Raw genomic sequence first — 144,179 nt, 5'->3', positions numbered from 1 at the left:
GAGATGGTATGGCTTAATGGACCATTTCCCAAAATATGTTTTGTTAATATAAACATACTTACTAAACAAACAAAAAGAACTATAAGAAATGATGCTGAGTTAAAACGAAGTTTTTTGTTAGTATCTTTAATTGCAAGACTTCACAGAACCTTTAATGTATACACTGTTTACCTCTGGAGGCACATTTAGTATGGGAGATCACTCAAATATATTTTAGTAAGAAACTGTTTTTATAAAAGCATCTCTTGGAATCCATAGGTAATTCTTTTTTAAAAAGCTGGTTTAGTGTTATTTTTTCCTGGGCAGAAGCCTAATTCTTATATGTTCAACACCTATCTAAGCTTTTCTCTACCTCTAGACTGTAAATGAACATAATAAAACCTGACCTTCACCATCCTTTGAGGAGATATTATAAGATTCAACAAAATAACCATAGCAAAACATTAAAAAAAAAACAGATGTTATCCTTGCTCCCTGTTGGATATTCAATAGTAACATGTCACAGAGCAACATTTCCTAGTGCTACCTTTGTAAATAACTTAAAAACATAAAAATAAGATTATAAAATCCAGTAAAACTGCTACTGTGTATTTTGAATAAATTTCAGGGGCACCTGGGTGGCTCATTCAGTTAAGCTTGCGACTTCAGCTCAGTTCATGATCTCACGATCTGTGAATTTGGGTCCTGTGTGGGGCTCTGTGCTGACAGCTCAGAGCCTGGAGCCTGCTTCAGATTCTATGTCTCTGGCTCTCTTCCTCTCCCTAACTTGCATTCTGTCTCTCAAAAGTAAATAAGCATTAAGATAAATTTTTAAATAAAATGAATTTTAGAGAAGTAGGAGACATATATACAATTGCATGTATCACTGAGAGGGAAAGACCAAAAGGAGAGAGGACCACCTCTGAGTATCTTTTTTTCTTAACCAGTTATTTCTGCTTCTCTATTTGCTTTCAACTTTAGTTTCTTTCAGAGACTGCCTAAGGACTGAGGAGAAAGGTCACCCAGAGGAACTTTATTCTACTGAAAAAGGAGTGCTCCTCTCCAGTGCCCGTTCAGATCCTGCTGGGGCACTTTCTCTAAAGAGACTTTTTTTTTATATGTCTCTCTATTCACTAATGAACTGACTGAACTATCAGTTGACTTGAATAGGAGTCAACCAATACTAAATCTAGTACCAAATATTGGAAGCTAAACTTAAAGAATAAGCTTAGAGGTGATAGGTAGTACAATTCTTATTGGCACTATAGTTGCAGGTGGTGGAACATGTTTCTATCGTCACCCCCCACAGGAAGATTCTGGAGCAATTCAATGAACTTGCTTCAGTCTCACTTAGATAGCATGTGTCTTCTGTCAGAAATGAGTCCAGTTGTAGCTCTGCTGGTGATTGGGGACTTCATCTCTTTAAAAATGAAGTTTTGCCCACCTGCAGAGTTGTTGTAAGAACTAAATGAAATAGCATAGATTAATCCAAGGGTCCTTAGCCGGCATTCCCTAAATGGTAGCCATGGGTTTTCCTTTCGATTAGACAGGGTTATCAGATAACATACTTCAGGTCTAACCTTTGTGGCAACTGTAAAATCTAACCGCTCTTTGATAATACAAAGGTGGACTTCTTTTCCTTGCAGGTTTGCCCAGTAATTTATGTAGTAATTCTTTTTTGATTAGTGCATTTTTCCTTTCCTATAAAGAGTTAAAACTATGATTTCATATGCTTATTATTCAAGTGTGGGCTTTATTTTAATTTAGTCTATTTGGCATGGCAGAATAAATCTTCCACATGTGTGCTTTTTGAAATATGTATGCATTATATGTTGATTATTTTTTGCGGTTTTTGTCCAATTAAGGTATTACTAAGCTGTGCTCTTGTAATAGACATGCCTTGGGTGAGAAAGAGCCTGTGATATGTGCCTCTATCATTTACTTAGTTGGAGGGTCCAAGGAGGCTGTAGTTTGATTTTTTTGCCCTACCCCAACAGCCATGCATGTCCAGTGATTGAACTTAAGTGGCAGGAAATATATACCGTAAAGAATTAAAGGAGAAGATGGGAGAAATTACATAGATACTGATTTTGAGACATCAAATCATGTGTTCTTCCTCTCAGCCATCCCACTTTTCAGTTGTCCAACTCTTCAAACCACTGAATCAATAGTATGCATTACATCATGGGGAGAGTATGGCCCAGTTGCAAACAGGAATGCATTGACTTTGAATTTAAAAATGGAATTTTTTTCTATAGTCTGAAAGCAAACACTTTGACCACTGGAAATGCCTGGCTTACTTGAGAAAGGGATGATTTTCTCAGAATTCCAAAACAAGCATTCAATTTGAAGAGGATCAAGGAATTTATGTGATGGAACTAAGGAATAGGAGGGAAAGGATGCAATTCAAGGGCATTTATTGGCACATGGAAAGAGGAAAACCTGTCTGATTATTGAGAGATGGAGAGCTTCTGGAGGGTGGGAACCAAAATCAGGTTCTAGTGTTCTGATTTTCCTTAAGGACAAATCCCAAAGAAGGAGTTAACAATATCCAAGTAGATTTGGGGATTCCAAAGACCACTGGGGCTGATGCCATGCTTTCTTGAGCATGGCCTGGGAAAATGAAAGTTTTATTAAGTCCCATACATTTGAAATATCAGGAGGATTTATACATCAACAGCCAAAAGAGGTATTAAAGAAGGTGGGCTGGAGTGAAGTCTCATTTTAGTGTGTTGTGGAGAAAGCAAATAAAAAATCTTAGGCCCACAAAGCCAAAGCGCTACATACACTAGTGATAGTGATCAAAAGCCTCAAAACCAAGGCCTACATACCCTAGTGATCAATAGGAGGACTCCTATAACCATATAGATAGTAGGGTGTGATATCCTCATGACTGGAGGTTAGGGTCACTTCATGGACATCAGCAATGGTAATCAGATGCCCTCTAAAGATCAAGCAGGACAACCTATACTCAAAAGCATTCTCATTGGCCACATGATTACATCACTAGAGAAGCAAGCACAACAGAGGTCAACTCGGAAGCCAAGTAGGGTGTGATATATCACCTAGAGACTTGGGTGTTCCACCTTCAAGTCAGCTTCCTTCTGCACCCAAATACTAATTTTGGAAGGAGAAGAGGAAGAATTTAAACTAGGAGAGAATCTTAAATATAAGATAAGCATATTTATTCTGATTTTCGTGGTAAGGGAGTTTCTAGAGCAGATAGAATAAGATATTAGTTATAAAACTAAATTGTATTTTGATAATGAATTTATACTTGCTAAATTTATATCTTTCCTACAAGCAAGAGTGCAGTGAAGTTGGCCAGCCTTTTTAGAATAGAATTTGTTTGTCTTTGAACACAAATCCCGAACTATGGAAAATTAGCCAAAAGATATTAGGACATTTTATAATTGATGTCTTTCATTTCCTCCTTGGAATTTTAAAATTATCCACTGTGTGCCAGGGTAGCTGAAGCCTGAGTTTTAAAAAGAAGATTAACATCTTCTTACAGGCTACATGTGAGCTTGTAGGAATCAAAGTGAGAAAATGCTGATGCCAACAGTATAGTCTGTGGAAGCACCTTAGGAACTTCTCCTCTTGTGGAATCTCTTAGAGCCCATATCTGCTCAATCTTGAAGAATTTACATGCTGCTTATTTATGGAAGACATTTCTTGATAATGTCCATGGCAATGGTATCCTCTTCTCTAGCCATTGCACAGTAGTCTCTTGAGAGGTTGGAGAGGAGAACCAAGAGTTATTATAGTACATACATGGCCACAGGACTCTATTGAATAGGAAGACCCAGAAACTGAGGTCTAGTTTGACCTAGAGGGCCTGGAAAATAACAGGCCTAGGCAGGCAGGTAAGGTAAAATCTAGAAAGCTGTGTGAAGTCAAGGAGAAATAGCCAAGTATTAGTGAAGTCTAGCGCTTGATAGATCCAACTTTAGCTGAGAGATTTGGATAGTGAGAATTGACTTAAATGTAATACTAAGCAAAAGGCTATGGGAAGCAGTTGAACTCCAATTTGCTTCTTGTTAAGCTGTAGGGATAGATTGAGTGTGGATGAGTCTGAAAGAAAAAAATACCAGAAATGAGGCATAAAAGTGGCATACTGTGTACACATGGTAAATGGCATTTTCTTGTTTTATCCCAAATGATGTGTCTGAAGGCATGGTTTAATTTTCCTTCTGTTTGAAGGCAGACATTTTTCTGGTCCATTATGATCCACTTTCCAGATAAATTTCTGCAACCCCTTTATACTCTGGTTATTGACGAGTCCCTGCCCTATATCTATTCCCAAGGCTGATTAATAGACTTCTGCCTGTCATGCGTGAAGCCCTTTATTAGTAACTGCCTCCTCCAGCTGTATTCTACTGCCATAATTCTATTTTGTGCTTGCTGTAATTCTCACCAGTAACTTCAGCCCAGCCCTCCGAAGTGTTTGTTCTTGGGGTTGATAGTGGTAGTAGTGACATGTCCTGTTATCTAACGCTTTCAAATTCATAACATAAATCAGATTTTACATGAAAGGACTGGAAAACAGCATTACTATATAAAATTCTTAATTGTTCTGTGATGTTAACAGATAAACATAAACATAAACTTGAAAATTATGTAATAATAAGTTTATAAAAATTGAGTATTCAAGTGGTAAACACATCAGGGTCATTAAATAAATCAAAGACTGAATAGTGATTAATTTAAACTTTTTGCTAGAGTTTTAAGGCACCCCTTTGGTTCTTTCTGAAGTATACTTTTCTTAAAAAAAATCATGTCTGTTGGCCACTTCTAACCTCTTTCCCAATTGTGAAAGAAAACCCAACAGGAAGTCACAGAACTCACTGCTTCCCTTTGTGCCAACTCTCTCAGACCACACAGAAGCAAAAGCTAAATGATTTGGCAGAGCTATCAGACCTGAGGAAAGATTTGGCAATGTGACAAGCAGAAGGGAAGCTGACATGATATCACTAGGCCAGGAAAGAAGAGTGGTTACAGGCAGTGCTAGTTAACCGCTTATACCCTTAGTGGAAGCGGCTGGCTGGATAGGGAATTTGTCCCAGTGGGTGGAGAAGGAAAATATGTTGGTTCTCTTGATGTCAGGATAAAATGGTAGTTGGCATTTTAGGGAGTTATTGAGACCACAAAAATTGCTTGTGGATGGAGAAGAAGGTAGTCCTGGTAGGATGCTTATGATATATTATATGTTGCTTTAAATACCTCATACCCTCACTTTCTAGGATTAAGGCCATTTGTAAAACAATGCTGTCTGCATACTTTGTTGGGATCAAATCCCAACTTAAAAACAAAACAAAATCTTAAAAATAGAACTAGATATAATGATACCTTCCAGACTAATATATCTTATCTTATGATTGACTTTGAAGAAAATAGGTTTATTTATTTTTAAAAAATCACTTTAAAGCAAGGTCTGTTGCAGTCGCTCTGGAAAACAGTGTGGAGGTTCCTCAAAAAACTATCAGTAGAACTCCCCTATGACCCAACAATAGCACTGTTAGGGACTTACCCAAGGGATACAGAAGTGCTGATGCATAGGGGCACATGTACCCCAATGTTCTTAGCAGCACTATCAACAATAGCCAAAACATGGAAAGAGCCTAAATGTCCATCACCTGATGAGTGGATCAAGATGTGGTATATATATACTATGGAGTATTACATGGCAATGAGAAAGAATGACGTATGCCATTTGTAGCAAAGTAGATGGATGTAGAGGGTGTCATGCTAAGCGAAATAAGTCAGGCAGAGAAAGACAAATACCATATGTTTGCACTCATAGGTCTAACAGGAGAACAGGAGAAACCTAATGGAGGACCATGGGGAGGGGAAAAGGGAAAGAGAGTTGGGGAGAGAGAGGGATGCAAAACCTGAGAGACTATTGAATACTGAAAATGAACTGAGGGTTGAAGGGGGAGGGGAGGGGGGAAAAGAGGTGGTGGTGATGGAGGAGGGCACTTGTGGGGAAGAGCACTGGATGTTATATGGAAACCAATTTGACAATAAACTATTTTAAAAAATAAAAATGAAGATAAAAAAAAAAGCAAGGTCACATGTTGGATAAGGTAGATCCTAGATAGGCATAGCATTATTATTATGGTCATTAGAAGCAACCTTTATAAGTTTAAAAAATTTATACTAGCTAACTTTTATTAAAATTTACTATGATCCAGGCACCATGTTTAGTGCTCTACATTTATTTTTTCTTCAAAGTTTAAAACAAAATATGAGAAAGGTACTATTTTTATTGTGACTTAGTAGAGGGGGAAATGAGGCCTGGAGAAACTAAGATGACTTGCTCACGTAGAGGAGGCACCAGATCAGGGATTTAGATCCATGTGTTGACCTTATCGACAACCTTGCTTAATTAGGATTCTCAGTTGCTAATCCAGTCCTCCACAAAAATAAACTGTTTCCCAAAAGCAAATTAGAATCACAGTGACAAATCACTACATATTCACTGAAATGACTAAAACTTAAAAAGACTTACAATACCAAATATATCTAGAATGTGGTGCAACTGAGACTCTCAGACATTGCTGGTATAGTGTTAAAGGGTACAACCTGTTTGGAGAAGAGTTTGACAGTTTCATCTATAAGTAGCATACACTAAGACAGCTCTACAATTCTATTCCTAGATATTTATCAAGGGAAATGAAAATGTGCTGGTATACAACTGTTCATATCAGCTTTATTCATAATATTCAAAAATAGAATTAATTCAACTGTCCCTCAAGTGGTGAATGGGTAAGCCATTTGTAGTGAATACTTACAATGGGATATTACTCAGCATTATAAAGCAATGATTTCTGACATAGCAACATGGATAAGACTCAAAAGTGTTATGACTAGCAAAAGAAGACAGGCAAAAAAAGTACACAAACTCTACTATTTCCTTCATGAGAAGTTCTAGAGTAGGCATAACTTTTAGTGATATAAACCAAATCAGTGGTTGACCAGTAGTAAAATGGTAGAATTAGCTTTATGGGGGGTATGATTGAAAGTTTCGGTGATATAAATGCTCTATATCTTCATTACATAGTGGTTACACAGATTTAAGTATTTCTCAAAACTCACTGAACCATATACTTAAAGTGGTCATAAACTGTATGCTTAAACTACCCCTGAATGTAGTGGATTTAAAAGTTTGCTGTTTTCTGTAGTTAAGACCCTACTGCACAGGGATCCCCAGCCTTTCTTCTTTTAACCTTCAGCCTGTGTTTCATCATATATATTTAAGCCTGTGTGTATGTATAGTAGTATGTATTAAGTTATTTATTAGATTGTACACTTAACTGCTTAGAGATTATATTACATTATAAAATTGAATTATATATATTTTTGTTTAGTGTTTTCTTATGTTTGTCTGTTTAAGTCTTTTTTTGCTAAATCAGTTAAAATCTTTTTTATTACTCTGATTGTGTGAAAAACTATGCACTTTGCCAGAATTTTCAAAATAAAGTGCATAATGCCAAAAGTTCAGATAGAAGTACAGTGAAAATTTGACTCAAGCTTTCATATTTTTTAACTCTGTATTAATCAAAAACCACTTAAACCAGTATCTCACAATGGTGAGCTTGAAGTGTTAGCTCCTGAATCACTGTCTAATCATCTCATACAGATTGAAATGTAGTTTTTCAAGTTTTAGTTTCAACTGAAAGTCAGTGTGCTATCATGGGAAGACTAAATGCTGATGATGGGTGGCTTGGTTTGAATTTGAATTCTAGTTTTCCTCCTTACATTCTGGGTGACCACAGGGAACTGCCGAACTGAAAGATAGAGATAATCTCATTGGACTGTGACAAATATGAAGAATCTAAAGCACATGACAGATGCTAATCTATAAGATCTACAGTTCTTGTTATATATTGTATTATATGTAGTATAGTAAGAAGAAACCAAGTTTTCAAAATAGAATCAGTGGTTTGAGCCCCTTTACTCACGAGCTTGGTGCCTGAGGCAAGCTCCTGGCCCTCTTTTATATGGACCGTTTGTAAAATTGTTAAATTAACAACCTTGGTTTATTTTACAGTTTAAATGAGACTTTATAAGTTGAAATACATTGAATACCTGGTACAGAGTAAGACATTGTAAATATTCATTGATTTGAAGTCCAATTGTTATTGAAACTCATATAAAATGTACAATAAACCTATTCAATTCTATTTAATATTAATAATAGTATTCCATTCACCAACCATGCCTAAAGATAAGTATTTGCACAGTTACCTTAAGGAAAAAGAAATGCTTAGATCATAGACCGCGCTTTTCTTATTTTATCCAAATTTTCAATATTTTAAAGGCACAGCTAAAGAACTGGCCAGATAATGCAGAAGGCATTTTATAAGCCTGTACTCCAAGTGTTTGTTTGTGTTTTTTGTTAGATTTCTATGAAAGCCTAGATGGTGGGAAACAGAAGGCAATGCCACTAATAATATTACAGCACTGATCATTTCTTTTGACAGCACAACTGTTTCATCATAACTTGGTTATTAAACAGATGAATTAAGCAGATGTCAAAATAGACTTGAAGCTCCAGGGACTTCAGCTTTGTAAAATTCTGTTATGAATTACTCCTCCACTAAGAATGCTTTTCTCGAGTCGGATATTTATTACCATAGATAATACAAAGCTATAATAAATAACAGATAAAATAAAGAATACATTTAATAAATAAACAGATAATAATTATTGTCTGAATACAAGAAAGTAACCTCTAAGAAAATAAAGCATAATAATAAAGCTATATATTCTTTTATAAGTGAACATGGAGCTATTAACACACTATAAAAGTGTAGGTAGAAGCATATCTTCCATATATTTGAATGAGGAAACAGTATATTACCTGGCGTATTTATTCATATCTGACATGTCGAGGCACATGGCCTAGCAGACTCTACATTTCTGCATGATACTCTATCTACCTACCTGTAGGTTTAATTATTCTGATTTGGGGATCAATACAAGGTTCAATGTCAAGATATGTTGGCACTGCCATGATTTTTAGTCAAATACGCATGTGCATGTGACACCTTTTAATTTCCAATAACTTATTTTTCATACTTAATTAAGGAAATATCTTGTATCTGTTTTCATTTTAATCTTGTCTGGAAAATTGACTTTATTTCAGATAAAATGATAGGAGTATAAATACTGCTATTTAAAATACATAGGTTTGTTCATTTAAATAGTTTAAATTCGTTTAAATAAGAATGTAAGCCTTACATATAATTATTTTCTAGATAACTTACCAAAATAACAGCTTTCATCAATTTTCTTACTGCCTTCTATCATTTTCTCTACATTGTCAAAAAAGTCAAACTACAGCACAATATGTTAGAGAATACAAAGCAGGGAAGTTTGGTCATGAATAGGTTACATAATAAAATAGTCACAAAGAGTTAATGAATCATGAAGAGAAATAAATTCATCAGAACAAAATGACTGAATAATAACAAAGCACTAGCTAGATAAGAATTTCTGTCTGAGGAGCAGAATTACAAATGCATTATATGGAGAAACCCTTTGATTTGTAAATGTGTGTTGTGTTTAATAACTACTTTCCATACAATATCCCTTCAACTATTGTGCAACTTTTTGAAAATAATTACTTGCCCCAGAATTGTGTAGTTATAATATGGTAAATTTTTATTAAAGCCAAAATACACTGCTTTATGTTTATTATCCTTTTAACTCTCTTTGGTAAAATCACAATCAAACAGGACTGGGATTGCTTATTTAGCCAGTGGATCATTCATCTTTCTAAAAATAGAAAATTCATATTCATCAAGTAATTTTGGCAGGTTCAAATTTACTATCTAGCTTATGATTATGCTCATAAACATTCACATTTAACAATTTGCCTTTTCCTATGTTTATAGTCTTATATGAGAATGTTTGATATTTGAGTCACTGGTCATATTTGAATAATAGAGTTTTATTAGTAAATTAAGTTCATGAAATGCTTACCTGCTGTTTCTCAGTACATATTAATGGTAATTTTTATGAATTAAAATCACCCAAATGTTTTCTAGGTCCAAAAAAATGACGTGTAATAGTATTTAAAAAAATCCTAATGAGTTGACTATGAATAATCCAAATATAATTCAATAACCCTGACTTCTGCCTAATTCCACAAGAATTTAGAGTTGGGTATAGCAGACAGCATGTTACCCATCATGTATCCATGCCCCTTTCTTCTGGTACACTAGCATCTTGACTTTTCCTTTGGGGAGCCAGCCTTCCCTACTTGTAGTCTAGGCTCCAGAGGTGGGCACTCCCAATCTGCTCAATAAAAAATTTTTTGGTGCTCTTAGGAAAGAAGAGCTCTTTCTTATACTGGGCTTGCAAAGATAGAGGAAACAGCCTGAAGTTGCTGGGCCATCTTGTTATCAGAGGAGAGAGCTTGCTAGAGAATGAAATCAACACAGAGAGAAGGAAAGCTAAGAAACAGAATAATATAGATTCCTACTATTATTTCTTCACACCAGTTATCGCCAACTTTTACTTTTGGACTTCAGTGAAGTGAGCCAACATTTCATTCATCCATCAATTCATTTAGTTATTTCATAAGACTTTCTGATTTAAGTTTCTGATACTTGTAACTGAAAATGTACTTTGGGGCGCCTGGGTGGCTCAGTCGGTTAGGTGTCCATACTTCGGCTCAGGTCATGATCCCGCAGTTCATGAGTTCCAGCCCTGGGTCGGGCTCTGTGCTGACAGTCAGAGCCTGGAGCCGGCTTCAGATTCTCTCTCTCTCTCTCTCTCTGCCCCTTCTCCACTTAAGTGTGCAGGTTCGCTCGCTCTCTCTCTCTCTCTCTCTCTCAAAAATAAACATTAAAAAAAAAAAAGAAAATGTACTGGATGGATGATTTTAGTCCTTCAAGACATTATTGAGTTCAAAGTTAACACCTTTGAAAATTTCATGAAGGTATGTTGAACCTCAAATATGGATTAGGGCCTTAAATATATTTTTGTGCAACAGCAGTGACTCATTTACTCACCTGTAGCCTCCAGTAATCAGATATGTGAATACCTATGCTAAGGTGCCTGTTTACTGTTACACAGAAAAAAAAATAGGATTTCCTTTGAGAATGGCAGGTGAAGTAGAGAATGATTAAATTATATGAATTAAGGATCAATTAAGTCTAATGAATGTTATTTACAATTAAAATTATATGAGATTTTCTCTAAAAGTAGGTCCAGGCTTAACTGACTGAGCCACACAAGATTCCCAACATGAAATTAAGCTGATAAAGGATTTGTAGTGTGTTATGTTTTTCTTCATCATTGACTATGTAGGCTATTTCTAGGAAGGGTCATACATAGTTCTTGACATACATAGTTGAAAGACAGCAGACAGAAGTCATGGTGGTCAATCTCATTAGTTTCCTTTGATAGAAAAGGTACTCTGTACATGATAGTGTAAGGGAGTTAGGTCCTTTGTAAAAAATATTCTCAAGGATTTCCTTTGAAAATGACAAATTTAAGGGCGCTCAACTCATGCCTAGTGAGTTGACTAGTCTTTTGACTAAATCTATGCTAATTGACCATTATCTAATCATGGGTTAAAGTGTTTTGTCAATGTCTCTGTTTACTTTAGGACTTCTCAGATTATTAAATACGTAGGGTCTCCTCAGTGGCTCAGTGGATTAAGCTTCTGATTTAAGCTGAAGTCATGATCTCACAGTTTGTGAGTTTAAGCTTCATATCGAGTTCTCTGCTGTTAGCACAGAGCTTGCTTTGGATCCTCTGTCCCCCTCTCTTTCTGCCCCTCCCCTGTGTGTGCACATGCATTCTTTCTCTTTCTCTCTCTCAAAAATGAACATTAAAAAAGATTATTAAATATGTTAATAAAATAGTCAGTGACCAGCAGGGATAGTATGTAGCATTTCCCCAAATTATTTGACCAATGACATTATATTTTTCTTCTGGAATTTATTAGTACTAGTATTCTGCACAATGATTTTCATGAAGTTTGTTGCTGATCTAGAAATGAGCATTTTCTCTGCTAAAATCAGTCAACTGGTTTTATTTCAAATAGTATCTGGAGAATTGTCACATTTAATGTGAAAATTAATAGACTGTATGAAAGCAATGGATATCGTTTCTTTTTTATTGTTTTTTTCAGCTTTATTGAGATGTAATAGACATAAAGCACTGTGTAAATTTAAGGTGTATAGTGTGATTTGATATACACATATATTATGATAAGGTCACACCAAAGGTTAATTAAAACCTCCATCACCTCACATAACCTTTTGTGTCTGTGTGTGTGTATGGTAAGACTTACTCTCTTAGCAACTTCCAAGTATATACTACAGTATTGTTAACTATAGTCTTGAAGCTATACATCAGATCCCCCAGAACTTACTCATCTTACAACTGGAAGTTGGAGTTGTATACTTTGATCGACATCTCTCTATTTTCTTCAAACTGCAGCCTCTGCAAACCACCACACTACTCTCTGTTTCTATAGGCTTGACATTTTTTAGACTCTACTCTTAAGTGAGATTCTTCTTTAAGTCTGACTTATTTCACTCAGCGTAATGCCCTCAAGGACATCCATTTTATCCTAAAAGGCAAGATTACCCTTTTTCTTTTCTTTAAAGATGAAAGATATTCTATTGTATACATGCACATTTTCTTTATCTATTCACCTGTACATAAATACTTAGTCTGTTTTCATGTCTTGGCTGCTATGGATAATGTTGCAAAGAACACGGGGGTACAGATATCTCTTTATGAAAGTGATTTCATTTCCTCTGTGTGTGTGTGTGTGTGTGTGTGTGTGTGTGTGTGTGTGTATCCATCCAGAAGTGGGATTACTGGATTGTATGTTAGTCCTTTTTGAGGAACATCCAGATTGGATTTTATAGTGGCTGTACTAACTCACATTCCCACCAAGAGTGCATAAGAGTTCCCCTTTTTTCCACATCCTCTTCAGTACTTGTAATCTCTTGTCTTTTTAATAATAGCTTCTAATAGGTCTGAGGTAATATCTCATTATGGTGCTTATTTGCATTTCCCTGATGATTAGTATTATTGAAGATCTTTTCATAAACCTGTGACCATTTATATGTCTTTGGAAAAATACATTTTCAACCCCTCTGCCTATTTTTAAATGATATTGTTTCCTTTCCCTTCCTTCCTTCTTTCCTTCCTCCCATCCTTCCTTCCTTTCTTCCTTTCATTTTTGCTATTGAGTTGTATAAGTCTATTATTTATTTTAGATATTAACCTCTTATCAGATATATTATTTATAATTATTTTTCCCTTTACATAGTTTGCCTTTTCATTCTATTGACTATTTCCTAGGTTGTGCAGAAGGATTTTAGTTTGAAGTAGTCTCATTTATTTTTGCTTATGTTGCTTGTGCTTTTGGTGTTAACCAAAATATTGTTGCAATGTCCAATGTCAAGAAGGTTTTTTTCTGTTTTCTTCTAGGACTTTTAAGGTTTTAGGTATTAACCCATTTTGAGTTAATTTTTGTGAGTGGTGTAATATGGAGTCCAATTACCTTCTTTTGCATGTGGATATCCAGTTTTCCCACTACCATATCGAGGCTCTTTAATGAAGAGCCCATTGAACATTTTTGGTTACCTTATAAAATATTATTTGACCATATATGCATGGGTTTATTTCCAGACTCTCAATTCCATTGGACTGTGTGTATGTTTTTATATAAGTACCATTTTCTTTTTATTACTATAGCTTTGTAGGACAGCTTGAAATTGGAAAGTGCAAGTTCCTTAATGGCTATCTAGAAGAGACTTTAACTTTGTTAAAGAATCTTTTCTTTGGGCTGTTTCTAAATATCAAATCTACTTTTGAAAGCATAGATCAAATATAATTTTTAAAAAATGTTTATTTATTTATTTGGAGAAAGAGAGTGAGCAATGTAGGGGCAGAGAAAGAGAGGGAGAAAGAGAATCCAAGCAGGCTCAGCGCAGGAGGGCTCCATTTCAGGAACTGTGAGATCATGTCCTGAGCCGAAACCAAGAGTTGGCTGCTTAACTAATTGAGCCATCAAATTGCCCCTCAAATTCACTTTTAAAAGAAATATTTGGTTTTCACTTCTGACCAAGATGGAATAAGAAGGACCGGATTTTTTTTCTCACCTGCCTGGAGCTTCTTCCCTTGCTTCTTCCCTTCCTTCTGCTGCTGCTGCATATGCACTCTCCCCTCTCAGCCCTGTTCCAGAGTACTATCTTTTTTCCAAGTTAAAAGTCTAGTTTTACTTGAAGCAAAAGAAAAGCAGCCTTAGCAACCTCCACACTAAAGCATTTCACCCACCAGCTCTTTCTCATTCTTCTGACTTCCTCACTAGAAGAGAGAGGTAGGTGAGAAGAGATGGAAGATGGGCAACCTATAGTTTCTTAAACATGGTAGATTGAAAACAGCCCTTTGAAAAGAGGAGGAATAAATGAAAGAATAGTAAGAAGGTAATACTTTTTACCCTTATTTTGAGCTTCTTTTTGTATTTGCATTTTTTTCTTGCCCTTCAAACTTTTTTTGGCTATGATAAACATTGAGCCTTGTCCTGCTGATATTCATTTTATGCACTTGCACAGACATCCAAAGCATGAGCAGGTCCTCAGAAGTTCTGCTTGTCTTTCAATTTCTAGTCTTTGTTATTTGCTCCTTGCAAAATACCCTGTGCCTCACTTTTCACTTACCAGCTCCTATCTTCCCTCCAGGTATCAGCTCAGACGTCACTTCCTCCAGGAAACCTTACAGTTTAAGATTGAGATAGATGTTAACTTCTGTGTGCACCCAAAATACTTTCTGCTTAATATTTACTATAGCCCTTCAAATCCTGTGTTGAAATTACCTGTTCTTTTCTGATTCCCCTATTAAATTTTAAACCCCTTTGGGCAAGGACTCTATCTTGTTCACTCATGTGTAGCCAGTGCTCAGCATGGTCCCTGGAACATGAAAGATGCTCAAAAATATTCTCTTTATTAGTCCAGGGTTATATAACTAATGAGTGGCAGATCTAGATTCAAATCCAGCTCTGTGTACCTATGGGATATTTGTTTTTGCTCTGCTGAGAAATACTACCTCTTACTCCCACACACACACTCATCTAAACTCATAGCTATTAAAATCTAGTCTTAAAAGTACTGCATGGTACAGACTGACAGTCTTTGTTAGGGAATGATCCACAGCTAAAGTAAATTATTCAAAGTACCTTCACTGAAGTGTGACAAAAGTTGGCACCACTTGTGGTGTTTCTACTACAGTGTGCTTTGTCCAAGGAATGGGCCCTGATGCATTTCTCATGTGATGGAACAATAATAATCCTACAATCCCGCGATTTGGAATGAATAGATCACGGTGAATTGCACAAAATGTCCTTCTCCAATCAATGTTACTGCATAAAATATATCTAAAAGTTAGCAATGTGTTCATTTAGGTTAGGAGGAATGAACCGTTTTGTGAGTGTTTCTATTAATGGAAGAAATTACAGTCTAAATCTTTTCACTTAAGTATATTTTAACTGAATTGTCATTATGTGTTGTAATTTATAACACATTTGTGCTACAAGACAATGTGTCTTTCAGTCCCAGCTGCAATGATGAATTATGCAAAAGTTTTCAAGTGTTTTTTTCTTCTTAATCATTTTGGTGTTCAACTTTTAGATTATGGTAGCATTACAGCTGCTGCAGCTGAAAAGAGAAAAGGAATTTGATAATAATTCCTGCAGCTGTACACAGTGTATTTTATACCCTTGTTACTGAGAAAGTTTATTTGTAATTCAACTGGCACAGGCTGGATACGTAATCTATTCACCATTTTTATTCACCCTTTTTAATGGATTTGATGTCTGAAGGCCTTAATTGCCAATGTCTACCTAGAGTAGAGGTAGTCAATCACATGGTGGTTTAAAAGCAAAAGAGTTGAAGCTTTTAAATCAAGAGACTTAGCCTCAAAATACATATTCCTGAGATCTGAAAGACTAGGCAATCTGGGACAGATGCCTGCCTGAGCAGCGAGATGTCCTGGAGGGATAGAGCTGCTGCCTGGTTCCTTTCAGTCACCCATGTCTCTAGTCCTGTAAGCCCACTCATTTCCTCCTTTTATGTTATCTCCTTGGCTCTCTTGGCATTTCTTTCTTTCTTTCTTTTTTCTGGCCAGAAACTAATTCTTTTTTTCAAGTTTGTATTTAAATTCCCGATAGTTAAATGTGGTGTAATACTAGTTTCAGGTGTAGAATTTAGTGACTCATCACTAACATACTACACCCAGTGCTCATCACAAGTGCCCTCATTAATCACCATCACCCATTTAACCCATCCCACCAGCCCACCTCCCCTCAGTAATCATCAGTTTGTTCTCTATAGTTAAGAGTCTCTTTTATGGTTTGCCTTTCATGGTTACTCATTATGTTCATCTGTTTTGTTTCTTAAATTCCACATATGAGTGAAATCATATTGTATTTGTCATTTTGACCTTTGACCTTTTTCGCTCAGCATAATACATTCTAGTTCCATCCAGATCATTGCAAATGGCCAAATTTCATTCTTTTGATGGATGAATAATATTATTCCATTATACATATATACATAGTAATATATCTTCTTTATGCATTCATCAGTTAATAGACATTTGGGCTCTATCCATAATTCAGATATTGTTCATAATGCTGCTATAAACATTGGGGTGCAATCCCTTCAAATCAGCATAGTTGAATCCTTTGGGTAAATATCTATTAGTACAATTACTGGATCATAGTATAGTTCAATTTTTAAGTTTTGAGGAGCTTCCATATTGTTTTACAAAGTGGCTACATCAGTTTGCATTCCCAGCAACAGTGAAAGAGGACTTTCTCTCCCTTCTGCACATCCTTGCCAACACTTGTTGTTTCCTGTGTTATTGATTTTAGCCATTATGACAGGTGTGAGATGGTATCTCATTGTGGTTTTGATTAATATTTTCCTGATGATGAGGGGTGTCGAGCATCTTTTCATGTGTCTGTTAGTGATCTGGAGGTCTTTTTTGGAAAATGTCTATTCATGTCTTCATAGTCTTAACTGGACTATTTGTTTTTTAGGTGTTAAGTTTAATAAGTTCCTTATATATTTTAGATACTAACTGTTTATCAGATATATCATTTGTTAATATCTTCTCCCATTCTGTAGATTACCTTTTAGTTTTGTTGATTGTTTCCTTCACTGTGCAGAAGCTTTTTATCTTGACGAAGTTCCAATAATCTATTTTCGCTTTTATTTCTCTTACCTCAGGAGACAGATCTAGGAAGAACTTGCTATGGCCAATGTCAAAGAGGTCGCTGCCCGTGTTCTCTTCTAGGATTTTGATGGTTTCCTGTCTTGCATTTAGTTTTTCACCCATTTGAATTTATTTTTGTGTATGGTGTAAGAAAGTGGTCCGGTTTTATTATTTTCCATATTGCTATCCAGTTTTCACACCATTTGTTGAAGAGACTATCTTTTTTCCATTGGATGTTCTTTCCAGCTTGGTTGAAGATTAATTTGCCATATAGTTGTGAGTTCATTTCTGGGTTTTCTGTTATGTTACAATGATATATATGTCTTTTTTTTGTGCCAGGACCATACTGTCTTGATCACTACAGCTTTGTAATATAAATTGTGATGCCTCTAACTTTACTTTTCTTTTACAAGTTTGCTTTGGCTATCTGGGATCTTTCCTTGTACCATACATATTTAAGGACTGTTTGCTCTAGCTCTGTGAAAAATGCTGATGTGGTATTTTGATAGGGATTGCATTAAATGTATAAATTGCTTTGGGTAGTATATACATTTTAACAATATTTGTTCTTCCAATCCATGACTATGGAATATTTTTCCATTTCTTTGTGTCCTCTTCAATTTCTTCCGTAAGTGTTCTATAGTTTTTAGAATATGGAACCCTTAACTCTTTGATTAGGTTTATTCCTAGGTATCTTATGGGTTTGATGCAATTGTAAATTGGACTGGTTCCTTGATTTCTCTTTCTGCCACTTCATTATTGGTGTATGGAAATGCAACAGATTCCTGTACAGTGATTTTGTATCCTACAACTTGACTGAATTCATGTATTAGTTCTAGCAAGTTTTTGGTGAAGTCTTTCAGGTTTTTACATGGAGTATCATGTCACCTGCAAATAGTGAAAATTTGACCTCTTCCTTGCCAATTTGGATGGCTTTTATTTCTTTTTGTTGTCTAATTGCTGAGGGTAGCACTTCCTGTACGATGTTAAATAACAGTGGTAAGAGTAGCCATTTCTGTCTTGTTCCTGACCATAAAGGAAAACTCTCAGTTTTACCTCTTTGAGGATAATATTAGTTGTGGGTTTTTCATATATGACCTTTATGATGTTGAGGTATGTTCCCTCTATCCCTATTTTTGTTTTTTTTTTTATCATGAATGGATGTTGTACTTTTCAAATGATTTTTCTGCATCTATTGAGAGGATGATATGGTTCTTATCCTTTCTTTTATTAATGTGGTGTACCATGTTTTTGATTTACAAATATTGAACCACCCTTGCAAACCAGGAATAAATCCTACTTGATTGTGGTGAATGATTCTCCTAAAATTTTTTTTATATTTTATTTTTATTTTTGAGAGAGAGAGAAAGAGAGAGAGCATGAGCAGGGGACGAGCAGAGATAGAGGGTGACAGAATCTGAAGCAGAATCCAGGCTCCAAGCTGTCAGCACAGAGCCCTACGGGGAACTTGAACTCATGAACTGCAAGATCATGACCTGAGCCAAAGTTGGACCCTTAACTGACTGAGGCACCCCAGTGCCCCGTGGTGAATGATTCTTCTCATAATATACTGTTGGATTTGATTTGCTACTATTTTGTTGAGCATTTCTGCATCCATATTCATCAGGGATATTGGACTGTAGTTCTTTTTTATAGGGGAATGTATCTGATTTTGGAGTCAGGGTAGATTGAGGTGGGAAGTTTTCCTTCCATTTATGTTTTTTGGAGTCATTTGAGAAGAATAGGTATTAAGTCTTTTTTTTAATGTTTGGTAGAAGTAACTTGTGAAGACTTCTGGATCTCAACTTTTGTTTGTTGTAAGATTTTTGACTACTGACTAACTTTCTTTGCTGATTATCTGTCTGTTCAAGTTTTCTGTTTCTTCCTGTTTCAGTTTTGGTAGTTTATATGTTTCTAGGAATTTATCCATTTTTTCCAGATTGTTTGATTTGTTGGCATATAATTTTTCTAATATTCTTTTAAAATTGTTTGTATTTCTGTGACATTGGTGGTTATTTCTCTTCTCTCATTTGTGATTTTATTTATTTGAGTCCTTTCTGTTTTCTTTTTTGATAAGTCTGGCTGCAGGTGCATCAATTTTAGTAATTTTTTCAAAGAACCAGCTCTTGGTTTCATTGATCTGTTCTACTGTTTTTTTTACTTCTATATTATTATTTCTGCTTTAATTTTTATTATTTTTATTCTGCTGGCTTTTGGCTTTGTTGTTCTTTTTATAACTCCTGTGGGGTAAAATTAGTTGTTTATTTGAGATGTTTCTTGCTTCTTGAGGTAAGCCTGTATTGCTATATACTCCCCTCTTATGACCACTTTGGCTGCATCTCAAAGGTTTTGGACCATTGAATTTTTACTTTCATTTGTTTCTATATTTTTGTAAATTTCTCCTTTTAATTTTCATTCTTTAGTAGGATGTTCTTTAACCTCCATGCATGTATTCTTTTGAAAAAAATTTTTGTGGTTGACTTTCAAGTTTTGTTGGCTAGAAAATATGCATGGTACGATCTTGATCTTTTTGTGCCTGTTGAGGGCTGATTTTTATGACCCAGTATATGATCTATTCTGGAGAATGTCCCATGTACACTTGAAAAGCATGTGTTCTCTGCTGCTGCTGCTGTAGGATGAAATAGTCTAGATATATATGGTCCAGTGTGTCATTCACAGCCACTGTTTCCTTGTTGATTTTTTTCTTAAAGCCCATTGCTGTAAGTGGGATGCAAAAGTCCATACTATCATTATATTATCATCCATGTGTTCCTTTGATATATTTGGGTGCTTCCATGTCGAAACATAAATAATTATGATTGTTAGATCTTCTACTTTTATTATCTTGCTGATCTTAGAATTTTTTCTTTATCACTATATTTTGCAAATTCAACTACAATATATCTTGGAGTTGGCCTGCTTTTATTAATTTTGGTTAGAACTCTCTGTGCCTCCTGGATTTGGATGTTTATTTCTTTTTGCAATTAGGAAAGTTTTTAGCTATAATTTCCTCAACTAAAACTTCTGCCCTCTTCACTCTCTCTTCTTCTGGGACTCCTGTATTATGGATATTATTACGTTTGATGGAGTCACTGACTTCCCTAAGTCTACCTTCATGATCCAAAATTTCTCTTTCTCTCTTTTGTTCAGCTTCCTTATTTCCCACAATTCTGTGTTCTATATCACTTATTCATTCCTCTAATTCTTCCATCCTTGTGGTCATTCCATTCAGTCAGTTTGGAATCTAGGCTATTGCATTTTTCAATTCAGTTTGCTTAATTTTTAGCCCTTTTATCTCTGTGGTAAGGGTCTCCCTAATGTCTTCCATGCTTTTCTCAAACCCATTGAGTAGCCTTATGATTGTTGCTTTAAATTCTGCATCAGGGTTGGGCTTAGGCCTGGCCACAGTGATGTCCCTGACTCTGGCTACCATTGTCCTTGGTCTTGTCAGGAGGCATCACACTGCTTCCCATACTGTGATATGCCCTGTGTTTGTTTCCTAACAAAAGAAGAAAGTTAGAAAAAAATTCCGCATCAGGCATATTATATCTTTTTTAATTAGATCCCTGGTTGTAATCTTATCTTGTTCTTTTTTGGGGGGAATGAATTCTCCATCTTGGCATTTAATCTAGCTCTCTGTCTTCTTTGTGTTAGAAGGGCCTGTTTTGTTCTCTGCACCTGAGAATAATGACTTTATTAAGAAGAGGATATGTAATGTCAAGGGCCTGACACTTTAAGCAGTGTCTGGTGTGTGCTGCATGCACTCTCCTGCTGTGTTTTGGCTGCTCTATCCTTCAGGTCAGTCATCCGCAGAGGTTTCCTTGCCCACAGTGGGGACGATTTGGACCTTGTCCAGAGTGTGCTGAGTTTAAACTAGGTGTACTCTGGTCTGCTTGCTAAAAGAGACCTGATGCTACTTCCACTAGAATTAAAGCTTTGTATAACTTAGTAGATGTGGTATGTGTGGAGGCTTGTGCTGGTTTTCTGGAAAAGGGGCCTGCCACACTGGTGCTTAGGCACACCTGCTCAATAAAAGCAGTACCCTGGCAGAGGACAGGGGAGCAGGACTTGGTACAAGCAGGTTAGGAAGCTAATGTAGGCACTATGCCTACTGAATGTGCCTACACATTTACTGAAGTTGGTTTATGCTGAGGGGTTGGAGAGGGAAATGATGCCAGTCCACTCTTTTGTCCCCGGAGAGAGGTCTCTGTGTTTGCTGCTCTCAGGGAAGCACTTTCAGAGGAGTGAATACTTTCCTCTCATGCATTACAGGCATTTTTCAGATTGCTGTTCTCACACTGTCTGTTTGTGGGTCACTTGCTTACCTGGAGCACTGCAGTACACTTTGGGCTCCACCTTAGCTAGGCTTGCTGACTTTTAAAATTCCAAACTTCAGGGATCTGGTATGGCAGGCACATACACTGATCCTCTAAGAAGGGGTCTTGCCACTTCTGGTCATGCCAGAGCACAGGGCGTGAGATTTGGAGCAAATCAGGCTGACCAGCCAGTGTCTGGGTTAGCAGCCCTCAGCAGGTGTCTCTGTGCCTATGTTGAGGTGTGGGGAAGGGAAATGGTGCCTACTGGCCCTATTGTCTCCATAGAAGCAATGCCATATCTTACAGATGGACTCCAAAAAGTTCAGTCTCTCCCCATGCCACTTATGTGAACCTCAAATCACAGTCTGCCCTGAGGTTTTTTGCTTGCCTCCTCTACAGGAATAAGGCACTGTCCTCAGGTCTCTATCCCAGCCATGCCCAGGGCCTTCTACAACTATAGTCTTTGAGCCCTACGGGTTGTAAAAACTCACAAAAATCAACCTTTCTCATTTTCCCAGTCAATGGCTTCAGAGAAGTGTTCTCCTTATGCTCCTGTGCACTCCATGCACTCTCTCACCTCTCTCTGCAACAAGGGCTCCCTCTCCCTGCCACAGCATCCATGATCCCTTTCCCTCCAAAATCATGTCTCTGAATTTCCTACCTTCCTTGATGTGGCCTCTTTTCTCCCTCTAGTTGTGTAGTTTGTTCTAACAGTCGTTAGGTTGATTTCATGGTTATTCAGAATGATTTGATAGTTACCTAGCTCTATTCGAGGAACAAGGCAATCCCAGAGTCCACCTACTATGCCACCATCTTAGCTACCCTCCTCTTTTTATTAAGTAAGCTCTATATCCAAGGTTGGGCTTGGTCAAATCATGGGCATTGATTTCTTGATATCTGAGCTAAACTATACCTGATTGAATAAATAATATCTTTGTCAACCAATCAAATGGGCCCAAACAAAATCTGTTTTTAAAACAAAGAGCTATTGAGTTCTTTAATTTGTAAATGCTGGGGAACATTTGTTTTTTAAAGAAAGATGACATCATCCCTGGAATAAGTGAAATTTTGGCCACTATTATTTTATATATGGCTTATTTTAGTTCACTGAGCATGTACTGAACATCTACCTAGGAAGCCCTGAGGATATAGCTATCTTCTTTCAAGGAACTTATACATATTCTCTACCTGTATCCATCACATCTCAACAAATCAGTAATAAGACTGGATTTGTGGTGAGATGGACGGCAGCCCATTCAATAAAACAGGGCTTAAAAAATTCAGCTTTTAAGAACTATTTAGAAACATGTTAGTTCATAAAGAAAAGTCATGGAATTTCCATTAAAATTAAAGGAAACATAAATCTTTAAATTATATTCTTTACCCTTACTTCCCACCTCCCCAACCCTACAAAAAAGGCTAAGTGTTTTACAAGTAATTATTTTTCCTCTTGGAGGAAAAATGGAGAGTCCTTGAAAAGTAAAGTTCACTTGTCCTCTCACGGAGCATAGTTGTAGAAAGTAGGTCATGCTTTCCTCACCAGATTAACTAAATATGTTAGCCCTTGAACTTCAAAAAAAATCACATTGTTAATGCTAGAACAACCCTGGTGTTCTTCAAGGATTTGTTCCCTAGTTAGGAAACAGCTGTTTACATGTTATTTGCCCTGCTTTTTGCCTTCTAAATGCTTCAGTGTTTCTTTTACTTTCAAGGCAGAAGGACACAGAGATTTGCCAATTTCTGGCACCAGCTCTCCTGGCTATAGCCATTATGTGGCAGTTTGGTTTTGATTTCTCTCATAGTTTGATCTAACTCTCTATATTCATGGAAATATAATGAAATGAATCCAGAATGAAAAGACAAAGTTATAAATCAGTTATCAAGCTTCAAGTCCATCCGTTTATTTTTTACTACAAAACTGCTTCTTAATCCTTAAAAATCCTGTGATTTTTACTACAAATACCTCTTTTAAGATGGTACTGGTCTCATAGGTAAGTAGAAATTTCATACTTATTGGTTTTGCCCCATAATGTTGACTTTCTCGAAGCCTCTGACAAACTCTATACACACAAATCAGTATTTTTGCTCCCACAGTTCCCTCTAAATGAAACCTCAGTACCTTCTTCCCATCCAGTGATTTCCTAACTTTCTCAGACTACAGCACCATTTCTACTGTCACCGTTCCATTAGCAGATCGCCTTTATCTGAGGTCTCTGAGGAGATGCACATTGCAAAATTCAGTAGATTCTCCTCAGTCTTTCCTTTCACCTTTCTGCAGTGTTTGACTCTTCCCTTGGAACTGCTGTTACCTGTGTGATACTACATTCTCCTAGGAGCATATCTCAACGCTCCCCGCTCTTGCTTATACCCTGTATCCCCAGCAGCATAGATTGCTCCTGTTTCTGAGCACAGCAGTGTGTGTGTGTGTGTGTGTGTGTGTGTGTGTGTATGTGCGTGTAATTTATACCTCTATTTTACATATACATTTATTTTAGGTTGTTGATGAGTTAATTTCTCCCATGATGTTATACATTCCTTGAAAGTGAATACTGTACTCATTTTTATATTCCCAGCCTTTAGCAGAATGCTTGGATCAAATCAACATCTGTTACCTTTTACAGTGATTTTAGGTAATTTTACTTTTTCTGGACATATTACTTACAACATCTAATCTTTGTCCTCAAAAGCACAAATGCACTTACCCCCTTCTGCAAACAATGTCTACTGTGGTTCCTTTAGTTATAACAATAAGTACCAGCCAAGTGATTCACCTTTATACATTTTCATTTAACATTTTAGAAGTTTTTTTTTAAGATCTTCTATTCATTTGTTCATCCATTCATTCATCCATCATCAATGTTTGTTCATCTAACAAACATTCATTAAGAACCTATAGTGTAGTAGGAGAAGGGAACCTATACAGAGAGGAGAACCTATACAGAGAGGAGAAGGGAAATGGGGAAAGAAAGGGAAAGAAGGATATCCATTTTCCTGTATTAAGTCTTGCTGTCCATGGTGATAGCTTTCAAACTTAACACATTCTGGAACCTTTGAAGAGAAACTAACTTTGGCTTTAAATATACTAATCCTTAGAGCACATGGTGAAAGTTAAGAAAGAATAAAGCCTTCACAATTCAACCTTTACTTTCAATGTGTCTACCATATTGAAGTCATTATCACTTCAGAAGGGTATATTTATATGATGTAAAAGTATAGCCAGAATTCATTTCAATCTAAGAATTCTGTGATGTCTTCCTTTCATTAAGGTAACTATATGAGAGTTTCATTGACTTTTAATATTTCATATCTATTATATATATGTGAAAGTAATTTTTCTTATTTGAGTATGTTTGATACACAATGTTACATTAGCTTCAGGCATACTGCTTAGTGATTTGATAAGTTTACACATTATGCTATGTTCACCACAAGTGTAGCTACCTGTTACATTGTAATATAGAGTCCCATTATATTACTATTACAGAATAAAGTAGTTTTCATTGGGGAAGGGTTGGTTTGGTTCATGTGGCTGTATGTCATTAAACTGAGAATTAAGAAGTGAATGGGGCACCTGGGTGGCTCAGTCAGTTAGTGTTTGGCTTCGGCTCAGGTCATGATCTCATGGTTCATGGGTTCAAGCCCCCGCATCGGGCTCTGTGCTGACTCCTAGTTCCAGAGCCTGGAGCCTGCTTGGGATTCTGTATCTCCCTCTCTTTCTGACCCTTCCCTGCTTGCACCAGCTCTCTCTGTCTCTCAAAAATAAATAAAAGACATTAAAAAAATTTTAAAGAAGTGATTATATTATTTTTATAAAAAGTCCTGAGTTTATTATTGGGTAAAAAAAGATGCTCTAATTAAAGATAACTCATGGATGCCAAACTTAAGCTATTTATTGCTTGGTGTGTTCAAATTTTTATGCAATACACGTAGAAAACACTTGGCTTGTCTTGGATTGCTTTGCATTTTTAAGAAAAGAAAAGGGGAAACTAATATTTATTGAGTGTCATGTACGTACGAGGATAATGTCAGATACTCTTCTTTTAATCTTTCCCACAAAATTTGAAGCAAGAGGTATGATCTACATTTTTGCCAAAGTAGGAGATGGATCTCAAGGGAAGTGAGTAATTTCCCTAATTCTTCACTAGAAATCGACAGAGTCTGATTTAGAATTTAAGGCTCCAAAGTCCATCCACTCTGTACCCAATATTGCCTCGGACACAGATATTCAAGGCCAGTGTTGAATAATATTACCCAAGAAAATGGAAAAACATCTCATTTTAAAATGATAACACTTTAGGCCTGGTCTTCTTGCTATTTGTCTTGGTGGCACATTCTATCTATTTGTAACGATGACTCACTTTTCACTATTCATAGCTCATTTCTAGTTCTTTCCTAAGGCTGTGAAGCTTATTAGAGTTGTTCTTATAATGCAATATACAGGACCTATAAGTTTACTAACTAGAAATCACAATTTAAAAAATTATTTTGGCCATCAGCATAACAGGCATTTGTTTTTCTTGTTGAAATAAGGGTGTAATGAGTGAACATTCCCTTTTTGTGCCTTATTTGACCCTGATGCAAAAATTTCTTTCTAATTGTCTGTTCTTTTAAATTGTTATGTGTTTTCTGGTTACTGAGGCTTTCAGAAATCTCACATTCTTTTGTGATTATATGGTACACGGTAGTCCAGTTTTTCTATATTATGTAAAGAGATTTGCTGTGCAAATATAAGATTGCTACAAGGGAAGTCAGTTCTAGAACAGCAGGCTTGGAACTAATGTGATGTTTGATACTTTTTTTATTGGATTAGGAATTTCATATTATCGTTTTATTGCAAAGCTTTAAAACACATTGCAATTGGTACTTGAACAGTGGTGTGCTGTGTAAAATTTTTAAAAGAGGTATGTTACCATGATTTCTGTAATTTCTCTCCAGATCATATTAAAGACTTCTAGACACTCAGACAACTAAATATACTTCATTGACTCTTATTCACAAACTTACTACAAAGCCATACATCTATCATAGGACTAAGATAGCTACAGACTTTTCTTAGGCAAGCAAAAAATTGAAAAATTGCAGCTTTTGCTTTTCAAATGAAGGGAGCCCATTATTAAATTGCAATCCAAAACAATGGAATAACGAATAGAAGGAATTAGGTCTATATTTTAATATACATGTATGTTTCCATAAGCTTTAATGAAAGCTAAATATAGCAATACTTCAAATTATAAATTAATAAGTGAATATTTGAATTATCTATGACAAACAACTTTATTATTTTCTACAATTGCAGTTAGATTCTGCTTTGAATTCTTACCAGTTTTATTTTGCAGAACAGAGAATCAAAAGAGGAAACTCATATTTTTAAAGTAGTAACAGAATAACAGAATTATGTCAGTGCTTATCCTGTCCTCTATGCTAATCACTAATAACTTCCTGGGTGTAAAGCTTTCTCTAGAGATACCTGCTGTCTTCTTCCCATCCCCCCACAACCCTATCCTCCAAAACAATCTGAATTTGTTAATAGATGCTTTGCAAGAAATAATTTTTCGTCAACTGAATCAAGCACAGCAATGAAAAGGTTTTTTTGTTTTTTGTTTTGTCATGAAAGCCATAATCTCTGCCTACATTCTCACATTTGGTGGCAGGACCAAGTCTAAAATCTAAACCTCCAGACTGATAATTTATGACACACCACACTATTGCTTATAACTGACTTCAACCAAGGATTTCCTCAGTTTGTGCTGTGCATATAAATATATTGCCTTAACAATGCACAGATCTTAAGGGATATTCATTCATCCTACAGGTGTTTATTGTGTTTCTACTATATGCTAGAGATACAGTTTTGTCTTAGATGAACAAATTCCTTGCCTTCACGGGGCTTACATTCTAGTAGGGAGATGGACAACAAATAAACCGACAGATCTATAAGATGGTAATAGGTATTCAAAGCAAGGTAAGGAGATAGAGTATTTTGGATGGTAACTTTGTGACTGCAGTTGTTTTGCTACATTACTTTTTTTAATATTCATATTTGAGAGAGAGAAAATGCAAGCACAAGCACACATGAGTAGGCAAAGGTCAGAAAGAGAAGGGGAGAGGGGCAGGGGAGAGAGGGAAAGGAGAAAAGAGAGAGAGGGACAGAGGATCCCAAGCGGGCTCTGTGCTGACAACAGAGAGCTGGAGAGCAGAGAGCCTGATGCCTAGCTTGAACTCGAGAACCCATGAGATCATGACCAGAGCCAAACTTGGATGCTTAACCCAAGTACCCCGTATTACTTTTTCAAGTAAAGATGGAATTGAAACATTTTGAGGAGAGAATTAAGATAAAGTATGCTTTATCAACTTTGGCTTTTGTACTTAGTTCAGTATAGTCACACACTCGTGGACACACACACACAAAGTGGGTTAGATAGACTAGTATGACTGGCTTTTCTGAAGAATTGTTAAAATGCTGTTTTTAATACAGATTCATGTCCTTTCATTGTGAGTGCTGCCATTCTCTTTTTCTCCAATTTATTTTTTAAGAAACAATGTTTTTGAGAGAGAGAGAGAGAGAGAGGGAGAGACAGCACAAGCAGAGGAGGGACAGAGAGAGAGGGAGACACAGAATCTGAAGCAGGCTCCAGGCTCTGAGCTGTCAGCACAGAGCTGGGCTCGGGGCTCTAACCCATGAACCACGAGTTCATAAACTGAGCTGAAGTCAGACCCTCAACCTACTGAACCACCCAGGTGCCCCTACTCCAGTTTATTTCAATGGAATTGCTATCTAACAAGGTTAACACACCTAACCATGGATGTAAAATTTGAAAGGCCAAGAAATACAGAAAAAATACAACAGAATGACTTAACAAAACAGAAAACGCACTGGGGTCTCTTCATACAACTGTGAATAAACTTTTCCCATTCCTGGGGAATTCCAGTATATTGTGGAGAAGAAAGGTCTTATGCTCTCTCTCATCCTGTTTCATCAGGAAAGAGTAATGATGGTATTCATAGCTTCTGAATGTCCATAAAGCCAGTAGCAAATGTTTCCTTTTTATCTCCTCTACTTTTTCCAAATATCGGAGTTTCTTTCTACAACCAAAAAATAATTATAAAGTTGGTAATGATAATAGCTAATATCCAGCTAATATCAAGCTCTTACCATATTCTTAACATAAGCACTAGGAATTACTAATCACTAATAACTTCCTGGTACAGTGCATATGCAAAATATTTACATGAATTATTTTATTGAATGAAAACAAAAACTCCATGAGCTAAACATTATTATGTTTTTGTTGTGGGTAGTAGTCCTAAAAGGATTAAACATCTTGCTCAAGTTCACACATGAAATTGAGGGAGTCGACATGAACCCTACCAATTAGACTTAAATCCTCAACTCTTAAACAAAAGCCATCCATGTGAATCTCTTATTCTGCTGAATAATCTTGTGGTTCCAGTTCTAAGTGAGAAGTTAGGGGAAAAATAAACTGCGTGCCATGAAGCACAAAATGTCTGAAGGTGCTTGCTACTCATGATCAGTAAGAATGTCTGAAGGTGTTCACAGGTCATGATCAGTAAGTAGTCCACTGTGGTAAAAAAGATTGTGGTTTTTCTAAGTATCTTTGCACTTTTCCTGAGGGTGATCCCCATGAGCATTACAGAGTTTTTAAACACATAGGTTGATAGAAACAGAAACCTTGGAGAAAATTAGATAATTTTTTTCCCTGTTGTATTTTAGACAAGTCCTTGGGTAAAGCATTTCTAGGGTATGTTTGGAAAGACCAGGGAAAAGCCTCACAAATATCAACCAAAATCAAAAGAATACTTGTGGTTGGTGGATACACAACTTTCTAGTTTCTGCTTCTTCTTCTGTCTCTTATGGCTACTGAGAGTGAATTTATTCACATTTGCAGACTATTCCTGATCATCTATTTATTCATTCAGCCAACATTTATTGAGCACCTACTCTGTGTGAAGGGCTACAAAGTTGAGGTATATAGAAATTAAAGAGCAAATTCCTACTTTAAAAGAACTTATGGAATGTTCCTTCTCTTCTTCCTATAATTATTAACACATATTATGAGAGTAAATCATATGCAGTATACTTCTTGGTTCTAGCTTACAAGAAAAAACAAGAGAAAATATTTACCCAAGCTTCTACACTAGGCATTCTAAAGAGGAGACAAAATAATCAAGTAAACAAATACAGGCAGATTATGATTATTGCAATGAAGGAATTCAGCAGAGTGCTGTGAGAGAAAATAATAGAATTTTCACTTTATGGAGGGGAGATTTAAAAAACCTCTCTAAAGAGGTGACGTGTAAGCTGAAATGGAAAGATGAGTTAGAGACAATCATGGAGAAAGCCAGTCAAAAAGAAGTCCAGACAAAGGAAATGAAAGACTTGAGATGGGAAGTAAGAAAAATAGGAGGAGGGGAATTTAGTGACAATATAGATTAAGAAAAAATATTATTTGCAGAATAAAAAATAACAGGTTTTCAGAGACTTACTCCTATGATTTCCATTTTACTCTCCTGTTTCCAAGACAGTGAAATGAGCATTAAATTGACTGAGGAGCCATGAGGAGGAAAAAATTTTTTTCAAATTTTAGTGGATCTTCAGGATACTAAATGACAAATTATATATCCAGAGACTTAATAACTCTTCATGGAGTAATAATCAAGATAAAATCCTTAGGTTACACATTCTTCACTTGCAAAAATGTTATTTCCCAACAGTTAATTGAGACAGTGGGATGGTAAATTTGTTGTAAAAAAATTTTGTAACTTCAATTAAAAGGCTTTATTGAAAATATTTGTCTTGGTAATACTCCACTTAGTGCTTTAAAAAAGTCATTGTTGAGGTCAATATCTGTGGGAAAAAAACTGAGGTAATTTTTGTTTTGGCTCAAAAATGGCAGAAATAAGTTTTTGTTAATGATTACTTCCTTAATTTAACGAGGTACTTTTTTAGTATTGTCATTCTAAGGTGCTGACACCTCATTACTTGGCAAATTTATATGGTTTTCAGATCTCTGAATTGTCGAAAGAAGACTTTGTGAAGCCCTAATTCACTCAGTTTCATTATTTATATGACTGGTTAAAAATTAAGTCATGAGGGAAGCACTGACAATGTGACTGAAAGCCTGTGGTCAGCTGCTAGACTGTCAAAAGAATCCAGCATGCACACACACATATGCGGGCACACACGCCCACACACACATCCTTGGACACAGACACGCACTCATTAAAGCCGTGGTTCTTTTTTCTTTTTTTTTTAATGTCTTCTATGTAACCTTTATTTTTTTCTTTTTCTTTTTCTTTTTTGAATAGTTTATTGTCAAATTGGTTTCCATATAACACCCAGTGCTTTTCCCCACAAGTGCTCTCCTCCATTATCACCACCCCCTCTTCCCCTCCCCCTCCCCCTTCAACCCTGGGTTCGTTTTCAGTATTCATTGAGTGTGGGCCCAGGCGTAGGAAGGACAAGACATTCACAAGTGAAACATTGCTTCTTCATGCTTTTGCTAGATGACCCTCTGGTCTGGATACTCTTTAATACTTCAAAGAACATTGGAATGTCCCCCCAGATTACTCCATAATATCTCCATGTGCCTTCCTGTTGAGGAAATGGTTTATTGTAGGGGCCAAAGAGGAGTATTTGAAAGAATCTTGTTTTCATCTCTCCTTTCTCTGCAGCCCCGTCAATTTCATTCTTTCTCCAATACCTAATTGTCTACCTCCTGCTTCTCAAGGTGAGGTCCATGAATGAGCAGCATCACCTGCGAGGTTCTTTGAAATGCAGAATTTCAAACCCCACCCCAGTCCTGCTGAATCAGAATCTACATTTTAATAACAAGCATTATAAATACATTAAAATTTGAAGCTCTCCTCTGCCTTCAAACATGCACAGATTTTTCCTCATAAATCTATCATCAGACTCTAATTATATTTTTCCTTTCTCTTGTGATCAGACTTCTATGTGCTGCTTAATATATTCCAATTCCTTTTTGCTTTCCCCTCCATAGCACCCTGGAGTCTGCCTTCCTGTCTGACAGTAGTGCACACGTAAATATCACTGCCCCTCCTCATCCTTTCACTTTATCTCACCTAGCCTCCACCACTACTCCCTTCTCAGACTATGGGATTCACACCCCTCCCCCCAGGGTACAGCATAGGTCCAGGTTAAGTCAAAGAGTCAACCACGTTCCTCTCCACCAAGATGACTGATGCCTACAGCAGGACGCAGGACAGGCTCGTGACCACTTTGAGTGAATGAGGAATAACTGGACTTTCTTGGGACTCCTGCAGAGCAAGATTTCTTAGTTTATTTCTGTGAGGTTTCAGGGTGACAGGATGTAAGTTCTGGAGCTCCTTCTGCAATCCATCGTGACTTTAGACCCAGGTGGAACTAGCATCTGACCTGGACCTCATGCTCTGGTTCTCCTGCAGCTGTGCTTCTTACCCCTGGTCAAGGAATCCCCATGGTAAGGCCATGGAGATTGGTTAGGTGGAGCCCAAGACACCCCCTTATCTAGGAGTCCAGGACTCTGGAATTCACTTTTCATTTGACCCCTAAGTTGGCTTGCAAGGCTTGAGCATAAAGAAGGGTGCTCGTACACTTCTTGGGCTATTTCCTGACCTGTATCTTGCTTCTGCTAGTTATGTACTTCATAGCTTGAGTCCTGCCCAAGGGAAGTTTTCTGTGAAGGGTGTGGATAGAGCTTGCTCTTAGGGCTGTATGTTCACACAAGTCTGTCTGAATCTGCTCCTCTACATGCCCCCTGCACCATGGTGCAGGGTGAAGACAGAGGTGAAGACAGAAATAGCCACTGATAACCATCATATTAATTTGCTGTTTGTGGCCAGAGCTCCCTACCCCTATCTCTGCTCTGGAATTCCACAAAAGACTTCTGTGTTGTCACAACTTTCCCTGTTTTCATTTTCTTTATATGCTCTCCTTCATTTTACACTATTGACTCTTAAAACTTTGAAAACTTGGTTTTGAAGTATTTGTATTGTGTACATGTTATAAACCTGAGAGTCAGGTCTGGTCCTCACCTTTAGGTCCTTCCAGTTAAAATTTGTTTTTATTTTTATTTCTTTTTTTTATGTTTTATTTATTTTTGAGAGAGTGATTGTGAGTGGGAGAAGGGCAGAGAGAGAGAGACAGACAGACAGACAGACAGATAGAATCAGAAGCAGGCTCCAGGCTCTGAGCTGTCAGCACAGAGCCCCATGAGGGGCTTGAACTCATGAGCTGTGAGATCATGACCTGAGCCAAAGTTGGACACTTAACCAACTGAGACACTCAGGCTCCCCTAAAATTTGTTTTTAATCAGACACATCTTCACATCCCTCACTGTAGATGTCATGTATCAGTTACTTCAGTAGATTTCAAACCAGCCCCATTCTTCTTAAATGCATCTTCTGCATAATCATGAGAGTGATCTAAAAGGAGACTAGTTATATATTTTCTCCTGCGTATTAATCACCAGTAGCTCTTCTCCACCTATTGAATATAAACAATCTTTATGATGGCTTACAAATCCCTTCAACCTCTGTCTCTTGCTTATCTCCAACCTACTTCATTCATTAACTAAATATTTATTGAGTTTCTACTTTGTGGTAGGCAGAATTCTAGACAATAGGGTACTGTGGTGAATGAGATAGGGTGCCTCTTGTCAAGGAACTGTTAGCGTTAAATAGTCTGTAAATGAACAATGAGCTAATAAAGGAAATTTTTTAAAAAGCGTTAGTACACTCTCTTGGCAGAATGAAAATAGTTATTTGCTGGAGAATGACAAGGGGCTAAATTAAGCTATGTGACCTGTCTGAGACAGTTTTATAGAGATGTGACATTTAAGCTGAGACTTGAATGGCTAGGATATATGTGCACTGGAAGTGCAGCTGAGCAAACCTTCTATACAGAGCTCATAAAGAGTGCAAAGGCCCTAAAAGACCCCAAACCTGCAATTTCTCAAGCATGCCAGGCTATTTCAAGCCTCTGGTGGCTTTGCACATTCTGTTCTGTCTGCCCTGAATACCCTATCCCTCATTCTTCCCAGACAGTAGTTCAATCCACCTGTTACCTCCTTTGTTAAGGTTACTTTGACCACCACCCTTTTGCCAAGCAGATGGAGGTGTTCACTCCTCTGCGCTCCTGTCTCCTTGCATAAACTCCTTGCATAACCTTGTTATGGTATTGAAATTCTCTTAGAGACAGAGAACATGTTTTATCACCTTGTTTTCCTAGATCCTTGCATGTATTATTACTCACTCAATGAGTATCCATTTTTTGAAATGGATAAAGGAAATTTTCTTTTCAAACTGTCTCATTTATTCAAATCCCCATGCCACTCTGTTTGATTTTTTTTTAAAGAACTCCTGGACTTTCTTATTTTCCTTTTTAGTGGGCTCTTCTTTCTTTTTCTCCTCCCCATCTAGACTTTATGATTCTCTAGTGCTAAAGACTTACAGCTTTCTGGTTTGGAGATCCATTGAATTTTCAAATCTTCAACAACCATTTCCATATTGACTTAATTTTTTAATTTCTGGTAAGATGCTAGTATTTTCTTTAAAAAATGTTTGTTCATATTTATTCAGTTGATTCTCATCTCCTTGTTTTATTCCTTGACCTTAAGATCATAATCATTATTGAGAGAGGAAAAGAGATATTAGGCATAAAAATCAAACTGTTTGTATTTTCAAGGAATCCCTGATGTCTATATATGCGAAAACTGTCAAACAGCTTTGAGTTAGACATCCTAAGTGCTTTATAAATATACATCTAACCTCCACAAGGGCCTTAGAAAGGCGGTACTTTTATTACTTCCATTTTACAGATAGGTCAAATGAGGCTTAGAGAGATTGGGAATTTGCTCTCAGCTACCAGTAGCCTGGATTCTAACTCAAATCTGTCTGATTCAACATTCAGCCAGTAGGTCAGAAGGACACATAGGATATGTTGTAAATATTAACCATTTTATGACAATTCTTTACCTCCTCAATTTATCATTCTATAGCTATCTTTCAAGTGAAGCTAAGAATGCAGTTGATCTTAAATTCCTGCAGCCATGGGACAGCTGGGCGTCCTGGTTAAGTGCCCAACTCTTGATTTCAGCTTTTTCTGTTCAGATGATCTCATGGTTTGTGAGTACAAGCCCCTCATATGGTTCTGTGCTGATGGTGCAGAGCCTGCTTGGGATTTTTCTCTCTATCCTTCTCCCTCTGTCTCTCCCTGTTCTCTCTCTCTCTCTCTCTCTCTCTCTCTCTCTCTCAAAGTGACTAAATAACTTTAAAAAATAAAAAAACAAATTCCTGCCACTACCATATATATATATATATATATATATATATATATATATATATACACGTGTGTGTGTATATATAATGTCTTTCTGAATTCAGCCATAATACTTATGTTTCTTGCACACACTGAAACGTTTTTACTAATGTAAAGGGCATGGATACAACTCAGATTGTGTTGTGGCTTGGTAAAATACTTTGTTATATAATTTAGGGATTAGAAATTTGGAATTCACCAAGACTGTTAAGATAGATATATTTTGTAAATCAAATGATGCTATGATCAGGCTTCAGATACACCCAATGCCTTCTTCCAGACAATTTTTTTGAGATAAAATATGTCTCCCCTAGAGAACTGTACCAAAATCTGACAGCAGTCAGATTCCATGGCTGGTTAAATTCTTAGTGAGCTTCACAACTTCACACTTACCTCCCCAGCAGGCAGGATAGAGGCTTATGTGGGGGAATCCTAGCAGCTGTCCTATGAGGAGAAAGGCAGTTAGGCCACACTTGGCCACTATAGCAATTCAATTACACACTAGTAATCCAATAACAACTAACAGTTATGGTGACATTGCCATCACATGCCAGACACTGTTGTAGGAACTTGACGTGTGTTAACTCTGATAACCCTGGAAAAATCCAGGAGATAAGGTATTATTGTCCTCAATTTGCACAGTGGGATTGAATTGAATGAGAAAATGCTGCTAAGAGGCAGTGTGCATACAACGCCTTTGCCTCTCACAGCCCTATGTGATCTGGCGTCAGGCAGAGGCCTTCCCTCCAAGGAAGTGTTCTGGGTCACTTTGTCTGAAGACAGAAGGAAATGGGTTTACCTAACATTATGCCCCTAATGTTATATGGTGTAGTGATTGACAAACAGATGTACAAGAAGATGGGGGTTTGCTCATTTATTCAACAAATATTAGTCTCTGGTAAAGTGTGACATTTAAGAGATTGGGCTCTGGAGCCAGACCATGTTCAGGTCCTGTCTCTGGCTTTTACAGGCTGTGAGATTGATCAGTGTAAACTGGGGCTAATAATAGTATTTGGATCACAGGGTTGTTATGAAGGTAAGATGCCTGGCACGTGAGTGCTCTGTCCGTGTGAGTGTATTACTGAGCACCTACACTGTGATGACACCATTGTAGGGACTAGGAGTAAAGTCATAATCAAGGGAGATAAAACCTCTCACTTCTTTTGGCCTACATTCAATTATTCAAGTCATAAAGACAAATATTAAGCATCGAGTTCAGTATACATCTTGATCTCAAGTTGTAATCTAAATTGCATAATGGTGGTACATATTCATATGCTTAACAATATAGATAAAATTAGACGGGGCAACTGGGAGGCTCAGTTGGTTAAGGAGCCAACTTCTGCTTGAGTCATGATGTCACAGCTAGAAGGCTTGTGAGTTCGAGCCCCATGTGAGGCTCTGTGCTGACAGCTCAGAGCCTGGAACCTGCTTTTGAGTCTGGGTCTCCATCTCTCTCTGCCCCTCCCCCATTCACACTCTCTCTTTCCTTTCAAAAATAAACATTAATTTTTTAATATAGATACAATTAGATAATACTCTACCGTTTTCAGGCACCTCTCACATCTCTTAAGATCATTGCAATTATTCATTGGCCAAGAACTTATTAGGTACATATTATTCTGGATCCTACTAAATTCTAAAAGTAAGAAACTGAGACTCAGAGAAATTTACTGTTATGGTAAGTAGTAGAGATAAAATCCAAACCTGCATTTATATCACTTTCAAGGCAAGCTCCCACAACTGCTCTATGCTGCCTCACAACCCTGAGATTTAATGGGATGGAAATTACACCCATTTCCAACTGAAAAAACTGTGGCTCAGGTTAAGTGTCTTGGATCAAGTCCAAATAGCCTAGTAAGTAGAAGAGGTAGGACATGAATCCAGGTTTTTGGAATTCTTTTTCAGTTGTTTTATCTATTATAGCAAAATTGCAAAATTCCACAAGCATTTGAAGAATGGCTGGAAATGTTATCTAGTTCCTCAAGCCACTCTCAAACTTTATTGTTATTATTTATAGCTTTCTAGAGCTTAAACCATGTATACTGTAAAAAACTCCCTATCAAAAATGTGTGAGTCAGTTTTTTGGAATGGGAATGTTAACTCTTCAAAGCAACAATGTTTAAATAGTGGTTAGGTTCACAGATCAGCCCCCAAAAGTATTCTTAACATTTAGGGGCATGTAAATACAATGTTGATGAAGCTACCAGATACTAATGATTGGATTTACATAAGGAAAGTTCTCTTTCTGGGACAATCTTAAAGGCCTGGGATCAGTGCTCAACTGGGAAAGAAAAGATGGAAGATGATTTTAGAGAGGGATCACTCTGTCATCTGATGAGTCACTTTGTGAGGCAGGGAAGGCCTGAATTTTCATTTTCCTGGAAAAAAAAATCCCATGATAGAATGAGCATAGATGTTTCTGACTTTTGTATGAGACAAGTCACATTCTCTACAGTCCTTAGTTGTTAAAAACTAGCATGATTCTGTATTCAGACACTGATTAGTCGATTCCTTCATGTCCTTCCCCTGAAAGAGATTATATGTAGAAAGATTCTTTGGAAATAACCTTCAAGTCTAATATTCCTCTAATACTCCCACAGTCTCAATGATGTTGGAAAAGTTGGCCAAAAGAAAGAACAATAGGCAAATCAATGTCAGCAGCATGGATATAAAAGGAAATTGTGTGGTGACACCACAAACTGTCCTCCTAAGACTGTTAAATTGGCCAGAAACATTCTTTTTTATTGTGTGGTTTACCTTTTGGAAATACAAGCAGATGTGTCCAAATGCGTCCCAGAGCTCTTTCATATTTCAGAACTTTTACTTTCACCTGCCCACCAGTGACTATCAAAGGGACTTTTCTCTGTTTAATTTCTTCTTTGGAATCCTAAAGCATTTCCCTATAGTGTTTTTGAGCCTCAAATACTTTTTTGAAAATCATTTTTCCCTTTTACTAAATGGTTCTTTTTAACCACTTAGATAAAAACATTTATTTAAAAATAGGCAATATTATGGTTTCCAGAGTGTTGGAACATTGATGATTCCAGGAAGATTATATTAACTGTCATTATGATAAAGTAGAAACAACACTGAATTAAGAGCCCAGAAATCCAGGGTCCAGCCTGGTTCATCCACTACAATTCACTTAAATACTTTGAGTTTATTTGTTGCAACATGTGTCTGATACATTGTTGTGAGTTATATGGGTAAACAATGTGTGGGTTTACAAAATAAAGGTAGTCTTTGGTGTTGGATGGAATTGTTTCACTCTCTTGTACACCTGAAACTAATATAACACTGTATGCTAATTAGCATTAAAATAAAAACTTAAAAAAATAAAGGTAGTCTTAATTCTAAAAATTCTAAGTAACTTTTCAATGGTGTTGATCTCTTTTTAGACTCTGCTCTAACATCTTTCTAATAACTTTCACAATACCCATGAGTGACTTGGGCATCATTTAAATCATGTTTGGCAGGACATTCCCTACATAATTAGCAAACTATTATTCTTCTGCAAGGATGAATGGAATAGGAGCAATCTATTTTGTAAATTCAGGTAATATCTATTTAATAGGTATAGACAACATAAGCAAATAACCTTTTTATAATAGCACTAAAATTCTCTGATTAGGTGTCTCCAAGAAGTCAATGCTATAAAATGCTAAGGGAAGTTCAGAATAATTTGATTACACAGAGTAATTAATTGAATAATCTCCCTCTGATTTTAGTCTCAAACAAATTTGATATTTTGTCTTTCTTACATATAATGATATCATTTTAGTTATGTTCATTTTAAAATGCCTTATTGATGACACCTGGGTCTTAAACATAGATTTGAATCTTAAAAGTGTAAAATTTCTGTTGCTTAGTTCATTATTGAGGAATTGATTAATCACCTTCAAATGCAAATTATGCCCTTTCAGTGAAAAGAAACATTAGTTAAACAGCATTTAAAATTCCACTCAAAGAACTTTAGTAACTTAAAAGAGTTAATATATGTCTAAATTGAGATAAGTTATCTTCTTCTTACTGGCAGCTTCAGTCCCTAGGATGACACCAAAAATCATCATCATGGAATTTAGGTTGACACATCGCTTTAATAACTTGTGCATGGGGCTGTTTAATTTCATTTCCCTGAAATACAATGAAATACGCAGGGCTGTATTTACTTAATATGGCATCCATGACTTTAAACTCTGCCTCTGGAAATTCATAAATTTCTTTTCAAATGGAAATGGGGGAAACCACTGTAGCAGTGTTCCAGTCAATTATCCTCTTTCAGCAACGTGCATCTGGAAATGTGTCTACTCTCTACCCTAAGTATCATGTTAGGGGAATGTCCATGACGTGTGATTTGGAAAAGATGAGCAACTGTGCCTCTTTTATCTCTAATAATCTCATAAACAAGTACATTTTAGCAAAAACCTCATCTAATTAAAAAAAGTATTTCTTTTTGAATTTCCCTAGTAAAGGACCTTACTTCCTCTCTATTTTGGGGGGCAGTTTTCAAGAAAGATATGAATCTTGTTTCCACAAAAGGAATATAAAATTCACCATTCAGTCATACATTCAAACTACGGTTAGCAAACACCTACTGTATCCCAGACACCACTACTACCTGGAAACTAGTGGCAAAGAAACACAAGCACAGACTCTGCCCTCACGAAATTTCCCTGAACAATAAATTTGAAGCTTACCTGAGCAGGAGAGAAACATTAGTTATGAGGTTTTGAGGGTTGTTTTTTATACTTGCTAAAATCTGCCGAGAGATCAAGAAAGATAAAGACTGAAAAAAATTGATTTTAGGGAAATTAGCCATAAGGAGAGCTTCATGGAAGTAAAATTCAGATTAGAATGAGTTGAGGACTGAGAAGGTAAGAACACTGACAGCAAGTATATAGAGTTTCCATCTATAGCTTATCAATGATGAGAAGCAAAGATTACCACACTTGCTTGGCAGCAGTGTAAAAGTGCAGTTTTTGTATAATAGGGGAGACTTAAGAGGTGTGTGAGTAAGAAAGGATTCAAATGAGAGAAAGAGGTAAAATATGAAAGAAAATGCAAAAGAAAATAATAGATAACTGACACAGAATTTTTGTAATAATAAACAAATAGGCAAATAGTCAATACAAAATGAGTGGACAAGAAACAACGATGGAACCTTTGTTTTATTTAGTTTATTTCATTCTTCTGTTTCATTTGCAATGCCATCTGCAAGAAAAGGCAAACTCTTAACTCATCATCTCCATCATGAGACTTCAGTACATTTAGAATTAGTCCTAGGCAAAACTCTAAGTAATCAGTTTCTGACTTGGCTCTTTCATTAATTAAGCTCTTTCACATTGCAAGAAATACAACTGTGAGAGTGTGGAAAGTATAGAGAACAGTGAAGGAACACAGGAAGTCATTGTGGCATTTGTGCGATCAAATGTAATTTGGGGCACAACTCAGTACACAACCATTAGAATACAGACACTATGAAGACATAAATTCCTGTCTGTTTTCTTCTCTGCAGTATCCTCAGCTCTTAGGACAGTCCCTGGCACATAGTAGACACTCAGTAAGTATTTGTTGAATGCGGAAATGACAAACGACTCACCTTGCCTTGCCCTGATAAGTGGGTATCTCATAACTTCCAGTCTGTGATTCTGCCATTCCAGTGACTAACCTCTACTTTACTCTGCTTCTTTCTGTTTCTTCTCCCACTGTCAATCACCACCCCTCCCCCCTGCTCTCTACTCCCACAGTCTCTGCATATTACTCAGGCTTTTGACTAGTTTGTGGTTTCTATTTTCCGTCTTGTCAAGGTGTTTATCTTGATTTTGCAACACTCCAGAGCCCAAAGCTCTAGTTGAAGTTTTTCACTTGCATTCCATGAGAGGGATGATTTAATTGGTTAGTTAGTTGCTCTAATATATATATGATCTAATATGATTGGACATACCTCTTGTGCCAGAGTACCTCATAAGACCACCATTTAGCTCGGTAGTTTTCAAATTTGGCCACAGGAAGTAAAACAATTTATATTTGATCCAATATTCAAACATGCATGCAAACACATGCACACAGACACACTGAAATGAGCACTTAATGAAATAGCACTGGCCCTTTTTAGTTCAAGACATTCACATCCATTCTTTTCTAGTGTCTTCTATTCATTCCATGCCATTTTCCTGTTCAATTTTGTTCTGTTTCACTTACAAGTGTTAATGAATTGATTCATAAACCATAAGCAGGTCAAACATAGAGTTTAAAAACTGTGATCTAGCCTGCTTCTGGACAACTTTTTTGGACATCAGTTTTCAATCCAGTCATCTATAATCAGTCATTGGTGGTCAGTCAGGGCTGTAGAGATGTCTGTTAAAAGGCATAAAAGAGCATATCTGTGGCTAGATTCTTTCATAAGACAGCTGAGACACTCCCTTTCCATGTGGGTGGGAGAGGCACTTTGTATGGTATCTCTGATAACAGGCTAACTCTTGCTTTTCAGTTTAATTCTGCCCTATTTCTCCTGCAGTCTGCCCATTTCACAAACCATTCCCTACTAAAATGTTGGTTAAGGAATCCTTGTGGTGGCAATCCCTCTAAGGTATATTTCCATTTTAATATGGTCTTATTTAATTAATTGAATTTAATTGGTCTTGAGAGCAAATTACTTTTAGAACTGAATCATGGGTCTCTCAAAATTAGATAATGAGTGACTCCCCAGAAGTCAGTGATGTTTTGGGGGACTCAGGGCCTTTCTTTATGCCTCTTCAATTATATATCTTCTCCTAATATTGGTTCTGTATGCAAATAAAAATCTTTTCTTTCAACTTCAGTGGGAAGTCTGTACAGGGTCCAGCTCTAACCCTAAAATACTAAATAGAGCTTTTCCTTACGTGGCATACTGGTATGATTGTCGGAGTAATGGCACCTCCAAGATGTGCACACCCTAATTCCTGGGACCTCTGAATACGTTACCTGACATGGCGGGAGTGATTTAGCAGATGTGATTACTTTGAGATGGGGGGAATATCCTGGGCTTCTCGGGTGATCTCAGGATAATCACAGTCCTTTGCAGAGCTGCTTTCCCAGCTTCTGAGAGAGAGTGAAACAGAGAAACAGAGATAGAATTAGGTAGTGATAGAGAAAAAAAACCCAGATAGAGACACAGAGAAAGGGAGGCAGAGGGACAGAAACAGAGATAAAGGGGATGCCAAGATTAGAAAGTTGTCACTTGTGAGGACCCAACCTGCTATTACTGGCTTTGGAGTTGGAGGAAGGGAATCAAAGCTAAGGAGTGTGGATGGCTTCTGGAAGTGGAAACAGGCAAGGAAATGAATTCCCCTCCAGGTTTCTAGAAAAGAACGTACTCTTATTCACACCTTGGTTTTAGCCTAGTGAGATTTATGTCAACCTCTTGACTTCCAGAACTATAAGACAATCTGTTTGTGTTTAAACCACTATTTGTGATTTGTTATGGTGGCAATAAGAAACAAATACAGTCTGAATGACCTCATTAGCACCAGCAGAATGTATGGAAATATAAGCAGCCAACCTCATATAGGCTCTGACATCTCAGATGGGAATCCTGACAAAATAGTGGATAAGTGACTAAAGCATCCTTTGTTTTCTCTGTTGAGAGAACACTGGATTTTTGTAACTTGTAGGTAAACCTGTACCTCTGAGGACTTCAATTTCTTCACCCCAAGTTAGAGACTAGAGACTGTGGTTAACTACTTATCAGGAACATGCAAAACAAGAGGGAATATCCCCCGTATATGAAATATACTGCTACTTTATTACAGAGCCTCAAACTGAGAGAAAGATTATCTTATTCCTGAAAAATGCCAATGATGGTGTCCACAGCACATAGTGGCATGTGGATGGATCTTAACAGTAAAAAATGTTTTGTGTCTTCTTTATGCAAAATTAAAAAATATCAAGAAACATAAATACAGTGAAGCATATTATCTTGCCCATATTAGCAGATGAGTTAAGAATATCTGCCATCCCCTTGTCTTGGTTTCTAGATTACAGGTGTATAGAATACAATTAAAAGTTGATATTCCAGTCTCAAATAACTTACCACCTCGTATCCCAGGAAGTCAGACTAAATGCTGTTTCCCCCCAAAGTACACACACACAAACACACACACACACAAACACACACACACACACACAAAGATACCTATTAAGCAAATGCAGAAAATCACTATTTTAATCAAAATTCTACATTATTCATAGGATTTAGTGATAAATATACACATATATACTTTGGAAAATTTCTGTAAAATCATGTAAATTTGAGGGAAGTCAATGTAAAAACAGTTGAAGATTTTAACAAAAAGTCATCTTGGTATAAAAGTGGCAATTGTGCCAAAAAAAATAAATACAGAGGAGTCAGCAAAAACAACTCTTTAGATTATGGTTAGGAGGCAAGCAATCCAAAGACATTCCAGCAAAAACTGTACAGAGGGTTCTCTGTTGTTGATTAGTAGCAAAAGGGCAGCATGGAAACATTTTAGGCTCATGCAAACAGTTGGCACATGTTTTTCTTGTGTGTTACTCTGAAAGCAGTGAACAAAAGAAAACAGTGATGAACTTCTCAACTTCTCAACTTCTACAGCTTGGTGGGGGTCAGTTTATGGATGATTCATCTTATGGTTCAATAAGGAGCCAGAAAGATGTAATGAAGGAAAATATGGACAATTTGGCTCACTTTCTTAATCTAGGGAAATAAGATCAATCTGACCTAAATTAACTTTGGCCATAACATTTTACTATGATTGAGCTGTTCACTGAAATTAACTGGTAAAGGCACAGTTATTAACTATTTTTGGAAAGTTACAGTGTGATCATGACTCAGGAACAGAGTGACCCAGAAAATGGATGTCATTGGCTGCCCAGGGGTCTGAGAGTCAATACATACTGAAAGACGACAGAAAAAAAAAACTCCAGGGGGAACTTTCTTCTAAGCTTTAAATGTGGCCTTTCTCTCCAAGATACCTCATACTGGGAAAAATCTGAGCATGTGGGGAATATGGCCGTTTCCTATCACTTTTTCTGGTATATTTGTCCTACTGAGACCAAACATGAGTGACATTTAACATAGGTCATTGAAGGATACCAAGAAAATCCCCTTTTGATTATTAAGTAACACCCTGGGCATATTCAAACCACTTTTTATGTGTTTGATTTCCCCCTCTGGATGCAGGAAATCACTAGCTATGCTACTTTACTAGACATAGAAAGGGAATAAAGTCTAAATCCCAAATCAGGGGGAGAAAAAATTACGTCTGCATTAATAAGCAGCTGATGGCTTCCATGTAGTCAGAGAACTTTAAAGTTAGAAGGAACTTTTAGCAAGGCTTCCTTATTTTACTGGTCAGTTTAATATAGATTCACAGATATGGACCATGGACAGGCACTGTGGAATTTTTGGTATTTAGAGATTAAGTAAGATCCAGTCCTTGATCTACTGGAGTTTAATAATAGCAGAGCAGGCAGAGGTCCTCTCTGTGTCATTAAAGTAAGACCTGTGTTCGGTGTACGTATTGGTTAGAGTTTTTGCATCCAAGCAATAACAAATGAGTTTGGCTGATATAAACCGGAAAGTGATACACCCATCCCATAGTTTCTAGGAAGACTGGAGAATGAGACACACAGCTTGTGAAGCCAGAACAGCAGCCAAAACAATGCTACTGGATACATTCATTGTTTCTGCTAACCCTAGAAATCACAGTATGTATGGTCAACACGAAGCGTTCTGGACCCTGCTTTCCATGGTCATTACAGCCACATTCAGAATGGACACTGTTTACACTGCTGCATCTGTTCACTGCGAGAATGGTTCTTCCCTGTCCCCAATTCTTGTTGTCGCCAGTTCCTAGTCCCAGCTCCCAGATGACTGTGTCTGATTAGGCATTCCAAGTGCTCTGCTCTTATCTGTCGGGATGGCTGGGTCAGTGAGTAACTGGCATTTCAGCTTCCATCTCCATTGTCACCATTAGATTGTGGGTGGGCTGGAGCAGTTTAGGACATCACAGTCTTCGGCCTAAATATTCTTTTGGGTGACTCCTTTTAATTTTCAGTTTCTCATCTTCCTTAGTGTCTCTTTTCTTTCCAAAATGGTACCTGAGCATATGGTAGGACGATAGACATAACATTCTGGTATGGTGAAAAGGAAAGGGCCTGAACCCAGGTGGTGCTGTTGGGGCTTGTCTGGCCACCTGCTATGGAGTTCTCTGCTTTGATTCTGGTGCTTGACTAATGGGCCTTTGGGAACTTTGTACAAGCATGACATCCATCAGTGGATGATTCTTACAATTTTTCTAGAGTCGTAAAGGCATAGTGTAGCCTCTTTGCCTAACCGCTAGCTTCTGGATGTCCACTGGGCCTCTTGGTACCTTCACATTTCCACATTTAAGGACATAGGTAGGAGCCCCTGGGGGGCTCAGTTGTTAAGCGTGCGACCTTGGCTCAGGTCATGATCTTGCAGATCATGAGTTCCAGCTCCACATCAGGCTCTGGGCTGACAGCTCAGAGCCTGGAGCTTGCTTCCGATTCTATGTCTCCTTTTCTCTCTTCCCCTCCCTCGCTTTTCTCACTCTCTCAGAAATAAATAAACATTAAAATATATATATAACAAAAAGTACATACATATAGTCATTACCTGCTTAGCATTCCCAACTTGGGCAAAGCATACGGTGGTGTAAGCTCTGTGACTGAACGTGGAGGCTCTGCTTCCAGTACATTCAACTTTTCAATACCTACCAATATGTCTCTACCTGAGCTTCCCTTAGAATTCCATTGAAACCTTTGATTTGATTTGCATTTTCCTACACACTGGGATCCATGGGGTTTACCTTTTTTTTTATCAGTCAGGAAATAACATTTGTCCACATTCCACTTATTTTTTTTAGGTACAATAAACATTATGGTTGCAAGGGATAATGATTTCATGAATAAATGAAAACATATTGGATTAGCATGGGCAAAATATTAACCCAGTCAGACATCTACATAAATCAGTACAAGAAACATGTAAGGAGAAAAAGAAAAGATGAAGCAGTCAGAAAAGACTTTCTTAAGGAAACAACACTGAGGTATATGATGAGTGCCGACTTTAGATACCTTAGATTGTGTTCCCATATGCAGGGTAAGGGAATGACAGTCCTTAGGAAATGATAGAGGAGAGTTAGGAAGACTTTTCCAGACAACAGTCATCTTCACCAGCCTGGCTTCGTGTCTGATGGTCCACAGAAATATCATTGTGTCTCAGCAGGATCTAGAAGACTTACTTCCTCTATAGTGGCTGATTGCTAGAAGACACAGTAGTGTGTGGGACCAGGAGACTCCCGTAGAAGCAGAGGTGTCAGGAACTAACTCCTCTGAGACACTTCCCTTCCTTGGGTGAGAGATTAGTGATTAAGAACTGTTTAAAATAGTCCAAAGTTCAGAGCTATTTCTTCAGAGCGAGGAGATTAGATTATAGGAGAAGTGAGCCTGAGATGCTGGTGGTGATCAGAAATCATAGATGAAGGCACGGCCCAGTCTCCAAGACACAGTCATGAGACTGAGGGCCAGTCTTTGGGAAGCTGTTAGGGGAGTCAAGGATATGACATGAAGCAGAGCTGGTAAAACAATTAGTGTTAATCCATGAAAGCCTTCATTTCAGGTACTGTCAGTAATAAAAGTGATAGATTTAATACCTTACTTTTTTGCAAATAATGATGTGAAAGCCACACCAGACTAGGCCAAAGGTGGTAGGTGAACTCTGTTAACAGTACTCTTTACAGACATTTAGAGAGTTCTTTAAATGCAAATGTTTGTCTTCTGGGACAGATAGAAGTGGTATTGCCATTAACATCTAGCTTAGTGAAGTGGGAATGAAACAAGGTCTTGCCTTCATATTTGAAGGTAAGACTGTGTACATACAAACACACACGCACAAAAACAATGAAACAAGTTATAAAATGTGTTATGACAAGACTGGATAGGATATTATTGTAAGTTATTAGGTGGGAGAGAAAGAAAGAACTGAACAATTAAAGGTAGGCAAAGCATATTTTAGGGAGAAAAACACATCACAGAGAACAAAATCTGTAGGGTTTGGGGAAATGGGAGAGCCATGTTTTCTGGAAGGAACATAAATAACATAAAGGAAGGTTAGGTTCTGGTCAGGAGATTGAAGGACCTGTGACAAATAAAGGTAGAACATCTCAGTTTGGACTGTGGGACCACCCAAGGGGAAACTTCAGCAGAACCCTGGGTGAGTGGAAGTAGCTTGGGCACAGGGAGCCCCAGTGTTCCTTAGGGAGGTAGCACATAGAAAGGGTAGAGAGGAAGTGCAGAAAAGGGAAAAGAAATTTCTCTTTTGTGACCATTCTGTCACCTGCTTCCCATTATGATTTGGGGCCCAGACCACTCAAGGGCTTGTCTATATCCATTTTCTGGATTGTGCCTGACAGGAAATGAAAGGCTAGAAAAAGATGCTCTATGAGCAAATCGAGGAAACACATTTCTTGGCTTTAGTGGGTTTCTCTTTAACATTCTTTCTTCCCAGTGTTGCAAAGAAATGAAACCATTATTGTACCTTTCATTTTACCCAAGTTTAAACATTTTTCTTTTTTTCCCCTTCAGTTTTCCTATTCTTTTTTTTTTTAATGTTTTATTTATTTTTGATACAGAGAGAGACAGAGCACGAGAAGGGGAGGGTCAGAGAGAGAAGGAGACATAGAACCAGAAGCAGGCTCCAGGCTCTGAGCTAGCTGTCAGCACAGAGCCTGACATGGGGCTCGAACCCACAAACGTGAGATCTGACCTGAGCCGAAGTCGGAGGCTTAACCGACTGAGCCACCCAGGCGCCCCCAGTTTTCGTATTCTTGAGCAATCAGAAATAATGCTGGAATACACAGAAGGAAAACACAACATTAGAAAATGGAAGGACATAACAAAAAAGGTTTAATTTTGCTCACCTTTTTAAAAATCCAGGGCAGTTTTTGTAAGATGCAAAAGTGAAAGATCTCCACAGTGGCTGTAACATCTCTGAGTGACAATGCCAGGGCTGATGTAGGAGAGGCTGTCAGGCCTGCCCAGGGAAGTTCTGTACACCTGCTCTGCCAGCCAGTGAGGCATCCTTACCTGTGACTCACTCAAATAGAATCTGGCGGGGCAGGTTCCACCTCTGCAAGAGGGTTTGTTTGCATGAGGAGCTCTTAGTTCTTGGCGACACCTAGGAGCCTTCTCATTTACATGGCAAGCATCAACTACTTTTGTTTCCTTTTATAGAAATAGGTCTGTATTTATAAATTATTCTTACATATACCCACCTGATCTGATTTTTTAATGCTCTACTTTACTGCTTTGCTTTTCCATTTGTATGCCCTTTTTTCTTAGGGTGAAACTGTACTCATCCACCCTCTTCTTTTGGTTTCAGGTGAGAAGTCTGAATTGTGGGTATTGTAGTTCTTTTGCCTTTTAGGGTTTCTGGTTGGGCAACCTCGGAGCCACAGTGGGAGGACTTCTAGTCCCAGGTGGCTCCATAAGCAAACAGCAGGTCGGGCACCACACACAGAGGGAGACACGTTTGAAGAGAGTCTTTGGTTTTGGAAGAGTGACTTCCATTCACTGAAATAATGTTCCTGAACTGAAGAAGCTGGGGTTCTTTCCACAACTGTAAGTGTTGTTTTTAAAAAATAATATTTTTTCCACTATTGATATATGAGACACACTAGGAAACTGTAATTTCCAAAAGAATTAAACAAATTAAATGTTTCTTCCATCCTAAGCCCTGTTTGGAAAAGAAAAAAAGAAGGTAAATGATATTCTGTGACTGTGTGGGACAGGGTTTAGAATAAACTTTGAGACAGAGAATAGAGTAATGCCTTGAGAAACGATTTTGAGTAAAATAACTTATAAAAAAGAGAAAGAAGATACGCAACACTCAAAGTCAAATTAGAAACACACACACACACACACACACACACACACACACACACACACACACACCATTCTGTCTTGCTTCAGATACTTCAGGTGATTGAAATCCTCTAAAAATTTTAAGTATTCCAAAGGACAGCGAAGTGCGTTGAAGATTGCGGGCACTGAAGTCAGATACAGTTGGATTTGGTGGCTCCACTGCTTTTTTAGATGTGTAATCTTTGGTAAGATTCTTCACCTTGTCAAGCCTCAGTTTCCTCATTTGTAGAGTCAATATGAAAGCCACCTTATTGGGTTAATAAGATGAAATTAACAAAATGTGTTGTAGTAAATGGTGTGACAATAACTGGTGGAGGATAAACTTGTCTTTTTAAAGTTAAGTTTCAACTTAGCTCCAAAATCAGATTAAAGAAAACAAATACTTTATGACTCCACTTGTATTGAGGTATTGAGAGTAGTCAAATTCATAGAAACAGAAAGTAGAATGGTGGTTGCCAGGGAGTCGGGGAGGGGAAAATACGAAATGTTTAATGTGTATCGAGTTTCAGTTTTGGAATTTGAAAATATTCTGATTATTGGTTGCACACAGTGTAAATATACTTAATACCACTTGACTGTACCCTCACAAATGGTCAAGTTGGTAAGTTTTATATTGTGTGTTTTTCACCATAATTTAAAAAAAGATCAAGAGCATATAGTAAAAACTCTGATGTCTTCAACTTATTAATGTGTCCTTCATTCTTAAAAAATGTCTAAGTTCAGGTTTGATATTGGATCACCTATGTTAGTATCTGGTTTTTACATACCAGTAATTAATAGTGATGAGGATGCACTTCTGGTATATTCTTTTTTTTATTTATTAATTTTGAGAGAGAGAGATAGAGAGAGAATCCCAAGCACACTCCACACTGTCAGTGCAGAGCCCAACATGGGGCTTGAACTCATGAACTATGAGATGATGACCTGAGTCAAAATCATGAATCACACACTCAACCAACTGAGCCATGCAGCCACCCCAACTTCTGTTTTGTTCCTAAAGTTGTCTTCACTTCAGTGGTGGTCTTTTAATACTCTCCTTAATTACTATGTGATTATCTAATTTGTAATAGTGATGTTTAATATTATTTTATTGGTATTGTGCAGAATTTAGGAATTATGAAATCAACAATTATTAGTTACAACTCAAATGCATTATTTATTCAGGTTTTCTCATCTTCCCTGTAGTTAATTTATAAACATATTATTTTTATGTGTCTCAAGACAGGGTCTGTTCAACGCCACCTTATCTTAAAATGTATTGGCTAATTTGTAGGACAAAAGATAATTTGGAATCATATGGATTTAAAACTTGAAAATTTGTCAGTCTTGAACTTTTGGAAATCTTTTCTTGAAAGACCATATGGATACATAACTGTCTATTAAGACTATCCCCTACAGTATTTGGTGATAACTGAAGGTGATAGCGACAAGCGTTTGTGACGTGTGTAAAGTTTTCCATGTGATAGACTACATGAATTTAAATCCACTCGGGAGCTATATAAGCAAGTCCAGCATAGTATCAGAATGAATGTATAAGAGAAGTAAAGCTGCAGAAGCACTTGATAAATACTACATAAAAGAGCCACATTGTTTTTGCCCTTGAGTGCCATCTATGGCCTACTTTCTCTAGGAAGTGTCATTTATTTATTTAACAACTACTTCGAGCAATCCTGCAATGTTCTCCCCCTGGGCAGGGCCCTGGAGTTAAAGAGTGACTGAGGCATAGTCCCTGAGGGAATCCTGACCTACTAGAAGAGAAATGTGTTAATCTATTGATCATGCATGTCATTCATAGCATCATTGTTAGCTCCCACTACTTAGGTGTGATGCTTAGTATCAGAGGATTAAAGAGAACTCCCTAAGTCTTTGCTTGAGATGCAATCATTAGAGGTTAGAAAACAATAAACTTCAAAACTTTTATATAAGCAAGAGGAAAACAAAATGGAGTGAAGAGATGTGTACTCAGAATAGCCAAGGAAGAAAAAGCCATGCTTTACTAACTATTAAGAAAACTCTGTGGGAAGTGGTGGAGCTCTGGACAGGTCTGGAAGGATGTGCAGAGTTGAAACTGGCAGAAAAAGATGAAAAGACTATCTCATCTAAAGCAGTATTTCATAACGTTTGTATGGATGAAGTGATTTGAACCATAGATAGACTGGACAATCAATAAAATTGGGTAATGCTGTGAGAAAATTAGTGTATTTTTAAAATTTCTTTCAATTTTTTAAGGACAAAGTTTTATTGTTGTTAATATGACTTTAAAATTCTGGTAACACTTGTTTTTCATTCTCCTTTATAAAAACTATAAAGTAAGTAGCAATCTCAATGATTTTAGTAGGCAAAAGGTGTTTAGTTGTAACAGCTTTTAGAATAACATTTATTTTTATACTACTGCTCAATAATTCCAATGGATACTGTCTTTTCCTATTTAATATCTTGCTAGAAATTTTCTTTAAAAATTCTTACCTGAGCTAAAATGAGAGTGAATTTAAAGAGAATATTAAGTAAAAAATAGTTTGGATGATACTTGGTAATGGAAAAATCATGAAGAGGCGCAAGAATGCCTAAAGTTTAGGAAATATTGAAGTAGTGCCTCCCCTTCAAAATTAGGAAGTGAAATTGAAATAGTTATTTTTATATATAACCGAGAAGAAAGAATATTTGGTATCCTATGGATATATTTAGATAACGATGCTGGAATAAAGTTGATTGTAGAAGCTTTAAAGAGATTTGGACCTCAGCTTCTAGATGGCAGAGGAAACAAAAGGGCCCTGACACAGGCACATGTTGAAAGTTGTGCTTTAGGAAGATTATCTAACGGGGTGTCTGAATGGCTCAGTCATTTAAGCATCCAGTCGGCTCACATGGATGTTGAGTTCAGCTCCACGTCAGGCTCTGTGCTAACAGTGCAGAGCCTGCTTAGGATTCTCTCTCTCCCTCTCTGCTCCTCTCCAGCTCACACTCTTTCTCTTTCTCAAAATAAATAAATAAACTTAAAAAAATAAATATATAAATAAACCTAATAAAAAGGAAGATCATCTAAGGAAGGGCATATAAGTGGGTTAGAGCACAGGGAACATGAATGTAGACAGAGTACTTTGGAAATAAGTCTTAATTTTCTACATATGGGTAAATAACAGGTGGTGGGAATAAAAATGTAACAGAAGACAGGGATGAATAAGTCATTCAACAAAAAAGAAAATTAAGTAACAATTATAAAAAGACCACCACCAAGTTGCTCTTGAGTTGTTAAGTCTGATGGCCTAAGAAAATTACAGTGACACTGAGACAAAGGAGAAAGAGCTAGTTTTTGTTGGAGAAAGGATCCTGTGTGCTATAGCAGTTTGAAAATAAGATAAGTCAACCTTCCAGTGGAAAGGGAAACTGCATTGTTAATCACATGGTTCTGGAACTCTAGAAAGCCATCAGTGTTGGCCAGAGAAGTGGAGACAGCAAGTACATACCTCCTTAAAATGAAATTTAACTCTTCTCTTTTTCCTGCCCCACTCAAGGACACAAGAAGAGAGACAATATTCAGGTATCCAGGGAAGGGAAGGGGAATGGAGAGGAGGTTGACCGTTTACTCCCAAAATTTTAGTTTTTTTGAGAATCCTTTCATTATTACTGTAGCCACCACCTTGCTCAGTGATGGGGCTCCTTTATCGGGTCTTTCCTGATAATAAACAAAAATATCTTCATCTTTAACCAGAAGAACAGTTAATCAGTGGGTTGAATTTCTAGGAAAGGTAGAGTGGAGGTTTCTGTAGGAAAGGCACTTAATTTAGATGTTTCCCTAATATGTACAATACATAGTAGATAGATATTGAAAGATAGATATCACATTCCCCCAGCTTAAGTAAGAAAATATTAGAAAGTAAAAAACATAAAACACTCTCCCCAATCCTGTTCCCCACTTTCCAAACTCAGAGGCTACTACTAGCCTGTCTTTGTAGATTATTACTCCATTGTATGCTTTTATTCTCTCTGCCATTGTGTGGCTATATCCAAAACAATATATAGCATTGTTTTGAATGTTTAAAATATATACTAATATTAAATATACATTATTCATCTGCAACTTGCTTTTTTCTCTCAACATTGTACTTTGGAGATTAATCCATGTTGATTTTGTAGCACAACTTATTCATTTTCACAGCTGTATGGTTTTTGCTGTCATAAGTAGCACTCTAATAAATATTCTTATATATGCACATGCATACAAGTGTAAGAATTACTGTAGTGACTATTTTAGGGAATAGATTTATTGAGCTATAGGTATATGCATCATCAGTTTTATGACATGCTGATAATAAACTGATTTCTAAAATATTTATACCATGTTAGAGTCCATGCCAGAGTGAATGATACTTCCTGTTTTTCCTCCATTCTCAACACACATATTTATCTCAAAAGTTCTAAATAAATAATCTTTTAAGATGTAACTGAAAACCAGACACTTGTGGCATCTGAGAGAGTAAGATATGCTTGGAACATTTCTGATCTCTAAAATATAATGAAAAATTGTATTTCAAATCAACGTTCTTATTTTTCAACCTATGTGAGAGATTAGCTGACTTGTCCATTTAACATTTACTTTAGTATTAATTATATTAATAATAGTGATAATAATATTAACAACTGTTAATATCCTTAAATGCTCACCATGTGCTAGGTGCTATCCTAATGCTGTCCTAAGTATTTTTAATTAATTTTGGGGGGCAGATAATGATATTATACCAATCTGAGAGATGAAGAAACTGATTCACAGAAATATTATATCAGTAGTTAGTGTGTGAGCTTGGTGTATTTAACTTATACTCTGTCTATTCCAGCTAGAACAGGTGAGAAAGGATAGGCGGGAACAGACTGGGAAGAGAGACATTAAAGTATCATAATCCTTAACTTCCAAAAGTTAGAAACTAGTTAATATTTAAATTACATCAAAATAACATAACTAAGTAATAGCAAGTTTCAAATAGTGCTATATTTGTAGTGGGAGAATTTAATTTTGCCTAGGAAAATTGGAAAATGATTCTTATAGATGATCAAACTTTACTGATACTTGGAGATGAGAGAAAAAAATGTTAAAGAGGCAAAAAGAAAGGAAGGGAGTAGCTTTAAATCTTTTTAAATGTTTGTTTTTTTAGTGAGTGTTCAGGGGAGGGGCAGGGCGAGAGGGGGAGAGAGAATCCCAAGCAGGCTCCTCACTATCAGCCCAGAGCTAGACATGGGGCTTGGTCTCACAAATGACCTGATCATGAACTGAGCCTCAATCAAGAGTTGGATGCTTAGCTGATTGAGCCATGCAGGTGACCCAGGAATAGCTTTTTATAAAGTATGAAATAAAGTAGCAGGCGTGTAACCAAAATGTGTTCAGTGAGAGACTGGTTAAGAAAAGAACCAAATAAGAAACATACAAAATACCCCTGGTGATTAAGTAATGGAAAACTGCAAGAAAAACCATGTCGTTATAAAATATCAGTTTTGTTACCATATAGTTTTGAGATTTACTTCTCAGAAATATAAACACCAGTAGGTAGAGATTCAAGATCAATTGCAAAAGTATAGAACATATTTCAGGAGATGATGCGATTTAGCATGTAAATTGAGTTTAGTAAATTCACTTACAAAGTGCTTCAAGGCACCCTTTAATAGCTTGTGCTGTGGTGTAGATCACCTCTCTCTCTCTGGAAATGGCAGTTTCTTTTCCTGTGAGAGCCTGAGCCTCAGCACCTGTGGTTTTACGGAATTCTAGATTCATTGCGAAGTTTACCTTTTGGACAAGCTAGTATCTTAGTCATTTCCCTGGGCCCCAGAAAAAAAGGGGCTTATTTCATTTGAATCAATATAAACAATTTAAATAAAATGAAATTTAAATAATTTGAAATGTGCTCTCTGTGAGGCACTGAGCTAAGTTCTGGGATACTGCACTGAGCAAGAAAGACACCATCTCTCCCTATAGACAGGTGTGCTTGTATTTAGAGAAATGGGAGCAAATATATGAAGAGAATAAGACTGAAAAGATAGGTTGCATCTAATTACAAAAGATTTTCAAATATCAATCCTAGAAGTGTGCACGTTTTTCTGAAGGCAGTGAGGAATCAGTGTGAATCAGTGTGAGTCATTGTGAGGTGAGCGCATTAATCACTAATTTATTCATTAAACATTTATTCTGCCAATGCTTTGCTGAGTGCTGGGCCTGTAGAGACGGAGGAGCTCCTGTTACAAAAGAAGTGACAAATAAGTATATAAAACTAGTAGTACATTGTGAAAACTAAAATGAATTTGCACAGGATAGAGATGTCTAACCCAGGCTGGGAAAATGTAGTGAAGAGGGGAGGTCCAAGGTGGGAGATACTCCAAGATGGATTTGGGGATAAAGAAAATTTCTTAAAGAAATTTAACAACTATGTTTAGTCTTTTTTTTTTTTAATCTGAGTACAGTTGACATACAATGTTAGATTACTTTAGGCTATTCAGTGTAGTCATGGGACATCCTGTAGGTTACGCTGTGCCCACAAGAGCAGCTACTGCTGTCACCATGCAACCCTATTATAATGTCATTGACCATGCTGCACCTTCTGACCGTGTGACTTACTCATTCCATACCTGGAAGGAAGCCCGTGTCTCCGACTCCTCTTCACTCATTTTGCCCATCCTCCACTGTCCTCCCCTCTGGTGTTCTCTGTATTTATAAGTTAATTATGCCTTTTGTTTATTGCTTTATTTCTCTATTTTGTTTTTTAGATTCCACATATAAGTGAAATTATATGGTATTTGTCTTTCACTGTCTGACTAATTTCACTTAGCATAATATCCTCTAGGCCCATCGTGTTGTCACAAATGGCAAGACTGCATTATTTTTATGGGCAAGTAGTATTCCAATTTGTGTGTGTGTGTGTGTGTGTGTGTGTGTGTGTGTGTGTGTGTGAGTGTGTGTGTGTGTACTACACCTTTATTCTTTCATTTATGAGTATTGTCTTTTACAGAATAGCATTTATTTGTTTTTTCCTGATCTCAAAAGTGTTGCATCTTCACTGTAGAAAACTTGAGAACCACAGTCATACTTAACAAAGATGTGCATCTTTAAGATTTGTGTGTATATCCTGTCTTGTTATGACCATAATAGGCATTAAGAACGAATAATTTATAAAAATGTTATGTGATCATTTTAGGTCATCTAATAATATAGTACACATTTCTGTATCATTGTATATTATTCTATAACATAATTTTAAGTTGCTCATTTAAATGTGATATTATAATTTAACCAGTCCTTTAGTATAGAAAATTTCTGTTCCCCCCCCCCCATATTTGCTATTTTGAATAGTGCCACACTCACAATTGTTGTACAAAAATCTTAGGACATATCTGAGTACTTTTAAAGGTAAATTTGTAGAATCTGGATTATAGGTCATAATATCCACTAAAACTCCTGACCATATCATGCAAAAGAAGGAAAGTCCTCACTGATATTTAACTAGAAACTGAGTTGATAAAACTGCATTTTAGAAAGATCATTTTAAAAATATTGGGAATGGAGAACAGGAAAGATTGGAAGCAGTGGGCCAGGTAGGATTTATTGTAGAAATCTAGGTGAGGAAAAAAAATAGAGCTTACACAAATGAGATGTAGTGTTGAAATTAGTGTTGGAATATGGTGGAAATTTTTAGAGATATTAATTTTGCAGAAATTACCAGATTAGGGGGAGTGGCTAGGGAGCAGGAGTGGGGTAAAATTTGTGGATTACCTCCTTGTTTCTGACATAGGTAACTAACTGAGTGGATGGTGGTGTCCTTGTTCCCTTAGATAGGGAAGATAAGAGAACTAGGTTTGGGAGGAAAGATAGGTGAATTCAGCTGAGGCTAGTGGACTTTGGCCTACCTGCCTGTGATTATTCCAATAGATAAATAGATAAATTTTAAGCAATAGGACAGGTCTAGGAAACAGGGGTGTAGATAAACCAGAGAAAGATGTGGAAGTCAGCAATCCTTAACATAGCTATAGTCATGGGTCAGGATGGGATCTCCCACAGGAACTGAGGACTGCAGCATGAGAAGAGTAGGAGGCTCAGGGTGGTGCCCTCTGACATAATAACATAAAGGTTTGATCAAAGGACAAAACAACCATGGTGAAGACTGAGGAGAGGCCAGAGAAATAGGAGGAAATTCAATGGAGAGTAGAGTGAGTGAAGACAAAGGAGGAGAACTTCCAATAAGGGAGAAGTTAACAGTGAGTGTCACATGTCAGAGCAAGGCCTTGACAAGAATGAAAGGTGGCCTTTAAATTTCAGTGGAAGCCTTGTCCAGAGAAGTTTCAGTAGAGCAATAGGGACAGACACCAGAATGCTAATTCTAGACCTGCATTTCAACGACATGACTTTTATGGTGGTAGGCAGAATGGTGTAGCAAGGGAAGAGACAAGAAAGTGGAAGACTGGTGCAATAGAGAAGGGATTGAGGTCCCCAAAAGGATATAATAAGGCCTAACCAAGGACAGTTGCCATGGCATTAACTAGAAAGAGATTGTGGCGATAAGATTTGCCAAGTAGATGAGTGTGATAAGTGTGAGAGATGCTGGAGTTCAAGAGGGCTCCAGGGTTTTAATCTGATATAAATGAGACAGTTGCAAAACCATCAACAAATGCAGAATTCTGGACGGGGGGATTTGTGGTGGCGATAAGGAAGGAGAGACAAGTTCTACCATGGATATGTTGATTTGACGTGTGTATGGAGACGGATAAGGCTATGGCAGTATTCATACTGAGGTATTCTGAAGGCGGCTGGTAAGGTTCTGCAGCTCAGAGCACAGATCTAGGTTAGAGACAAAGATCACTGAGTTTTTCCCATAAAATGGGTCATGGAATCATAGGGAATGCTGGAATAGCTCAAAGAGATCACTGAAAGTGAAAAGAACAACAACAACAAAACCATGGACAATATTTAAATAAACAGGTAATTCAGGTGAAGCCACTGAAGAAAACATGGAAGGAATGGTCAAAGCAGTAACAGGAAAATCATGAGGAGATTAATTCAAGATACCAGATAGAGAGTTTTAGGAAGCCAGGGTCATGACCAAATCAGCGGCAGGAAGAGGACCAGGAAAGGACATTGGGATCTGGGCTACTTCTAAATTTTGCTTTATCTTGAAAAATACACTTTTAGAATGTTTATATTTTTCTCATACTGGGACTTATGTCATCTTCTACGTTTTTTCCCTTCTTTAAAAAATTTTTTTAAATGTTTATCTCTTTTTGAGAGAGTGAGAGAGACAGAGCATGAGTGGGGGTGGGAAAGCAAAAAGAGATGAAGACACAGATCCAAGCAGGCATCTGGGCTGTCAGCACAGAGCCCAATGTGGGGCTCGAACTCACGAACCATAAGATCATGACCTGGCCTGAAGTTGGACACTTAACTGACTGAGGCAGGCATCCCTTTTATTTTTCCCTTCTTAATTTCTTTTTTCCTTTTGCATGGAGTTAAATATTCAACTTTGTTTAATTCTGTAATACAGCTTTTGATTGCTCTTCCTGACTGAAGTTACGGGAAGTATTTTCTGAATTCACCTACATTACTAGAAACTAAACAGTTTTGATCTCATGAAAATTTATCAAAGGCAAAGTTTTATGCAGGCTTCTCTTCTTACTTTTGCCATTCTAAAGAAAATAAGTTGTGTTAATTCACAAATCAATTCATATACCAATTTTTTTTTTATTTACTGAAATTTTCTCCTTGATATCTATAGCTAAATTTAATTCTAGACCCTCAGACTAAGCTAGTAGGTGGGGGCCTCTGTTTTTGCTTAATTAAAAATAGCAAGTCTCCAGCAAAGTGAGCAATCTTTGCCTACTGGGTGATTCTCTTTTTGGATTATTGCAATAAACCAAAAATTCAGTAGAAAATTATTTGCCTTTGAATATCAAGAATGAAGCATTATTTCCCAGTTGTAAAGTTAATTCCTCTGTATTTACACATAGCTTATGAACTTAAATGTGACTTGGATGTGGTTTTATGTTATGCCTGTAATCCAGTCTATTTTTCTGTATTCTCCTGGGAAAAGAAAGCATGTTTGTTACAGCTTACCCATTTCCTCAAAAATACAAATTCGTTTATTCTGCCTTTGGTGTTTCAGTCAGGTTTCCAAAGGTTGACATTATAAAGGTTGGGCTTTTTTAGAAAACACATTTCACTCTGATCAGCATTTAAGCAAATCTGTGTCAGGATGCCAGGGCTTGAAAAAAAAAATGCTAGAGATTGTGCCAAATGGAAAAACTTGAAAAGTCTCATGGACTGTGAGATCATGACCTGAGCAGAAGTCGGATGCTTAACCGACTGAGCCACCCAGGCATCCCTATTTACATTATTTAAATGTTTATTCATTTTTTGAGGGAGAGAGGGAGACAGAATCAGAAGCAGGCTCCAGGCTCCTGAGCTGAAGTCGGACACTTAACCAACTGAGCCACCCAAGCACCCCTTGAAAATAATGTTTTTTTTAAAAATTGGACAAGCAAGAGAGGCTTTAATATCTATTCAAAATACATTTACAAGGATATTTTTTAAAAACATAAAGTCATTTTTCCCCACAATAAAAAAAATTCAGATATACAAGCTAGGGAATGAAAAGTAAACTGAAACCCCAGATTTTGGGTTCCTAGTCTGCAAACCCTGGAAGCATAGTATGGCAGTTTTCAGTTTCTTTTGAATTCTTCTAGGAATAGATTTTCTAAGCCTGTGGAGTGTTTGGTGCCCTTCCTTTTTTTTTTTTTTAATTAATATTCTGATGATTGACGCATACTGCATATGAAGATACCACCTTTTTATTTTTTACCACATGATCATAGATATGGTAAAATTTATTTATTGGTCTCCTATTGGCAATTTGCATGTAATTCCTAATCTTTAACTGTTGACACAGTTGCAGTGATCATTTTTGCACAGTAATAGAATATTAAGCTGGAAATTTTGGCTAAGATTCTATGACAACTGATTTGAGATACCTAAAAGAAGTATCTGACTAAAATTCCAACTGGGAATATTTACAGTTCTTGAGCTCCTCACTCACTCCAGGTTATAAAAAAAAAAGCTACAGGGAGAAAAAATACTTGGAGGATTTTCTGAGAATGATTTTTAGAGAGCTAACCCAAATGCAGAGGGGTAGAAAATGAGGAAAGTACTTTTTATCTCAAGCTTTGAGGAAGTGGCTCTATTGCAAACTCCTGGAAAGCTTGATGTGTTTTTCTGCTAGAAAAACAGAGCTGAGGGAGGCGTAGCTGACAGAAGAGTTACATGCATTGCTCATTTCACAAGTGGAGCGTCATGAGCTTCCCAGGATCCCCTAGAGTTAACTTGCACGTGGTCAGGCGCGCAGGTGCCTGCGCAGGCACACAGCCCCTCAACACATGCCACACGGTATCAGCAGTAAGCATCTGCAGAGACAAACCTAGCTTCCAGTCATACCAGTAGAGTAAAAGTGTTCTGTTTTATCTCTCCCTTTCCTTCCCCATTCTCTAACTTTGGAGACTTCAGTAACAGGAACTTGCAAGTTGGTGATGGAGGAGGTGAGGCTGGAAAAGAGATGTGTGCTGAACTCCCTCCCGCTGTCAACCTGCGGGACAAGCGAATCTCTTTTAAGCTGGGAGATTGGTGTACTGACGGAAACATTGGAAGGGACATTCTAATTTATGAAACAAAACTGCATTTTGCAACTTTAAGTAACCACAGGATTCTCTTTAGGTCAAGAGTGACCAGAAGATACCCGAGGCCAACTGGGGAATTTTTATCAGTGGTATTGGAAAAACTCCCCCCAGTGAATACATTTTTTAAAAAGAAAGTGGCAGGCAGAAATGCAGTTGCATTCTGATTCATCTCATGATTGTATTCAAAATGGTTACATATCTACCGTTGCCTGTGTATTAGGAACCATTCTTAAATAAGTGCAATGTACTAGTTCATTGATTTCCAGAGCAAAGTTAACTAACTTTAAATAGGAATAATTTAAAGTAAAAGCATATTCTAGGGTGCACTTTCCAATATGGTAATCACTGTTATATGCGTTTTTAAATTAAAATGAATTAAATTAGTTAAGATGAATTAAAATCAAAAATTCAGTTCCTCAGTTGCACCACCATATTTCAAGTGTTTAATAGTTACATGGTCTCTTTTTTTTTTTTTTTTTTTTTTTTTTGAGAGACAGAGAGAGACAGCGTGAGCAGGGAAGGGTCAGAGAGAGAAGGAGACACAGAACAGGAAGCAGGCTCCAGGCTCTGAGCTGGCTGTCAGCACAGAGTCTGACGTGGGGCTTGAACCCAGGAACCATGAGATCATGGCCTGAGCAGAAGCCGGACACTCAACTGGATGAGCCACCCAGGCGCCCTACATGCGTTCTTGACTACCTGCTCTGGCAGCGCAGATTTGGAATATTCCTAAAACGACCAAATTTTGAACCTTATACCAGACATTAAGCCACTTCATTCTTAAAAAAAAAAAAAAAAAAAAAAAAACAGCAGCAAATGCATACTTATTATTCCCACTTAATAGATCTAAAAATCAAAGATCAGAGAGATAGAGAGATTTAGGAACTTGATCAAGTTCTTTGATTCTAGGTCCCAGGTTCTTTCCTCTAAAACACTTTACCTTCAAGACAAATATAATATATAAAATCATTTTCATTCTACTTTCAAACTACAATGGGAATATTCTGAAATCTAGAAATCCCTAAGGGAAGGGATTTCTTCCCTTCTCTCTGTCACTGCTATTGGTGGGAAACACAGTCTTATTTCTTGTTGTTAATACCTGCCATTTTATAATCCATAAAATTTATTCACAGAGATTGATTAAAATAAGATAGTTTTAATGAATGTGAAAGGTTTTCGTAGCAACAGCAAATATTAAAAATCTGCACTTAGTTATATTATTCCTTCACTTAAGTAAGATTCTCTAAAATGTTTCTCACTGACTTGGATATGTATAGATTGTTTTGAGACTTGCTTTTTGTTATTTTGTACGAATGAAGAGAAATGAAATTTATAATGAAGTTGCTTCACACTAAACATCTAGTGGTGTGTTGGAGATGACTGTTTGATTGAGGGGGAAATACAGGAGCAATGGGGAAAAAATAATTAGTAGTGGGTGAGTTATGAACACATATATCCTTCCTTTCTAGGAGGACAGAAAATTCTAGCTGGTGTTTGGACTAGGGGGTTACCTCCAAGATATGCATCCTTGGAGGCTGAAGCTCAAAAATGGAATCTAAAGAGGTCAGTTGGACTCTGTCTATGCTCCACTCTCATGCCACTTCTTAATTCAGGCTGCTGCCAATTCTTGTCTCTGATTCTGCTCCGCCTTTTGCTTTTCATAGTTATGCAATATAAATCATAAATAGGATCATATCATCGCCTTGATTTAAATTCCTCTGTGTCTTCTTTCTTTTAGGCTAAAGTTCAAGTTCCCCAGAGTGTCTAATAAGGTCATTCGCGACCAGCCCTGCTGGCATCCGTATCCTTTCCTCCTGACACTTCTGCAGCCCTCTCACCTCCGTCCCTACTGCACTGCTAGGGCCCAGACTTCTGGAACTCTGCTTCCTGAATGAGCCACATTCACACTTCTTTCTCTGTCCTCTGTATCCTATTCCTTCTACCTGAAGCATTCTTCACGCTACTTTGTACAAACTCCAGTGTGGCTGGCATTTGTATCCAGATAGCTCAATCTTCAGAATCCATATCATAAATACTACAGGATACTATAGGGAAGACAAGCCTAGGGGCCTCTCCTGTCCTTATGATCCCAGCTGCTATTTTCCTCCCTCTCTTTTATTATAACTACAGACTGTGTCAGCCTTCTTCTGGGTTTGACCAGCATCCATCAGGATCGTTTCTACATTGAATTCATCAATTCAGATAACACACTTCTCTCTATTTAGAATATCTGTTTAAATAAAGAAACACAAAAATAGAAATCCATTCTACTAAATAATACCCCATCATCTTTGAGGATTTTAAAAAAGGAAATGAACTGCGATGCCTGAGTGGCTCAGTCAGTTAAGTGTCCAACTTTGGCTCAGGTCATGATCTCAGGGTTCATGGGTTCGAGCCCCACATTGGGCTCTGTGCTGACAGCTAGCTCAGAGCCTGGAGCCTGTTTTCAGATCCTGTGTCTCCCTCTCTCTCTAACCCTCCCTTGCTCATGCTGTCTCTCTCTCTCTCAAAAATAAAAAATAAAACATTAAAAAAATTTTAAAAAGGAAATGAACAACTAGATTTGGTAGGCTCTGATTGACACTTACCTGGGTGCAGAATGATATAAAAATATTCAACAGTGGATATGGCGTGGCACTGACCTATCACATATGGTATTTGGGTATTCTCACTGAATATCCAAATATTCAGGGAAGCTGAATATTCATGGAAGCTAGGGCTAGCATGAAAATATTTTATAAACTTCCAGTATTTGAAACATCCATGTTTCTAGGTTACAGTGGCAAAGGATACCTTTGTATGCATAAAGGGGAATATTTCTCCTGGCTCAAACAAACAGGAAATTAGATACTAATAGTTGCATGCATTGCTTTGGCTCCCCTCTTACATAATTACACTGCTTGATCGCTCATGTCTCAAGTTGGGTTTGGCAGTTTCCTAAAGTTGAAATTCCCTGTGATTAACCTATGCACTCTTGCCTGTTGCAGTTTGACAATTTATTTTCTACTCCAGGATATGTTGTTATGATCATTAAGTTTGTGGAGAATGTTGGTAACAGAGGTCTCTCAGTAGTAACTTTTCCTCTTGGATGCCATCATATTTTTTCTTGAGTTTTTATTATTATTATTATTTTGAAATATAACTTAGTATAACTGAAAGAAGGTAGCAGGATTGAAAGTAGATTCTCAAGTATTACTTTAGATGACACTTTCTGTATTCTTAACTCACCTCGGTGATTTCCTCTTCATGCATTTTGGTGTTTAATTCTCATTTTAATAAGTGTTCTCTTATCACTGTGTGCTTCCTACTTAATTTGAGCAAAAGTACTTATACCCTTATTCCAACCTTGTTTCAGAGCATGGTTCTGAAATGATTGCTTCCTGATGGTTATGATGATCTCCCTGAAGTTGATGGAGTGTGTGGAGGGGGAGGGAAGTACTAGAGGAGGGGATTGGCTTCAGGATGCCAGAGTGTCCATCCTGCTGGGCAAGCAAGCCAAGCCCTTTGCCTGTGCACCTCACTGGTATCTCTTGGGTTGAACTGCTGCTTCAGACACTCAGACCTCCACCACATGCTCTCAGGCCCCTTCTCTGTGTAATCCCCTTTTGCTTCAGATAGCTTTGGGTGGGATGGTGCCTACTTTTTGACATGTCTGGACAGGAGAAGGTCAAATCTGCCAACTCTTTTACTGTGGATCACATTTTCACCTCTGTAGCTACAGATTTTTCCTTCTACTCCCAGCTTCCTTGTACAAGCCTTGTATAAGCCACACTATCTGTCTGTGTCTCAATTTCTTATCTGCAAAAAGAGCTCATAACATTGGCTACTTTTCTCCTAAGACAGCCCTGAGGATTAATAAGCTGGCGTTCAAAAGCACAAGTGTCTGAGATGATAGGCCTTCCATAAATTCAAATTACCATTATTACTATCCTCCCCTTTTACTGCCAGCAGAATAATAATTCATATAAGATCTAGTATTTATAGAGGGCTTTGCATTTTTAAAAGTATTTTATAATGTTTAATAATTTAGAAAAGCCTCCTTCTGCATAGTCTCAAAATCATACTTAAACGAACAAAGGATTTACTGAGTCTTCTGTAGAACTCTCTTTTTCATGAACTCTTCATTGTCGTGCCAATTGATATTGCTATGTTTTAGTCCTATTTCGTCTCTCATTTGGAAGATTTGTTCTATATTAAGGCTGTTTGGGGTGCATGGGATTGATTCTTCTGAGATTAATTGGATAATATCTATGTAATTTACATATAAATCGGTAACCCTCATAAAAATCTTGCTTCATTAGCGGAAAACTGAAGAGATTTAAAATGAGGCTGAGATTTGAATGGAGAACTCCAGAATGGAGGCTAGGACCAGGGGCAGACTTCAGGAGATTATCAAGACATGAGTGAATAATCAAAGGGTGAATCCTGGACAAAATGTTTACATGTCTGGGTAAGCCTTAAATGTTTACATTGGCCAATTGATCCCCTTTCATCCTCTCATGCCCACTAGGAGACCAACATCCATTAAACTCAAGTCTTTGGCAGCCCTGCTTTGTTCATTGTTTACATCCTGAAATAGCATGGTTCTCTTGGCTCTTTATCCCTCTTGATCTCCCATGCTGCATTTGGATTCAATGGCTAATTCTGGTTCAGAAAAGTCCCTGGGACTTTACTTAGGCACTAGTTTAATTACTGCCAGGTTTTCCCCAGTCCTCATGAAAGGAGATCAGACATTGCTTTGATCAATATCTTTTTGTCAGAGGTTTGCTTCTCCTCCCATCATTCTCCTCCATGCCTCAGGTATCCGATGCCCTCAGGAACCTCCAGATGTTTTAGTCTTCTTGAGGTTCCTTTGCTAATACCAAAACTTCAGAGCTTCCTGTTATTCCCTCGACCTGAATGAGTCACTGCCTGTCAGACAGGCAGAAGACAGTCTGCCCTCATGACTTCGCTGTTTCAAGGTTTCACCTCTAGAGAGTGTTGTTTTCTTCTTATGATCCTTGAAATTGCTTATATTGAAACGGTTTTTATAAAATAAATATTTTTATAAATGAAATTGCCTAGCTTTCTAGCTAAAAAAATAAACCTGTATATTATAAGGAATAAAAATGAAAACAAAGAGTAATAATATTCCTCTTAAAAGCCACAATATTAAGTCTAATATTAGATGACCAAAATTTATTGTTTCATCTGAAATTGAGTGTGAAGAATTGTCATTTTGAATTTTTCAGCTCAAATACGGCTTCTTAAACTTTCCATGGTATAGCCAGAGTTTGTCTGAAATCCTTGTGCATAATGCAATTACATTTTACTTTCTTTGTTTTTGTCTGGAGACATTTGTAAAATAAACCACGCTTCCAAGTTAATTCATTCCTCAGTTAATTCATTCCTCAGTTTATTGATGGTGCCTACATAAGAACATATGCAGGTTTTTCTAAATGGAAAAAAGAATTTGATATGCACATTGTTAAAAATCAAAGTCTGGACAACTTTATAAATGCCTAAGGAAGAAAAACAAGCTGTCACTAACATTTCACAGAATCTTTATTTTAGCTATGCTTATTTAATATACCAAAAAAATGCAGGACCACTTGATTCTTTGCTCAAAGGGTCAAAAAATTACGTCTGTTGGGTTTGCATAGGGAACAGGCAAGTGGTAGAACCAGTTGAAAGCAAAACTGAAAAGAAGAGGTTGCAGCTCCTTGCTGAATAGGGCTGGGAGGAGGAAGAGAGAGAAAATAGTGTTTGCTGCCTCACTGAGTTCAAGAAAATCTCAGAGTTTCTTAAATTTTTAATAAAATCCCAAATCACTCAACTCTTTTCAAACACCACAATTTTCATGTTAATTCAAGATTGGGATTTATCTTTCTGTTGTAAAGAAAAATAAACGTCTGGAAATCCGAGAACTTGAGATCTGGTTTTGACCTAATTACCAACGAGGTAAGTGTTTTTAGATAACTCACAATTCCAATGTCTCAGTTTCCATATTTATAAAAGAAGACAACTGAGGTCGAACCATAGAGTTTAAATATGTGCCAGAGAGAACTAGGGATTCTGTGGAGTGACTCCAGAGTCACTAGTAGAGTCAGCAGGGTGGCTAGCAAGGTGAGAGTAGTGAGCTTCTATTCCCTACCTTTCAACCAGATGAGCTTTGCTTTTATTTATTTATCTTACAGCTGTATCTCTCTAAGTTCTGGACAACATTTTCTTTAAAGAAATAGGTTCTCTATGAATGAGAGAACTATGTTAGAAACCATTTGATTAAATCATCACTAAAGTCTTTTCAGTTCTAAAGATATGTCTTCTGTGACAATTTATGATAATATATATTGCACACAACACACATGCATATATATACCAATACACACTGTCACTTATTTACATATTAACTTTACCCATTATGACTTGAAGTATCTAATCATAAATATAGACATGGAGTACAATTGAAAACCATTTACAATAGAAGTTAAGCCTCACATAATAATGACTAAGTATGGTGGGTTGGGGTTGGGGGAGGAGATAACTTATATTAAACAAACAAGCCCAAATCAAGCAAGGATATGGAAAATTACTGCAAATGCACTAAAACCTAGCCTAAGCTTCCTTAGTAGCTAAAGTAAAACCCAAAGCAGGAGGGGACACTACTATTTTAATAAAAGAAAACATTAAGATTAGGAGGAAAAAGCTTTTCCTCGGCTCATGAAGATCGTATGTTGGAATCTGAACAGAATTATAAAGGCTTAAGTAAAACATTAACATGGCTTCATGATAGTATAAAAAGATAGATATCATTTTGTAATTTGCAAAAATTGACTAAACATGCCTTTTTTAAAGTTGAAAAATCAGAATTATTTCAACAGCAGGCTTAAGTAAGGTCAGTGGTTTATAACCATGTATTACATGTTACATATTATATCCTTGTCTTCTATTTAGATCTTTCTTATTATTTATTTACTTATTATTTTATTCCTTTGGTAAGATGATATAAATGAGATCCCAAATTCTCACTGATAAATTTAGATATAACCATTTAAAATAATTTTCCATACAGGGCTTTATATGATAACACAATGGGCAAGCTTCCTGATTATAGTTTTATAAAACTGTGCACAAATTTCATAGATGTCACATCTCATCTGTACTGTGAGTAAAAACCAAGGAGGTAGTGCTGAGACATCACTCTGTAAAGGCCATTTTGACAGGAGCCTGGAGCAATATACTTTACTTTTTAAAAAAATGTTTATTATATTTGAAAGAGAGACAGAATATAAGTGGGGGAGAGCTAGAGAGAGAGGAAGACACAATCCGAAGCAGTCTCCAGGTGCTGAGCTGTCAGCACAGAGCCTGACAGAGGGCTCGAACCCATAAACCACAAGATCATGACCTGAGCTGAAGTTGGATGCTTAACCGACTGAACCATCCAGCTGCCCCATGCTTTCCTTTTCTAAAAAATAACATTTATTTATTTTGAGAGGGAAAGAGATAGTGAGAAGGGGAGGGGCATAGAGAGAGGGAGAGAGAATCCCAAGCAGGCTCCTTACCATCAACACAAAGCCCCATGCAGGGCTCCATTTCATGAACCATGAGACATGACCTGAGCTGAAATCAAGAGTCAAATGCTTAACAGACTGAACCACCCAAGCTCCACTATGCTTTGCTTTTAATGCTGTTTTTTGATTGGAATTAATCTATGGATAAGACTAGAAGAAGATCAGTGTGCTGTAAATGATTTCCATGCCCCCTTTTAGTATAAGTGTGGCTGTTTAATGGAAGCTATGTGGTAGGCAAGCTTAAATTCATAATGTGAGGACATATCTGAAAGGGAGGCTTTCCCTATTCTTTTGAATACAGCAAAATGATGTGTTGTGTAGAAGTAAATGCATAAAGTGGTCTTGCCTTCATTGTTGCCTCCTAAACCTCAGCCAGAAGAGGCCATAGGTTGAGTTGGCTTAGAGCCAGCACCTGCATGAGGTACAGTGAGAAGAGTAAGGCCCACTTCTGAGACTTTTTGTACCTCTGCCACTTGGTCAGTTTCACCTGCCTTGCCCTGTGTTACTCTAAAGAAAACTAAAAGGAAAGGACATGAGAGGGGGTTGCTACTAGGCTGTACTGTTTTCTAAGTTTGAGGAAGAGAAGAAAAGCTGGGTTCCCGGCCTCTGTCACCACTGAACTATGTCAGAGCCTGGCTTCCTGTTCAGTTTTTTTCTAGTCCTTAAAATGTTATCATCTGAAATTTGATGATTTAAAAGTGTGATATAAAAAAGAGATAAAACCCACTCAACGTTGTGGCTTTACAAGTTCCCTACCTTTTAAATGTACCTCATTTCATTTATGAACTGAGTCTGATGGTGGTGACAGCCGACTGGATGTTGGTGATCACATCTTGATGATCCCTCTGTTTTACAAATGGAGACGTGAGGCTCTCAACAAGCAAGGAGTCACTGCAGTCATGTAACTGGCAGCCACAAACCTGGAACTTGCCTCCAGATCCTGATAGTTCCCGTACACCACGCCACAATCTCCAAAAGATTATTACAAAAGCTAATGCTTTCTTTAAACATGTCTATTTGAAGGTGTATCTGTGTGTGAATGTCTGTATGTGTATGAGTATGCGCAGAACCATTCTTTTTTGTATAAAGATGGCAGATATGGAGATGGCAAACAGTGTTGGCTTTTCATTTCTGGCTCCTAACAGTTATACTTTGCCATTCATGAGACAAAAGGGGAAGAGAAAGGAGACAAACTTCCCCAAGAGTCTGCGTTTACCTTCCTAATGACAAATTTATTTTCCCACATCACATTGTGCAAAGATAGGAGAAGTGGCCTTCCACAACCCAACTTGCTTTCCCAAGACTTGGGCATTACAGCAATTCCATAAGCTTAGCCAGAGGTTCTACAGGATAGCTCTTATTAAACCTCAGAAGCCGATTTCTGAGGGAGCTTGGATCAGTTACCAGTGACCATAATAGGATGTGACTTAGAAGAAAAAAGTGAATTAACAAAAAATGTAAAGAGTAAGCTGCATCTCATGACCATCACCTCAACATAACCATTTTCACTTCTTCAAATTTCTTTCTAGTTTTTATCTGTAACATATACATTTCTATACTTGCAATCATAGTTCACATAAACTTTCCAAATTAGACTTTTCACTTCATCATACTTTAAACAATTTCTCATGTTGTTAGAGATTTGTAACTACTTTTTAAAAAGATAGTATTGTGCCCTAAATTGGTAGTTTATAATTCATTCAATTATTTATCTATTGTAGAACATTTGGGTTATTTTGTTAACTTTTCTATTATATATGATGCTGTGAGAAAGAGTTTTAGAAACTTGCTGTCCCTATTCTTTTGAATTATTTTCTTGGGAAAAATACAAATTACTGAAAAGGCTAAAAGAGTTTTAGTACTTTTAATGTGTATTCCCCAGGATGGACTTTATTTTTTGGGGCCTGAAATTTATCCAACTTGGGAAGGGTGCCTTTGATAAAAAGAATACAAATTAAAAACATAAATTTTTAGGGCCCCTCCCAATGCCTTGAAGGGATCATCACAGTGAGGGACCATAAGGTCCACTGGTATCAACTTCATATAGTCAAAGGGTTTCCCTCAAATATTGTATTAATTGTCAAATTCATCATTAAAATATGACAACATTTCATGCTTGAATACTATGTTTCTATGACTTAATTACATGAGCTAGAATAACCTGGTTATCTTTAATATGAATCATTTGCTTTGGTGTACATTTTATTTTTGTTTATTTGAAAGACCGTGTTCCATTATCTCTTGTTATGTAACTATCCCAAAATTGAGTGGCTCAAAATAAGCATTTTATTATATCTCACAGTTTGATAGCTGAAAGATTTAGGTACGGGTTGGCTGGGTGGTTTTCTGCCTATCATGGCATGGGCTCTGGTTGTTGGCTTGCAGATGGGCTGGTCTGGAGGGTTCAGGGTGGATTCCCATTCATGCTTGGAACCTTGCAGGGACTGACTTGGAGTCAGGGCTCAGCTGGGACTGTTGATAAGAGCACCCAAACGTAGTCACTCCAGCAAGGTGGCTTCAGGGCAGTTGTACCTTTTACAGAGCAGCTGGTTTCACCCAGAGTAAGTTTTCAAAGAGACCTGGGCACAGGCCGCAAGGTTTGATGTGAGCCAGACTTGGCAATCCCAGCCCCCCAGCCGAGCACTGACGCTACTGTAGGTTCACGGGGTTTCACAGTGAGAAGAATAGCAAAGAAGTGAATTAGAGGTCAGCTTTATTTACCAAAGGCCAATACTTTTTTTTGTTGGTTTACTTCTTGCATAAGTTATCTGTTCATTAACACCATATGTTGGATTTGAACAGAAGTTTTAAGTGAAACGTTAACATGGTTTCATGAAAGTAAGAAAAGATAGCTATCATTTTGTAACTTCCAAAAATTGACGAAATGTGCCTTTGTTAAAGTTGAAAAATCAGAATTTTTTTAATAGTAGGATTAAATGAAGTCACCAGTTTATTACCATCTGTTACATATTATATCCTTGTCTACTGTTTAGATCTCTTATTTATTTATTTACGTATCATTTTATTCTTTTGGTAAGATGATAAAAATGGGATGCCAAATTCTCCCTGACAAATTTACAACCGTTTAAAATAAATATTAAGGAAAAATTGTCATAGAAGACAGAAGTGATAGCCATTTGCCTGTTTTCCCTCAGGCTCCCTTTTTGCTCTTCTGTGCTTTTCCATGTATTGTAGGTTTCTGATACTCCACAGATTACCTTCCAGGTTTTTATTGACACCAAAATTCCATTCAGGCCTTCCCAATGTGCGGTCCTGGCAAGAGACTGAGAAATAAAGCCAGGGTGGGGGTGGGGGAGTGACTAACCTCCTTTATTCAGCTTTTGGGCCTCCATCTGCAGCAGTAAAGAGCTCTGGATTCCAGCATCTTCTGGCCATTTCAGTTACCCATAATACAGAGTCCTTCCTTGCTTTCATGACCAGTGCCACCTCAGATATCCCAGCACCTGCCAGGCGGTGCTCCCCTTGGCTGTCCCAGCACAAGCAGATCGCATTTGTAACAAATAAACGTTATTTGTTTCAGGTGAGTCTACCTCCAGGTTCGTGGGAGTGTGCCAAGAGAGGACATCATTGCCTTAATTCTAGAGGCCGCAGACACCACATTGTTGCAGACATGGTCTTAGAACTGGCAAATTGTCACATGACTAACTGGTAGCTATAAATCTCTGGTTGTTCAAAGGATTTTTGTCCTTTGTCTCAATGGTTCAGGAAAGCCTATCTGAGGAACATGTGAACAGGTACCATGTGGTCTGTGTTCAACAATGAGTGGCTGTGAACACATGTGTGAAAAAATTGGATTCTTTTCTAAAAGGTAGATTGAAAATGATGCTTTGCCTTATGGAATAGTCACAAAAAGAGAATGAGAGTGAGTCAGTGCTACCTCCACAGCAGTGTGGACAGACTGGTGTGTAACGCACCTTGTGCCAGCCTCTCTACCTCGTACGGTTTCTCTTTTCCTCACAGGACCCTGGAGGTGTTGTGTTACTGCTAGTCATTTGTAGACGTGAATAAAATGTCTAAGGAAGACTGTTTCGATTAGGCAACTGGTATGACAGAAAGGCGAGCAAGTCACTCATGAAACCCTGGAGCTTTGTTTTCCGAGTTTTTAATATCTTCCCTTGTTTATAGGCAATGTGTCACAGTACCTGTTGTGTTTTGAAGGAAAGACTGTATTTTCACAAAACATTATTGGGAGTAATACTCGTTTTTCTTGTCAGTGTCAAATTGAATTTTTTAACAACCGAAGTCACAGGAATATGTCCATTGATCATTCTGTCATTAACAGTTCATAGGCGGGCTCTCAAAAATAAAAAGTGAGTTATTCTTAGGAAAAAAGCTTATGATAAAAACCTTTCCCTTTTTTCTGGTTAACAAAAACTAACAGATTTTGGCTTTGTTACCATTTGAAGAAATGAACTGCTTTAGAATTTTCATGCTTTGGAATTTAATCTGTGTTAGGGTGCCTGGGTGGCTCAGTCATTTAAATGTCTGACTTCAGCTCAGGTCACGGTCTGATGTTTTGTGGGTTTGAACCCCGTATCATGCTCTGTGCTGACAGCTCAGAGCCTGGAGCCTGCTTCAGACTCTGTGTCTCACTCTTTCTCTGCCCCTCCCCTGTTTGCACTCTGTCAGTCTCTCTCTCTCTCAAATATAAATAAAAACATTAAAAACATTTTTAAGAATTTTATCTGTGCAGTCTGTGGGACTAGGAAAAGGTACTTCTAATTCGGTTTGGAACAAGAGGATCAACAGAATAGTTTACTTGTTAATAATGTTTATTTGTTATTGACTCATATCCTTTGTTAGTTCTGCAAAATTTGAATTGACCAAAAATTTATTTATTGTCAAGATCAAGTAACAATATATTAGTGGTTTATTAGTTTATTAATTAATTTGTGGCTTCAAATATTATATGTATGCTAAATAATAATTAAAATGGTAGGATCAAAATGTATTAAATAAAGGAAGGTAAGAGGAAAACTGTTTAAAATTAAACTATTAATTTGGCATAATTATAATTATCTTTGGTATTCAGCAGACAAAAATAGTATGGTATACACACATTTCAATAAACATATAAAGTTGTCCTGGTTTGCTTTTTACCATCTTATGCCTGGTCCTGTGACTATTAATTGGATATTTATCTTTCTATCTTTACCGTATAACTGATTTATAATTATTCCATGTCCCAGATACTCTTCTTTGGTTATTAAGTCACTTTGGAATACAAAAGACTAGCTTCAGTCAAGCTCTGAGTTAACTTACTAAAACCAGTTGTGGCTTATTTAGAACATCACTTCATGGGACTGTTTTGTGAGTTTGGAGAATAATGCTTAAAACTGGTAATGAAGGTGGGTCAAGAACGAGCTCCTCCAATCTTTACAGAATGAGGTCTTAGGATAGATGTAAAGACTAGAAAGAATTTGGACATTTACCAGCTCCTAAATATATGAATTTGCAGATCATATGAGAAAGTGAAAATATTTCTGATTGTCTAGTGTATTCATAATATGTCACTTTTATCCTCTCACACAACATAGGTTATAATATAGATTAGAAGGGAGAAGGATAGCAATCAGAGGTTCATGTACTTCCTGGATCTCTCTCTCTTTTACTCTCCATCCCCATCTCTCTCTCTCTCTTTCTCTCTCTCTGCTTGTTTCTCCATTGGACTGTCTATCTGACTCTCTCTTTCCCTCATCCCATATTTGCAGACAGCCTTTCTAGAACTAGAAATTAAATATGTCATGTCTTGGTTAGTCTTCTCAGAGGCACCATGATTTGCATTTCTTTCAAGGCGGCTGTTTACATTACTACCAAGAGATTTGCAAATCACCTAGAAAGCCTTCACAGACTTCTGGTTGATCTGTTGCACATTGCTTCTGGTCTGTTAACCCAGCTTGTTTCTTTCTGTGTTTTGAACGGGGAAATGAGATCCATTGAGCTTTCACTCCACAATTTTTTATTGAGCACCTACTAGATATACCAGAAACTATTTTAGGTTCTGGGGATAGGCAGGTAGACAAAAGAGACAAAGAAATAAATCTTTATCCTTATGTTGTTTGCATTCTAATGTGGAGAAATAGGATAAAACAAAATAAATTAGTCATATAAATTGCATGTTAGATGTTATAAATAGTATAGAGAAAATAAAGCAGAAAAATACAAAAAAGAATATATGTTTAGTTATTAATTTTAAATAGAGAGGTCAAGGAAGACCTCATTAGTCAGGTAATATTTTAGTAAATACCTAAAGATGCTGAGAAGTCATCATAGCTATGTGGGGAAAGAGTTTTAGCAGAGAAAACAGCAAGTATGAAGGCCCTGAAGCAGGAACATGCCTGGTGTGTCTGAGGAGCAGCAAGTAAGACCTTTGTGAATGGAGTCATGTGAGGGGGGAGAGAGTGTAAGAAGATGACCGCAGATCACATCCGGACCAGATATAGAGTAGAGCCATATAGGCTGTGTGGCTTTTCACTTTCATTTGGTTGTGAAAACCTTTGTGAAGTTTTGATCTGGTAAATGATATGAACTGAGCGATATGGTCTGAATGTTCCAATAAGGAGAGAGTGATGAGCTACATTGCATGACACTGGTAGGTCATGAGGAATCAGAATTTGCTATTGAATTTGGCAATGCGAGGTCATTGATGACCTTGAAAATAGCCTTTCTCATATAGTCAGGAGAGTGGGTGAAAAAGATTAGAGAACATACTAAAAGGAAAAAAAAATGTTTGTGAATACGGAGAGAAGGTATTTTGTGTATGTCTGTTTTTACGGTAAAGGGAAGGGGAAGCTTCTTTGGGATGGCAGCTAGAAGGTGAAGTAAGGCCACACAGGTTGGTTGGTTGGTTTTTGAAATGTGTCAAAAGTAGGAGCATGTTTTTATGCTTATGGGAAAGATGCAACACAGAAAATACACTTCTAATGCGGGAAAGACAGAGGAGAGTTTTTGACGTGTTTCCTCTGCCTTGGTGAGCAGGTTCGGGACCTGTGCACACATGGACAGAAGAGCCTTGTCTGCAGCACCAGCAGCTCATCCACAGTAACGGGAGAGAAATCCCAGTCCATGGGCCCAAATATGGTCGTTCCAAAGATGTATATGTAGGAACAGGTCGAGTTTCGCTAGGATCACTTTTTTTTTAATCCTCAATAAAATATGAAGGAAGATCATCAGCTAAAAATGAGATCTGAGAAGGGTGTTAGAGATTTGACAAGAAAGGAGAGGGAAGTGTATGTGCCGGGGACAGTAAGTAAGATTGCCTGGCAACATTAAGAGCTCATCTGATTAGTTCTTCAGCTACACCCAGATTTCTGGATGATGACACATAGATGGAATATTGGATTTACCCAAGGTATGGTCCCACTACTTGGTAAAAGAAGGATGTAGAATACTTACAAGAGATAAGGAGCACGAGGAAGGTAATTATAATGACTGCCCTTGCCATTTAAACTGTGAACAGAGTAGGAGAAGGTTTGTGAGGGCAGCAGGTGAAGGGCAATGAAAAGGTGGTAAGATTGATAGGTTGCTGGTCCTATAAGGTGAAAGGATTATTGGAATCCAGGGATTGCCAAGAAATACTAAACTCGTAAGTTTTTAGTTGGGAAACATTTCAGTTTTTTAAAAATGTTTATTCATATTTGAGAAAAAGAGAGCCGAGAAGGGGCAGAGGGAGAGAGAGAGAAAGAGAGAGAGAGAAAGAGAGAGAGAAAGGATCCAAAGCAGCTCTGTGCTGTCAGCATAGAGCCTAATGTGGACTCAAACCCACAAACCATGAGATCATGACCTGAGCTGAAGTCAGCTCAACTGACTGAGCCACCCAGGCACCCCAAGGAATTGCCGTGAAATACTAATTTATGTTAGAACTGGTCATAATGTGTGTGTGTTGAAGAGGGGAGGAAAACAAGGTCTTTTAATTTTGGTGTTCAAAACCTTAATACTATAGCTGAAACTAAAATTGTATTACATCTTAGCAATATAAATATGTTAATGGAATAAAATAGTACATGTGTGGGGATATGGAAGGACTAAAGTATTTATGAACTCGTAACAAGATTTTGTTTAGCCATATGGAATTCTGATAACTTTTTAGCACTTCTCTTTAGCTATTTCTTTCTTTCTTTATTTTTAAAGAGAAAACCATACTTTATTCCTGTTTGTCTTTAGCTTGAGGCTTATGTAGTCTCTAGCTCCCAAACTTCCAGAAACCCTTCAAAGTTCTCAACAAATATGGTTTGTAGTTCAGATCATTTTAGAAGTCAACTGCCATATATGAAGGGTTTTTTTCCTTCCTTGTAGATTTTTTTTTATTGTTTAATTTACATCAAGTTAGCTAGCATATGGAGTATTGCTTCAGGAGTAGATTCCTTAATGCCCCTTACCCATTTAGACCATCCACCCTCGCACGACCCCTCCAGCAACCCTCTGTTTGTTCTTTATTTTTAAGAGGCTTTTATGTTTTGTTCCCCTCCCTGTCTTTATATATTTTGCTTCCCTTCCCTTACGTTTATCTGTTTTGTATCTTAAACTCCTCATATGTGTGAAGTCATGTGACGTTTGTCATTCTCTGACTGACTAGTCTCCCTTAGCATAGTACCCTCCAGTTCCACATAGCTGCAAATGGCAAGATTCCATTCTTTTTGATTGCCGAGTAATATTCCATTGTATATATATACTACTTCTTGTTTACCCATTCATCTGTTGATGGACATTTGGGCTCTTTCCAGACTTTGGCTATTGTTGATAGCACTGCTATAAATATCACGGTGCATATGCCCCTTTGAAACAGCATAACTGTGAGGAGGGGCCTACATGGTGGAGAAGTAGGGGGAATCCAAACTTCCCACATCTCTCAAACAAAGAAGGGTTGAAGCCGAAGGATTTTGAATCCCAAGAGTCTGAGAGGAAAAGAGACTAAGACACTACCAGGGACAAGCTGACGTGTGGTAGATACATGACTGCGAACTGGGAGAGAGAAAGCAGGCCACATAGGCGTGGAGGGGAGGGATCCCCTTCTAAAGAGAGACAAAGGGAAGAGAAAGACCAGTGGGGAAGCACAGGACTGTCTCTGGACAAGAGGAAAACCTCAGATGGGGATGGAGAAAGATCCAATCTCTGACTGTGGGGCTTCCTCTGGACTGGGGCCCACCAGAGGAGGAGGGGAGCCAGCGCCAGTCTCGCTGGCTAGGTCAGGGGTATGTTCCGCAGTAGAAGAAAGCGATCCCCTTCCCTGGAGTGGCGCGGGACAGGGCAAAGCAAGTCCAGGGAGCACATATCCAGTGTCAGGGAGCTGCACTTCCCCAGTATCAGGGTGCACAGAGCAGGAGTGTGAATCCCAGCCAAGCATGGGGACGTGGGAGTCAGTGGAACGAGAAAGACCACCGCATCTGTACCCGTGGCACAGTGATGACGGCTTGAACAGAGTGATTTGGGACCCTGGGTCCGTGGAGGAAGACTGGGGGATCGCCATTTCTCTCCCCACCACCACAAAGGCAGGGCCTCAGGGAGCAGACCCTGTGGCCCACAGTGAAGGCGGGCGCCTATACCAAACCATGCCCCTCCTCCCCTGGTAACTGCGGAACTACTGGAGCGGGATAGACCCTGAGGAATCAGACGACCCCCAAATCCAGACCCGAGCTGCTGCATTGCCTGGATTAATCTCGGACAATTCTTGTTATATAGATATATTCTTCCTTTCCTCCTTATCTCTTACCCCCCTCTAGTCTGGTTACTCTGGCTGTTAGTTTGTTTAAGCAGACATAGTTCATCCATTCTCCTGATACATGTTCTACACCTCCTTCTTTACTTTCCTTTCTCTCTGGAATAATTAAGCCATATAGTTTCTTTGTCTGGGCAACTTTATCTTCTTTTCTTTTTCCCCACCTCCTTCTTTATTTTTGTTTCTCCCTTCTTGGATTAAGCCATTTAGTCTCTCTGTCTAGTCAATGTTTATTTTTTCCTTTTCCCCACCCCTCTCATTTCTCTTTGTATGTGCTCTTCCATCAGCACCGCCACCACCCTGCTCTTTACTCATAGCTGGTATTTCTCTTTCTTTCTTTCTTTCTTTCTTTCTTCCTTTCTTTCTTTCTTTCTCTCTTTCTTTCTTTCTTTCTTTCTTTCTTTCTTTCATGTGTTTGAATGTTTGTGTTTTCTGTTTGTATGTCTGTCTGTTTGTTTGTTTTCTTTTCCAGGGCTACTCCAAGCAACAAATCAAAGCACACCTGGTGGACGGTCCAAAACATCACTAAGAGTAGGGAAATAAAATAACCAAAGTCACAACCTCCAGAAAACAACTAAAGGGTCAGGTCCTGGACAATGTGTTACACATATACTGATGGTACTTTTGAATATGTTGTCCCCGTCTTGTTTCCTTTCCTCTGATTTGGTATAACATAATAATTATTTTATGCATTTATATTTGTTCCACATTTTTAAGTTTTTCCATCTTAGCATAGTCTTATAAGCATACCTTATGCTATTACATAATTTCACCAGATTATCTTTAATGACTACATAATATTCCAGTGAGGTGGTGTTTCATAATTCATTTAATTTTATCTACATTCAGAGTATTTATATTAATTTACTTTGGCATTGAAGTTGTGTAGTGATGAATATCTTTATGCATAATTAAAATATTATTATTTAGATCCCCTTAGGTATCTTTATAAATTCATTCCTTTTTTTTAAATGTTTAGTTGATTTTTGAGACAGAGAGAGAGCATGAATTGGGGAGGAGCAGAGAGAGGGGGAGACACAAAATTGAAAGCAGGTTCTAGGCTCTGAGCTGTCTGCACAGAGTCTGATATGGGGCTTGAGCCCAGAGATTATGACTTGAGCCAAAGTCAGATGTCTAATGAACCATACCACTCTTGCACGCAGCCCCCACCCTTTTTTCAAACAAGATCATCCAAATTTCTCAAATAAATCCTTAGAAATTTTGGTTTCTTTATATGAATCTTCCACATCGTGTTTTAATAACTTTCCTACTGGATTTAAGTATAGCAGACTGGTATTACATTTTCAGTATTATTGGCTCCTGTTTATTTATTTTATTATTTTACCCACTTTTCTATATGATTTTACATTTTTATGGTTTTCATTTAGACCAGAGCCATAAATTCACATACTGTTGATTAAAACAATAATTTATTTCCATTTTTAGTTACTTAGCACAGGGAATAAATATTTTATGTTTTTGGATCAATTTTTTCTGGTGAGTGTTTCCAGAACTATTTAGAATGTTATTGATAAATGCTTCGTTTCACTTATATTGCAAAACTCAAAATTAACACCAGTTAGCAGATTCCTTTAAGTGTATAAGAATCAAGTATGCTTTGAGATTAAAGAAGAAAAACAACCCAAGGAGCAAATGAGAAAGGCTTTACTGAACTAGAACCCAATCATGGGTATAACAAGAGCTCTGGCAACATGGCAGTCAGTCTTGTAATTGTTTCCTCTGAAAAGCTACTCAAGGCCTTCTGCATTAGGGTCTTCAGGGACATTTGCCTACAGATTACTTTGCTTGTGGTCCTTGGGAGTGTGGACTCTGGGTCAAGATTCTTGGATTTTGGCTTCTGTCTCTTTTACTTCCTACACTATGATGTTGGATAAGTTAATTAATCTCTATGTATCTTAGTTTCCCCAACTGCAAAAAAGAGACAATAGTATTACATATCACACAGCCTGCTGTTCAAGTTAGAAGAGATAACAAAGTACTTAGAACACTGTCTAGCACAGAGGATGCCCAGTGATCATTAGCTTTTAGTAGTTACTACAATTTTTTTAAAAATTTCTTAGTGTTTATTTATTTTTGAGACAGAGATAGACAGTGGGGGGGGGGGCAGAAAGAGAGAGAGAGAGAGGGAGACACAGGCTCCAGGCTCTCAGCTGTCAGCACAGAACCTGACATAGGGCTCAAACTAAGAAACTGCATGATCATGACCTGAGCCAAATAGGACACCCAACGCGACTGAGGCACCCAGTTGCCCCAGTAGTTACTACACATTTAAGTAAACCTACATGAGACAATCTTTTCCTTATTTCTTTCATATTTCTCATGTCTTCTGTGTCTTTATTTTCTATTGCTGTATTTTACTCACAATGATTTAAAGGAATTAAAAGTGAATTTTTCATAATGTCCTCTATTTTTATCCTCTTCCCTTTGTAATTAAGGAGAATTAATTTTCATTTGCATTTGCATTCATAGTTAAAATCTCTCTATTCCCTTCCATATATTTTATAAGTGCTGTCTCGTTTTTAGGTTGGATGTCCAAACCAGTTTTAAGAATCTTCCTTACTTCTTGCCTCTCTTCTATTTAACATATCATTTTCATTTAGTTTATGACTTTCTTTTATTAATTTGTTTTTTTCTGTTCAAGTTTAATTGGAAAGCTCATTTTGTTTATTGAATGCCAGAAGATATACTTTGAAGAAATAAATGTCTTAATAGAGTCTTATAAAAGCTTACAAGAAATAAGTGGCCAGGATGTTGATAGAATTTTAAAGAGCATTGTGTCTCTTATTAGTTCTTACAGGAGCAAACTGTAGGCCTCTATACAAATAACAATTTCTTGGTGACTCAGATTCAGTTTTTCTGCTTCTTGGAGAGGACTGATACTATTTGTTCTCTGTGGTCTTACTGGGAGGTTGAAGAGAAAGGTACATTTAGAAATGTGGAATTGGGAACATAAGGGAATATTGAAAATTTTATCAATCCAGAAGGAGGAGAAAAATAAAAACAAAAGTGTAAAACACAACATAAGATGGTAGAAATAAGTAAAAATCATTAGGTTTTAATTGATTGTAAAAGGATAGCATTCAACTACCAAGTCAGATTAATAGTAAATATAATTTTTTAAATCCATCTATTTGTTGTTTATAGTGACATACCTAATAATCAGCCAGGGGTGTTGAAATAAAGAGGTACAAAAAGATATGCCAGACAAATACTATATTTCTTTGAATTTAAGATACCATCCATTTTAAGACACACCCTTATTTTGTGTAATAACAAATAGAAGAAAAAAAAACCAAAGCCAATTAAAATCTGACATCAACTTCATATGCATCTTGATTTCAAGAGATACTAAACTGTAAAATAAAGTGTCTTAAAATTGTAAAGTATAATAATGAAAAAAGCTAGCATGGCAATATTAATATCACATAAAATAAATTTAGGTCAAAAAGCATTTACAAGGATAAATAGAAACACTAGGAGAAAATAGACAATCCATTAAGAAAACGTAATCCTTACGTACTTACATGGTCTTAACAACAAAGGCCTGAGCCTTATATAGCAAAAACTGAGTGAATGACAAGAAAATGTAACACTTTCAAAATTATAGTTGGAAATTTTATCACATCTCCAGCACAAACTTATAAATCACACAATTGTAGGGGCGCCTGGATGGCTCAGTCAGTTGAGTGTCCGCCTTCGGCTCAGATCATGATCTCACGGTTTGTGGGTTCAAGCTCCACATCGGGCTCTGTGCTGACAGCTAGCTCAGAGCCTGCAGCCTGCTTCGGATTCTGTGTCTCCCTCTCTCTCTGACCCTCCCTTGCTCGCCCTGTCTCTCGAAAATAAAGAACATAAAAAAAAATTTTTTTTAAATCACACAATTGTAAAATAATTATAACAATGTAGTTCAAAAACTTCACCTAACAGACCCCAAAAACTCAGGGATTTCCTACCTAATGTTAATAATTATTTAATTATTTAATTATTTTAATTTCTGACATTTCAGACATTTTGTGTTTCTGTTATTTCCAACTATTTAAAACAGAGAAGTGATAGTGCATTATTGTATTGCCCCAAACCCTCAACTCCTTTCTTAAAACGGTAACAAAAAATAGTTAAACAAACATATACATTAAATACCACACAGTTAATGTAGTTGTATAAAAACCAAAAACTCAATATTCCTTATTGCCAGTAGCTTCAAAATTCACATGTTCTTTGTTTATACTATCTTGATTTTGAAATGGCTACTTATGTTTTTAATGTTCTACTGGTTGGATTTGAAATGAAACTTTACGTCTCCTTGATATTGTTTAGCTAAAAATGTTCCTTGAGTTTAGGAGAATTTTTTTTATTTTAAGTATTTTTTCCCTAGAAAGACAGTTGGCCAAAATATTGTAATGGAGATTTGTATGTTCTAAAAAGTTTATGTATTAAAAGCCAAGAGCCTTTTTACTGGGAAAATGTTAATCAGAGAGATTTGGGGGGGGGGGGATGTGCATGTGTGTAGGTGGGGGTGTGAGTGTCTAGGAGGAGAGAGAGAGAAAGAGAGTAAGTGGGCTAGAAATGCTACTTGGAGCACAAGAAAACTTTCTTCCTAAGGTAGAACAAAGACTTATGCTAAAACAGACTTACATTATCTCGGTATGAAGAAATGCCTCCATCTAGGTCTTATAATTCTAAGGAAACACAAGGAGACATGAACCCTGGCAAAGCAGTGCGAAGGGGAGAGTATTTGTCCCTAATCTAGAACAGCACTGGTCTTAGATATCATTCCTAGGCTATACTAGGAAAGACCATACCACCCACAGGGAAGAGAATGCTACAGTTTTCCTTTATCATCCTGAAATCCCATGTCTAGTACAATGTTCTAATACATTTTTTTGCCTGTGGAAGGGTTGCCATGTAAGGGTGGGCATCTTGAGCTGCCATATATTTTATTATGTCCAGTAATAAGTTTGTCTAACAAACAAAAAGAAAACAAATATATTTTTATCTCCCTCTAATTACAAGTTAGTGGCTCTCAATATTTGTTGTACCTCAGAATCTCTTGAGAACTTTTCATTAAAATAATGATACTTGGGCTCCACTGCAGGATCTTGGGTTAGGTTTTAGGCATCTACACATTTTTTTGAAGTTCTGAAGTTGATTTTCACGCAGAGGAACCGTTGGGAACCACTATTTTATACTAACCTGGTTAGGCCAGGGCAGAGCTCTAGGCAGCAGTCCAGGAGGACCCTGACCTGGCATTGGATGGGGCTAGGGACAAGACTCTGAGCTTCCTTCCATTTTCCCCATCTGCACACAGAAGGCCATTGCACCCACAAGGCAACATGAGTCTCAGCCAAGGGAAATACAACTCCTAAACCTGAGTATTACCCCTGAAGGGGGGGTGAGGAGGGCAGCGAGAGGGTGACACAGATTCCAAGCAGGCTTCAGGCTCTGAGTTTTCAGTACAGAGGCTGACACAGGGCTTGAACTCAGAAGCCGTGAGATCATGACCTGAGCCAAAGCCAGACGCTTAACCGACTGAGCCACCCAGGTGCCCCAAATATTACCCCTGTTTTAAAAGAAAAGGGTCATGGAGAGGAAGAGAGAGAAAGGGTTTCTTCTTGAAAAGGTTTGCAGTCCCTTTGGGCTGCTAAGTGAGGGGGGTCAATTTCATTAGTCTGATTTAATGAAATAAATAAGACAGTGATGGATAACTGTATTCATTCCATTCTAGATTATTTTCTTTGTGTTTAAATTGGTGTTTCCATTAGAATTTAATACCTGAAAAAAGAATAACAAAATAGAATTTGAACACTAAGATTATGTCATTCCTGTACAATTCAGTTGTATAGATTCTGGCTTCTCTTTCTCATGATAGTTTCAAATGTTTTAAAAGTTTGTACAATTAGAAAGAATTTGCATTGAATATTTCACCTCCTCCATGTGAGACCATGTATTAATACCCTAGTATTTGTACTTACAATAGCCCACCATCCTGGATTTCCCTGAGCTGAGAGATTCAAAACTGGACTGTCCTAGACAAACCCAGATGGATGGTTGTTCTACCTACTTGTACCCCGTATGTTCACTTCAGAAGCTGTGTTTTCCTGTTACTCATCCTTCTAAGAAAGACTCAACAGTTATTATTCAATATTTTTTGCATCAGTAGGTCATAGGGATATTTCTGAAGATTATATGGGAGAACTAGATGGTAAGGTTGGCAATGGATATGCCTCAGTGATTCACTGAGAATATTGTCATTAGATACATCTTCTTATTCCCCATCTCCCTTCTAGGCTGCAATCATCTACAGTCCAACGCCCCACCCCACCTTACCCAGGGATATTTTGGTTTCTTTTAGCTTCCTTCTTCAGACTTCTTGTACAATCTATCACTACTTGATACTATCTTAAAATAAGTGAAATTTTGAAGATTTGATTGTCTCTCAGAAAGGAAATAACCTAGTTTCCAGTATTAAGTGAATAGTGAAGCATTATTAGTAATAAAAAGATCTTTTGTTTGGCTAAATTTTATGGAGATATATATATATATGTATAAAGTTCATCTATTTCTGTCCATCCATTCATCCATCTGTCTCTCTGAATAGTCACACATTTTAGTATTTTTCAAGTTTGTGCTTTGATGAACACTTCATACTTTCCATGGCATTCTCAGTTTACAAAATTGATCAATAAAAACATGGTAATTCCCTAAAATGTTAAGAATTAGACATGGAGAACTTAAGGGAAACTCCTGCTTTACGCATTAGATGATGTTGCATAATGAGTGTTCCTTTTTTAAATCTTACCAGTTCTACCAAACTTCATCCATGTGCTCATTAGTTCTTGAACACTCTGTTCTCATTTAAAAGCCACTGATCACTGAAATTTACTTTCTCTCAAGAAGGTAGACTTGTCAGATGATTTGTAGATGATTCACAGCAATGTTCTAAGTTCAAACCAAGGAACACTGTGGGTGTACACAAAATGTTTGTCAGAGGATGTTTTTCTCTTGGCAAGAATATTGGGAATCTTATAATTAATTCTGTCCAGTAACACTGGGGCAAGTGTTAGTTGAAAAACATTAGATTTTTGTTGAAAAGGGATTGATAAACTCTAGTTAGAAAATAATAGAGTATTTTTTCAATTATCCTCTTTAGAGAGGTGAAAAGAGTATTGTCAGGTTGAATAATCAATTAAGCTAACATGGAAACTAAACTTTCATGGTTCCTTTACTTGTTCTCTCTTTTCCAATATTCCTTAAGTATCTTTGTCAGTAATCACTCTTACTTGATAAAACCAACAGAACTGACACAGATGTGAGAAAATAAAACAAACAAGAACTATCATTTAAACAGTGATTGGCATTAATTGGAGATTTGTGGTGTTTGATGTGTACAACAGCTTTAAAAAAAGCTTTGTTGAGATATAATTCACATTTCATTATGGCAACTACTTAAAATCGATATTTTTGCACTCTATCAATGAAACAAAGTGATGCTTAGACTCCTGTATTCATTTGTAAGCTTTTTTTCTTAACCCATCTGTCTAATTTAGAAATCTGTATTCTTTCCACCATACCCTAGTGCGTCTGTTGTCAAAAGCCTAGCACTGCTTTTGGCAGGAGTCACGAAAATAAGGGCACCTGGGTGACTCAGTTGGTGAGTGTCCCACTTTGGCTCAGGTCATGATCTCATGGCATGTGGTGCCAACAGCTCAGAGCCTGGAGTCTGCTTCAGATTCTGTCTCCCTCCCTCTCTGTCCTTCCCCCACTTGTGCACTGTCTCTCTGTCTCCCTCTCCCCAAATATAAATTAACATTTAAAAAAATTATTTTAAAAAAGAAAGAAAATAGTTGTTAAAATGCTCTATGGAAAGTGAAGAAGAGGCAATTGAGCCCCAAGCATTTTTTTTTCCTCATAGAGAGTGAGGTCAGTGTCTCAAGCCATCTGAAGGAGAGGAACTCAAGCTTCTCAAGTGAGTCCAGTTGGAGAACTTGTTTCTATATGCTGAAGAATAATTTAGGAGGGAGAAATCAGAGGATAAGAAACAAAAAGGAATCAGCTGGTTGTGCCACTTCTTATACAGTATTCCATTTGACCATTAAGGCTGTGCTATTACAATTGTGGGCTCATTATAGAATAATAGAAGTAATACATAGTAATAGTAATACTTGCTATTCTTCTTTTTCTTCTTTTTTACAGATGATAAATAAAATCACAGAAATGTTTAGTAATCTCAAGTTTATACCCAGGCTCTAAAACAAGAGAACTCTAATTCCAAAGCCTGTATTCTTTGTACTTTGCCAAAATGCATTTATATATAAGAAACAAACAAACAAATATTGCTGATAGGTGAAAAACAGATCTCACAATGTCAAATATTCTATTAAGTGACAGAGCTTTGCAGGATATGAAGCTTATTAAACACACACACACACACACACACACACACACACACACACACACACATTAGTTCCAGGGCCTTGGACAGGGCTTTGCAAACAAGGGTACTACAAGTTCAGCTTCATTACCCACCCTGTAAATCCGACTCTGGTTCCACTCCTTTTGAACCAGTAGTTGATCTCTATATTTTTTGAAAAATGCAAGCCAGGAAGCTTCTCTTGCACTGAACAGTACAAGAAAAAGAGGCTTAAGGTCACTGTTACACAGTTCTTGTATCCAAGAACTTGCACAACAATTAAACTTGTTCTGTTACCAGGGACAGTTTTACAGCTAGTTTATCTTTGAAGGTTTGCTAGGAGCATACATCATTTAAAGTTAAACTTGAGAGACACATCACTGAGAATATTATATGGCAAGAGTGGCATTTGATAACAAATTTATTAAATATTTTCCACAATGAAAATACCAAAGCCTTGCTCTGTGACTTAGAAGGTCATTACCCATACCCCTTTATGGCGGAGCAATAACACAATTGTGTTCTGAGCAACATTTCAGTCCATGTCACAGCCACCATATACAGAGGTAGAATGATCTTCTGTTCAGGCCTACATTTGAGCTATTTGTCTCAATTTTCATAAGAATGTAACTTTCATTTTTAACTGAGCTGATTGGGTCTTCAAGTGCTGCTCTTGATCCTCATTAAGAACTAGAACATCTAACTTCATGTGGGCTGAGAAGTAGATATAGAAACTCGGTTGAAAGAACTTATGTATGGTGGGTCTTACATCAGATTATCTATCCCATCCTTTTGTAACCTAACATGTATTCTTGTATCGGGTTAAGGAGACAGATAGTTCTTAGCTGGATCTGCTACTTTCCATCTGAGTTGACACAATTGCCCTTGAATGAGATGCCATCAGAACACATTAAGAGTTCCGTGAAAGAGACCCCAGTGCTGAAAGCAGGGTAAAAGGCAGGGTGAGGTTATTGTTCCCAGCAGTCCTGGTGAGGCTGGTGCTTCTGCTAAGTGGTTTATTTGTATTGTATGGTCGCTGTGAGACTTGTAACTAACAATGTATTCCTTGCTGTGATCTCTCCAAGAAAGTGACAGCCAAATTTGTGGCCTATGCTAGCAATATATGGAACTTAAAGCATGATGTTCATAGAATTACTTATTTGGGGGTTTCTACCAACTCTCTGCAACTGTCACCCTAATCATTTACTTGTTTATTTTTTTAACTTTCTCACTGAAGAATAATATACACTTGCTTATTGTTTAAACAAACCATGTTGTTTGAGTACTTGTTAGCATTTGCAAATTGTTTTTAAACCAGTGAAAGGTGTGTGTGTGTGTGTGTGTGTGTGCACGTGTGCGCACATGCGTTCATCCTTAAAATGAATATAATGAAAAAGAAAATTTAAATTAAAAATATGTCTATTGATCATCAGTTATATGCTTAGGTCATTAATGAAAGATTCCTGATTTGCAATGAATACTTATTGGAAGCCTGTAATACTTCCTTAAACACTTCTATATCCTGGGAATATTCCCTGAACTTTCAAAAGATCCCTTACTTGTGTTTTTGAATGTTGATTCTGTTCTGTGGGGTGAAAGAAGAGATGCTGCAAGAGTGAAGTAAAGTCAGGACATAGAGGGCTGACCTTACCATTTGGTTCTCTCTCGCCTTTGCCAAAAGTCAGGCCCAAAGACTCTTGGTTTGGTGGGAGGCACGATGCAGGAGGAGCGCGGGGTTATAGCCACTTTATTTCACTCTCATTGGGTTACAATTTTATCATTTTTGCTTTGAGATATTTATGCTACTGTTACTTTTGACATTGTTGACATTGTATAGCATCAGAATTTAAAAGGATATAATTTTTAAGTCATAGCATCCATCAAAATAGGTAGAACTGTTTTTATACCCTCCTTTTTTTCTACATTGTTCAACTTAGGAAATGACAGTTTGAATCCTGAAATGACCAGTGATAAACCTGCTGCTTTGAGCAACTCAGTTTCATCTCCTGCTGCTCGTTTTTATCACCTGTAAAATGAGCATCCTTGATCTAAAATAGTACTTTTCCTTTCTTCATGGTAACTTATAACTACAGTCCTTTCTTTGGGTCTGAAGGCTAAGGGTTGCCAACTCCATGAGCCAGGACTGGCTACACAGTTGCAGTGCCCAGTGAAGAATGAAAATAGGAATACAATTGCTCCAAACATACTAAGTGTTTTTAAGATTTAAATGCAAAGCTTCCATTAAACAGGAAGCTCTCCTGAGAGTGGGGCTCTGTGTGGCCACACAGGTCACATATGCATGACGTGGATCCTGCTGCGAGCTCGGGGAAGGTCACAGGGATTAAAATCAAGGCTTGATGCTGCCCTTCAGCAACAAACCCTCAGGCCTTCCCTGTCCTGGAAAGGAAGGTCTGACCAATGGACAGGAAGCACAGCATAGAGTTCCACAGCTTGTCCTCGAGTCCGCTATCGCTAGGTTCAACCATTAGCCCTGGTGCTTAGTACCTGCCTAATATTGGGCAAATAAACTCTGTGAGCCTTTGTTTCCATACATTTATTTTTGTGATATTTTTTAATGTTCAGTTATTTTTGAGAGAGGGAGAGAGGGAGCAAGGGGAGACAGAGAGAGAGGGAGACACGGAATTGAAGCAGTGCGGGGCTTGAACTCACGAGCAGTGAGATCTGACCTGAGCTGAAGTCTGAGGCTTAACTGACTGAACCACCCAGGTGCCCCTCTATATCCCTACCTTTAAAGTGGCAGTAATGAAAGTACCAAATTTCTAGAATTATTACACATCATAAATGAGAAAAATCCATGCATGGTGCCAGGAATATAGCAAGCTCTTAATAAATAATTGCTCTGATGATGGCAAAATTTTATTATTTGTTTACAGGCCTGAAATATTCCTTTTGTGTATCTGTTTAGAGTCCTTTACATTTCCCCTTCCAGACTGAGGTTTCTGCAACGGTTCCTCAGCTACATAAACTGAACATACAACAATTGCCAATCAACTGCTTCTCTTGCTGATTTGTGCTCACTAATACAATATTATCCTGAACAAGTATCCTAACTTTCCTGAACTTCAATTCTACTGCTGATTGAAGGGTAATAAGATATAAAGGAAGTGACACACACTTTGATGTGGTAATATTAACAAGATGGAATATTTTTAGTCACCAAGATTGGAGGCATCATAGAAATTATTCTGCATTACTAGTACTGCCTAATGTATCAGAATCCCTGCTGCCTACCCTGAAAGGTCTTGCAAAGCCATTTTCCTTCAGGAAAAATGTTGCTGTCAGGATTTTTAAATCTTTGATCATAATGACCAGAGGTAGCAAACTAATTAATTATTGGTTTATAGGGTGTATACACTGCCAATCAGAAAATCCCACTAGCCCATGAGAAGGTGCTTTGAGGATAACATCCAGTTAGGCCACATACACCGTGGTAACATTAAGTAAAATCACACTAGGGAAGCTTCATAATCTGACTGTGGTTCTTTTATGAGCCACTCAGACCTTTTATACCAACTATATTTATAAGGAAATGCAAAGTTATTGAGGTAGATTTGGTCTTTGTGGGGGGTTAGGTGAAGAAGTCCACTGGTCTGATAGTTGCTCTCCTGATATCTTAGCATTTGCTGTCACCTGTAAGAGTTATAGCCTATGTGAAAATATTTCTTAAATTTTTTAAATGTTTATTTTATTTTTGAGAGAGACAGAGCATGAGCCAGTGAAGGGCAGAGAGAGAGAGGGAGACACAGTATCCAAAGCAGGTTCCAGGGTCTAAGCTGTCAGCACAGAGCCTGACGCGGAGCTCAAACTCATAAACTGTGAGATCATGACCTGAGCCGAAGCCAGACACTCAACCAACTGAGCCACTCAGGTGCTCCATGAAAATATTTTAAATACCACGTAGGCCAAGAGTTGAAAACAGTACGAAACATGGAAACGTTTAAAGGCTATCAGAGGTGTTCAAGGACTAGTTGGAAAATACTTTGAAACTACTAAGTGGCTACAAGTAGCAATTTTTGCTGTATAATAGCTACCATAAACACTTCACAGAAAGATATTGTATTTTATTTTATTTTTGGTTTAAGCTTAACTTCATATTTTTAGAGTGTTATATTAGTTTCAGGTGTACAATGTAGTGATTAGACATTTCTAGCCTGAGCGCATCATCAGAAGGGCACTCCTGAACCCCCATCACCTGTTTAATCCAAGAAAGGGACACATTTTAAAGAAATAGCTCTTTTAGGGGCAGTTGGGCAGCTCAGTCTGTTAAGCATCCAACTCTTGATTTCAGCTCAGGCCCATGATTTCAGTCATGGGATTGAGCCCTACATCAGGCTCTGCACTAACAGTGCAGAGACAGCCTGAGATTCTCTCTTCCCCTCTCACTCTCTGCTTCACCCCTGCACATGCACACACATTCTCCCTCTCAAAAATAAGTAAACATTAAAAAAAAAAAAAACTAAAGGAATAATTCCTTTAAATGATATTGCTTTTCTGGCTACTCTTTTCCAAATATTCCTCTCTGGCCCCCAAAATTTTCTGGGGTCTTTTGCTAAATTGTACAGTTGGTAAATATTCCCAGGTGCTTTAGGCCTAATTTAAATAGTAAAATACATGAAAAACAAAACTTTGTTCATTGGTTTCTTAAGAAAAAAAAAATGGATAATGTGAATCAGCATGAGTGTGTTGTAAAAGGCATGGTTGACCAGAATGTGTCCCCAGTTAAGTGCGTGGTAGACCGCTCTTTTCCCACGTACTCATTAGCCAAAATTGACTCATGCTTCTTTAGACAAAATTTTTAAAAATCCCCTTTTAAGAAAGCATTTGCTGTTGAGTATGACATTTAATTGCAAGAAAACACACAAGGGAATGATAAATTTGGCTATTTGCACCTGTGTAAACAAGCACTGCCCTCAGTAGGTCACCGTCATGGTCCTTTGAGTCAAAGGCTTTTCCCGTATATCACCTCTCTTCCCTGTATTCGTAGAACAAATTCGTGGTCAGGATGAAGTCCTGTGAGACTCTGTGTGTGTGAGTAAACATAAAGACTAAGAAAGAGAAGGAGGATTTGTTGGAGGACAGTGGGAACAGCCAGAGAGAAGGGAGAAATCTATTAATTTGGTCATGGAGAGAACTTAGCGTGGTGGCTTTTAGAATGTGGTTCTCAAAATGTGCCCCTGTCCTCACAGCTCAGAGCCACAGCATTACATCTCTTGGGCACTTTGTTAGAAATGCAAGTTCTCAGCTGCAACCCCAGCCCTTCTGCATCGGAAATACTGGGCGGGTGCAGCACACTGTGATCAGACCTTCCAGGTGATTTTGGTCCCACTGAGGTTTAGAACCACTGGCTTAAAGGACAGGGAAGATCTGCTTGAGCGTTTGGAGAAGAGGGCTGCCCCCCAAACAATTCCAGCCAATGACTGGCTTGTGCCTTTATTTCTGAAATATTATGATCCTTCAGGACCTGGGCACGTAAGGCACCATTCTGATTCTTATGTTGTTGAGGACTTGCAACTGCATTTCCCTAGGTTATTAACTATTTTTCACACTAAGGGTTGTTAGCCTCAGAGGAATCCTGGATATTAATTGTTCCTTTCTGCTCTTTCCTCCAAAAGAAGTTAAGGGGTTTAGGGGCTTTCTGTCTACATTGATTTTCCATTTAAAATGTACTTTATATTTTTATAAATTACTTTTTCATGTAAAAATTTTTTCTCATTTTAGTTTAGTTTGCTTAATTTTTCTCAAGAATATGTTTTTATTTTCTATTCTAAAGTTCTGGCTACCTAGGGTGTGCCAAGCACTGTAGTTTTTGATGCTATATTTCGTAAAATCAACCAGAGAATTTTTAAGATCTGCCAGGAAACTTAAGGCTTCAGTATAAATTGAATATTGCACCATTTGGCTTTTCACCCTAACTTTCCATGTGGTTTTGCCTATCAGAGGAAAAAGTTGTTATTTTACCATCTGAATTTTTCAAGTATGCCATATTATAATTTTTGCATTTGTTTACCATTGTGTTTGGAAAACATGTTTTTCCCCTTCTTTCCTTTCCTTTTTCCCCCCTTTCCTCTTCTGTGCACCTTTAATTTTGCTCATTGTTTTCTTGATCCCAGAAACAGCTTTTGAGTCCTTTAAAAGATAGAACAAATTTCTTTGAAATAAAATGTCAGGAAGTTGAAACGAGGGTGTGACAAACAGAGTTAAAGGTGAAGGAGATATGGCTAACTCCTAAAGGAGAGGAAGAAGTAAACGCTTAGCATGACTAGCAGTTTGAGTTAGAAGGTGGAATAGTCTGAGAATGTAGTATTGGGAGCCTCGAGTCTGAGAAGGGGCGTGTACATTCTGGGTCACAGGGTTTATGGAGTAGCAGTAATGTGAATGAGGAATTATATCTGGGTCAGTCACTCACCAGCTGTTTGACCTTGTAGGTTGGTTATGTTCTGCTGCTGAGCTTCATTTTTGTACTCTAAAATCTAACTGAAGATATCTATTTTTCAGTGTTGTCAGGGGACAAAGAGATAACACATTTGTGAGGAAGAGTGAGTCACAGCAATGGGATGCTTCCAGTTAGAACGTACTGATGCTTTTTCATTGTAATTCGCCTGTTTTCATAGTTGCATGCTACTTCATTGAAGTAAAACACCATATTGATTTATCTATTAATACAGCGAAAGATAATTGGGTAATTCCAGTTTTTTGTTAATATAATGAACATTCATGTATATATATTCTGATGTACATATTCAAGGTTTTACTACAACAAATGTACTAGAACATAACACGCCACTTCTGTCATGTATCAAGTTTTCATGCGGGCATGGGTTGTATCTAGGGTTATTGTGTGTCCTCAGTTTATTTCTGTTTCAATTTCACATGTCTCACTTAGTGCATATTGATAATAAATGGTAGTATCTGGTGGAACACTTCATTTCCATTCTGTTCTTTTTCTGGATTGTCTTGAATATTAGCCTTTTGCTTTTTCATAGAAATTTTTTTAAAAGTTTAAGAAATTACAAACACATACACATACATAACGTGTTGTGATTTCTCTTGGAACTGCACTGATTGTACAGAGCTTAGTGGAGTTCACAAAACTGTAAGTTTGTCTTCCAATCACCAAAGAGAGATTTCCTATTTATTGAAGTTTCAACGTACTATTTTTTTTCTTGTCCTTGGGATTTTCATTACTTTTTTTATGGGATCGGTAATACATTTTAGTTTAGAATCTGAGCATTTTTCAGTGAAGTGCTAATATATATTTCAGAATATTTAATCTAGTATCCTACCAGAAATAGAGGACCTATGTATTGTTATATGCAGTTTTCTATTAAAGGATGTGTGAATACTTTGTTTAGTTTCTCTGCCAACTTGTGTATGTATGCTTATAAAATATTAATTCATTTATTTTGTAGGTGGGAAAATGTTAACTAATGAAAGAGCCCATTTTTGGTTCAGAGGAATTTCACGCAGTAAGTCTGAGGGAAATTTGTTTAACATGGAAGACCAAAAATCCTCAAGAAGTTTCCATATTACAGGTACAAGAATTTACAACTTAATTATTTTACCCATTGCTAATAACTATTGGAGGGCTATCTCTTAGAAGAGCTACAAAAGATTAAATTATAAAATTTATTATAGAAAAACACTATCATTAAAAAGATGAGCAACACAAAATAGCACAGGCAACAGATATTGTAAATCTTATGAGAAGGCAAAAGTTCATTATTAAGTGAATGATATTTGCAGTGCATATAACGAATTTGGGGGACAAAGAGATCTCTAGAGATTAATGTGGGCTGAGAAATCTTCATGGAGAATAAAATAATTGAATTGATCCTCAGAGGAAGAGTAAGTTGTAAGAGAGATGAAACCAGGTTGAAGCAACATGAAAATAAGAGAAATGCAATTTTTATTTTTCAAGTGCATCTTCTAATTTTTAATATGTGATGCTGAAAACTCACTTCAATCAAGATGTCGTTGTATACTTATGAAACGAAAAAGTCTGACTGTTTACTTGGATTCACTTTTCAATTTTGGCTGGCCATTTGGCTTTCATTTCCTTAAAAGCAGTACCAGTTTCACCAAGTCCCCAGAATCATTACCAATATTTATTGATAAATGACAAAGTATGTTACTCTACTCAGGAAAAAAAGACTTTAATATTTGTGAGGTATATAGAAATTTCTTACGGTGTATATATTTTAATGTGTTGGTGATTCTTAAACTACTTTCCAAATAAATAACATGTTTTCATTTCATAGCAGTAAGCTTGTTCTTAGTCATTTTAAACTTAGAAAAGTCCAATGAATTCCTTTCAATAGTAAAGCAATTTTTCAATTTTTATTGTCATGAAATGTTTTATTTTTTCTTGAAAAAATCGCAATATTATTTAAATTTACCAGTGCAAAGTTATCAGGAAATAACCTAAGAAATGCATTACTACCTAATTTGGCATATTGTTTTTAAAAATTGCTTTACCCATTAACAGATGGATTTTATTTTTTTAACATATGGAATATTATCATAAAAGGAAAATATTAATGAATAAGATATATTGAGATTGACTATTCAGTGTTTAGAAAAAATTTGGATAGTTGACTGAATTATTCTGTTCTTCGTGGGTTTTGTTTTATGAAAATAAAACAATAAGACATATGTGTGTGTAGTCTAGGTAATTTTCAAGGAAATGTGTTCAATTGATTACTGTCTAAAATTTTGAACACTTATTTTTAAATCATAGTGACTTAAAGTAAAATAACATTAAACCTGGTTAAAATAAATTGGCAGAACATGAAAATTTGAGCAAATTTAACATTAATTTCATAGTAGCTATTACACTAGAGATCGAAAAGCAAATTAAAGAGACTTGAATTGTTAAGCAATAATAAAAACTAGTCTTGGTTGTATCTCAGAATGCCACTTCATCTTTGTTTTGCTTTGTTTTTGTCTAAATAACTAGAATGTCCAGACCCAGGATTTCTTCTCAATTGGCCAGATGCTTTCACATGTCTTGACAGTAGTGCTTCCAAAACTACCAATCCATTCTGGAATGAACTGTCTGCTTCTAACCCATTTTTGGATGATATAACTCAGCTAAAAAGTAACCAGAAGAGAGACAATATTTCCATCTTGAAGGAAGATCCTTTTCTATTTTTTAGAGAAATTGAAACTGGAAATTCATTTGATTCCTCTGGTGATGACCTGGATGTGCATCAGTTGCTTAGGCAGTCTTCCCCACAGAAAGCTGGAAGATCTAAAAGTGTTTCAGAACTTTTAGACATTTTAGATGACACAGCACATGCCTATCAGAATATACATAACTCTGGCCAGATACTAGAACAAGACTTAGAATGGCTTCAGGATGATAGAGAGGCTTATAAAATGGCCTGGCTAAGTCAACGCCAGCTGGCCCGTTCCTGCCTGGATTTGAATATAGTTAATCAGAGTCCTGGATGGGCCCAAACACAAGCTGCAGAGACCGTGATAGTTTGTAAATTAAGCCACCAAGGAGGGTCAGTACAATTACCTGAATCAGATATCACTGTTCATGTGCCCCAAGGCCATGTAGCTGTGGGAGAATTCCAAGAGGTATCTCTAAGGGCTTTTCTTGAACCTCCACAAATACTTAACCATGATCTTTCATGCACTGTAAGTCCACTGTTGGAAATCATGTTAGGCAACCTTAACACAATGGAAGCCATTTTGCTGGAGATGAAAATAGGGGCTGAAGTGAAAAAGGATCCTTTCAGCCAAGTCATGACAGAAATGGTATGTTTACACAGCTTGGATAAAGAAGGCCCTTTCAAAGTGTTAAACAACTGCTATATTTATGAAGACATTCTCCAAGTCAAGCTAATAGACTTGAACCGGGTGATGTATTTAGTGGTTGCTGCACAGATTAAAGCTACTCAGTCACCAGCTGCCACCATTTGGGATTGTATCCACAAAACCACCTCAGTTGGAATTTATGGGCCCAGATATATTCATCCCAGTTTCACTGCTATTTTCACAATTTGCGGACACAGTTACATTCCAGGAAAGCTTACAATCTCTGATATTAAGAAAGGTGGTAAAAACACATCTCCGGTTGTGTTTCAGCTTTGGGGGAAGCATTCATTCTTCCTTGACAAGCCACAAGATTTAAATATTTCTGTTTTTTCATGTGATCCTGATTTTGAAGTGAAGGCAGAAAAAGAAAGGAAAGAAATTAAACAAAAGCAGTTTCAAGCAGGTGAAGTAGTTAATCAACAATTTTTATTTTCCTTAGTTGAGTCCAGAGAAATGCACTTATTTGTTTTTTGTGTTCAGGTGGAGCGTCCCAATGGTAAAGCACTTACACAATTCTTTATCACTACACCTGATCCAGCTCCAAACCTAAAAAGGCTCTCAAATCTGCCAGGTAATTTGCAGGAAGAGAAGCAAATCAAGTCTGCTCCATTGTTACCAACAGTGTGTGTCAAATATCCCGCATTTCAAGACAAAAAAATGAACTTTACCAACTATGGGGTAACTCTGAAGACAGTGCTAAGACAAAAAAAGATTGACTACTTACTGGAATATTTTAAAGGGGACACAGTAGCTCTTCTTGGAGAGGGTAAGGTAAAAGCTATTGGGCATTCCAAAGTGAAAGAATGGTATGTGGGAGTCTTGAGAGGTAAGGTTGGACTTATACATTGCAAAAATATTAAGGTGATTGCAAAGGAACAAGTAATATCTATGTCAGATCATGTCTTCACAACCAGAAATCTTCTTGAACAAGTTACCCTACCCTTAAAAAAACTGACTTACATCTACTCAATTGTATTGACCTTGGTGTCAGAAAAAGTTTATGATTGGAAAGCTTTAGCCATTGTCTTGGGCTCCTCACATCTGGCACTAGAAGGTTTTGATCAAATACAAGCAGACAAAGAATCAGAAAAAGTTTCCTATGTTGTAAAGAAGTTAAAGGAAGATTGCCATGCAGATAGAAATACAAGGAAGTTCCTTTATGAACTTATTGTGGTGAGTGTTCCTTGATCACAGTAATCTGTTTACCACAGAGAACTTTATTAACTTAGCAATATTTACAACCGAACATTTGAGAGAACTTAACAAAATTATCAGCGGTCTCAAATAAACTGAAGTCACTTTATAGCAAATATAGACATTTTCTTACAAGATAATATAATTGATTTCTAAGTTTTAAAATTCAAGAGTCATTTTCCCAGAAACTAGGCTCCAGAGGATCATCTCTCAAAGGAAGAATGAAGATTCTGTTTGTGTTAGAGAATAACAGTTAAGAGATCTCGTCTCCTTTCTCAAGTAGTTGAATAGCTCTTAAAATATCAGGGAAGCTTCAATAACAGGAAAGTAAATAAAAACAAACTGAAACAAGATTAATTGACTTACCCATTGCTATATGTCCACTATTTAGTGTTTTTTTTTAATTTTCAGCACTTTGCTTTTAAAACATATCATCAGAATTTTGAAAGACCCATATCATCAATGTCCTTCCCATTATCAATTTGACATTTTTCTTATATCACAACCCCCAAAAATGATATTGCTAGTTCTCTTCTTAATCCTTATATTTTAACAGAACTCTCAGGATCATTTTTTTTCACCATAGTATTTACTTCAATGTAAGGCTCAATGGAGATATATATAGTAGATAAAGAACTATTTTGCTTTTAAAATAGAAAACCAGTATTTTATAAAAGCAAAAAGAAAAATCAAGAATATATTTCTAAAAGTAGGTAAAATATGAATGTATAAATTATCATAATGATAGCTAACACTCTTGTAGGGTTCTCTGTGTGTTTGGCCCTAAGCAGAACTCCCTAAACACACTATCTCACTTAGCCATAACAATTCTATGGAGTAAGTATAGCTAGCTGGTATCTTTGTCTTACCAACAGAGGGAGGCTGGGAAACTTGTCCAAGACCCCACAGTTGGTTAGTATCAGGGATGGGACTTGAGACCTTTCTGGCTCCAAAGCCACACTTAAAACCACCATACTTTCCTAAAACAGTTTTAAATGTGTGTGTGTGTGTGCGTGTGCGTGTGTGTGTGTGTGTGTGTGTGTAAAAGTTTGTGTGAATATGTATATTGGTCTGTGTATTAAATACCATTATAACTGTGCAAAGCTGGTGCCCTAGAAGAGATGAGTAAGATTATACAGGCAGGTTCCTGGAGAGGAAGAAAGCTTTAATCAAGGTGCACATGGGGGAGAGAGATTTTTAGAGAAGAATTTATTTTGTGACACTAACAATGATTTATATAATAAAGAAATCATATATATAAAACTTTTTCTTTCTCTTGTAGTTTTTTGATTCTACAGCAACACTGAGACAGTTAAATTTTAAAAGCCCTAATATCCAGTTGTTAAGTAGACAGTTTTATGATGGTGTGCCACATTCTCAATCTACCCGTTTAGAGACACTGGCTGATCTACCTGGTCAAGCTGCCTGTGCATTTTGCAGTGGCTCATTACCTCTCATTATCTCTGCATTAGTTCATGTTCAGTGTGGACCCATGAAAGGTCCAATTGATAATTGCTTTTTTTGTTTCTCTTAGTGGCAAAAAAAAAGTTATTTTGGTCAAGGGGTCTGGAAGTTTAAGCCTGATCATATCTGCACTATATTAGTGTATGCTAATTAATTGAGTGGCTTTGGTGACTAACTACACAGTGCTGCGAAGAACTTATCCAGGAGCATAGTTCCTAAAAACTCATGCTGTGCCTGAGTGGAAGGGGCTATGAGATAGAGAGACCATCTCTTGAATCCTTATTTGCATAACAAGTACATGTTTTTCTTGGATTGTATATTAATTTGGAGTACCTAGAAGGGAATCAATAAAGATTGTGACTTCTAAAACCTTTAGTCATATCTTAGACATGAGACTGCTTGTCTTTACATACTTGACACTTGAAAATTCCTAAAGTACCTGAGTATCTGATTCAATTTTCATCAAGATTATGGGCAGCTACAGAAGGTAATGTCACCACTATCCATTTTAAAAATCACTAAACAGAGATATTTTGTTATTTATCTAAAGTCCTATACTTTGTGGAATTGGATTTTAAACTCAGATTTTATAATTCCAAATGTAAATTTCTTTTCCTTAAAGCAAGAACCTGGAATAAGCGTTGCTAAAACCATTCCACAATTTACTAAAAGCACCTTCAAGGGCCTGCTCGCTCAGTGCTGCTTTTCCCTATGGTCATAACTCCTCACCATAAATGTAGAGATGAATACAGTCCATGTATAAAACCATGGGTGGACTTTCTGAAGCTTCCATAGAAATGAACACTCCATGGACTTCACTAGTTGCTTTACTTGGCCATTAATTTTCACTTACTGTTTCATAGTGATAGATAAAGCATTGAAGTGCTGTTAAATTATGAGCTACTACCATGTTTATTTGCTTATTTAAACAGAGAAGAGACATAGATAGACCTAATCCCATTTTAAGAAACATATTCAAACCAAAGGGAAACTCATAGATTTGTTTGAAATATACCTGGCCATTGACAAAGCTCAGATGCCTAATTAACAGGAAAGAAGGAAGGATGGAAGGAAGGAAGGGAAGAAAGAAAGAAAAAGAGAGAGGGATGGAGGGAAGGAGGGAGGAAGGAAGGAAAGGAAAAACTGATGGTTTTCCATTTTGTGCTGTTGAAGACTATTTTATTTTTAATACTAAGTGGCACAATTATAAAGGGGGTGAAGGCAGAGAGTTAATTTTTTTAAGTCATAAATATAAACAGCTTTGTTCAAAGTTGTAGGACTATCTCATTTTATACAAGAGGCATTATTCTGGGAACTTTTAAACCACATTTTGATGTAAAATAGAATATTATTTACCAGCACCATTGTGCTTATTCTTCAGAAAAATCCTGTAGCCAATTCTCTGGTAAGGAAAGGAATTATTTTCTGTAGTGTGAATAATCATTCCTGGGTTGGTGAATTATAGACTGGTAGAATCTCAGGGTATCTTTGAAAGTGTCTAGTTCAACTTCCTCCTTTTCCAATTAGGACATTAAAGAAACATATTAGTTGAGTGGTTTATCCAAGGTTTAGTAATTAGTCATTGAGTTGGGCTTACATCTCCCCTAATTTTAGTCTAGTCTTATGTTCTGCACTTTGCTGGTTGGATTTGCTTGAAAGTAAATCAGCTTTTTGACTATTAAAAACCTCAAGTATACATGTGGTCAGAAAGAGAAAACCAGTTTCTAGAATATATAATGAAGAAATTAACTCATAGGAGGGAGCCAAAATTACTTAATTTTAACAATGATATGTAATTGTTGCTGCAGGCTCTGCTGAAGATGGATTGCCAAGGGTTAGTAGCACATCTCATCCGAGAGGCTGCTCTTCTGACTTCAGCTGTCAAGCTTGGAAAAGGCTGGAGGGAACTAGCTGAAAAGTTAGTACGACTCACAAAGCAACAGATGGAGGCATATGAAATTCCTCACCGAGAAAAAGCTGGTGATGTCACTGTTGAGGTAAGATTTCTATTTGTCTAATTAAATAGTGAAAAATTGCAGACCAAATAAATCAAATGTAATTCCATATACATGGATTAATTGAGGGAGGTCTCCTAGAGGATCCACTAATTGAAGTCATTGCAGCTATAACCATCAACATTATCTGAACTAAACCCACATCACTCTTTAAAGGTATCGAGAACCTTTAAGATATATTGATGTTTCTCCTATTGAATTGCATTTTAACATGGTCTTTGATCAAATAAATTGACCAAATTAGATAGCTAGCCATTTAGCAGGCAGGGCTATAAGAACTTGAGGCAGAAAAAAGACAAACTTTGAAGGGAGGAAATGGGGCCAAATCAGAACAAAGAAAGAGGGTATAATAATAAGTATTTATCAGCCTTAGTTATAGACTTGGTCACCTATGATAAATAATGTTTGGTGACAGACATTAAGGAGGTGAATGTTGTGGGGTTGCTGGTAAGGAGAGCCTAGTAATGCAAGCTAGAAATGCCTAAGAGCTTCATTATCTCCTTCATAATTTTGTATAGAGTAAGAACTATAGACATCAAAGACAGAATAACAACACTTAGTACAAAGTAAATACCATGCAAATATTGTTTTTATTAACATTCAAACAAATGTATACTTTTAGGCCTAAATTAAGTAAATATTTTTCTATTTACCATAAAGAAAGTGAATGCATTTTTATTGACTTAAATGAAAGTATTCCAGTGATGAGCACATATAAAATGTCCTGTGTCTTTCTCTTACATGAGTGAAAGCATTTTCAAGATAGTTTAGTTAAGGAAAGGTTCTCTCTCTGATTAGATGATGACTTGATAGGAGGCAGAAGCTATATTCCCCACTTCCTATTTGAGCATAGAGCTGGGTTTTAATTTTTTGAGAAATTTTTCTTATTTCGAAGCAACTATGCCGGGTGGGTGAGCCCAGCAAGATAACTTTTCCAGGAAGCTTGAATCAGGTAAATCAGGTAAATCCCAGCAGCTGCACTGGAAGCTTCAGGGTTCCTGGAGCCTGGCTGTCCAGCAAGGACTCCAAACAGACTTTCAGGCAAGAGCATCCCGGACACACGTCCCCTTTGTAGACAAATTCCCCTTATCGACTACATTTACCACCATATGCCAAGAAGGACATTACGGTCTACAAATAAGTTTTTGCTGAATGAGCTAAGACATGACAAACCTATAATAAGGAAAAAAGGACAGCATTCTTATGGATATACTATTCTGATATTTAAGTGAAATTGATTGAAACATTGTCTAATTGAGATACTACAACCTAATCAGAATGGCCAAAATCCAGAACACTGATGACACCAAATGGTGTGGAGGATGTGGAACAACGGGAACCTTCATTCACTGTTGGTGGGAATGCAAAATGATACAGTCACTTTGGAAGGCACTATGGTTGTTTCTTACAACAAAACATATTCTTAACATACAATCACTCAATCACACTCTCTGGTATTTACCCAAAAGAGTTGAAAACTTTTGTCTACACAAAACCTGTGCATGAATGTTTATAGCAACTTTATTCATAAAACTGCTAAAAATTTGAAAGCAACCAAGATGTCCTCCAGGAGGTGTCTGGGTAAATACACTGGTACATCCAGACAACGGAACATTATTCAGTGCTAAAAATAAATGACTTACCAAACCATGAAAAGACATAGGAGAACTTTAAATGCACATTACTGAATGAAAGAAGCCAATCTGAAAAAAAGCTATTTGTATGATGTCAAATAGATGACATTCAGGAAAAGGTAAAATTACAGAGATAGTAGAGAGATCAGTGGTTGCCAGACTTTCAGGAAGGAGAAATGAATAGGCAGAGCACAGAGGATGTTTAGGGCAGTGAAAATACTCAGTATGATATCTAATGATATATTTATTTGTCTACACTCATAGCATATACAATACATGAATATGCAATAAATATACAATGAACTCAAGGTTAACTGTGGACTTTGAGTATTTATAATCTACCATTGTAGATTCATCAATTCTAACAAATATATCCATCATGTGGAGGCTTCTGATAACAGGGTAGGCTCTACATAGGTGGGAGACATATGCAAAATCTCTATATGCAAAATATAGGTATATGTGAACCTAAAAGTGCTCTAAAATAATTTTTTAAATGGGTTTTTTAATTCATTTTGAGAGAAAGAATCTAAGTAGGGGAGGGACGGGGAGGGGGGGCAGAAAGAGAGAGAGAAGAGAGTCCCAAGCAGGTTCCATGTTGCCAGCGCAGAGCCCGACACAGGGCTCATTCTCACAAACCTTGAGATCATGTCCTGACCTCAAATCAAGAGTCAGATGCTCCTTCAACAGAGGCAAACCAGGCACCCCTAAAAATAATTCTTTTTAAAAAGTTGCCTAACTGAAAGCCAAACTTTTTTTTCTTAGTAAGGGTTTTGTTGAAAATTGTTTACCAGAACAAAGTTGTTTATTCTCTCAGGGTTGTTAAGCATCTAACTTCTCTCTGATTGTGATTGTTTATATTTTGTCTTTCCCTAAATCTTGATGGAAGCCAAGAGACAGCCTACCTTTCCATTATTTACTTTTGCACAGTCCAAATCACAGATGACTAAATCTATGTCTAAGGTTGATAAATATTCAGAAACAGAAAGGAAAGTCCCTAGGTGTCTTTCTAGAGTTTATCATTCAGTTTACTGTGGCTAATGCTGAAAGTCATCACTGTGATTCATGTTATTAAATGCTTAGAAAATAATGCAGGATGTATAGGCCTAAACCCATTCCAAATAATATATGGGAGTCTAGGCCATTTAAGCTAAAAGGTAAATGTATGATAAGTTTTATCCCCCTCAGGAGGGAGGAAACAGCTCTACATTTTAATTTTTTCCTCAAGAAAGAGATGACTTTTAAACAATATCACTTTACAAGTCAAGAAATGATTTTAAAACACACTAATATTAGTTCTGGATAGGGCATCCAGAAGGAGGGAACCAGAATTGGGGCACAGAGATAACAAGGCCTGGTGGTTCCCATGCTGCTTTGGTTTCCTTTATCTCACTTCCTCAGAGGGCATACTTTCCAACATTTTCTCTATGTGTGCCAATGTCTACAATTGGGCTCTTTCATTCCCTTTCTTTCTTTTTCAATTTCTCCTCTTTGCTTTTGTTCTATTTTTATTCTATCTTAAAGACAGTTATCTGGCACTTATTCTGTTCCAGGCACTGTTCCAAGAGCATTACAAAAATTAACTTTATTTAATCCTTTCAACAAAAACTTCTAGGCAGAGATTAATACTATCTCAGATGTAGAGAGGTTGAGTTGAGTGACTTGCTTAAACATACATAGCTAGGAACCAAATTCGGAGCCCAGGCTTTGACCTTGGGACCTTTGTACTTTAACCTTTGTACTCTGCTCACCAAAACCAAATCCAACCTGGTTGCTGAGTAGCAGAGCCAGGAGGCGTGGTCAGGACTGGGCATTTAAGCAATTCATTTCACTTTTTCTTTTTCTTTTTTCAAGCCATTGTGTGGTTCTACCAAAATTTGCCTTGGCATCTTTTTCAAGCTTCAATCCAATTAAAGAAAAAAGATTATTAATAGCAAGTTGGATTTTTCTTGAGTACTTTCGGCCATTTCTTATTATTTTATAAGGTGAAAAAAGAAAAGCTTCTCCCTGGAGACTGCTGAGAAAGCCACTTTTTAAACCAACCACTTACCAGGATGCCTGGGTGGCTCAGTTGGTTAAGCGTGGGACTTTAGCTCAGGTCATGATCTTGGGGTCTGTGAGTTCAAGCCCTATATCAGGCACTGTGCTGACAGCTTGGAACCTGGAGCTGCTTTGGATTCTGTGTTTCCCTCTCTCTCTGCCTCTCCCTGCTCATGCTCTGTATCTCTTGTTCTCAAAAATAAATGAGATATAAAAAAATTAAACTAACCACTTACCTAAGTTAAGTTATAAGAAATGTTACTCAACTTTTTTAATGAAATTGCATTTCCAACATAAAAACAAAAAACTATAAAATTTGGAATCTGATTTTAAGCAAAATATGTGTTTCAGAATATTTCTTTTGAAAAGGAAATACATTTGCACTATATAAAGATGTTTAATCATTGCCAAGGTTTTCCAGTGAAAGTTAATGAAAATTCATTGAAACTTTTTCCCCGAACATATTTAGAGCTTTAATTTAAAAAGCAGAATCAATAAAATATTAGAAAAATAGCCCATTTAAAAAATTGGTTTAAAAAATGTTTTTAGTGTTTATTTATTTTTGAGAGACAGAGAGACAGAGCATGAGCAGGGGAAGGGCAGAGAGAGAAGGAAACACAGAATCTGAAGCAGGCTCCGGGCTCAAAGCTGACAGCACAGAGCCTGACATGGGGCTCAAACTCACGAACCATGAGATCATGACCTGAGTCGAAGTTGGCCACTTAACCAACTGAGCCACCCAGACGCCCCTAAAAAGAAATTGGTTCTTACAAGGGGAAAATGCTAGGGATTTCAGGGCTAAGATGTTCTTAGGCCTAACTTGGACACTCTTGACTTAAGCTTCTGGGGATTAATTGGTATATGTGACAATTTTCCTAATAAATGTCTTCCATTGGCCTCTGCCTAATGATAAAGAAGATACTCTCTCCATCTTATTCAGTAATGACACTTATTTACCAAGGACTCTAAAGGTCACTTCTTATTAAATGACCTTCTTCCTCACTGGGCTCTACCTCAACCACAGGCACCAATAGGCCTGTCAAGGCTGATTTCTTAACTGACCTGCCAGAATGGGCCACCCTAATTATGGAAGCCTAAGGAAGTCAACCGTTGCTCATTGTAATATAGTTTCATCTCAGAAGACACTCACCTATGGAGAGTATGATTGGCATGGTGTGTATATAAGTCTTTATGCTCAATCAGTGAGGATCTGATTCTCTGTTTTACCTTCTAGCCATACCTTTGTTCCTCCTCATCTTTGACTAGCAGCTATAGTGTTCAGAGCACCTTATTCTAGGTCTAGATTTAAAGTGAGAAAGTAGGTATTCCTCAAAGAGCTAACTTTACTTACTTTTTATACATGAATAAAAGTTCTATATGTAATTCTTCTTACTTACTTAGTATCTTTCCTCTGAATCCTTCCTCTCAGTATTTAACTCATCTGTCTTTTAACATATTTACTGGGACTATCAGTTCTCAGCATTGGAGCTTTAGGAGCTACAAAAATCACAAATAGAATGAAAAGTATGATTTTTTCCCCTAAAGTCATGTTGTATTTAGCCTGGGAATTGAGATAAACTGTTAATATTTGAATTCTTATATTTCAAAGAAGTATATGATTAGATGCTGAAATAAGTGAAAATCATGAGAATGGTAATAGTTGTGTGTTTACTGTGTCAGCTAATCATTATGAGCATTTTACTTACCATACCTCATTTATCTTAACAAACTTGGTAAGGAAGACATTAGATGTTGAAATAAGTGAAAATCATGAGAATGGTAATAGTTGTGTGTTTACTGTGTCAGCTAATCATTATGAGCATTTTACTTACCATACCTCATTTATCTTAACAAACTTGGTAAGGAAGACATTATAACCCTTCACACTTTACAAATATAGAAACTGAGACTGAATGCATTAGTGTAAATCATCCAGATCTGTACATGGTTATTAAGTACAGAACTGGGTTCCAGACCCAGGTATGTTTTACACACAGTACTATGCAATGTGCACAACTGTTGATAAGTCCTTTGAGAATGAGCTAAATTAAAGAAGATCATATTGGGAAGGAGATGTCAGAAGACACATCCTAGTCCTGAAGGATGGGGAGCATTTGGATAATTGAAGAGGATTGGAAGGGTATTTCAGTGCTTCTGGACACCAATGACTTCTAGAGACCACTGAGGAGAACATGTGGGCTAGAGGGGAGAGATCATTTTAGTAATTATTGGGAGATATGGTCATATATATATATATATGACCGATAGAGTCTTTAATAACTGCCATAGCATACAGGTTAGGATTGCTAGTCTGGATTCCTGTTCTAGCTCTATTATCTATTAGCCTTCAGCAAGTTACTTGACTTTTCTAGGAATACTTTTTTCTTTGGAAAGTGATATGAATTATACTATCTTGCTTATCAGATATTTGGAAGATTAAATGAAATAATATATGTGAAATATTTGGAACAATGCTTTGTACATTGTAATACCTAAATGTATATTATCTATTATTTTGACTAAGAGGAAGAGGTGAATTTGACAACTGTGTGACATTGAATGATTTTGGAAAAGGAAATAAAGTAATTTTTTAGTAATATGACTGAGAGTAACTATAGAAAGAATGTAGGCATGGGAAAAATCAGCAATGATTTCAAGGTTTCTCTTCTAAAAAACTGGCAGTATGGTAATGCATGGAAAAAATGAGAAAAAAAAAAGCCTTGGCTGTTCAGCTCTTTTTTCCAGGTTTAACAACGTTTAATTCTCCTTGGAAAATGTCTCTTGCAAATGATAACAGAAAGTCCTTGAACTCTTCGGCTTTCTGGCTCACACAGCAAGACCTGGATTCTGCAGGGACATGACAATTGCCCAGTTCTAGCCTTAGTACTTAAATGTATGGTTTGCTGGGCTTTTACAGTATAAGATACATTTACAATTTCTTAAAAATGGGAAAATATTATATGGAAATCCATCTACCAGTGTTAACATGTATAGATTAATTTCTCAGTTTCTTCAATATTTGGACTACAAATTTGACACAGTGACATAATATTTAGATTATAGTCTATTTTGTATAATACTGTAATCCTTGTTGCTATAATATTTAATTCCAAAACATACTCCATTTTTGAAATGATGGAATAAGGAAACAGTGACATCACAGTGAAATTCATGAGGTAGCACATTGTAATTCATATGATCTTTGATTTAATTCTACATTATATGCCTTATTACCTACCAGAAATCAAATGGAAATAATAGTCAGTTACTAAATATTATAAAGTTTAAATGTTATGAAGATATCTTAAAATGGATTTAGAGACACTAATATTTGATTTAGAGGCTAGGCTATCTGAATTCTCTTCCTAACTAGGAGTTAGTCAGGATGGCTTGTCCACCTGCTTTTCCTAAGATATTAGATTGTTTTGAGCACTAGATGCACTAGCAGAGTATGAGTCCTCTATCTTCCTCTAGGTCATGCTTAACCCTGATGTTCCAAGTGTCTATTCCTAGAGGAAGCAGAGCTGGCTGTACCCAAAGGGACTTTCCCAGAAAATATATGTCAAGTTTTAAACAAATCCATGTCCCCTCTGAGGAAATAGGGACTCCCTGATATGTTAGCCTCCCTTCTTTTCTGAAGCTAATGGTGACCTCATCTTCAGTACTATTTATGTACTTACAAGGTGATAGAAGGCCCAACTGGACATTGTAAAGGATGTACTAAAGAGAGAACACAGGTAATAATCATTAATACAAACTTGCCTTAATACTTTTTCAGCTAATTGTACTTAAAATGAAACATTGCTTCTATAGTTTTATGAGGAAAGTAAGTGGGTTATGAATCTCTTAATGTGGCAAAATGTAATTATCCAATTGTAATTAACCAATTGCGTCCTTTATGCTATTCATGTTTTATGAGCTAAAAAAAAGACATAGGATGCTAAGCTCAAATCTTAATTGCTTTTATTCATGTTGCATTCATTATCTAGAGCATTATCTAATGACTCTTACTGGCTTCTGGGAACAGGCACTCTAAATTTAGAAAACTATTTTTTTAATCTCTATTCCTGTTTCATTTCTTTTGAGATCGCACCACTTTTTTTTTATTGCTCTTTTACCTTTTTCTTTGTCCTCTAATGCCTGGAAGATAAACCAAAGACATTTCACACAAATACTAGGACTTTGGAAACTGCTACCCTTTAATATAGATAGAATAGATTAAATGGTTACTGATGATTACTGATGCTTCCTTATAGAAGGAGATCAAAACACACAGCTGAGAAACTAACAACTCTATGCGTTTGTCAGCCTCATGTTTCCTATTCAAAGATGAACCCATAACATCATGAGGTTAGCATTTTAAAAAGTCTCAGAGTAGAGGAGTAAGAGTAATGCCTGTGTGTCAAATAATTGTGTTAGAGAGAGAATTTGTTTTGTGGTTAAGAATAATTCAACAAAAACCCTCAGGAACACGCTTCCCTTTAGATTTATCTAAGCATTAGTACAGAGTTTCCACATATCATCCCTTAAATCATAACACTGAACAAGAGCTGAAGAACTGTTTTAAACCACTAAATAGATATATAAGATAACATAAACCTGGAAGAGATCATAGCAGTCCACAATCATTTCCAGCTTTCAGAGGACTTAGGTCATCATGGAAAGAAAATTGTTTATTCTACTGAGTTTATTCATTCAAATATTTCCAGAAAACATATGACTTCATTTTATCTTTAATTATTACAAAGCTCAGAATCCTTTGTTGCTTAAAAAAATTTTTTTTAATGTTTATTTATTTTTGAGAGAAAGAGAGACAGACTGTGAGCAAGGGAGGTGCAGAGAGAGAGGGTGACACAAAATCCAAAGCAGGCTCCAGGCTCTGAGCTGTCAGCACAGAGCCCAACGTGGAGCTCAAACCCACAAACAGTGAGTCATGACCTGAGCCGAAGTTGGATGCTTAAACGATTGAGCCACCCAAGCACTGCTCCTCTGTGGCTTTTAATATGTATTTTTAGACATAATTTCATAAAGTCTATAGTTAATTAATGTATGCAAGTTTCCTCTTTTGTCTTTGCCTTCGAGCAAATATATGTTCAAATTGTTCAATTGCTGAATAAGAAAACATAGAATGACAGAGAGAAAGAAGTGCTGAAGAGATAAAAGTGTAAATATTTAAGGACTTCAGTCAAATATATACCTATGCCACAAAGGACAACAAAAAACTGATTAGACTACTTACTGCATTGACGAAATATGCATGGCTTTGTCATGCTTTGTTAAAGCAAATCTCAATATAGAGAAAGTTCTGTTCACCTGACAGAGCTTTGTGTATTTACATAGTTTTAAAACCTAGTTCCCCAGAGGTTAAGCAACTGACTTTGGCTCAGGTCATGATCTTGCAGTTCGTGGGTTTGGGCCCGCATTAGGCTCTATGCTGACAGCTCAGAGCCTGGAGCCTGCTTCAGATTCTGTGTCTCCCTCTCTGCACCCCCCTTCCCATCGTTCTGTCTCTCAAAAAATGAATAAATGCTAAAATATATTTTTAAAAAACCTAGTTCCCCAAATTTAACTTTTTTCATTTGTATCAAGTACGTAACTATACCATATGCTTTTAATCCCATTTATTCTCAATTATTCATGGTATTTGCCCTGTTCATTACCCTAACTGCATAATAATTTTAATATTTGCATGTGTTTATGTGTTCTGCTTGAAGGCAGCTAACTTATCTTCCTGAGCATTTTATTTTTTTTCATGTTTTATTTATTTTTGAGAAAGAGAGAGAGACAGCATGAGCAGGGGAGGGGCAGAGAGAGAGGGAGACACAGAATCCAAAGACAGGCTCCAGGCTCTGAGCTAGCTGTCAGCACAGAGCCCGATGCGGGGCTGGAACCCATGAACTGTGAGATCATGACCTGAGCCAAAGCCAGACGCTCAACCGACTGAGCCACCCAGGCGCCCCTCTTCCTGAGTGTTTTAATGTGCTGCCTCCTTAATATTTATCAACCCTAAATTCTCCATCTGGCTAGGGTAGGATTCAAACCAACTTCTCCTTTCAATTGTAAAATATTAGTTTTTACAGATCTTTTCCTTTTAAAAATAATTTCTTTTCCACTGCTTCTTCTAGCTTTGTCTCTCTTCCTTTAACTTTCAAATTCCAAATGTGACCCACTTTTTCTGTGGCTTCTCGTTCCTTGTCATCTGCTCATATCAGCAGTCCGCCCTCTACCACTCTCGTGAAACTGCCTTCTCCATGTTGCTGAAGTCCTAATAATGCCAAAATCCTGGATTTTTCTCAGTTTTGATTCATGTTTTCACGTTATTTGAAGTTAGAGGTAGCAGAGGGCAGAGAGGAGATATCCTCAATGAGTGTCATGCTGGCCAATATTTAACAGTTCTTCAAGGGGAAAAAAAGCCCTAAGTTATACCTTTACCATCTTCCATGGTGTAAAAACTCCTAACATTGATGATTTTAACCTCCCAACATGATGTCACTGAACATGGAGCTGGAAGGCTATGTGAACAGCAGGCTCAGAGAAGCTGGGAAGAGCTGAATGTCCTTTTTGGGATGTTATCGGTCCTTGACTTTTGTACCATGAAGTAGTACCCTGCTTCATTTCTATGACTCTGACACCAGTTTCTCTCCATCCTCTTATTGCTTCTATTTTTGTCCTTTTGTTTTAGGATTTATTTTATTTTTAAAGAGAGAGCACATGTGCACGCAAGCAGGGGAGAGGGGCAGAGGAAGAGAGAGATTTTTAAAGGTTTATTTATTTTTGAGAGAGAGAGCACAAGTGAGGGATGTGCAGACAGAGAGAGAGAATCCCAAGCAGCCTCCATACTCAGAGTGGAACCTGATGAGGAGCTTAATCCCATGACCCTGAGATCATTGCCTGAGTCAAAATCAAGAGTTGGATGCTCAACCGATGAGCCACCCAGACACCCTTATTGCTTCTGTTTCTTGTTTGTGGTCCTTAATTGTACTTAATTGAGGGTTAAATTTTTCATCCTTTCATTTTCTTCCTTGACCTTTCCCTCCACTCTCATTTTCCTCATCACTTTGGCTTGAGTGCTGCTAAACTCTTAGCTGCTTCCTGGAGGTCATCTCTCTATTTCAAAGTCTTATTGGAGACAGAGATACTCATGCCTTCACCTCATGTGCATTAGAGTTAAAACTAGGTTGCTTATCTTTCTCTCACCCCTAAAGTACCCACTTTCCTTCATATCCTATTAAAAAGTATTAAATGCAAACTATATGCCAGACACTTAAGGAGGTACTTTGGACGCAGACCTGGGAAATTATTATCTATATTTTAAAGGTTAAAAAATTGAAAACTCAGATACTTTGATCAATTTACCCATACTGACCCATCCAATAGGCAGTGTAACTCAGATGGCCACCCAGGTCTCCGACACCAAAACTCAGCTTTCTTTCTATTATACCACACTGCTTCTCAGTGTGAACTATCCATTTTTATTACACTAAATGAAAACATGAAAGTAATTCTTGGGTTTTCTTTAGTTGTTAGTAATTACCAAACGCTGTCTAGTTATACACTGGAACAGCGTTTGTACAATTATCTATCTCCCTTCTATGCTATAACCTTCTAAAAACAAACCATGCTTTATTCATCATTTTATTCCTTTGTGTAACAAAAATTCTTTGTAGTGGTAGCTCCTCAAAAATTCTTAATTTAAAAAGTGAAATAATTAATGAACCACAATGTGTTTTGAATATATTCACTGTATTTGTGCCATAGTAGTGTTTCTCTGTCATCTATATGGAGAGCCACATATGATGTTATATTCAGAAGATCAGATTTTGCTCTGAAGGAATATTCAGGTTTATTTTGCGGCACAGAGAAACAAAAATGGAATGTAATATATACACATTTTAGTATAAATCATGAAGTTTACCATTGCCCTAGTGTTTTCAGCCCCAAGCTACTGTATCCATTTCTGTGTAGCTTATGGATTAGATTCCAGGGAATCCCCAATGAGTTTAGAGCAATATCCCTCCTTGCATTTCTGACTAATTCAGAGTACTCCTTGGGAGTCCTTTTACACTATCAGATGTCTTAATTTGGGTCTAGGACTCAGAAATCTATCCAAGTTTCTCTAAATTGCAAGAGATCACTGAAATGTTCTGCTATCAGTGAAAACTGCCAAATTGAGAGCAATATATAGCTCTCTGCATAAGTGAGTAGATAAATGTATCATTGGACTTCTGAATCTGTAGTTCCCAATTCCTGCCTTACCTTGGTGTGTTTCCCGTTTCAAACAGCAACCATGGGACTGCTGCATGATTGAGTATGTCTCAGGGCTTTTCTATACCTAGCAACCCACTGTGCTGCAGCAAGATATGTGATGCACAATTTTTCTACAAGGAAAGGCAGGGGAGCCATTTTGGCTGTCTCTATGAAGTTACTTTGAATCTGCACACGTAGTAGTGCATAAACTGAAAATTACCCAGATGTGATTCTTCAAGAAACATCTGGTTTTTGTGATACTATGCCATCATCTGGGTCCTGAAATGCTCTCAGTTGCTATTTATCATAAAATATCTTCAAATACATTTTTTTTAAATTTATCTACTTATTTTGAGAAGGAGAATGCATGTGAGCAGGGGAGGAGCAGAGAGAGGGGGAGATAGAGAATCCCAAGAAGACTCCACGCTGTCAGCAGAGCCCAGTGAGGGGCTCAAACTCATGAACCATGAGATCATGACCTCAGCCAAAATCAATAGTTGGAGGCTTAACCTACTGAGCCACCCAGGCACCCTTCAAATACATCTTTTTATCATCCAATTACTAAGGGACTTAGCATAAAGTAGGAGAAGGCTTTAGCTAGCAACATCATTATTTTAAACACTATATGGCAAGTTGAAAAAAATGTACAAATTGGTAGAGCATCAGGGAATTTTAAGTGAATGAAACATAAAATACAAGTCTCAAAGCTTTTACAGAGGGTTAATATATACGCACTACAGAATATTCTACTTGTTTAGTGCATCTGTGCATTCAAGCAGTGGCAGGCAAGATTGAATTTGGCAAAAAGCTTCTGTTAATATGCCTTACTTAGTTCATCTTCCATTGTCGAGCTATTAGTGGTGACCAGAAATTGAGAGGTTTGCTTTCAAAGTGAGTATTCAGAAAAATAGACAGGAGAACACCTCATTCGTAGTCTATCAGTGATGGAAGATATAGCTCTTTGTAAATCAGGTTGGAGAGGGTAAAGCAACACAAGTCTGAGATCATTTGGGATGATGCATCATGACCTCCTGGATATGGTATAACTCTGATTATTATTTTCCACTCAATACCTTGCAGAATCAAGCTTCATCAAAAGACACAAAGATATGAGTGTTCATGGCTTCCCAGGAATGCCAAATTGGGCAAATAACATCAAACTATCTTTTGAGTTCAATGCCTGTCTTTTATGTAGATTGAATTGAAACTCCTTTTTAGGTCTTTCATTCTTTTAATTTCAATTGTAGAGTATATGAGGCTATCAGAGTTGAAAAATTATATCCCAAAGCCCTGCTTCATGTGACATTACTGTTAATAGAGGTTCTATCATAAGAGGGCAATTCTGCATAATACTGAGCTCATAATCTGTGTTTCTGCATTTCGCAAGTGATAAAATCACAAATGAATTAGTTTAATGAACCCAAATAAGTAGCAGGTAATAAAGTTTATATTTCAAATATTCCAATTATAAGTACATGGTTCATTTTTTCATTTTCTTAGAGAAAATTTATTTTAATCTCATATTTTCTGTGTGTGTCTGTGTGTGTGTGTGTGTGTGTGTGTGTGTGTGTGTGTGTGTGTTTATTCTACAATTTATCTTCTTTGGTGGGCCTTTGTCTTTTTTCTCTCTGAGCCTGGTTGCCTTGGTTACCATTACATACATGCTCGAACATGAAGTTCCTCTTTGACGTACATTTATTTCTATGGAAACAATGATGTCATTGGTCTTGGTAGGTGCTTGTGGAAAGCATAATAAAACATTGAATATTGATCTTTCTTTTGGTTATAAAATGATTCATTAAATTATTTTTTAATTATAGAACTGTATTTTTACTTTCCTCTTAAGACTTGATCATGAAGGTACCTCTTTCATTGTTTTCCTTGCTCAAATAAAATGACTTAAAGCATTAAATACACTGTATAGCTTCTTCTTGTGATATGTGCTGTAATAAAGCTCACCACAGATACTATTAACATAAAAGAGTCATTATTTTTACCTTAAAAGTGTCTCAGAGAGTGGTAAGTTCATCTCGATAATATCTCAGTATAATCAAAAAATTGCACAAAGAATTTTATATTCATACCAAGGCCATGAGCAATGTTTAGATGTTGGATCCAAAAAAAGGGAGGGCCCTACTTGTCATTATCTTAAAACTTTCTAGGCATAGAAACACAGGATACAAGATGGAAGTGATAGCTATCAAAATGTGTTTTCAATGACATTAAGTAAGTCCACGTATAATTGGTATTCAGCTTTTTTATGTCCTAAGAGGCTTTTAAAACTCTTTTTTGAAGCATCTATTTTCCTCTCTGTTTTTCTTCCAATAACTGCAGTCTATTTTTTTTTCTTCATAGATGATGTGGAAACCTGCCTATGATTTTCTCTATACGTGGGGTGCTCACTATGGAAATAGCTACAGAGACATGTTACAAGACCTTCAATCAGCTTTGGACAGGATGAAAAACCCTGTGACCAAACAGTGGCGAGACTTAACTGGAGCTTTAATACTAATACATTCCTTAGAGTTTTTGAGAGCAACTGCATTTTCTACTTCTGAGGAAGCATGAAAATGAAGGGTATGCTGTGGGGAAGAGGGAGAATGGTAGGGGGGAAATGAGGTGTGTGTGTGTGTGTGTGTGTGTGTGTGTGTGTGTGTGTGTGTGCGTGCGCGCGCGCGCATGTGTGTACATAGAGAATCTCAGAAAAATATTATTTTTTTCATTTTTCAAAAAATATTTTTTCCTCATGAAAGCACAGCTTAACACAAAAGCCAAGGATACATTTTATAGTCAAATATATATTTTTATATGTTTCAAATGCAAACATTAAGCTGCTTTCTAGTTGAGAAAGGAAAATAAAACCCTTGTCCCTCTCAAAGTTGCTTTAATTTCTCTAAGTTAAAACAAATGGCTGTTAGCATAATTACCTCACACAGTTACCCAGATAAACTAGAGACTCCCACTGTGAACCTGGAGTTTTACCCATAGCAGGTCTACAGAGAGGAAAAGCAAACACATACTCTGGGGACAGGCACAGAGCTACAAACTTACTATATTCCATCTCTTTTAGTTTTTAGTGGAGTTTGCTAACATTTCCATTTTGCATCTGAAAAGACTAAGGACTAGAAAGGACACTCAGGACAAATAGCCAATGGGAAATAAATTTTCTGTCTGCAAAATCTGGTTTTATTATTATTATTTTAAACATAGCACGTAGCAAAATAGTAAGAAACTAAAAATGCATTTTAAAACCAATAAGGACATAGTAGCTACTTCATTTTAAGTGAAACTTGCTTCACTTTCCCACCATCTTTTAAAAGACTGACAGAAGAAAAAAATATGACTGATCATCAGAAATCTGTTGTTTGCATCCATGGACTAGAGTTTTCACCTTCTTCCCCTAGCATCTTGAGGCATAGCTAAGTCTGCCTAATTTGGACTTTTCCTTCAGGATCTTAGTGCAGAGTAGTTCTTTAACTCTCAGGAATTTTTAATAAGAAGAATTATTTTTTTAAAAAACTGATGTATCACTGTTAAATGGAGCAGTCTTAACCACCCAAAACACTGATATCTGTGCGTGTGAATAATAATGTCATCCAAATACACGTGTGTGTGTGTGTGTGTGTGTGTGTGCGTGCGTGCATGTGTGTGTGTGTGTTTACCAGAGCATTTCAGAATGCTTTTGCAAGACAGAGGTCACATGGGGATTTAGGCCAGTACAAATGCTAACTGCTGGTAGAGTTCACGAAGAGATGGTTTGTGCTTACTCATATGTTCAGCCCTTTGGCCACATGCCAGTGTTTATGTGCTTTGGACAGTCATTCATGTGTTGTCATTTAATCAACAGATGGGGGGGGTGTACCTACACTGTGGCAGGCACGTAGATGCTTGAGGTTGATAATGGTGGAAGAAAGAGCTGGAGCCCTAACTTCAGTATTGCTAAGTTATAGAGACAGGCAACAATTTAAAACACTCTACAGTTAAATGTAAAATTAGATCTGTAACAACAGCTGCAATGGAGAGGCTGGGACCTCAAGGGCCATTATATGAATCTGAAGGGTCAGGGATGTGTTCTCTGGGAGAAAACTGATGAGCCTGAAGGAAGTTCGAGCATTGCTTTTCGTCTGGGGAAGGTGGAAGAGGTAGTTCCTCAATGTACTGAGGTCCTGAAGCAGGCTGGGGGCTCGGAGATGCAGGGAGCGGATGAAGGGCCTGAAAGGGTAAAGGAGTGAAGGAAGACACCCGCTCAAAGGTAATACAATGAGCTGAATAAGGGTTTTGTTTGGGGATCCTGAATAAAACATGTCCATTTGGCTAAAAAGTAAAAGCAGAATCTTTTTAGAGCTTTTAATACACCTACCCTGGGGTATTTGTTATGCTGGCAAAGGTAATTTGAATTAGGTTTAAGAACAGTCTTTAAGGCTTTCAATATTTATATTTGATAATAAGAGAACATAGCCTGCCCAGGGAGTTATGTACACACATCCAAGGACAAAATTTATTTTAGTTGAAAATAAATTCAGGGAGAGGGAGGAAAAAAATAGTTTGTAAGTTCAGGACACAGTTAGAACATTCTTGGAATCTTATTAACATGTCAGCAAACCAGAGAATTTCGGGAAGAGATAGTAAGGAATTAATAACTGGGTTTTTCCAGGCTCCAAGATTTGAGAAGAGAGATCTTGTTAGCTGATTAGGGTAGTAAGATTAAACAAATCACTTCAGATTTACATCGCATCATGTGTTGTGACTGTGGCTGGGAAGTTTAAAAAGAGTTTAAAAAATGAAAAACATGAGGTCTAACTTAAGGATGAAGCAATGCTTAAATACTAATATACACAAAGATATCTTATAGTCTTGTAAGAAATCCTTCCAGAGGAATTTTAAACCCATGTCCAAACATTCTGTTCTTCTTATAAATATATTCTAATATTTTTATGAATCGTTTTTATTTTTCTGAATTTTGTATTTTTCTTCCTATAATGGATTTCATAATCAGAAAAGATTAACTCGGTAATCATGAACTGCCTTTAATATTTGGCAGCAAATCAAGGGAATTAACAAGGCACTTAAATTCCATTCTTGACATCATTAAAAGCATCAAAAGCCATTAATCTAAAACTTCTTTAAGCACTTAGGAAGTGGAAAAATCATAGTTCTTCCAGTACCTCAGGCTTTTCTCTAACGATGCATTAGGATGAGATTTTAGTTCAGTGCTCAGCTTGCAATGTAACAGTTTTTCAGTGTAAGCCACGATCCTCCACTTCCTCTGTTAAAGCCTTAATAGGAAGGCCAATCAAGGAGGTGCGCATGGCAGCAGATAATTAACTGTCCATAGTCGGCATGGATACAGCATTGATATAGCACGTCCTGTAATGCAGAAAATACCATATGAGGTTTTGACCTTGACAATGCCCAGATTTCTGGAGGGGGCAGAATGCACTACATCAATGGATGACATTAGTCTAAGAAATGTCACTGCTAATAAGAAGGTTTGGATATGTGATATGAAAATACAATAGGAGAAAAGAATATACAACAGAGAGAATATATTCAAATCATACTAGGCTATAACTAGAAGGTTCAAAACTTGAATTTTCATACTGTGCTACCGTAAGTTATATTTTTCTATAATTTTTAATGTCTAAGGAATATTTGAGGTGATATAAAGAAAAAGGAGAATAACGAAAACATATGTTGCTAGAGGCTTTTCTAGTTAAAATAGATTTTTTCTTTTTATTTTCACATAATTTCCCCCTATTCTATATGATGTTGTTTCCCATATGAGTGAAGCTCCGAAGATCATATATAATGGTCAAATTATACTAGGTAAGGTTAACTCAAATACATTCTTCAGAATAAAGTAATTGTTGAGAATTGGTTTCTTGCATGTATATATAGTAGTGTACAACACAAAATAAAAAGTGATTACATGTACACAAGAAACTTGAATTTGTACATATCTAGCATCTGTTTATCTCATGTTCAGCATCAAGATTTCACTAAATGTACAAGTCTGTGGCTTTCGCATGTATTTTTTGAATTGATTTTCTATTTATGTGTGTCTAGGCTTATGTAATCCAGAAGGTTTTTAACCTAATAGCTTTGCAATTCTTAATAATAGTGTCAGTTCATATATGAGGGAGTGAGGATGGAAAGATTAGTACTGGAAAATAATCTGAAGAAAATTCCAGAGCATGCGCTGGCTTGCTCTGCAAAAGGGTTGTCTAGGTGGGGCACTTGGGTGGCTCAGTTGGTTAAGCGTCTGTCTGTCCGTCTTCAGCTCAGGTCATGATCTTGCTGTTCGTGGGTTCCAGCCCCATGTCAGGCTCTGTGCTGGCAGCTAGGAGCCTGGAGACTGCTTCGGATTCTGTGTTTCCCTCTCTCTGCCCCTCCCCCACTCCTCCTCTGTCAGTTTCTCAGAAATGAAAAAATGTTAGAAATTAAAAAAAAAAAAAAAGCCTGTCTAGGAGTTGACAGCCCTGGCTTCTGGTCTTTGCCTATTACTTCCTAAGAGACTTTCCACCTGTAACCCAGCTTCCCTTCAGTTTTCTCTCATCCATAAGACAAGGGACTTGAACTAGGTAACTTCTAAAGTTCCTCTTGGGTTTAAATGTCTTTGAGTATATAATGAGTACGATATTTTATGGATTTTTTTTGTTTATTTGTTTTGCTATGCAGAAAGGGAACGTGAACTAAGACTAATAATTTGAGTACTAATTATCTACATTAAAATAATGTCTCCTACGTGTGAGGCATAGCACACATATAGCACATATACACGTAAACATACTAAACACTTTATGGCACTTTACAATATTACTCACACAACCTAGTCAAGTTGCTTTTGCAATGTGTACTGTTTTGAATAGTTGAAAATCACCCAACTATTCAAACAGACTAGAAAACGGTGTGTGAGTGTTGCTTAGAAGGATAGCGCAATTCACAGCAGCCACTTAAAGCACACTGCCAAGCATGCTCCAGTCTTTTTTTCCTCAATAAACGTGACTTTGTAAATTATATCTCAATATACATGACTTTTGTTTTTTTATTTATAGTTTATTGTCAAGTTGGTTTCCATTTAACACCCAGTGCTCTTCCCCACAGGTGCCCTCCTCCATCCCCATCACCCCCTTTCCCTTCCCCCTCCCCCTTCAGCCCTCAGTTTGTCTTCTGGATTCAAGTGTCTCCCATGATTTGCCTCCCTCCCCCTCCCTAACTCTTCCCCCTCTTCCCCTCCCCATGGTCCTCTGTTAAGTTTCTCCTGTTACACTTAGGAGTGAAAACACATGGTATCTGTCCTTCTATGTCTGTCTTATTTCGCTTAGCATGACACCCTCAAGGTCCATCCACTTTCCTACAAATAAATGGCCAGATTTCATTCTTTCTCATGCCATGTAGTACTCCATTGTGTATATAAACCACGTCTTCTTGATCCATTCATCAGTGAAACATGCCCCAGTCTTACTGCGAGGTCTGAGAGGAGGCAGCCTCTTGGCTTCTCCAATTTCAGAGCAGCAGAACCGCCTGGAGGGCTTGCTGGAACACAGACTGCTGGGTCCCACCTCCCATTTTCTAATTTAGCAGGTGTGTAGTTGTTCCCAATAACTTGCATTTCTGAGAAGTTCTCACATGTCGCAGATGCTCCTGGTTCAGAGACCCCACTTTGAGAACCACTGAACTCGTTTCCTTCCTCTCTATGGAAATAAAAGAATCTTTGTTAAGCCAGAAAAACTTGCTTTTAGACAAACAGATTTTTATGTGATTCCATCAGAGAAGTAGTTTTTAAATTATTTTATAATATCCTGTTATGTAATAGCTCCATTTATTTATATAGAATGAACTTTTCACAGTAAATTAATAAAAGCCTATCATTTCAAAATAAAATTTTGGTTGAAAAGCTAACTCAAACAATTGAGAACTCTGCATTTTATTCAAAATGTAAACACATTTGAATAAAAATAGGTTAATAGCTTGAGATGAATACTTAATAATTTCAGCATGTTAAGATGATACTAGAGAATATATGTAATGATGCACTTGTTTCTGTAAGTACCTTTTGAGAAAACTGTTGTATTGGCCTATCACTTGGTACATTTCTTGTTGAGTTAATTTTCCCTACTGGGAAAAAGTGGTATTTTTTTTCATTCCAAGGATACTGTTAATTTTTTTTCTATTTAAATTCAAGTTAGTTAACCTACAGTGTAGTCCTGGCTTCAGGAGTGGTACCCAGTGATTCATCTCTTACATATGACACCCAGTGTTCATCCCAGCAAGTGCCTCTTAATGCCCATCACCTATGTCAACGTTTTTAACCAGCACGATCAATACAACTATCTATATGCCTTACATTCATTGTAGAATTACAAAATGATTATAGGCACTTGTTAATAAGGTAGCCAGACATTCTCTTTCCAATGAGTATTTCCACATTTAAAGGGAGAGTGACTCTGAGAAGGGTGATGAGCTGGACAAGCTCATGTAGATATTATGTATCATAATTCATCCTCTGCCATCATTTCCTTTTTAAATTGTTCTTCTTTGGGTAACTTGGAGAGGACCTATGACTTTTTATTTCTATTTATAGAGATGTTTGAAACTGTCCTTTTGTAACTGGTGGCAGATTATTAAATGACAATATTAATATTTAAGTCTTACACTTGAATGCTTGCAATTTTGCCAGAGTCCAGCTCCTGCAGGTCCAGGGTTCCCCCGAAGCATGACGGTGCAGGCCAGAGAGAAAGTGGGAGAGCCTTGCGTTTCGTTCTGAACCCCAGACAAGCACCGCTGCCCATCTGGCAGGCGTCTCCGTCTTGTCTGGTTCTCAAGGTTTATTTATGGCAAAAGGTACAAGGACAAGAAAGGGCAGTAAATGATTCCAATAGATAAGTTTTACAATTTTAGCCACAGGTACTCAAGGTGTCATAGGTATTTTTACAAAACCTCAGGTCTAGCCTCAAGGAAACGACCTTTAACCAAGAGGCAAACAACATTCTTTAGTAAAGGTAAGTTTTTTATGAGTAAGGGTCATTAGGCTGTTTATAACTCTAAGAGAAAGTTCCCAAAAAAAAACAAGTTCTCAGGAGATATGCTTGCTCTCATAGTCCCAAAGATGATTGATACATTTTATCACAGTAGTGACTATCACAAAGGCATTCAGGCCCAGAAGGTATTCAGTTATCCATATTGCTTAGGGGAAAGTTATGTGTTGCATTAGGGTGTATCTAGCTTACTTATCTTTTCCCTGACCAGGTGCAGTCACGTCTCAGGGACAGGGCAGGGACAGGGCGTCTCAGAGACAGGGCAGGGGGACAGCCAGCTCCTGACTCTAATTAGCAAAGCATGTTGAGGTTTGGTGCTCAAGCAGAAATGAAAGTTTCAAGAGGGTAGATTTTGGGAGCTATCTAGGGGCAAGAGACCGTGCAAACTTGCCGTACCCTCACCAGGAATTTTCACTCTACCAGTGAGTCCAAATAGCTCCCAACAGAATTTACTGGACATTTAGCATATCCATATAAGTATAATTAGCACTTAAAAATCAGACTTCGTCACGATGAAGTTACTGGTTTTATTTAAACTGGTTCTACCAAACTCAGTCTTTTAAAAAGAAATTGGGATTGGCAAATTTGATGTAATGTTGACCTTACGTATTTTAGGTAAAATTGTTTAATAGAATTGACTACCAAAATCCTTCTTAGAAAAACTTATTTTGTTGGAGGAAAATATACTCCGTTACTCCCAGGAAATATGTACTCAATGTTCACCCAGTCCCTTTACATCATGGTGGAAAAGAAAGAAAGTGTGAAGGGGAGATAGAAAAGAGTTAGATTATGGTCTAATGAAAGGAGACTATTCAGAGACAATGGAAACTTTGTCTTCCTCTGTTTGCGTTGGTCTTTTTTTTTATTTTTTTTAAATGTTATTTATTTATTTTTAAGAGACAGAGAGAGGCAGCTTGAGCAGGGGAGGGTCAGAGAGAGAGGGAGATACAGAATCCAAAGCAGGCTCCAGACTCTGAGCTAGCTGTCAGCACAGAACCTGATGTGGGGCTTGAACCCACGAATCCTGAGATCATGACCTGAGCCGAAGCCAGACGCTTAACTGACTGAGCCACCCAGGCACCCCTTTTATTTTTATTTTTATTTTTATTTTTCATTTATTTTACAGAGAGAGCATGAGCAGGGTCGAGGGGCAGTGAGGGAGAGAGAGACAATCTTAAATAGGCACCACCGTCAGTGCACAGAAGGCTGAAGGACCTGATCCCACTAGGCTGAAATCATGATCTGAACTGAAATCGAGAGTCAGATGCTCAGCTGAGCCACCCAGCTGCCCCCTGTTCATCTTTTTAAAAATGGAGAGGGGCGCCTGCATGGCTCAGGCTGTTAAGCGTCCGACTTAGGCTCAGGTCATGATCTCACAATCTGTGGGTTCAAGTCCCACATTGGGCTCTGTGCTAACAGCTCAGTCTGGAGCCTGCTAAGCATTCTGTGTGTGTCTCTCTCTCTGTGCCTCCCCAACCCCTCCTCTCTCCCTCTTTCTCTCTCTCTCAAAATAAAGACATAAGGGAAAAAATGTAATAAATAAATAAAAATTTAATAAATGAAATGAAATTTCATTCTTTTCCTAATCTGACCAATAATAAGTTATACATTAACTGCTGCTTGGTTTTCTCCAGTATAAATTTAATGCCGCTGACGATTGCTCTTTAAAACTACTAAGAAAGTTAAGCTAAAGCAAACATAGCAGACCTACGTTAAGATTGTCATTTAGCCGTCTATCAGGAGCAGGTGTCAGAAAACCTAGCTCAAACTGGTTAAAGCACAAAGAATTTATTGTCTCTCACATCTGAAAAATCTAGGGTAGTTTCAGGCATTACTGGCTTTAGGACTTGAAGGAGGTGATCAAATTGCTTCTTTCCCCCTCTTCTCTGCCTCTGATTATATTGATTCCATCAAGGGCTCCAAAGAAACAGCTCAGGAGTTCTGGGCTATACTTTCACGGGCAAGTAGACTGCATAAACATACTAAGCACTTTATAGCACTTAGCACTGTTACACAACCTGTGAAATTGCTTTTGCAATATGTACTATTTTGAATAGTTGAACACCCAACAATTTAAACAAATGAGACAATGGTGTATGAGTGTTGCTTAGAAGGGTAGCAGCATATTTGGAAGGTCACAGTAAAGCAGCGGCCACTGTGACTCTTGAAGGTGGGTGTAGTGCAGGCCCCATTTCAGACCCCGACCCGGTTCCTTGGCAGGGTGGAGGTGGAGGGGCAGCTGCCTGGCCTGCAGCCGCAGTTTCCCTAGGTCCTCTTTCGTCCCCTTCTCCAAATTCTGCCCAGATGTTAATGCCAACCTCCAGAGAAGAGCGCCACCTACGTAGATTATAGGCAGCAGCGAAGCTGCAGATTTGAAGTCGGGGAGAAATCGGAGTGGGTGTCAGTGAGGGACAGATTCTAATTGCACCTGTTCTTCCTCAGTCCGTGTCCATCTTTGCTTTCCTTCAGCCTGACCTACATGACTTCAGGTTCAGCACAAGACAGAGGAAAGAGCCAGCCAAGGCTTTGGCCAGCTCTCACAAATGTGTAATCAACTCACCATCATAAATCCTTAGTGTATATCATTGTTGGTGCTTCTATGTAATGAGCAAATGCTGATTAATAGGTAGGACAAAAGAGTATTGCCTGATAACCTCACAAGAACGGTTCCTCTGATTGGACCAATTTAGGTGCTCATCTCTCAGCCAATCACTGACAGGCTCCGCCTTAGAAAATCATCCAGGGCACCAGGTTTGGGCATAATTGACCACTGGGTGAAATCGAAATGTTTTTAGAAATGGAAGGAGGCAGATATTGGGGAAGCCAACAGCAGTTTTCCACTAAAATTGTGAGGTGAGTTAACCTCAGCACTATTTCCTGTCCCGGGAAAACTTTCTCCCTCAGGTGAAAATTACGAAGCTAATCATTGGAGTCCTTCTTATGAGACTGGGTAGTGGGTCTGCATCTATAAACTTAGCGCTAAATCAAATGCTAAGTAAATGTTATTTCGCCAGCAATATCTGCATACCACGTTATCAATTGCTGATGAAATGACAAGAGCCTTCTAAAACCCCATCAAGACTATGGGTTCACCTGGCCCAGAAAAACCAGGGGCAGATCTTCTGTTTCTTCTAATTCCACACTCTCAAAGCAGGACTCATACCTAGTAAAAGCACCTCACCAGCTGCCAGAAAGAAGCTGACTGAGAGAGAGGTATCCAGGAGTTCACAGAATGACTGATTGACAAAATTGTAATGTTTACATCGAGTGACATCACCTACCAGTGAACAGCATGATAAAATCTTTTATATATTCTCAGAATGCAATTATGAAAGCAAGCCTGAGGTCAGTGGTGTTTCTTTCTCAGCCATTTGACTTTTCACTGGAGACTTTTATCTCCTCTTTTGAATCAATAATAACTTCTAAATGCTGCCCAAGGGGAATGTAGAACAGCAGTATGAACAAGGTGAATTAGATGATTCCAAGACATCAGTGAAAAACAGGGCCAACAAAAGAAATACAGTGACAAAGGTGGTATGTTTGTTTGTTCCACATACACAATTGCTTTTTAAGATATAATTCATACATCATATAATTCACCCTGTCCATTTTTAAGAACCTATCAACATTTGCTTTCTTGATGTATAGTTCCTGTTTAATATATGTTTAGTTATATTCACAATTTGCTGTGTCTGGAGGAATTCTCTTCTGGAGGGAATATCATATTTTTCTGTTTTTCAGGGGAGCGTGGATTATTGTGAGTTGTGGTAAAATAAGAGATTAGCAGTCAAGGTTATTTGTGAGAAGACAAGACAGAGGTCTTGATGTAATATCCCTACAGCCATTTTTAAGAGGTTTCACTGATAATTTGGAAGAAACAAAATCTAAAATCCTCCTTTCACACTTTTAGAGAATCTTTATATTTCTTTCCATTTTGATTGCTGAAAAGATTACTGTGTGCTTAGGGATGAATCCAAGTTCCCTTGTGAGAGCTGCAAATGCACTGCAGGTAATTAATCTACCCGCCCTGGGTTCCTGCCTTAAGCAAGTTTCTAAATCTATCTTTAATGAGAGCTCTATTTTGACCACTTGGTATGTTGTGTTTTTCTACTAGAAAACTGTATTAATTTACTAGGGCTGCCATAACAAAGTACCAGAGACTGGGTGACTTTAATAACAGAAATTTATTTTCTCACAATTCTGAAGAAGTCCGAAATCAATGTATTGGCAGGGTTGCTTTCTTCTCAGACCATGAGGGAAGAATCTGTTCCAGACCTCTCTGCTGGCTTAGAGATGGGTATCTTCTCCTGTCTTCTCAGGGTTTTACCTTGGTCCACATGTCTGTGTCCTAACGTCCTTCTTTAAGGACAAAATCATATTAGAGTAAGGCCCACACTAGAGACCTCATTTTAGTTCAATTACCTATGAAAGACCTTATCACCAAATACAATCACACTGTTAGGTACTGAGGGTTAGGACTTCAACATATGAATTTGGGGGACACAATAACAGTAAGCTCATAATAACAAAAATGATTTGGTCACATTTTGGTGTTTTATTTACTGAAATCAACTACTTTGTTCAAATGCAGTCTTTCTTTAAAATTGTTTTCTTTAAGTTATTTATATTAATTCCAATATAGGTAATATACAGTGTGATATTAGTTTCAGGCATACAATATAGTGATTCACCTATTCTATATATTACTCAGTACTCATCCTGAGAAGTGTACTCTTAATCCTCTTCATCTATCTCATCCATCCCCCTACCCACCTCCCTCTGGTAACCATCAGTTTGTTCTCTAGAATAAAGAGTCTGTTTCTCTTTTTTTCTACTGTTCATTTGTTTGGTTTCTTAAATTCTGCATGTGGTGAAATCATACAGTATTTGTTTTTCTTCCACTGACTTATTCTGCTTAGCTTTGTACTCTCTAGTTCCATCCATAGTGTTGCAAATACCAAGTTTTCATCTTTTTTGGTGAGTAATATTCCATTGTATATATCTTCTTTATCCATTGATCTGTCGATGGACGCTTGGGTTGGTTCCATAATTTGGCTATTGTAAATAACGCTGCAGTAAACATAGGTATGCATAGATCTTTTTGAATTAGTGTTTATGTATTCTTTGAGTAAATATCCAGTAGTGCAATTACTAAATAATAGGGTAGTTCTATTTTTACTTTTTGAGGAACTTCCACAGTTTCCTACAGTGGCTATACCAGTTTGCATTCCCACCAGCAGTGCAAGAGAATTCCTTTTGTCTTCACATCCTCACCAACACTTGTCTTGTGTTTTTGATTTTAGCCATTCTGACAGGTATGAAGTAATATGTCATTATACTTTGATTTTGTGTTTCCCTAATGGTGAGTAATGTGGAGAGTTTTTTCATGTGTCTGTTGGCCATCTGGATGTCTTCCAGGGAGAAATGTTTATGTTTCCTGCCTATTCTTAAATTGGTTTATTTGTTTTTTGGGTGTAGAGTTGTATAAATTATTTTTATATCTTGGATACAAACTTTTTATTGGATATGTCATTTGCCAATATTTCTCCCAATCAGTAGGTTGCCTTTTACTTTTGTTGATTGTTTCTTTCACTGTGCCAAAGTTTTTATTTGATGTATTCCGAAAAGTTAATTTTTGCCTTTATTTCTCTTACCTCAGCAGAATATCTAGAAAAGTTTTTGCTTTGGCCAATGTCAAAGAAATTGTGATCTGTGTTCTTGCATAGGATTTTTATGGTTTTAGGACTCACATTCAGGTCTTTAATCCACATTGGGTTTATTTTTGTGTACAGGGTAAGAACGTGCTCCAGTTTCATGCTTTGCATGTAGCTGTCCAGTTTTCCCAACACCTTGTGTTGAAGAGATTGTCTTCTTTCCATTGCATGTTCCTGCCTCTTTTGTTAAAGACTAATTGACCGTATAATTATTGATGCGGGGAACAAAGAGAAAAAATGTAGATAAAATTAAATTTTCTTATACCTATAGCCCACTGGCAAATACTTGAGGTAGGGAGAGTATGATATTCTTCCAGGAACTCCCAACTGTCTTAGTGTTAATGCTTTCCTAGAGGAAAAAACAACCTTAGCTTGACAATGGCTCACATCCTGTGAGTCTTCTTTAGCATATGAATATGAAATTACTTTTAGAAACTTCCCTTTATCTTCACCTCTCCCCATCTCTCAAGTATTTAATCAGTCACTGCCCCTAGGGCAGCTTTTTCTGCTCATAGGTCCTGTCCCCATGTTTTAATAAAACTACTTTTTTTTTTTTTCACCAAAGACATATCAAGAATACTTTCCTGGCCAGTGGCTCTGAACTCCAACATTTCCACTTCAATTATGGGTTTGTTTCTGGCCTTTCTATCCTGTCTCATTGATCGAATGTCTATTTTTGTGTCAGTACCATACTGTTCTGATTACTACAGCTTTGTAATATAATTTGAAGTTTAGAGTTGTAATAGTTCCAGTTTTTTTTTTCTTTTTTAAGATCGTTTTGGCTATTCAGGGTTTTTTGTGGTTCCCTATAAGTCTTAGGATTATTCATTCTAGTTCTGTAAAAAAATGCTATTAATATTTTGATAGAGATTGCCTTAAAATGTAGATTACTTTGGATAGTATAGACATTTTAACCATATTTGTTCTTCTCATCCATGAGGATGGGATATGTTTCCATTTGTTGGTGTCATCTTCAATGACTTTCATCAGTGTTACATAGTTTTCAGAGCACAGGTCTTCCACCTCTCTGGTGAAGCTTATTCCTAGGCATTTAATTATCTTCATTATAATTGTAAATGGGATTGTTTTCTTAATTTCTTTCTGTTGCCTCAGTATTAGTGTATGGAAATGCAACAGATTTTTGTACATTGATTTTATATCCTGCAACTTTACTGAATTCACTTATCAGTTCTATTAAGTAGTGTTTTTGGTGGAGTCTTTACTGTTTTCAGTATCATGTCATCTATAAATAGTGAGTTTTACTTCTTCCTTACAATTTGGATATCTTTTATTCCTATTTTCCTCTTATTTCTTTGGCTAGGATTTCCAGTACTATGTTGAATAAACATGGTGAGAATGGACATCTTTGTGTCATTCCTGAACTTATGGGAAAAGTTTTGTTTTTTCGCATTGAGTATAATGTTCATTGTGAGTTTTTCATATAAGGCTTTTATTGGATTGAAGTATGTTCCCTCTATACCTGCTTTGTTGGGGTTTTTATCATGAATGGATGGTATCCTTTGTCAAATGCTTTTTTTGAATCTATTGAAATGATCATGTTTTTTATTCATTCCTTTACTGATGTGATATATAACATTGACTGATTTGCAAATATTGAACCACGCTTGCATCCCAGGAATAAATCCCACTTGATCATGGTGAAGGATTTTTAAATTTATTTTTGGAGTCAGTGTGCTAATATTTTGTTGAGGATTTTTGCATCTATATTCATCAGAGATATTGACCTGTGGCTCTCTTTTTTTGTAGTGTCTTTATTTGGTTTTGGTATAAGGGAATTCTGGCCTCAAAGAATGAATTTGGAAGTTTTCCTTCCTCTTCTATTTTTTAAAATGGTTTAAAAAAGAATACATATTAATTTTTCAATTGATTTGTTGATTTATTATAATAAATTTTTCATCAAATGTTTGGCAGAGGGATGCCTGGATGGCTCAATTAGTTAAGAGCTCAACTCTTTGTTTCAGCTCAGGTCATGATTTCAAGTGTGGGGGTTCGAGCCCCATGTCAGACTCCATGCTGACAATGTGGGGTCTGCTTGGGATTCTCTCTCACACTCTTGCTGTCCCTCCCCTCCTCCCTCTCTCCTACTCTCTCAAAATAAATAAATTACATTTTAAAAGAAAGAAATAAATGTTTGGTAGAATTGGCCTCTGAAGCCATCTGGTCCTGTACTTTGTTTATTCAGAGTTTTCTGATTACTGATCACTTTCATTGCTGGTAATCAGTCTGTTCAAATTTTCTATTTCTTTCTGATTCAATTTTATGAGGTTTTTGTTTCTAGTAATTTATCCATTTCTTCAAGGTTGTCCAGTTTGTTGGCATATAATTTTTCATAATATTCTCTTGTGGTTATATTTCTGTGGTATCAGTTGTTATTGCTCCCCTTTTATTATTGATTTTATTTGAGTTTGTCCTTGCTCTCTTTCTCTCTCTCTCTCACTTTTTGATGAATGTGGTTAAAAGTTTATCAATCTTGTTGATTTTTTTCAAAGAACCAGCTCCTGCTTTCATTGATCTGTTCTTTTATTTATTTATTTATTTATTTATTTATTTATTTATTTTTTGGTTTATGTTTCATTTATTTCTGCTCTACTCTTTATTTCCTTTGGGTTTTTTGTGTTGTCAATAAAGGATTTGAGTGCTGCAGATAATGTTCTTTTGACAGGTGGGGAATCTGAAGACAGTCTAAGAATAGACTATCATGGATGGGAACTATGACATAAATCTGGACTCCTTTATTGACTTGTTTATTTTTTGTGTGAACATGGAGATGCCTGGGAAGGCGAATGTCTCTTATTGCGCAAACAAAAATATTAGAAGGCTTAGATCACCCAGAAAGCACACTGAGCAAATCTGGGAAATTTGTCTTGAAGAGTGTGGTGGGTGGGGAAGAAAGACAGGATATGCTGGACTCCTGAGGGGGCTAAACAGATCATTATTCCAAACAGGGATTTGAGAGGAAGGAGAAAAGTCTCCAACTGGGAACTGCAATTTGAGAGAGAAGGCTAAAACTGTTCCCCAATTATTCATTATTCATTATTGTTCTACCATATCTAACGTACTATGCACAGCATAAGACATAAATAAAGACAATCTTTCTGTTATTGCATCACCTTCTATCTAGTGGTGGAGCTTGTAAACAAAAATTATAAACATGACAGAATAAAAATCATTGGTCAGCAGCTGAGTTTACATGCAGAAAGTCATTGAATGAATGCATATTATCTTAAAGGACATACAAAACATGTTAAACCTGAAAAGGTAGTGAGGTCTGTTGTCATCAGTCCTGCAGTTCAGTCTTTTCACTTCCCCTGTGGTTTTGTAGAAAACAGCAGACATGCTTATGTTAACCATACGTTGTTATTTATTATATTTATGTTTAGTTAGTTTCAAAGCTCATTTGCAGGTTAATTTCAGCTGTTGCACATAGTAAAAACAGCGGACTTGAAGACATTTTTTGGTCTGGATGATCTGCTTCTTAAACTCCATGTTTCTATGTCCTGGGAGTGCAGAGTAGGTACAACTGACCAATGCTCCTGCCTTCCCAGCCCTATTTGTATATTGATAGTGTTTGTATTCTTTAGAAGCAAAAACCAGCTTCAAGTGGAAAGTTTCTAAAACCTTACACAAGGTTCCTTATTAAATATCACAGTGACAACTACATTAATGCATCCTTGATTCCTTAGAGGCAAAGGGCACTTGGAACACTACATTTAAAGCCCTTGGTAAATTCAGGAATCTGTCTGTAAGTCCTGACTCAACAGAATTAACTCAAGTTTACGGGCAGGGCTCTTACATTAATAAAGGAGATTGTATTTCCAAAACATTCCACTGTTTAAAAGAGTCTTAGAAAAGCTATAATCCTGACTATTTAAATAGTACTCAAGTGGAAATAATTCTGGGATGAAGTATTTTGTACAGGAAATAGACCCTGAGAGAGGCCTAGTTATAATTAACTGTGAAGATGGGACTTTGACAGTTGTTCCTATGTTTAGGAAAAAAGGTTAACATTATTTTAATGATTGGGATATAAAATATAAATACTTTCTGAATATTAGATAAGGTAGTTGGAAAGAATCCCTGGAATAAAGGGTTTGATATATCTTTCTAAAACAGTCTACCAAATAAAATTATAGGCTATCAAAGCAGATCTGTGAAAGGATTATCTAAAGTTATATATTATATAGGAATAGTTATAATCATATAATATCACAATTTCCAAAATAGTTGGAGAAACTTACCAGTGAAGCGCTTTGAGTGAATATCAGTCACATTCATATTGAGTATAATTATCAGAATCAACTGACCCAGAAAATATATAGCAACTCAATGGAAATTGCAGTGCATAGACCAGAAAATCTTAAAATTAAAAGAAACCCACCGTATGGGCATCCAGAATCTATTTCAACAACCTCAATACTGAAAACTCACCACTAAAAAGGCATGTCATTCTCCTTTTGATCCTTTTTCCTTTTATGAATAAAGTCTGTCTATGCTTAAGCACAAAGCTACCTTTTGAACCTCATTAATGAATTCATTCATTCATTCATTCATTCATTCATCATTTAAGAAATACTGATTGAGGGCCTGATCTGTGGCATAAGTACAGAGGGTAAAATGATAAATAAGACATATTTCCTGCTTCTTTCTTACAGTCAATGGGAGAAGCCTATTTCACCAGGACCATTCTATATTTACTTCTTTCAGATGTTTGAGACAATTAACATTTCCTCAACTTTAAAACATTTCTTCATTAGGCTATATTCCCATAGGCTACCTCATTTCAAATAAATTCCAGATTTTCCCCTGCATTTGTCACTCTTACTATGGTTTGCCCATGCTCTTCTTCAAATATTTGCCCAGTACTAACCCCAGTTTGAGGGAGGTCTGTCCAGAGTATACTAATGTATTCAGTCATTTATTTAGGACACTTATTTAGCACCTGTCATATTTCAGGCAAATGTGAATATGACCATAATTTCTATCTTCAAGAAGTTCATGTTCTAATAGAAATTCCAGAATATGCAAACAATGACTTCTCTAACACGGTCCCATTAATTCTATCTGTTCTCTGCAGATAAGGAAGTGGATGTTCAAAGGCTTCTGATTTAACTCTTCTTGTATTAGATGTAGGAACTGTGGTTCCAGATCCAGGCCTAAATATGGCAAAAATCACTGAGAATTAAGCCATTAATCTGCAACTGAAGGCCTGAGAAATAATGCAAGCTACAAAGTAATAATTTTATATGTAAAATGGAACATAAACTCATTCAGGTTTGTAGTAAGTTACAGAAAACCCATAGATTTCTAATTAGTATTAATTTGAAAATAGAAGAGCATATAGAAAAATTTATGATCAGAGTCGAATAGCCTTATATTTGCCACCATTATGAAATATTATTTTGCTTTCCTTTTCTTTTCTTCCTCTCAAGTAATGACAGTTTCTGAGTCTGTAACATAGCCTATCAGTGATATCTTGGATATAAGTGTCCCTTCCCTGTTCTAGTCTCTGTAAATGTGAGGAGATTTCCTGCCCACTATGTCTTCTGTGTTAAGGCTTTCTTTTTTGAGAATATTTCATATTGTGCTACAAAGAGAATTGGTGAGCAAAGTGGCTTTACTCTTTTCTTCACCAATATACCTATTCATATTATTTCACTTATTCATTAAATTTTAAAAATAAATTTAGTACCTGGTTCATATGTGGAACTCACTTAACTTTAGTGGAATGAGTGACTGTATGGGTGAGGACCTGGTTGACCAACCCACAGTTGATTAAGATTCATCTGCGTAATAGGCAGGAACAGGAATTGGGTTTCTTGCAGCCTCATGAAGCTTTAAGTCCGTGATGGGGAAATGATGCCAATATTGCAGAGTACCAGTCCAGTAGGGGACAGGGTGGCAATAATTATGTCTTGATCCTGTGCTTCTCAAGTGACTAGCAGTGTCATAGTGTTGTCCTAACAACACCAGGGCCTTGAAGAATATATTTGATGAACTTTAATGTACCTTTAGACCAATAAGATGCCTTATTATTTCTGCATAAAGGGTATTGGTATTGATTGGCCTGTGCCTATGCCTTTCTTGTTATTAAATATTATAAATATCATCCCTGCTACCATGAGATTAGCTTTCAGCTCAGACATCATTTGGAAATGACTCTTCCCAGGATGGGGTTTATTGTCATCCTCCAATCCTCCCAACATGACAGAGAAAAAAGCACAGGTGCTTGGGTTGGTGAACAGTGTTGCTGAGTTGAGAAAACCTGGGTGTCATTTTGAAGGCAATAAATATGTAGGCCGCCAAGGTTTTAAAAGATGAAAATGCTTATAGACATTTATTGTGAAATGTTGTTCCTGTGTAAATTTTGGAGAACTATATAAGCAGAGATTCAGAAGCAGAGAGCCAGACACTAAGAAGGAATCAATCCCGAAACAGAAAAGAATAGCACAGAAAACAGAAACTAGGTGAAGAGGAATTCAGGCAGAATGAAAACAGACACTTACCTTGGCTACTGGTTAGCACTGGTACCTTAATAAGAAGGAACTGGAAACTGCAACTAATTTCAGAAACCAGACATAAGCAGTTACAAAGATTTTTTTATGCCAAATTTATCTGTATAGTAGTGTGAGTATGGTAGGATAAATTTTCTAAAACTGCTCAAGACCAATTCGAGAAACTTCTTAGACTGTGTCGTATATTAACGTTTAGCTAACAAGTGGGGTTGTTTTATCAGTGGAAATCACAGTGAAGTTGATAGACACATTCTGTACATAACACTAGAAGATCTGATCCCAAGAGGTTACTTTCCATGGAAAAATTTTGATTATCTCTTCGACAGTGTGCCTGAGACCAGACCATGTAGAACTTGTTTCTTCATGCTCAAGATTTAAGGGGTGCCTGGGTGGCTCAGTCGGTTAAGCGTCTGGCTTCGGCTCAGGTCATGATCTCACGGTTCGTGGGTTCAAGCCCCGTGTCGGGTTCTGTGCTGACAGCTAGCTCAGAGCCTGGAGCCTGCTTCGGATTCTGTGTCTCCCTCTCTCTCTGCCCCTCCCCTGCTCGTGCTGTTTCGGTCTCTCAAAAATAAATAAAAAACATTAAAAAAAAGATTTAAAGCTGCTAGTAGGGCTCCTATCAATCACGATAATACATGGTAGAAAGGACGACTTTGTATGGAGTGAGAGAATTTTCTCTAGGTGCCACTGTATGTGGCTAAGAGAAAGAACATTTATTGTGGACAGGTCTATATTCCATACCTTCTATCAGAATCATGTACCTGGGGTTACAGTAGCAAAACAGAATTGCCAGTTTCAAGTGAAGACTATTACAGTCTCACCTAATCTTTTGTTATCTTAATGCAGTTTGGAATTATAAAATTTTCCAGATATTACAAATATCTAGGTTGACCTGCTCTAATTTCAATATTTCATCAAAATGTCCACAGCCAAGTGGACCTTACCAGAGGGTGAGCAGGTCCCTCTAGGGAACACGCTTCTTAGTGTGTTTACGTCCTTGATTTGACATTCCAAAAAACAGACCTATATCCAGTGTTTTGTCTCAGTTCTCTGTAATTATATATGCAAAGACAATCATAAATATCACTATTTTAAGTATCACCATTTTTTTAAATCTCTTACTGTTGAAAACATCAAATAAGGCAATGTAAACAAAAGTGATTCGTAAAGGTACTAAGTGATATCTGAAATCATTCTCTTGTAGGTGGTTTGCCCCATCCTCACCCCATGGTGGTGCTTCTGGCATTTATCCAGTATTTGGATGAGAGCCCTGCACTCTTAATTGGTGTCTCTAATGTTCAGAGTTTCTTATTAATCTTTTTATCTATTATAAAAACAATATCCTATCCATCATATGGTATGACAGTAGAGTCCTGGAGAAATATCACTCAAGAAGCTACTGAGTTATTAAAATTACTTATAATTGCTTATGTTTTAGTCATACAGCAGGTATGGGAAATGAGAAATTTGTGTCAAAAGGAAGAAGATGCCTTGAGGAGTTTTCTCAGACCAAATGCATGAATAATACAGCAAATAAGAAGTGCAAAATAATTTGTCAAAGGGAAGATATTTACAAGAGAGTTCGTGGGGCAGGTGGGGGATTTTTAGGAGATTTTGTTGTGTGGCAGGGTTTCACAGGGAAGGAAGAGCAAGAGGTTCTGCTGGTCTTTCTTGCCAGGGCTGTAGCTCTAAACTGTTCAGAGGACTGAGGGGATAAAGAGCCTTTGTGATCACAGGAAATGAAGGCAGGTGAACAGGGGTATTAGAGAGGCAACCAAAGGGCAAAAAGCCTAAGTAGGGGCTGAGTAGGACTGGGATCCCATAGTTTTTAGAATTCTCCACCCTTTTTTGGTGGGTGCCCCTTATGCTAGATTCTCTTATGAGTTTTACAGCTCTGTTCTTTGTGTGTAATACTTGACGTTGTTGTGTCTCCACTCCAGGCTTATTATGTCAATTTCTCATTTTCTTTCAGAAGTATACCTCCTAAATCAAAATTATGAAAACATAATTTAAGTTACACAATAGCCTTGGCCTTATGGGAATCTGCTATTTAAATATGTGTATTCCTACATAGTCATATCTTATGCTTACACTTGTCCGAAGCTTTCACCTAAGGATATAATTTATGTACCTAAAGACAACACCTTCTAACTAAAAGCTGAAACAAAAGCATGATGTTGAGTGAAGAAAATACAGTTAAAAAGGATTTAAACAATATGTAGCCCTTTATATACATTTTTAAGTATATAAAATTATATGTTATCTATGATTACATGCACACCTATGTAATAAATGGACAAAAGACCTGCCTAGGGGAAAGGCATGGCAGTTCAGAAAAACAATCACACTTGGAAAGAGAAAGAAACAGAAGGGTAGTAGGGCATTGGCTGTTTTTATTACATTTTTTTAAATGGAGCTTTGAACCATGTATAGCAAAAATTAACATGCACTTAATCTAGTTATTTTTGCATATGCATATTTGTATGAACAATACATCCTGTGCTTTTTCTTATGTTTGAAATACCTGGTAAGTGAAAATAAATTAAAAAATTAAAACAAACCAACAGATTTTAGCAGAATTCCTCCCCAAGCAGAATCTTACTTGAAATTCCTCACCCAAGCAGAATCTCAAATCATCACTCTTCTCTTAACTAACCTCTCTACTTAGTAGTTGAGAGCTATGCTTTCATCCGACATTAAGTGGCAAGGATGCTACCTTTAAAACAATTAGATATGTATTACTGTTTTATAAAAGATAAACCCTATGCAAAGATAACTGAGTATGCAAGGAGCCAAGAAATTTTGAGATCATCACGGTTCTCCTCTAACACATTAAAATTGCACACAAGTTACATATATGGATTGTCTCCCATACAGGGAGATGGGTCGTGGTGAAGAACTCTGAGATTAGGACTAGGAAACTGGGTTCTAGTTCAGTTCTGCCATTTAATAGTAGTTTAACCACATACAAATTAGTTACCTTCTCTGGGTCTTTGCCTCTTCCTTTATAATTGAAGACTTGAAATTCTTCCTAGCCCTGGGTCCTCTCCATAGGTGGCAAAGTAGCAGAGTTAAGTTAAAGAAGTAAGTTTTGGGATGAAACTGGAGCACACTGTCATCCCTTCCTTACAAGGTACTTGTAAGAACTGAATAGCAGAATACAAGCATAGATCTTGGAACAGGATTATATTTGCTATTTTATATAACTATTTCATATTTGAAGTGCCTGGCAAATATAGAAGGGCTCAGCTTTTTTTTTTTTTTTTTTTTTTTTTTTTTTTTTTTTGAGAGACAGAGAGAGACAGCACGAGCAGGGGAGGATCAGAGAGAGAGGGAGACACAGAATCTGAAGCAGGCTCCAGGCTCTGAGCTAGCTGTCAGCGCAGAGCCTGACGTGGGGCTTGAACTCACAGACTGTGAGATCATGACCTGAGCCAAAGTCAGACGCTTTAACCGACTGAGCCACCCAGGTGCCCCTCAGCTCTTTTTATTACTATGATAAAATGGCTGTGATTCTTTATGCTCAGAACCATGCTAGGCTTGTGGAAATTTATGATATCAAATGTTTTGGTTTATCGTATGTAAAGTACTTTCACACTATTGCATTGCATCCCAGGTTTGAAAAGACATATATGCTCTGGTCCTGGGCCTTCAGAACTTAACAATGTAGTTGAGATATAATAAGTAAAATACATGAGATAATTACTAATTCATTTAAGGCTTTATGCCGTAAAGAGTTAGATGGTGAGATTCACAACACATCTAGAGGAGATTGGGATGAGATACACCAGTGTTGGAATTGAGCTGGAAGAAAAATGATTCCCTAAACTAACATGGGAACCTAGCTAAATCTCAGGGTCCATTATTATCTTAGTCTCTTCTCACCCATTGTCAATGCTAATTAACAGACTGGAACAACAAAATCCTGAGTGCTTTCCTTGCTGACAGGAGGGTTCTGGGAAGAATCTGACTTAATTATTTACAACTTGAGGTGTGGATTGATAACTTCTTTCTTAAGCTAAGAAGTTTACTGCCAAAATCTACATTCCCTCACTTAAAAGTATGTATTCCATTTGTTCTAAGGCTCAAATATTCTTTCTAAATAAGCTATTTACTTTTTAGTCCTTTCTGGCAGGAATCCTTCTGCATGTTCATTACTGATCTCCTGCTCAACTTAGCAAGGCATTTGGTCTTATGCTTTTTAGTTTGAACCAGGAGGATAATTCAGTCCTCACAAAAGGAAGAAGTAAGTCTTGAGCAGAAACTTATTGCCCACCATTGTTGTCTAGAATGGTCAGCACCTTCCTCCCTCCTAGAAAGGCAACCACCTTTAGAGAGCTAGCCATTAAGTCCTTGTAGGAATCAGGATCTGGAAGAGTTTATCCTGAGTCTCTCTGGCTGACAGTGCAGCGTGGTGACCTACAGTAAAGCAAGGCTCACAGGCAGGTGGATCTTGGTTTACCTCTCTCTTCTACAGTTACTGAGCATATTTCAGTAAATTACTTAGCTTCTGTAAGACTATTTCCTTATTTGTAAAATAGGGAAAAATAGTTCTAACTTATTGGGTTATTGTGAAGATTGACAAGATAATTCTTTTACAGTGCTTAGCAACGTAACTAATCAAGAAGGGTTATCTATGTGTGTGATATGTAGGATTAAAAATATCCATATTAGTTTCCATTACCTTGTTCTTCCTAAAGTGAAAGTCAACCACAGCATTTCAAAATAGTGAATTTGCATTTTACTTTTATTCTTTAGAAAATGTAAAGAAGGAATTCACATCTCAAATAATTGAGATAAAAATCCAAGACTTTAGTCAAGAGAGAGAAGACTATTATGAGCAGAATAGAGAGCCTTTTTATATGGCCCAAGGCATTTGAAGAGGTATGGTATTTGTTTCCCCAGTCCATACTCTGTTGTCCACACTTACTAACATTTTATATCTGTGAGGGTCACAGCGTCCCTTTGCTAATACCCTTGAACGTATCCTTCCAACATCAAAGGTTTTGTTTCCTCTTGTTTTATAGGTACTCGTATTTCTCATATTACTGGATATAAAAAGATTTTGAATGAAGAGGCTTTTCACTGAGCTGAGTCAGATAATCTCAGAAATCTGATTTAGAATCCAAACTGAATTGCTGTGTTCCTTTTGTCCCATAGTAATCATTTTATTTACTTCATTTGGCTTCTTAGTCCACAAAACTAACCAAATCTTTGAAACTCTTGTATCTTCTATTCTTTTGTGATGCTTTTCACAAGGAAGAACAAACAAGCAGTACTATTTTTGAGAGAAAAGAATCTACACAGAACTGGTAACTGATTTCTGTTTTTACACCATGGTCCTCTCTGTATTGTTAGTGTGGCTTTGGTCTCAGAAGAGTAGTGGCTAAAAATCAGCCCCTCCAAGAATGGCCCCAAGCATCTGATAGTCTTCCACTAGTGATAGCATTTCTGGAACTCAGATGTTTTCTTCTGTTATTCTTCTTTGGCTTACACAAACACCAAATATCTAGACCTCTTTCTGAAATGACTGTGATGAAACCATATGTAGTTAGAGAGAAAGGATCTAATTGTGTGCTCTCTATGTTATTACCTAAAGGCAATGAAAATGGATTCCACAAGTGATCTTTCATTTTACCAGTTCCTCTCTTCTATGTAACTACTTACCTTAATGAGAGAAATAACTAATGTTTATCAATCATTGACTGCATGACAGGCATTGATAGTAAATGCCTTAATATGTGCATAGTACCTACCTGTGAGCTAGGTGTTATCATATGTGCTTTAACAGTGAGGACAGTAAAACTCAAAGAAGTAAATAGTTCATGATCACTCAGCTTGTAAGGTTAGGTGATAGGCCCTGGGATCAAAATTGTGTCTTTGGATTCCAGCAGAGCACATTTGGAGAGTGTTCTTATAAAAGACTTCAATTTGTCCAAGGATGCTCTTGCTCCCAGATTCCATTTGGATTTGATGAACAAGATCGTTTTGAAAAAGGAACACACCACCCAGATTCAGGGTCCATTGTGAACAGCTTCATCTCGGCCAGTTACTTCAGCGTTTCTCATATGCCGTTAGGCTCCCAACTATCTTTCGTTACCAGATGGCTATAGCGATATTAGGGAAAGCACAGATATTAGGCTGTTGACTAAAGACCTATTATAAAAATATTATTTCCTGAATTTATTATAAGCTTCCCAGGCATGTACTGCATGTTTGCTATTTTAATTCTTTATTTTTTTTAAAGTTTCAGTCTTGTAGGAAGAGATATAGCAGGTTGTTATAGAGAATATGTATTTTCACTCTTTTTCAATGCATATATTTCATCATGTATATAAAAAGATTAAATGGTATGGGGGGAATGTGAAAAAAAGAACTATAAGAAGAAACTTAAATAACAGAAATGTGTTATGTGTAGGCAGGTCACAATGGAGAAATGAAAACGGAGAATGTGAATCAGAAATATTTAGTGGAAATTCATTTTTCACCCCTACTTGGTAATAGGCAATGAAATGAATGGGTTTTTCTAGTTATAGCTCAGAAGGAACTAATTGAGTAGTGATATCATTCATCCCATAAGGAATTACTAGTTAATGCTAAGAGAGAAAGTGACCCTCTGTCATTGAAAACAGTTTCTCCTTTTCTTGTGTGATGTAATGCAAGACCACTGTGTATTTTTTTTTACAGAAATATGCATTAATGAAAACAAATGTGTTCCCCCCCCCAATTTTATGTGGAACTGTGCAGGGGCATAAAATGTTTTTCTGAGTTACCATTTCTCTCACTCGTGTTAATTATCATTCATGCTTACACCCGCATGGACTCCAGTACCGACAAGATACACGGGAGTCCATATATCCTGATTTTCTTGCCTCTATAGTCTTACAGGTATTTACATCTCAAAACATCTATGCTAAGATTTTAGAATAAACATTGAACAAACTGAAACTGCTTTTATATATGGAGACCTGCAGCTTAGATACCTTTTTATTTACTTTTAACTTTTTTAAAAGTCATCTCTATGCCAGTATGGTGCTTAAACTCAGGCCTCTGAGAACCAGAGTCACATGCACATGCTCTATCAAATGAGCCAGCCAGCGCCCCTCTCAAGATCTCTTTTAAATACAAATACCATGAATTGGTATAACTGACGATAAAAACCTATGAATGACATGTAAATGAAATTTTCCTTTGAAAAATTATTGTCAAAATTCAATGCAATTAGAAAAGAAATATATGGTCATTGGTAAATTGGAATCCTGCACTAGAATAGAACAACTTTGTTCTTATGTGTCAAAATTTCCAAATAAAGTAATACTGTACTTATCTAGATTATGCAATATCCCATGTAAATTTAATCCTTTTAGATAAGAGTACTATTCTTTGTGTGCCATCCTTTCATGATTTTTAAACATCTTATTACAGAGTCTTTCTAAAATAACTTGCAACATTTCCTACCAATATATGCTAAGTATATACCAAAAATGATTTCTTTCTGAATGATGTAGTTTATTGCATTCTACAAAACTCTATAAAAGTCTGAATGTCTCTGGTCTCCTCCTTCAGCGCTGTTCAGATTTTCATATTTTAACTCTTGCTGATAACCAGGGCACCTCTTTTTTCAAAGCTGCTCTTTCTAACCTGCGGTAAACCCAGAAACCAGATAACAGTTCCTGAATGAAGCTAGAGTTAGCAGGTTTTCCGTTAGATCTCTCTTAGGTCTTTGTTAACATTGATTTTAGCTTATTTGGAGACCTGTTTAATTTTATCTCACATTCTAGTCAATATCCGGGAGGGCTGACATTTCCAGATCCACCACCTCCAACTCAGTCAGGGAAATGAGGAGGTAGAGGTGGGGTCTCCAGGGAGTCCAAGCAACATGAAGGGAGGCAGGAATGGTCACTAAAAGTATGGTTTGTTTTGAAAATTGCAGGTCCTTTAGCACGGCTCCAGCTTCGGCTATAAGGAGAAGAGAGGGGATGTCGGGCATGGCAACAAGTGACAAGGAATGGAATAATAAGCAAGGGCTAAATAATAACAGCTTTTATATTTCATGCTAAGGAATTTTAACTTCACCAATGAGGTGTGAAATGGCATGGAAGTGTTTTAGGCAAGGCAACATCATGGTCATATTTGCATGATATGAAAGGTCACTATGTCACTGCAAAAGGTCGCTATAAATGACTAAGAAAATCAGGTTAATATTACGTATTGCATTAGCTGGCAGCATTTGACTCAACAGCCAGGAAAGTGGAAGAGAGTTTGTGTTTAGCCCTTGTTTATAATATGACTTATTTTCATATCTAAAACTTAAAATAAAAACTATGCAAACTTAAGCTAAGACTCAAATGTGACAGTAATAGAGTGACTACTTCCTATAAGGGACATAGAAAAAAGAATCTCATATTCTGTATGGCTTCTTCAGAGAGTTCCAGAATACTCTGGTATATATATATTTGGCATCTGGTAAATATCAGTGAAGCCTGGATACAGATCTAGAATACCCTTCTTTGTGTAATATGTTCTCATTGAGAAAGAATGCAAAAGATGACATGTAGAAAATTGAGTTGAAATGAAAATATCATGAAATGCCAATTACCAAATTAGTAATGATATTTATCATTATTACATTACATATGTAGTAATCATTATCTTAACCTTTAAGTGATTAAAGAGGTGTCAGGAAGGACCTTTGCTTAAGCAAAGGTGCTTTTGCTTAAGAAGTAAATAGTAAAAATAGACATACAAATATGCCTTCACTTAAAGTTGTGTAAGGATTTGGTCATAAGAGATGAGTTTTTTTTCTTTTGTACTAGTCAAAGACTCTAACCTCAAATAGACCAAATTGCCTGCTCTAGGAAACTGAGAATGGAACTATGAGAAATATTCTGTTATGCTGTCGTGAACATAATAATAGTAACAATAACAACATGATAATTATGATGGTAGTGGTGATAAGGGTGATGGTTATATAATTTCTTTCACTGGCATTGTGTCCTTTTGTTTTCTGTTATAGAAACATTCTAATATATATAGTGTAGGAGGAGCTAAATATACCAAGTTGATTTCAGTTTGCTTATTATTTAAGGAGGTAGATGAGACAGTTAAATTCCATCCTTTAATTTTATTGATTAGGAAATGAAAGCTCAGAAGAAGTAGAAGGCTACTTAGTTGGACATAGAATTTCAAAGCACCCTGCCTCATACACTTTACACTTCAGTACATATTTCTCATATACTAAGTGTCCCTCAAAGTAATTGCTCTGTGGTGCTTAGTCCCTAAATTCATAAGGTAAGGGGGAATATCAGAAGTGGCTTAACACCACTGAAATCTATTCCTAGGTTGATTGCTACCTTGACTCTATTCAGCAGATGCCCTACTTTTCTGTAGGAGGGCAGGGAGTGTAGAGGCTTCTGCTAATCAACTCCCCAGAGGGATGAGGAAGCATAGATAAATCACCTAGGATTTACAGGTCTGTGCCTCATATTTTCTTGCTTATATTTAGTTAGATGACTTCTGAATTTAGCTAGGTATCATTAAATCCAGTAGAATGCAATGTAAGTTTGATCACGCAGTGGTACCAATATCTTGTGACAATGTCCTAGGCTTAGATCTTGCAATATTGGTGTCATTAATCTGCTACAGAAATATCTAAAATTTTGCCCTTCAGCTGTATTTTTATTAGTCTATTCTTTCTCAAACCAGGATGGGATTTTTTAAAATTTATTATGAAACTATTCCAGTATAATAGTATTAGATTGCTTTATTTCAATAAGCTTGTAGTGGTCTCTTTACCTAGCAAGGAAAAATCCTGAAAAAATATCTAGGCAGTTAAGAAGTATAACTTATGATCTAAAAATTGTATGATGGTTAGGTGTGTCTAAGATGTTGCTGAATAATGACTTAAGGAAAATACGTGGCTATTGATGGTATGCATCTGAGAGCCATTTTGATAGAAAATGCTCCTTTATCCAGTATGTAGTGTGCTCCATATTGTACCTGGTAAAATACAAATTTTATGCATATTATGATTATGAAAGCTTAATAGATTTTCTTAGGAACATGATGTCATGAAATGCATGAATGGTGTGTATCAAATCAACCTGTTCAGATGAGACCAGGAAAGCTGAATCAGCCTCATTCTAAACCCTCAACATCTGTGACCTTGAAACAAATCAATAGAATCTATTC

The 144,179-nt window shown here is 37.1% G+C and overlaps 1 protein-coding gene across 1 annotated transcript; it reads left to right on the top strand.

Moving 5' to 3' along the window:
• The first annotated feature begins 48,490 nt into the window (after positions 1–48,490).
• Positions 48,491–115,271, top strand: MACC1 (MET transcriptional regulator MACC1). Its single transcript, XM_029919100.1, has 5 exons — positions 48,491–48,552; positions 93,694–93,816; positions 95,241–97,282; positions 100,576–100,764; positions 115,059–115,271. The coding sequence occupies exons 2-5, from the start codon at positions 93,702–93,704 to the stop codon at positions 115,269–115,271; spliced, it is 2,559 nt and encodes an 852-aa protein (XP_029774960.1). The 5' UTR covers positions 48,491–48,552; positions 93,694–93,701.
• Positions 115,272–144,179: the final 28,908 nt, after the last annotated feature.

Source organism: Suricata suricatta, chromosome 2 (genome assembly GCF_006229205.1).
Source record: "Suricata suricatta isolate VVHF042 chromosome 2, meerkat_22Aug2017_6uvM2_HiC, whole genome shotgun sequence".
NCBI classification, from domain to species: domain Eukaryota; kingdom Metazoa; phylum Chordata; class Mammalia; order Carnivora; family Herpestidae; genus Suricata; species Suricata suricatta.
The sequence above is the reverse complement of the archived record's forward strand: the minus strand, read 5'-3'. Positions and strand labels throughout refer to the sequence as shown.

Bases quoted from the DNA above. Each gene is read 5' to 3' on its own strand.
- MACC1 (XM_029919100.1), top strand. From the start codon at position 93,702: ATGTTAACTAATGAAAGAGCCCATTTTTGGTTCAGAGGAATTTCACGC. The intron at 97,283-100,575 runs GTGAGTGTTCCT...TTGTTGCTGCAG, and splicing joins TCCTTTATGAACTTATTGTG to GCTCTGCTGAAGATGGATTG. The intron at 100,765-115,058 runs GTAAGATTTCTA...TTTTCTTCATAG, and splicing joins CTGGTGATGTCACTGTTGAG to ATGATGTGGAAACCTGCCTA.